The 130,183-nt window shown below is 52.2% G+C and overlaps 8 protein-coding genes and 1 non-coding gene across 19 annotated transcripts; 2 read left to right on the top strand and 7 right to left on the bottom strand.

Moving 5' to 3' along the window:
* Positions 1-7,761: 7,761 nt before the first annotated feature.
* TRIM47 (tripartite motif containing 47) lies at positions 7,762-12,311 on the bottom strand. Its single transcript, XM_022589572.3, has 6 exons — positions 11,528-12,311; positions 10,406-10,501; positions 9,907-10,137; positions 9,533-9,731; positions 9,000-9,074; positions 7,762-8,725 (listed from the first exon to the last, which is right to left on the bottom strand). The coding sequence occupies exons 1-6, from the start codon at positions 12,206-12,208 to the stop codon at positions 8,085-8,087; spliced, it is 1,923 nt and encodes a 640-aa protein (XP_022445280.1). The 5' UTR covers positions 12,209-12,311; the 3' UTR covers positions 7,762-8,084.
* Positions 12,312-20,947: 8,636 nt separating this feature from the next.
* Positions 20,948-27,462, bottom strand: TRIM65 (tripartite motif containing 65). 4 transcript variants are annotated; one of them, XM_022589567.2, is made up of 7 exons: positions 25,604-27,462; positions 24,280-24,375; positions 23,800-24,033; positions 23,540-23,714; positions 23,337-23,402; positions 22,632-22,807; positions 20,948-22,395 (listed from the first exon to the last, which is right to left on the bottom strand). In XM_022589567.2, exons 1-7 carry the CDS (start codon positions 26,195-26,197, stop codon positions 22,309-22,311), a joined length of 1,428 nt encoding a protein of 475 aa, XP_022445275.2. In that variant the 5' UTR covers positions 26,198-27,462; the 3' UTR covers positions 20,948-22,308. The 4 variants fall into 4 exon arrangements, with proteins under 4 accessions (XP_022445275.2, XP_022445273.2, XP_022445274.2 ...); XM_022589565.2 differs by having other exon boundaries at positions 20,948-22,807; positions 25,604-27,423; XM_022589566.2 differs by having other exon boundaries at positions 20,948-22,807; positions 25,859-27,423.
* Positions 27,463-27,535: 73 nt separating this feature from the next.
* MRPL38 (mitochondrial ribosomal protein L38) lies at positions 27,536-32,486 on the bottom strand. Of its 3 annotated transcripts, XM_022589569.3 has the most exons (10): positions 32,379-32,485; positions 32,084-32,263; positions 30,967-31,089; positions 30,612-30,746; positions 30,324-30,532; positions 29,702-29,774; positions 29,484-29,529; positions 28,429-28,587; positions 28,100-28,236; positions 27,536-27,895 (listed from the first exon to the last, which is right to left on the bottom strand). In XM_022589569.3, the coding sequence occupies exons 1-10, from the start codon at positions 32,443-32,445 to the stop codon at positions 27,759-27,761; spliced, it is 1,266 nt and encodes a 421-aa protein (XP_022445277.1). In that variant the 5' UTR covers positions 32,446-32,485; the 3' UTR covers positions 27,536-27,758. The 3 variants fall into 3 exon arrangements, 2 of the variants coding, with proteins under 2 accessions (XP_022445277.1, XP_022445278.1); XM_022589570.3 differs by lacking the exon at positions 30,967-31,089 and having other exon boundaries at positions 32,379-32,484; XR_016389061.1 differs by lacking the exon at positions 29,484-29,529 and having other exon boundaries at positions 27,783-27,895; positions 32,379-32,486.
* Positions 32,487-32,651: 165 nt separating this feature from the next.
* Positions 32,652-59,251, bottom strand: FBF1 (Fas binding factor 1). Its single transcript, XM_022589545.2, has 31 exons — positions 58,635-59,251; positions 57,497-57,580; positions 56,764-56,791; positions 55,927-55,968; positions 53,731-53,824; positions 53,041-53,101; positions 52,070-52,120; positions 50,084-50,225; positions 49,477-49,554; positions 48,816-48,935; positions 48,355-48,493; positions 48,098-48,231; positions 47,400-47,499; positions 46,696-47,130; positions 45,315-45,413; positions 44,887-44,975; positions 44,659-44,717; positions 43,681-43,836; positions 43,438-43,538; positions 43,104-43,310; positions 42,316-42,423; positions 42,095-42,234; positions 41,893-42,011; positions 40,433-40,555; positions 40,063-40,248; positions 39,438-39,614; positions 39,221-39,358; positions 38,991-39,108; positions 38,531-38,640; positions 35,983-37,937; positions 32,652-35,743 (listed from the first exon to the last, which is right to left on the bottom strand). The coding sequence occupies exons 2-30, from the start codon at positions 57,497-57,499 to the stop codon at positions 37,854-37,856; spliced, it is 3,441 nt and encodes a 1,146-aa protein (XP_022445253.1). The 5' UTR covers positions 57,500-57,580; positions 58,635-59,251; the 3' UTR covers positions 32,652-35,743; positions 35,983-37,853.
* On the bottom strand, positions 41,462-41,565 carry LOC115803068 (U6 spliceosomal RNA). Its single transcript, XR_004023692.2, has one exon. It is a non-coding gene; the product is annotated as a U6 spliceosomal RNA (small nuclear RNA).
* Positions 59,252-62,144: 2,893 nt separating the features above from the next.
* On the bottom strand, positions 62,145-84,933 carry ACOX1 (acyl-CoA oxidase 1). 4 transcript variants are annotated; one of them, XM_022589553.3, is made up of 14 exons: positions 84,536-84,933; positions 84,101-84,260; positions 79,292-79,452; positions 70,616-70,723; positions 69,301-69,420; positions 69,045-69,160; positions 68,462-68,631; positions 67,369-67,531; positions 66,572-66,762; positions 66,125-66,304; positions 65,881-65,986; positions 65,606-65,749; positions 65,241-65,447; positions 62,145-64,230 (listed from the first exon to the last, which is right to left on the bottom strand). In XM_022589553.3, exons 1-14 carry the CDS (start codon positions 84,642-84,644, stop codon positions 64,180-64,182), a joined length of 1,986 nt encoding a protein of 661 aa, XP_022445261.1. In that variant the 5' UTR covers positions 84,645-84,933; the 3' UTR covers positions 62,145-64,179. The 4 variants fall into 4 exon arrangements, with proteins under 4 accessions (XP_022445261.1, XP_022445260.1, XP_022445263.1 ...); XM_022589552.3 differs by lacking the exon at positions 79,292-79,452 and adding an exon at positions 73,299-73,459 and having other exon boundaries at positions 84,536-84,932; XM_022589555.2 differs by lacking the exon at positions 84,536-84,933 and adding an exon at positions 73,299-73,459 and having other exon boundaries at positions 84,101-84,215.
* TEN1 (TEN1 subunit of CST complex) lies at positions 84,839-101,012 on the top strand. Of its 2 annotated transcripts, none has more exons than XM_022589564.3 (4): positions 84,839-85,038; positions 90,687-90,783; positions 94,442-94,590; positions 100,642-101,012. In XM_022589564.3, exons 2-4 carry the CDS (start codon positions 90,692-90,694, stop codon positions 100,761-100,763), a joined length of 363 nt encoding a protein of 120 aa, XP_022445272.1. In that variant the 5' UTR covers positions 84,839-85,038; positions 90,687-90,691; the 3' UTR covers positions 100,764-101,012. The 2 variants fall into 2 exon arrangements, with proteins under 2 accessions (XP_022445272.1, XP_022445270.1); XM_022589562.3 differs by having other exon boundaries at positions 84,844-85,038; positions 94,433-94,590.
* Positions 101,013-101,691: 679 nt separating this feature from the next.
* On the top strand, positions 101,692-105,643 carry CDK3 (cyclin dependent kinase 3). The gene is made up of 7 exons (XM_022589559.3): positions 101,692-101,916; positions 102,260-102,337; positions 102,417-102,537; positions 102,630-102,800; positions 102,883-102,984; positions 103,253-103,456; positions 104,593-105,643. Exons 1-7 carry the CDS (start codon positions 101,750-101,752, stop codon positions 104,689-104,691), a joined length of 942 nt encoding a protein of 313 aa, XP_022445267.3. The 5' UTR covers positions 101,692-101,749; the 3' UTR covers positions 104,692-105,643.
* On the bottom strand, positions 105,623-122,365 carry EVPL (envoplakin). Of its 2 annotated transcripts, XM_022589540.3 has the most exons (22): positions 122,114-122,365; positions 119,704-119,803; positions 119,212-119,366; positions 118,977-119,103; positions 118,095-118,220; positions 117,856-117,894; positions 117,591-117,752; positions 117,403-117,510; positions 117,111-117,206; positions 116,092-116,214; positions 115,264-115,410; positions 114,803-114,957; positions 114,543-114,640; positions 114,064-114,236; positions 112,566-112,744; positions 112,340-112,478; positions 112,015-112,208; positions 111,314-111,464; positions 110,497-110,580; positions 110,242-110,352; positions 110,044-110,136; positions 105,623-109,314 (listed from the first exon to the last, which is right to left on the bottom strand). In XM_022589540.3, exons 1-22 carry the CDS (start codon positions 122,209-122,211, stop codon positions 105,874-105,876), a joined length of 6,099 nt encoding a protein of 2,032 aa, XP_022445248.2. In that variant the 5' UTR covers positions 122,212-122,365; the 3' UTR covers positions 105,623-105,873. The 2 variants fall into 2 exon arrangements, with proteins under 2 accessions (XP_022445248.2, XP_089757784.1); XM_089901658.1 differs by lacking the exon at positions 115,264-115,410.
* Positions 122,366-130,183: the final 7,818 nt, after the last annotated feature.

The raw sequence follows: 130,183 nt of genomic DNA, 5'->3' as shown, positions 1-130,183 counted from the left end.
AATTAGGAGTTTGGGATTAACATATACTATATATACTACTATATATAAAATAGGTAGACAACAAGGATCTACTGTATAGCACAGGGAACTATACTCAATATTTTGTAATAACCTATAATGGAAAAGAATCTGAAAAAGAAAAAAATATATATATATGTAGGTGTAACTGAATCACTTTGCTGTACACTTGAAACTAACACAACATTATAAATTAACTAGGGACTTCCCTGGTGGCACAGTGGTTAGGAATCGCCTGCCGGGCTTCCCTGGTGGCGCAGTGGTTGAGAGTCCGCCTGCCGATGCAGGGGACGCGGGTTCGTGCCCCGGTCCGGGAAGATCCCACATGCTGCGGAGCGGCTGGGCCCGTGAGCCATGGCCGCTGAGTCTGCGCGTCCGGAGCCTGTGCTCCGCAACGGGAGAGGCAAAAAAGAATTAATACAGGTATAAAGCTAGCCATGTCGCTTAGGTCGCTAGGTAACTGAAAAGGTGAAAAAAAATAATTCTAAGGTGCCGCAGAGGTGCCTGAACCTAGGACTGGGGGACCAAAAGGCAAAGTCGGAATAATTAAAACACAGACGCTTGAAGGGAAAGCCCCTGGGAACTAAAACCCAACTCTCCGAAGGGGGCACATTCTTGCTGGTGCTGGTGTCTCTGAAGGGGGCTCCAGGCAGCTGGTTCTGCAAGGGTCGGAAAAACTACAAAGTGCATTTAGTTGCCGCTAAGGAACTGCAGCTGCCCCAGTGAAGAAGCCTTCCAGAGATGATGGAACCGCCAGCAGCTGGGAAGCCGCCAGCCCCTTCTCTTTCAGCCCTGCAAGCCCTCTAGCGCCCCCTGATGGCAGAGCCCGGCAGGGAGAAGCAGGTAGTGGAGAAATGCAGAGTCCCAGCCCCTGTATCACGGAGCCCAGCTTAGAGGGTGGATATTATGGGTTGAATTTTGTCCCCCATCTAAATTCACGTGTCAAAATCCTAACCCCTAGTTCCTCAAATTGTGACCTTATTTGGAAGCAGGGCTGTGGCAGATATAATTAAAGATGAGGTCATTAGTGTGCGCCCTAATCCAATATGATTGGTGTCCTTTTAAAAAGGGGAAATTTGGAGATACACACACAGGGAGAACGCCACGTGAAGACAACGGCAGAGTGCTAGAAGGATTTTGCCAGATATTGTCAGCAAATCACCAGAAGCTAGGGGAGGGGCCTGGAACAGATCCTGCCTCGAAGCCTCAGAGGGACCAACCCTGCCAACACCTTGATCTCTGACTCTGGCCTCCCTAGAGCTGGAAGACAATGCATTTTTGTTGTTTAGACCACCTAGTTTGTGATACTTTGTTAGGAGAGCCCTAGCAGACTAACACAAAGGGGCTGGAGCAGAAAGACAACAGCTGGTCACAATCTCTAAACCTTGCTTGGCTCAAGGGAGAGGAAGCTCACCATACAAGGACCACTTGGGCTCAGACACCGGGCAATCTCAGCAGCTGCCCCAGTGGACAGAAGACCCCAACCCCCCAAAACATGCCTGAGGTTGAATTCCTTTCCCTCTTGGCAAAGGACAGCTCATAAACAAATTTTATGATTTAGGAAAAATACCAAATTTGACATTTTTTGTACCTGAGTGTATGGACCCAGTTCATGCTTGATACACCGTATTTTTTTTTTTTTTATCACTCAGCCAGTCATCATCTTCCAATAAGCCAGCAAGAGAAAGAAAACTCTTGGTAACCCTCAACTTTGTGCCATTTGCTGTTGTTTGTTTGGGCTTCGAAGACAGAGTGCGAGATGCCACATGGGGCGCTGGGGATGGGAAAGTGAGCTATTTCAGGGCGTGTCGTTTTGGCCACGGGTATTTCGGTAACACAAGTTCCTTGCTCCTCCATCAGTAAGCCCAGCCAGGGCTTGTCTGGGGCTGTTTCTGGTTGCTATGGAGATGAGCCCCACCCAGTGGCTCCCAGTCCAGACCTCCCCGCTCTGTGGCGTTCAATATTCCCTGGCACAGCTGCAAGGCCTGTTCTGAGTGATTCCTGCCGTAGGAGTGTTTACACAACGCCCCTGCTGTCCATTTCCCCTCCGTGCCTCCAAAATCCCAGAAAGCCAGAAAGACACAGGCATCACCTTCGAAGCAGGGAGGAGCCACGCCTGGAGGGACCCTTCTGCAGGAGGGAGCTCAGGGAGGGGCTAGGAGGGGCTCTAGTGGGTCTGGGCCCTTCCCTGCTATTTCTGGGTCCTCCTTCCAACAGTCCGGGGTGGGTGGGGTGGGGTGGGGAACATCTCCATCTCCCTGGAAACATGCAAGGTCTCTCTCATCCTCTTTTATCCCTCCTTAAACCCATTCCTCACTTAAATTACAGATTTTTTTTTTTTGCCGCACTGTGTGTGGCATGCGGGATCTTAGTTCCCCAACCAAGGATCGAACCCTTGCCCCCTGCAGTGGACACGTGGAGCCCTAACCACTGGACCACCAGAGAAGTCCCTATAGAGTGATTTTAAACTTTCAAATCTGATTGTATTGTTTACCCATGCGAAACCGTGCCTTGGCTTCCCATTCCTCCTAAGTAAAGTCCAGAATCTTTACGAGGCTCTGCACTGCCACCTCATGTCACTTGCCTTCCTTAAAACACTTTGGAGTGCTTGGCCCCTTCCGGAGCGCACACCCATCCTCTTTGTCTTGCTAACTCCTTGTCCTCCAGGCCTCAGCTGTCCCTTCAGGGAGGTCCTCCCTGGAAATGAGCCTCCCCCATGCCTAATAGGGCCCCTTCTCATGACCACTGTCTTTTTCCTTCTTTCTTTTTTTTTTTTTTTTTTTAAATTTCTGTCCCTGGGAAATTTGTGTTTTGTTTTGTTTTGTAATATAGCAGAGGCAAAACTTTTCTTCCCCTCAGTAGTCAAATACACTGGATACATCACATAAAATTTACCACTGTAAGTGTACAGTTCCGTGGCACTAAGTACAGTCACATCGTGAGACCATTACCACAATCCATCTCTAGAACTTTTTCATCATCTCAAACTGAAATTCTGACCCCATTAAACACGAGCTCCTCAATCCCCCCTCCCCCAGCCGCTGGGAACCCCCCTCCTACTTTCTGTCTCTATGAATTTGTCTATTCTAGGTGCCTCATAGAAGTGGAAACATACAAGATTTGTCCTTTTGCCTTTGGCTTATTTCACTTAGCATAATGTCTTCAAAGTTTATTCATGTGATAGCATGTGTCAGAATTTCATTCCTTTTTAAGGCCATTGTATATTCAGAGCACATTTTGTTTATCCATCCGTCCACTGATGGACACTTGGGTTGCTTCCACCCTTTGGCTGTTGTGAATAGTGCTGCTGGGAACGTGGGTGTACAAGCATGTTTGAGTGCCTGCTTTCAGTTCTTTGGGGTGTATCCGCAGGGGTGGAGTTGCTGCCCTTTTCTTGTACAGTACTTACTACAGCTGCAATTATCACACGGCCGGTTGTGTGGCACAGGCATCTCTGTTTGGGTCACTCACCACCGTATCCGCAGCCCCGGAGAACAGCACACCACACTGAATAAACATTGTTGAATGAGCGAGTGAAAGTGTCCAATCTTAGTGGGTGGGGCAAAATGTAAGTATCCTGACGAATTGAGGTCTGGGTTAATCTTAGCCCCCAAAGAACAAAGCCATGGATCCCCCAAGGATTGACGAAACTTCCAAGAATATCAATTTTACTCATCCTTCAGGAGAACGAAGAAGAATACCAATAACACTTATTGAAAGCTCACTCTGTGCCAGACTTGTGACAAGCACTTTGCCTAAATTACCTCATTTAATCCTCAAAATAACACAGACTTCCCTGGTGGCGCAATGGTTAAGAATCCGCCTGCCAATGCAGGGGACACGGTTTCGAGCCATGGTCCGGGAATATCCCACATGCTGCGGAGCAACTAAGCCCGTGCGCCACAACTACTGAGCCCGCAGGCCTAGAGCCCGTGCTCCGCAACAAGAGAAGCCACCGCAATGAGAAGCCCGCGCACTGCAACGAAGAGTAGGCCCCGCTCGCCACAATGAGAGAAAGCCCACGTGCAGCAACAAAGACCCAACGCAGCCAAAAACAAATAAATAAAATAAAAAACCTATATTCCATAATTTTATTTCATTAAAAAAAATAATAACGCTAGGCGGTTTACTCTGTATCTCCCTCACGCGTTTCTTGCCTCCCCCAACCCACTCCCCTCCGGCAGCCACCTGTTTGTTCTCTGTCTCTGTGTTTGCAGTTCTATTATTATCCCCATTTTACAAGTGAGGGAACCGAGGCATGGAGGGGGCTAAGCACCCTTCCCAAAGGCATGCAGCTGGGAAATGGCCAAAGTGGAATTTTTAGCCAAGACTTTCTGATTCCAGAACTCACACACAAAAACCATTCTCCACTGTTGAGCAGAGAAGTGTTGCTCTTTACATTAAAGCAAAATCAGAGATATTACCGAGTAAAATTCAAAAATTGAATGTCATTTAAAGACAAAGTACACAAGGCATCAAAGAATGTCCTACCTGCCTCAGTGCTCGGGGTGTGAACTCCCTCCCTGGCCCCTTCTCTGAGGACGCTGGGAAGGAGGAGGTCGAGGCTTCTATCCAGGTGGAGACCCATGAGGACCACCCACGGCCTCCTGCAGTTCTCAGGCATCTTCTGGAGGATGTGATGGTGCAGAAAGGGAGTGACCTCGTGTTCCACATTTTGAACGTTGGCATCAAATGGGAATGTGTGTGTTGGGTGTGGGGCTGACTGGGTCACGGACCCTGCAGCTAAATGCTATTTTCTTCCCAGGGGAGAAAATCCAGCACCAGTAGAGCCGTCTGTCAACCTCTGCCCCTCCCAGTTCAGCCCCATCTTCCTGGCCAGGCCCTCCTTTTTAGCCACAGTCTCAGTCCAGCCTCACCCTGTGCCTGGGAGGAGGGGAGGTGAAGAAAGGCACTTCTGTGAGTTCCCTGAGTGGGTCGGAGGAGGAGAGGGAGGGGAAAGGATGCGTCTGTCCCTTTCCTCCTGGAGTTAGGGGTTGGGGGGGGATGGTGGGAGGGGTGAGGGGTACGGGACCCAGCTGTCCTTAGTTGCCAAGAGCGGAGAGATGCTCAAGTCCGTTGGTCAGTCTGTCGTTTGGAATTCCGGAGCTCATTTTCCCACAGAAACAAAGCTCAAGTGGCGGTTGGCTCCCCGCCTGGCCCAAAGGAGCCAGACTCAGCTAATAGCAACACAGCCTCAGAAGACCCTTCACACACTGCCATTGTCTGTGACTGGCAGGGCTCACAGATCCTCAGGCAGCTCTGGAGGAAGGGCTCTGGTGGCCGTGGAAACTGGGCCGAGGGCAGCTCTTACACAGGCTTAGCTTTGGGAAGCAGCGTGGGCGCGTGTGTGCATGTGTGTTTGGACATTTTAAGCACACGCCTCAATTTCTTCATCTGGAAACGGTAGTGGTAAAAGAAGATTTGGACTAGATCGATGGTTTTCTAAACTTTCGTCTTTTTAACAGCTTCTCCTTTTGCAAGTCATCTTGGGTAAAATCTGCTCTGATTAAAGTGTTGTTAGGGGCAGTGAGGGGCTCGACCCCTGGTTTCCCCTCCCACCCCTCCAGCCTCATTATACCTCTTCATTATACCTGCCTCATTATACCTCTTCAGAACTCCAGGTGTCCTCAGAGCATGTTTGAAAAGTCACTGGGGTGGATCCACACACACAAATACACAGACATACACCCAGGCAGACATGAAGACCTATACACTAATGCACACACAACATACAAGCACAGACACACACACAGAGGCAGAGACACATAACATAGATACACACAGACACACAAACACACACATAGGCAAAGAGATACACCCGAAAACACATAGACTCTCACATACACCCCATCTCTCCGGCTCTAGTATTTTCCTAGAGTCACAGAGGAAGTGCAGGGTTGCAGCTAACACTCCATTCTGGGGATAACGCTGAAACCTGGGGGCGGGCTCAGCCAGCCCCTTGCGAGCTGTGCAGCCCAGGGTGAGCCAGTCCCCTGCTTTGAGCTGTAAATCTGTTAACACTGGGAAGTGAGATTAGGATGCACAAGGTTCGGGACTTCCCTGGTGGCGCAGTGGTTAAGGATCTGCCTGCCAATGCAGGGGACACAGGTTCGAGCCCTGGTCCGGGAAGATCCCACATGCCTCGGAGCAACTAAGCCCGTGTACCACAATTACTGAGCCTGAGTTCTAGAGCCTGTGAGCCACAACTACTGCAGCCCACGTGCCTAGAGCCCGTGCTCCGCAACAAGAGAAGCCACCGCAATGAGAAGCCCGCACACTGCAAGGAAGAGTAGCCCCCGCTCGCCGCAACTAGGGAAAGCCCGCGTGAAGCATCGAAGACCCAACGCAGCCAAAAAAAAAAAAAAAGATGCACAAGGTTCCATGAGTCTTTGGAAGCTGGCAGTCACTCTGCAAGTGGCAGGGCCTTTGTGGCTGCAGACTTGACTAGTCAGGCCCGAATTCCAACCAGGAAGCGCCAGTCCTGTGCAGGGGCCATGTCCATCTAACTCATGTTCCGTGACATGCCAGGACCCTGCAGGATCAGGGACCCGAGGGTTCTCTGTAAGGGGAGTGTGTGGGGTGGGGCGTGCCAGGGTGGGGGGGTGGGAGGGGCTCTGGGAAAGGTGGGAGGCTCCCATTGGTCCGCGTTGTGACAGCGACAGGAGCAGCCTCCCCCATCCGCCCCAGGCCCGGGGAGTTGGGGCCCTTGGCTGTCAAGGAAACCGTGTTGAGAACACAGAGCCCCAGGAGCCAGCAGGCCCCGCCCGGAAAAACAACATCCTGGCTTCTGGGGCACCAGCAGGCTCTGTGGGAGGGGTTATTTTTAGCTGGTGAGGCAGCCAGGGCAGGACTTGTATGGCCTTGCCGTCTGGCTGCATAACTCACCCATTGTCCCACCCGACCTTGGGCTCTCTGCCTGCCTCTGCTCTCCAGGCATGGCCCTCCCTGGGGTGCACCTGAGTCACAGACAACCCCAGGAGGAGGGGGCTGGCCTGGGAACACACTCACCTCGTAGCCTCAGGGAGCAAGCCTTCGCCTTGAAAGCAGAACGCGGGCATCCCAAGCTAGGATGGGGGTTCTAGAGCAGCAGGGGCACTGGGCCTTCTTGGGAGAGAGATGGAGGTTCTGCTGGGGCCCAGGGCCCAGGGTCTCCCCCGCATGGAGGCGAAGCACCGTTCCAGCCGCACAGCTGGTGTGGAGATGGGAGGCAGCTTCCAAAGGAGGACACAGGTCATTTTAGCGTAGACGTTCTCCACTCCAGCCGCACCCGGAGGTCAGTTCAACCACATCTCTCATGGGCTGAGAAGGTATGTGTATGAAAGAAGCTCTAGGTCTCAAACTTTCTTGCCCATGCCCAGGAGTTATGCCCTGCTCTTGGGGGATGTGATGTCTGTATTTAATCCTGGGCACAAACACCATTAGGCAGGTCCAGAACTAGGCTGTGGCATCAAGGATGAAAATAGTGGATGGGAACCAGGCTGTCCAAAGCAAACACTCGGGCAGCCAGAATGACTGTGGGGCTGGACCCCTCCAGGAGAAGCCACCTCTACCTCTCCCTGTCCAGAACCAGGAAGCAGGTGTGCCCCAAAGGGTAGGCACCCCATTTCAGCCTCCTCTTCCTGGGCCAGGGTTCTCCCTCCCAATAGGAATCTGGGACTAGGGGCTTGTTCCCTTGTCCTGCCTTTCAAGACCTGCTCTTGAAAGATGAGAAGTATTGGGAATCCTTGGTGGGTGGAGAGAAGGGTAGAAAAAGGAGTCATTCGTTCGACAAATGTTTATTGAGCACCTACTATGTGCCAGGCACTGTCCCAAGAACCTGGGAGAGGAGGGGTCGGGGTAACCCTTCTCCCAGAAACAAGGCCTGCAGGGGGACAGGGCCTGGGGAGCCTCGTCCCTGAGAGGTGGAAGGCCTTGTATATGGAAGGTGGAGGCCTCTAGAAATGAGAAGCCTGGGGAATGTTTGGGACTCCAAGGCTGGTGTCTTCCCTGGGGCAAAGCAGGGGTGCAGAGAAGCAAGCTTCCCAGGAGCTGGGACAGCAGCGGGAGGAGGCCCCGTGCCCCCTGCATCACCTCCTCTTCAGCACGGATATGCAGGACTTCTTGAGGGGCCCGATCTGCAGGTGGGCATCCACGCTCTCCAGGAAGAAGGCGGGCTTGAGCCTGTGTGTGAAGAGCCCCGCAAAGTGGCTGTCCAGGCGGCTCTGGAAGGGGTCAACCGGGGAGGCTGGGGTGCCACTCCGGCGGGCCCGGGAGGTCTTCAGTCTCCGCAGAAGGCTCATCTTGCCATCCCGCACGGCATAGAAGGCCAGGGTTCGGTCAGCATATTCCAGGCAGATCCCGACAGTGGGCGAGAAGGGGTGGGGCAGGAGCAACTCCAGCCCGTGGAACCAGACGGAGAAGCTGCGTCCGTTCCACTGCAGGCAGCAGGAGTGAGCATTGCGTCCAAGCCGGCCCCGGTCGTAGGGCTCTTGCGGGGAGAAGTCTTCAGCCATGACTCCCACGCTGACCCAGCCCTCAATGATCTCTACCTCCCAGTAGTAGGTGCCCCGGTCCAGGGCGCCCTCGCCCAGCACCTGCTCACAGTGGGTGAAGCGGGTGGGCGACTCTGGGTAGTTGATGGGACACAGCACCCTCTTCACACCCTTGGTTCCAAACAGCTGCAGGAACTTGTCTGCCGTGTCGCTGTCCAGGTCCACGATGTACGCAACTGCTCCCACGGAACAGAGAGAGATGCAGGGCTCAGGTCCAAGGTCAGGTGGGACAGTCCCTCCCCTAGGGGCCCACCTCCCCAAACACAGCCTCTCCCCTCCTCTGCAACTGGCCCTCTGCAAGCAGGCCACCCTGGGGAGCACCCCATGAGCTAACCTAGTCCACTGCATGAATGAGGGACAGGAATCGAAGACCTCATGCGCCAGGGCCCAGCCCAGAAGCCTTGGAGGGGCCCCTTATGAGCAGTGGGGTGAGCCCAGGTGTCGACTTACACTTGAGGAAGTAATCCCTGGGAGCCTCACTCTCCAGGCTGTTGGCGCTTTCGGGGTCCTGGGACTCAGCATCCACTGCAGAAGAAGAGACAGTGCAGAGGGCGTCCCCCCAGCTGCCCGTGGCTGGGCCGCTGTGCAAGGTGACCGCCCCCCACCGAACCTATGACTGAACTTCCCCTCCTCCCCCTTCCTCCCAGCACCCCAGGCCACCTGGGGACAGGCACGCCCCCAAATATGGTACACTGTGTTCACACACATGCCTGGTCCTCGGGCTCTGCCCCCGCTCCACTTCCTCCCTGGGCCTCAGCCCTTCTGAAGCTAGAGGGTGGTCTAGGAGAGGCCTGCTCTGCCCCCCGGGCTGTGGCCAAAGGGGCTGACTTGTGCTTACAGGGTGGTGGCTCCAGCCATTGGCAGGATTTGGGGTCCCACCCTGAGCCTGGCAGTTTCCATCCTCCACTCCTGAACGGGCACCAGGCCTGGGGGCCCGTGCGGGGAGTCTGGGGAAGGATGAGTCACTTGCGGGGGGCACCCACCTTCCGTGCCTAGCTTCTGCAGCTCATCCTCGTCGCTGCCCAGCCCCTGCAGCTGCTCCCACTGGCTGGTGCAGGCTGAAGCCAGGCCATCTCGTACCACCTGCACGGCCTGGGATGACTTGGTGAAGCTGAGCTCCCTTGGGGGCCCGGGCCCAGGGCCGCACCCCTCCTCCAGGGCCAGCCTGAGCTCCAGGAGCTCCTGTGCCAGACAAACGCCCATTAAGGCCCTGCTGGCCACAGCTCCTCCTGGCTGGGGTGACACGGCGCCGCCAGGGGGCTGGCACAGCCCTGAAGCCCAGGCACCCGCTGCCTTCTCCCTCCGCCTCCCGCCTACCCCCTTCCATGTCCTCTCTGGCCTGCAGAGCTGCCCTCACCTGCAGGAAGCTGACCGAGTCGGCTTCAGGGACCTGACCGAGGTTGCGGCGGGCCCGGCTGAGCCGGCTGCGCTGTCCCTCCTGCCGCCGCAGGTCGCCCTGGGAGCGGCCCAGCATGGTCGCCTCCCCCTCGTCGATGAAGGACAGCACCTCTGCCTGAAACCCCTGCAGGACGGCTGCAGCCTCGGCAAACAGCCGGCTCACCCTTTCCCGCTCTGCCACGGCTGCACTCTGCACAGGACAGAGGTGGCGGTGATGAAGGCAAAGAACATCACGTCCCATACCCCACTTTCCCCCCCTGTCCTCTCGGGGGAACAGAAGCACCAGCCCCAGCTGCCCTGGATCTATGTCAGGTCAGGGGAGACACTTGTGCTCACTGGAGCCGGGCAATGCCTTGAGCGTGGGCTTCTTTAGAGTGGACGGTACCATGCTGAAAGCTCACACTGCCAGGAGGATACTGCAGGAGTGAACGGGGGCGGGGGTTAGGATGGGATCGGACCTTGATGAGGGCCACCGTGCGCCGGGACTGTGCGATGCCCGCGCCCAGCTCGTCCATGCGGTCCTCCACAGCGCTCAGGACTTTGGGCTGCTCGGCCTGTGAATGACACCCTTGAGTATGGGGTCTGGCAGAGGTCACAACCCTGCATTGGGGTCCCAGGTCTCACCAAGCGGGGAGGAGAGGGGTGACCTGGGAGAGAGTGGTATCTGGGTATAGGTGGGACTGGGAGTGGCCATGATATGTCAGAGGTGCCTCAAGCCCAGGCTGGTGCCATTCCCGAATGCCCAGGGAGAGGGCAGGCTGGCCAGCTGGGGGTTGTCTGCCTCCCCCCTTTGACTGGTGTGCAAGTAGAGGGCCATCTATGGTCCTCAGTGTTGCTCACATTCATTTGAGAACTTCCTTCAGTGGGGAAGAGGCAGAGAAAGAGAGTGAGGAGGAGGCGCTGCACAAGATGGCATTCAGCTGTCCCGGGCATCATTGTCCCCAAAGAGTCTGTGCCCCTAGCCCAGGCCTGAAAAATAGGGATTCCGGGCAAATCCCCTGGGTCTTATGAGTCACCACTCCAGACAGGAGAGACGGAAAATCCCAAGGCAGAGGCGCCAAGACCGGGCTGGGGGCCAAAGGAAACTGGGGGCGGAGGTAACCGGCCAGGCAGCGTGCACATGCTCCCGCCACGGCCCCCGGAACAGCTGGACAGAGCGGTCTGTGTGCTCGGACCACCCTCTGCAGAGCTCCCTTCGCCTGCCACACCCATCCAAACCCTCAGCCCAGGCAAACGGGGATCTGCAGGAGCTCGGCCCGCGCAGCAGCTGCGCGGCGCAAATCAGCCGCCTGGGACCACGTGGGCCTAACCCGGCTCCCGGCTGTTTAAACCCCCAAGGGCCCCGCTCCAGCCTCAGGCCCCCAGCCCGCCCATCTTTTTCGAGTTCTCACTGGGTCCCTCCAACCCCCATTCTCGTCCCAAGCGCAATGTCCCAGAGCGAGAGGAGACCGTCAGGGCTGGAAGGGACCGCAAAAATCCTCAGGTTAGAGGAGGGAATTAAGGATGGGGGTGAGGGGTCCCCGGCCCTCGGCCGCCACGCGAGGCCCGTCGCCCGCCCGCCCTCCGCGCCTGCGCCCCACCTCCTGGAGCGCGCGCTCCTGCTCCAGCGACACGAGTTCGTGGCCCCGGTGCTCCTGAGCGGCACAGGCCTCACACAGGCACACTCGCTCCGCGCGGCAGTAGCGCTCGAGCGGCCGCAGGTGGCGCGGGCACAGGCTCTCCTCCAGGCGGCGCAGCGGCGGCACCAGGCGGTGTCCGCGCAGCGCGGGGCTGCGCTCGTGCGGGCCTAGGTGCGCGGGGCAGAAGGAGGCGAAGCAGGAGAGGCAGGAGAGCGCGGCGGGTAGGGCGGCGCCCTCGGGGCACGCGTCGCAGCGCACCGGCTCTTCGCCCGCCGGCCACGGCTCCGGCGCGCAGGGAGCCGACGGCTCCGGGGCGCTGGGCGGCGCACTGGGCGGCGCACTGGGCGCCACCGGCTCGGGGGCCCGGGCCGGGCCGGGGCCGGGCCCCGGGCCGGAGCCCTGGCGGAGCTGCAGCAGCTCAGACAGCGTGTGGTTCTTGCGGAGCTGCAGGCCGTCGGGGAAGGGCTCCTGGCACAGCGGGCAGCGGGCCGTGCCTCCCGGCCCGCCGGCGCCACCCGCGCCGCGGTGCGGCCAAAGCGCGCCCAGGCAGGCGAGGCAGAAGTTGTGGCCGCAGGGCAGCGTCACTGGCTCCCGGAGCGACTCCAGGCAGATGGGGCAGCTGAAGGGGCCGCTGCCGTCCATGGCTCCTCGGTCGCGGGGCACCGCCTGTGCTGCTCCCGTCTGGGAGGGACCCGGACTGTTCGCGATGGGGCGCCGCCCCTGGGACCGAGGCCAAGGATCCGGCCCCCGCCCGCCGTCCGGCTCGGACCGCCCCCCAGCACCACAGGCCCGCCCGCCGGCCCTGACACCCAGCCCCAGCCCGGACAGCGCAGAGTGGCCTCTGGGCCCCGTCTGACCCCTAGGGGCTCCTGGACGAAAGGGCTGTGAGAGAGAGAGGGCAGAGAGCTGAGAAGGCAATGCGGGGGACACGCTGAAAGCAGGGAAGGAGTTCACTCCTCCATGACCCCCCATAAACTCCCCCACCCCGTGGCCAGCCAGGGGCTCCGGAGGGGCTGGGTGACCCCACTGTGTTCCGCAGGCACCTTTGCACTCCAGACCCCTCCGCAGCACCTTTAAGCAAAGTTGCTGAGCTGCTGAAGGCGGGGGGTGGGGGTGGGGGGAAACTGCTGATATACGCATGTTTTTGCCCCTATTTAACCCGGGTCGGAAACTTGGGCTTCTCTAAACTTGAAATGGGAAGTTGATATCCTCCAGGTCCATCGTCCTGGGAATTCAGTTACGGTCCACGGTCCACCGACACTCATGTGGTGTGCCTGGGGCTAGGGATGTGGGTTCCCCAAGTGGAGGCGTTTGCTGATACTCCTTCAACTATGCACTCAAAATGGTGCATTTTATTATACGTAAACTATACCTCGATAATATTAAATTTAAAAAAATAGAATGGCAACAAAATAACAAAAGTAGCATTGGGTTGTAACCCAAAGTATAAAATAAACATCCATGAGTTCATGCTGGTGTAAATAAATGACTGGCTAAATAAACAAATGAGGGAGAATAGACAAATTTCCCATTCAGAGGAATTCCAAACAGTTTTGGTAAATACTCCAAGGTGGAGAATGGCTTCCCACTCCTTAAGTATAGACGGTGCATAGTGACTTTCTTCCAAAGGGAGCAGAAGAGTAACTTTACAATGGAGAAACCTGATGAAAACCACATCAAGGTCAACGTCAACAGTGATAAGTCATGTCGGCAGTAAGTACCCTTGATATGATGTGGTCTTCCTACCCAGAAGTCCATAATCCCACTCTAATTATGATTAAAACTTTAGACAAATCCCAATAAGACACAGACTACACAGCACCTGACCAGAACCCCTTGAAACTGTCAAGGTCATCAAACAAAAGCAGGGAAAGTCTGAAAAATTGTCACAGCCAAGAGAAGCCCAAGGAGACATGATAACTAAATGTAATGTGTATTCTGGACGTGTTCCTGAGAGAGAAAAAGGATGTTAGGGGGAAACTAAGGCAATTTGAATAAATTATGGAATATAGTTAATTGGGGCAATGCTTCCTACCCCCAGGCCTGCAGACTTCCTGCTGATGAGAGGCCAAAGTGGAAGGAATAAAGTGGTGGAGAGGATTGATCCACCTAGAGGTGGGGATTAGCCTTTCTTGCTCTGCCGGGGGGGCCCTCTTGAAGCCTGGTGTAGTCTCAGAAGCCTTTCCAGAATAATGCTTTTAAATGCACAAAATAAAATGCAGAAGATTCCATGGCAACCAATTACACTGAAATACAGGTTCAAAATATAAAGAAATAAATTTGTGATAAAGTAATATATGTGTTTCTTTAACACAAGAACAAATAACAAGATCTGATGGAGGCCTAAGAATTACTGTATTTTTGAAATAGTGATGAATGTAAACATATTTCAGGTTCTCTGTCACCTCTGTAATGTGCAATGAAAAATCTGTAACTTCTTTTTTTTTAATTTTATTTTATTTAGTTTTTATGCAGAAGGTTCTTATTAGTTATCTATTTTACACATATTAGTGTATACATGTCAATCCAATCTCCCAATTCATCCCCACCCCCTGCCACTTCCCCCCTTGGTGTCCATACGTTTGTTCTCTACATCTGTGTCTCAATTTCTGCCCTGAAAACTGGTTCATCTGTACCATTTTCCTAGGTTCCACAAACATGCGTTAATATACGATATTTGTTTTTCTCTTTCTGACTTACTTCACTCTGTATGACAGTCTCTAGATCCATCCACGTCTCAACAAATGACTCAATTTCGTTCCTTTTTACGGCTGAGTAATATTCCATTGTACATATGTACCACATCTTCTTTATCCATTCTTCTGTCGATGGGCATTTAGGTTGCTTCCATGACCTGGCTATTGTAAATAGTGCTGCAATGAACATTGGGGATGCATGTGTCTTTTTGAATTATGGTTTTCTCTGGGTATATATGCCCAGTAGTGGGATTGCTGGATCATATGGTAATTCTATTTTTAGTTTTTTAAGGAACCTCCATAGTGGCTGTATCAATTTACATTCCCACCAACAGTGCAAGAGGGTTCCCTTTTCTCCACACCCTCTCCAGCATTTGTTGTTTGTAGATTTTCTGATGATGCCCATTCTAACTGGTGTGAGGTGATACCTCACTGTAGTTTTGATTTGCATTTCTCTAATAATGAGTGATGTTGAGCAGCTTTTCATGTGCTTCTTGGCCATCTGTATGTCTTCTTTGGAGAAATGTCTATTTAGGTCTTCTGCCCATTTTTGGATTGGGTTGTTTGTTTCTTTAATATTGAGCTGCACGAGCTGTTTATATATTTGGAGATTAATCCTTTGTCTGTTGATTCGTTTGCAAATATTTTCTCCCATTCTGAGGGTTGTCTTTTCGTCTTGTTTATGGTTTCCTTCGCTGTGCAAAAGCTTTGAAGTTTTCATTAGGTCCCATTTGTTTATTTTTGTTTTTATTTCCATTACTCTAGGAGGTGGATCAAAAAAGATCTTGCTGTGATTTATGTCAAAGAATGTTCTTCCTATGTTTTCCTCTAAGAGTTTTTTAGTGTCTGGTCTTACATTTAGGTCTCGAATCCATTTTGAGTTTATTTTTGTGTATGGTGTTAGGGAGTGTTCTAATTTCATTCTTTTACATGTAGCTGTCCAGTTTTCCCAGCACCACGTATTGAAGAGACTGTCTTTTCTCCATTGTAAATCCTTGCCTCCTTTGTCATAGATTAGTTGACCATAGGTGTGTGGGTTTATCTCTGGGCTTTCTATCCTGTTCCATTGATCCATATTTCTGTTTTTGTGCCAGTACCATATTGTCTTGATTACTGTAGCTTTGTAGTATAGTCTGAAGTCAGGGAGTCTGATTCCTCCACCTCCGTTTTTTTCCCTCAAGACTGCTTTGGCTATTCGGGGTCTTTTGTGTCTCCATACAAATTCTAAGATTTTGTGTTCTAGTTCCATAAAAAATGCCATTTGTAATTTGATAAGGATTGCATTGAATCTGTAGATTGCTTTGGGTAGTATAGTCATTTTCACAATATTGGTTCTTCCAATCCAAGAGCATGGTATATCTCTCCATCTGTTGGTATCATCTTTAATTTCTTTCATCAGTGTCTTACAGTTTTCTGCATACAGGTCTTTTGTCTCCCTAGGTAGGTTTATTCCTTGGTATTTTATTCTTTTTGTTGCAGTGGTAAATGGGAGTGTTTCCTTAATTTCTCTTTCAGATTTTTCATCATTAGTGTATAGGAATGCAAGAGATTTCTGTACATTAATTTTGTATACTGCAACTTTACCAAATTCATTGATTAGCTCTAGTAGTTTTCTGGTAATATCTTTAGGATTCTCTATGTATAGTATCATGTCATCTGCAAACAGTGACTGTTTTACTTTTTCTTTTCCAATTTGTATTCCTTTTATTTCTTTTTCTTCTCTGATTGCTGTGGCTAGGACTTCCAAAACTATGTTGAATAATAGTGGTGAGAGTGGACATCCTTGTCTTGTTCCTGATCTGAGAGGAAATGCTTTCAGTTTTTCACCATTGAGAATGATGTTTGCTGTGGGTTTGTCGTATATGGCCTTTATTATGTTGAGGTAGTTTCCCTCTATGCCCACTTTCTGAAGAGTTTTTATCATAAATGGGTGTTAAATTTTGTCAAAAGCTTTTTCTGCATCTATTGAGATGATCATATGGTTTTTCTTCTTCAATTTGTTAATATGGTGTATCACATTGATTGATTTGCATATATTGAAGAATCCTTGCATCCCTGGGATAAATTCCACTTTATCATGGTGTATGATCCTTTTAATGTGTTGTTGGATTCCGTTTGCTAGTATTTTGTTGAGGATTTTTGCATCTATATTCATCAATGATATTGGTCTGTAATTTTCTTTTTTTTTTTTTTGCGGTACGCAGGCCTCTCACTGTTGTGGCCTCTCCTGTTGCGGAGCACAGGCTCTGGATGCACAGGCTCAGCGGCCATGGCTCACGGGCCTAGCCACTCCGCGGCATGTGGGATCTTCCCAGACCGGGGCACGACCCCACGTCCCCTGCATTGGCAGGCAGACTCTCAACCACTGCGCCACCAGGGAAGCCCGTAATTTTCTTTTTTTGTAGTATCTTTGTCTGGTTTTGGTATCAGGGTGATGGTGGCCTCATAGAATGAGTTTGGGAGTGTTCCTTCCTCTGCAGTTTTTTGGAAGAGTTTGTTAGCTCTTCTCTAAATGTGTGATAGAATTCACCTGTGAAGCCATCTGGTCCTGGACTTTTTGTTTGTTGGAAGATTTTTAATCACAGTTTCAATTTAATTACTTGTGATTGGTCTGTTCATATTTTCTATTTCTTCCTGTTCAGTCTTGGAAGGTTATACCTTTCTAAGAATTTGTCCACTTCTTCCAGGTTGTCCATTTTATTGGCATAGAGTTGCTTGTAGTAGTCTCTTATGATGCTTTGTATTTCTGCAGTGTCTGTTGTAACTTCTTCTTTTTCATTTCTAATTTTATTTATTTGAGTCCACTCCCTCTTTTTCTTGATGAGTCTGGCTATTGGTTTTTCAATTTTGTTTATCTTCTCAAAGAACCAGCTTTTAGGTTTATTGATCTTTGCTATTGTTTTCTTTGTTTCTATTTCATTTATTTCTGCTCTGATCTTTATGATTTCTTTCCTTCTGCTAATTTTGGGTTTTGTTTGTTCTTATTTCTCTAGTTCCTTTAGGTGTAAGTTTAGATTGTTTATCTGAGATTTTTCTTGTTACTTGAGGTAGGCTTGTATTGCTATAAAGTTCCCTCCTAGAACTGCTTTTGTTGCATCCCATAGGTTTTGGATCATCGTATTTTCATTGTAATTTGTCTCTAGGTATTTTTTGAAAAAAATCTGTAATTTCTATTGGTGACAAGTCACAGCTGTTGCTAATATCACTGCAGTGTGTTTTCTCCATTTGTAATAGAAATGCTAAGTATCTGTTAGAGGACAGTGAAAATAAAGAGGATTTCCCCCCTAAGACCCCAGGTTAAAAATGTCTTTAATTTAGGGAGAATTCCCTGGCAGTCCAGTGGTTAGGACTTGGCAGTTTCATTGCCATGGCCTGGGTTCAATCCCTGGTTGGGGAGCTAAGATCCTGCAGCACAGCCAAGAAAAAAAACAAAAAAAAAGTCTAATTTAGAAAGATGCTATGCAGAACCTCCCGGAAAGAGAGAAGAAAACTAAGATCTATTACGTATTAAGAGAGGTGGGATCCACTCCTGGGGGATTTGTGGGAAGTGGGGGGAGGGCAGGAAACCATGAAGGCCTGCATGGAGGAAGTAGCATTTGAGTTGGGCTTTCACAGACTGCTAGGGCTCAGGCATGCAGAAACTAGGGTGGGAAAAGATCTTCTGGGCAGAGCAGCAGAGGGAACCAGGCTGGGTGTGCCTAGTTTGGCAGGAAGGCGGGTAATGAGTTCCATAAGTTGGTTTCCACAAGGAGCACTTGATCTGGAGGGTCCCTTGTTTGCCAAGACCCAGCAACAGTTCAGAGGCTCAGGCATCAGCGCCACCCTGCTCGGCAGCTTGGCAGCGAGGATGCCTGGGCTTGCTGAGACCACAGACCCGCCTGGTTCTGGAGGGGAAAGAAGGGTGCCACTCAGGTTTGGGGGTGCTCCGGGATGAGCCCCAGCCAGCCCTCTGCTCCCCACCCCACAGCCTGTTCAGGAAGATGTGTTCCCTCAGGAAAGCTTGGAGATGTGATTTGCCAGGGTGGCTGCATTTTGACACTTCATTTCCATTACGGTAGCTTTAAGTTGCCCAATATATTCATTATTCTTGAAATGACTTGGCTCTTAAGGGGAAAGGGCAACTGACACTCTGCTCATGCCTGCATCTCACTCTGCCCTTGCCAGGACTGTCACGAAGGAGGGGAAATAGAATTCCAATAGGTTACATATCTTGCCAGAGGTCACATAACTAGTCCTGTGGAGGAGGTGGAATTTAAACCCAGAAGGTGCAACCTGAAAGTAATCCTAAACCTCGTATCATAAATGACCTTGTCTGGCTGCAGTACTGCTTACCAAAAAAAAACCAACAAAAAAGTCAAACAGAAACAAAAACAAACAAGCAAAAGCAGTTGAGCAAATGATAGCACTTAGCAAGCCACACCTAGCTTTGCTTGCATCTCTGAAAAAAAATGGAAATGGGATCCAAGCCATGTCCCACAGTAGCACTTCTTCTTTATGCTATTGACGTGCTTTAAAACACTTGTTTATTTCAAAGTACTATATTTAGGAGTATCTAAAAACTAAACAATTCAATGAGGCTTATAACAAAAACTGGCAGTCCCATGTCCTACCTCCTCCAGATTCTTGCTCCCGTGGACAACCAGGTTCAACTCTTAACCGTCTCTTCCAGCACTTACCTCCTCGTCTCTAAAGCACGTGCTTACGGGCTTCCCTGGTGGCGCAGTGGTTGAGAGTCCGCCTGCTGATGCAGGGGTCACGGGTTCGTGCCCCGGTCCGGGAAGATCCCACATGCCGCAGAGCGGCTGGGCCCGTGAGCCATGGCCGCTGAGCCTGCGCGTCCAGAGCCTGTGCTCCGCAACGGGAGAGGCCACAACAGTGAGAGGCCCACGTAACGAAAAAACAAAAAAACCAAAACGAAAAAAATAAAATAAAATAAAGCACGTGCTTATAAGCCTTGAATATGTGAATGTCTGTGCTCGTATTTCTGGAAATTTTGATTCTTTATCGCTTCTCCTTTGTGTTGAGCTCCCCGTTGCTTGGATCCCAGGTCTCCCTTTCCCTTCATTGATTTCTTTCATTTTTGAAAAGTGGGTGCTCTGGGGGCTTCCTGGGAATGGATGCGGAAGTGTCTGCAAATATCTTGGTTCAGGCTTTGCCCATGATTGACAGTTTGGCTGGGTGTGGAATTCTAATATTTATTTATTTATTTATGGCTGCGTCGGGTCTTTCTTGTGGCATGTGGGATCTTTGGTTGTGGTGCGCGGGCTCCAGAGCATATGGGCTCAGCAGTTGTGGTGCGCGGGCTTAGTTGCCCCGTGGCATGTGGGATCTTAGTTTCCCAACGAGGGATTGAACCCGTGTCCCCTGCATTGGAAGGCAGATTCTCAACCACTGGACCACCAGGGAAGTCCCGTGTATGGAATTCTAAATGGAAATCTTTCCCCCTCAGAGTCTCAATGGCCTGGCTCCATTGTCTTCTAGCTTCCAGCCCCTCGTTACTTGAAGCCACATTTCCTACTGTCACCACGCTGCTCCCTTCCATCCCTTACTGCCTGGGCAAGAGCAGCCTCTTATTCCCTTTACCACACCCCTCTCTGGCCTCCAATCCAACTCCCTCCAACTCCACCGGCCCAGAGGCCCCTGTCTTTTAAAATCTCTCCCGCCCTCCCCTGCTCTTTTTCTGTCCCTGTGCCCACCCTGCTGATTCTGCCTCACAGACACCCAGAAACCGTGAGGAGTGGGGCAGAGATGCTGGAAACACCCCTAGGCCCATCAAATGTGTCCTCTTTATAAAAGTTACACCCCAAAGCCCATGCTTCTTTCTCCCTCTACACCAAGGCATTTTTCCTGGAGAGGAGGCAGAGAGTCCTGTTAGAATCAGGAGGACCCAGCGAATTTAATCTGAAGTAGCTGTCCAGGAGATTTGTCAATGCTTGCCTCCAGACCTACTTGGGAAGCACTTCTCCATAGCACTCTATAAAAATAGGGACTTCCCTGGTGGTCCAGTGGTTAGGACTCAGCACTTGCACTGCGGGGGCCCAGGTTCGATCCCCAGTTGGGGAACTAAGATCCCACAAGCATCACGGCAAAAAAAAAAAAAAAAAAAGAAAAAAGAAAAATGGCAGTAGTGTTATATGTAAACAAAGGTTAATGATCACAATATAGAACCTTCCCACAGGACAACATGGAGAGGACTAACAACCCAATAAAAAAGTAAATCCACAGAATAAATGACCCAAGGCACTTCCCACCATGGAAGCAGAAAGGGGGCTGTTCTTCCTTTCTCTGCCCCTTTCAGAACATGGGCTCGGCTGGCTGGACACTTGTGTCGGGTGCTGGGGCTCTGGGATCAAGAGGGACAGTTAGAATCTGTGCGCCGGGACAGCCGGTGATGATGGCTACCTGGCCAGCTCGGTCCTGCATCCTGCCCTGCCCGGCCTTTCAGCTCCTGCTGTTAACCCAGCTGTCACACTGTTGGGCTGCCCAGTGTCACAACCTCCTTCCCGTGTTTGGGACCTCCCCACCTTAGGAATCTTACTGGAAGCTCCTTGCCCAGGCTGCACCAATCAGAGGCCTGGCCCTGCCCCTGAACAGAGAGCCACACGGCTGAGAAGTGAGGCCACAAGATGGAGTCTGCGACTGTGGCAGCGGCAGAGAGGAGGGAGGTACACTTTATATAAAAATATTTTGTAACTTTTGGAGTATGTGTTATCCTTTAATAAAACTTTTATTGTCAGATACTTACACGTCAGTATATAAAACGTGTGTGTGCAGTGGGAAAAGTTATAAAGCAAACACCCTTGGAACCACCACCCAGATCAAGAAGTGGAACATTTCAAGTACAAAACTACTGCTCCCCTATGGCCCAGCACCCTCACTTCCAGAAACACAAGCAAAAACATGTACAAGGATCTTCGCGGAAACATGTTCCGAAGAGCAAAAACCAAAATAAAAGGAGTTGGCAGTGTGCTGGCACCTACACGAATGACTGTGCTTAATCCCCACACCCCCGCTGGGGATAAGGTGGGGAAGATGGCAGCTGAGGCTCTGCCACAACAACTTGCCTGGTGGGATGGGGGGGGCAGGGGCACTAGCTGGCCTGACTCAAGGTTTCTTTATTTTGGTCCTTTGTATAAAAATAAAAAATCTTCAAGTGTTCATTGTTTCTCTGTTGAGCAATTCCTCTTTAGGAAATGTAGCCTACGTACGTAACAATAAATATGGCCAAAGCTTCCTGTTCAAAAACAGTCATCACGGCCATATTTTTAGAGCCCTCAAATAAAACGTTTTGAATGTCCCATAATGGGTAAACAAATTCTGATTAGAATTTGTTTTCATCATTAGAATGACTGTCCATACTGTAGTCATTCAGAGAAAAGTTTATAACAATGTGAAAAATGCTTGTTAAGTAAAACACGCAGAAAACACAATTGTTTATGGAATACGATCACAAGGATGTACAAAGTAAAAGAAAAAAAGACCAAACTATACAAAATATTAAGGAAAATAACGAAAAGAAAAGAGATAAAGATGAGGAGGGAAAAGGTAAATATCAATTTTCCCAAGATTTCCTCTAGGAATTGTTTGTTCCTCTGGGGCTGTTGCATGTATGATTTTGTCTGTCCCACCCTGTGGTGTGTCCCGCACCACACTCGCTCTCCTGAAGGACCAGGAGCCCTGGGCACTGCACTAGCCTCTGAGGTCCAGGCAGTGCCTAGAACTGGGCTCCCATTTTACTTCCTTTAGCCCCTGTCCCCTTCAGAGAGGCTGGAAAAGTAAACTCCAGTTTGGAGGCTCCACCCACCTCTCTCTCCAAGTGGCCCAGCCTGGTCCTGACTCGGTCTTCTGGCCACCAACTGGTCCCGTTAGAGCTGTGGCCTCAGGCCCCCAGGGCAGGGGCTGGGGCAGTTCTTGGGCCCACAGGCCTGGTGGCACCTGGTCCTGACCCCGAGCTCCATCCCGTGCCTTCCTCAGCTGAGCCCTGAGGCCTCTTCCTGGAGCCCTGGAGGGAGCTTGGCCTCAGGCCGATGGCACAGGGTCAGGGTCCTACCCTCGAGGAGCCAGAAAACGGGGTGGAGGGGCCGGGAGAAGATGGCATGGAAGGTATGCAAGTGTTGGGTCTCGGGCTCCAGGCTGTAGAAGGTGAGGCAGCCAGAGGTCAGGTCCAAATCCATGCCCAGGAGCCGCCCTGATACCCCCGGGAGGCGCCGGGCCTCCCCGTTGTGCCAGGCCTGGGTGCTGTCCTCCTGAATGCAGAGCCCCCAGGAGCTGGGCCCACGGCCGATGTTGTCCGTGTGGGGCCCCAGCTTGCGCCTTGTTAGTTCTGAGTAGGCAACGCCCAGCGTCACCGAGTGGTTGGACACACGTACCTCCCAGTAGTGCTGCCCGGCCTGGAAGCTCTGGGCACACTGCACTTGCCAGAGCTCGAAGCTGCCCGGCCCATCTGGGCCCCGGGGCTTGCGACAGTGCTTTACCCGCCGGTCCTGCTGAGACAGGTAGAAGTGACGGTTGGCGCTGATGGGGTCGAAGGTCAGGTTGCGATAATCTGTTGGGCAGAGATGGACGGAAGGTGAGCGGGCAAGGGTGCCTGTGCCTGGCCACCATCCTGTCCCCAGAGGGGAGACACAGCAACTGAAGGTCCACGGGCGGATCGCCAGACATCTGCCGGGGTGACTGCAAGCTGAGCTAACGTGGACATCATCTCAGCATCCGACCCTCCATGCAACCCCTGAGGTGGAACCTTCCATCAGCTTCGTTTCACAGATGAGAAAACGAAGGTTCAGAAAGGTCACCTAACTTCGTAGTAAGTGGAAGAACTGTGATCAATCCCAGATTTGTGTGCCCAGTATCTCCTTAAACACTACACTGGCTGCACGTGTAAGAGGTGAGGTGTGCAGAGGGGCGAGGCTAGCCCCAGGGAGGGGAGTGAAACAGACTTCCTGTACAGAACAGTCACAGCACATGCCCTGCACACACACGTGTGCACAGTGCACACGCACAGACCCACGTGTACACACAACACACTCACACGCACACGCTCACACAGGTGCACATACACATTCGATGGGCCTTACTCTGCCAGAGTTTCCTCCTCAGTGGACAAACGAGGCTCGCGACTGGTGCCAGGGGACCTGGGGCCTCTAGGGGGCAAAGCAGTGTTTTAGGGGAGTGATCTGGAGGGGAGCTCATGGGGGGCTGGGCCCTGACTCCATTACCACCCCAGTGGGAAGAACAGCTGGGCCCAGTGGGGTGGAGAGAGATCTGGGGTCAGCCTTACCCATGGAGCCAAAGTCAGCAGCCTCGGCTGGTGTTCCGGGGTGGCCCCCCTCTTGCAGGAGAAGGGCACACAGCTGGCTCAGGGACTCCTTCAGGCCACCCAGCTGCTGATCTTCATCCCAGTGTGGGAGAGTCAGTGGCCCAAGAGGGCCTGGGGGCGCCAGGAGCTGTGATTCCTGAGCCCCGGGGACAGCTGCAGTAAGCCGGAGCACGAGGGGCAGGCACACCGGTCCCCCACCCTGCCGCCCCAAGGCCTGGTACCTGGAGGAAGGTCCGGTCGTCCAATTGCTCCAGGAGGTTACGAATCCTGTGGTCACAGCAAGACAAGGCCTCCAGGTGGCCCTGCAGTCGCTGTTTCTCGTCCCGGGCCTGTTCCAGCGCCTGTGTCTTGGCCACCTCGATGTCCCTCAGGGCCAAGTCCCGCTGCATCTCCAGGGCCTGCAGCAGGCGGTTGAACTTGCCAGAGATCACGGAGGTCAGGGTGCAGGCTGAGCTCTGGGTGGGCACAGGAGAAGTCAAGGGCAGCCAAGTCCCTGGGCTGCCCGCTGGCCTGAGGGGTGGGAATGTGGGGAGCCATGGTCCCTGGAATCTCTCCCCCCGTTCAGCCCTTCCTTTCCTGCTGCCAGGAGGCATTTTCAAGGCAGCTTACACCTACTGCCCGGTGTCCCAGGGACCGGCCAGTGGCTGCTCGAAGGACACGGCATGAGGACGTGGGGGGCGTGGAGCAGACAGGCCTCATACCTGGATCTGGCTGCTTCGCTGCTGCAGCTCCTGTAGCTGGCTCTCAGCCTGGGTGGCCTGCTGCTGGGTGACCTCCAGTGTGGCTCTCAGCTGGGCCTGTGGTGCCCATCGGGGGACAAGTGACAAGAGGGGGCCAGGATCAGCTGTGAAGTTCCCCCCTCAGCCAGTCAAAACACCTACAGATGCTGGGCATCCCCTCCTCATGCCACCCCAGGTGAGGCCAGCACGCAGAGCATCAGCCTTGGTGTGAGCCCCGGGAGAATTGGGTCAGAGTCCCAGGGAGGCCTGGACAAGGCCCCTTCCCCACCGGGAGCAGGGTGGTGCAGAGGCCTTGGGCTGAAGACGAGCAACCTGGGGCGGAGCAGCCCCCCACTACCCCCAGTCAATAAATGGGAGCTTACGCGGCCTTCAGCGGAAGGGGTGACGACCCAAAGCACCAAAGTTTTTTGACAGGTGGGCAGTGCACCGCAGGTATAAGTTGGGTTCTTCCAAATGCCTGGCCAGTCCTCAGGCCCAGCTTTGGACATGAGGGGGAAGGGGGCACCCTTATTTGGTTGTGACCTGTCTGGTCTCCTCGAGAATCAAAATGCTATACTCTCGTAGTTCAGAACTGCACATCTGCTAGGATTTGGTTCCCTGTACCAGGTCAAGAGCCTGTCTTGATTCTTCTTGTCCCAGCAACACTTTGATGGAAGGACTGATATTATCCCCGATTCACAGGTCAGAGAAGTTGACAACTTGGCCAAAGTAATCAGGTCTTCCTAAGTGCAACACTTGTGCCTCTGTTCAGGCCTCACCGCCTCCGGCACGGTAAAACATGCTGAAGGTAGGAGGGGGCAGGGCAGACTTTTCTGGTTCACCCTGACTCTCCCGCAAGGTCACACATCCAGCCCCTCACACCCCAGCGTCACTTCCCCTCTCCCTAGCCAAATTCTAGCTCCTGCAGTGCATCTGCCGCGGGCTGTACCACCTGTTCCTCCCTCTCTCCCTGTTGCTGCCCTCCACTGCAAACTTCGATGCTTAGTGCAAGGTCTTTGGCCCCACAAGCAGTAACACCCTGTCCTTACTCTGTGCCTTCAGCAGCCACAGGGATTATTCTCCACATTCTGGTTCTGGGCTCCTTGACCTCCTCATTCCATCTCAGCCACTCACCCCTGTAACTTCACCCTGGACCCGTCACCAGCTCTAACATCTCTATTCCAAGCATCTGTTTTCTGACCACCACCTCCTTTCAAACCAGAATAAAAACAGGGCCAAGCGAAGCTGCTGAAGCTGCCAGCCCCGCCCGGGCGCAGAGAGCAGGGCGGGGTCCCCCGAGGGTCACCTCGCGCTCTCGGCGCTCGGCGTCCAGCAGCGTCCGCTCGTGGAGGCGACACTCGCGCACGGTGCACACGCTGCACACGCAGAGGCCCTCGGTGCGGCAGAAAAGCTCGAGCGGCCTCCCGTGACGGGGGCAGCACGCGCCGAGGCCGGGGTCGGGCGCCGGCCGGACGCGCAGCTCCTCCAGCACGCCGCTCAAAGCCACGTTGCGGCGCAGCTCGGCGCTGTCGGGGAAGGGCTCCCGGCACTCGGGGCACACCTTCTCGCTGCGGCCCAACCAGTCCTGGATACAGGCCCTGCAGAAGTTGTGGCCGCAGAACAGCGTCACCGGGTCCTGGTAGAGCCCCAGGCAGATGGCACAGGTCAGCCTGTCCTCCAGCCACGGCGCGGCCATGGCGGCGGTGGGCGGCCCCAGACGCACGGGCGGAAGGCCGGGGCCTCTTAAAGGGACCGCCGGCGCCCGGGTGTGGGTGCGGCGGGCGGAGCCAGGACCCGCCTGGGAAGACGAACTTGACAGCCCTTCTTCCGCCCCGACCAGCCGCCACTCCCAGTGCGCTCGCTCCACCCTGCGCCGACGGCTGCGGGATTGGCTTCCCATTCCGGTGCTCGGCCCCTGTCAACTCCGAGCCACCCCTGCCTGCCTTTTACCACCCCAGACTGGGAGTTGGGGTCCAGCTCTCTCTGGGACCTCCATCCTGCTTCCCTAGATCTTCAGTCCAGCAGCTCCCGTGCAGGGAATCTGGACACAAGAGGCTTGGGAAACCCGTCGGGCCTCCTGGCCTCCTCCTGGCTGAGGGCCACCACCAGAACCTCTTCTGAGCCCCTAATCTGAAAATCTCATGCAAATACTACTAACAACAAGGGCTGTTGTTATCTACCTCCCAGGGGTTTTGGCGATTAAATGGAACAGGACCGCACATGGGAATGCCTGGCAATGAGCATGGGGCACACAGCTAGTGCTCATTAAATGCTCTCTCCTGACCCGAGGGGCCCTGCTGCACTTTTTCCTTGAGCTGAATTTCAGGCACTTGCCGGATTAGGGTGTCTCCCTTCTCTAGGTTATGCCTAATTTCGGTTCTTTTAAAGCAAAGAGTGAGGTGGAAATTTCTGGTTACCAAGAGACAGAGACCAAAAAACAGTGGTTCCTTCCTACCCCCTTTAATGGAAACTAAAGCAAGCTTAACCTGCACTTGGAATCCCCTCTTGGTGTCAGCCCTCTGCTGGGGAGAGTTCCTTGTTTGCAGGTCCCAACTGTTCTGGAACCTCACTTTTTAGAGAGGTGGTTCCCCTGCAGCTGAGCACAGAAGGATCCTGACTGCTAACCCACCTGCCCTGGGGGCAGTGTGTGCTGGGCCAGCGTGAGCTGGAGGAGGGTTAACTCTTTCTTTCCAAAGGAGCTGGCCTAATTTTGAGGCGGGGCGTCCTCTCCCTTTGATGCAGCAAGCGTATTGTCTTCTGGGTGACAGTATGTGAAGTTTCTCTTGCTGGAAAAGGTGCATTGATCTCTTAACTGGCTACTAGGCAGTCTCTGCCTTTAGAGAGGAGAAATACCCTAACCATCCAGCAAGCACTCGGGAGCTTTCTGGGTCCTGAGCAGGGGGCGTGCCCAGAGATCTCTGACACCTGCCTTTGCCCCACCTGACAAGGCTTCTTATTCAAAGCATCTGGAGGCCCGGAGCCTGTGAAGAGCCGGCAAGAGGCCAATGCCCAGGGCTGGCAAATTTCTTTCAAGAGGCCTGTGGGAGCAGCCAGGGCCCACTGCCGGCTTTTCTTCTGCACCCGTCTTCAGCCAGTGGATCGCAGGGCCTCTGACACCCTCAGGAAGCAGAGGTGAGGGGTCACCTCCTGGGGTGGGAGGCAGCCTTCTTCCCACCCATAAAGCAAGAGTCCCACCGGGGGCATTCTGGCTGCTCCCAGAACACAGACCCAGACCAGCTACAGCAAAAATCAATATATTCATACCCCCAACTCCCCAGCCTTCTTCACTCCCAAGCCCTGGGCCTGCTGGGAGGGCAGCAGAGGGGCTGCCTCAGGCAGGCCGGAGAACCCCAATGCTTGCCCCCCTTGGCACTGCGTCTCTATTGCTCCTGCCTGCGGAGCCTGACAGGGTGGCCTGAGAGGCCCAGTCCACTCTCTGAGGGGGGTGGCACTCCAGCCACTCAGTAGATGCCATAGGTGGGTTCGTGACTGTCTCGGTACCGGTCCAGGTAGCGCAGGGGCTGCCGGTGGGGGAAGCGCTTCTGCTTAGGGTGATAAGGGGGCGGCCGCATAAACTCAAACACAGGCTCTCGCATGTCTGCAAGAAGAGTGAAGGGGCGTGTGTGTGGACTGCTGCTGGCCTGAGCCCCTCTCGCGTCTGCCAGGTGGGACCCAGCCAGCCCACCCCAGGAGTGGCACGCCTGCTGGTGGCCCTCTCCTGACAGGCGCTCCTCCTGGCAAGTCAGGAGACGTCTGTGAGCTCAGGCCAGCCGCCCCCTCCTCCAGCCCACTCTGCCCTTACCCAGGAGCTGGTGGAAGATGTGGGTGACCGAGTCATCCCAGCGGCACTGGAAGAAGGCCAGGCCAGCTGGAGTCATGGCATCTTGGTGTTTCTTGTAGAAATCAAAAGTGTGGAAGGTCCGCTGGGCAAGCTGGTAGCTGGAGGAAGAGCGGAGCATTAGAGAGTGGGGAAGGGGGCACCAGAGCCCCACAGGCAATGCTGAGAAGCCTCTTAGGGTCTGCCTAGCACAGCTCAAGTTACGAGAGAGGAGAACTGAGAAAGATTGACCACTGCTGGGAAGCTGGCCTGAGGCTGGGGGTAGCTGTGTGGGGGGGAGGGGCACAGATTACCAGGGTGAGGGCCGGGTGTCCCCAGAGAAGTCGATTGGCTTGTCCTGCTTGAAGAGCAGAAAGGCAAAGCGGTGGAAGCCGGAGCCTCGGGCAGGGAAGGGGGGCAGGTAGGGACACGTCTCCTGTCCTTCAGCGACCCTGTTGCCCGGGATGTTGGTTCTGGTGAGAGAAAAAGCATCTGTTAATTACCACTCGTGGGAGGTGGCAGCAGGAACATCCCCACCCGTGTGCTCCCTAGAGACTGATATACCTCCCCGGGAAGAGAGACCCTAAAATGATCTCTATTGTACAATCAAGTAGGAAGTAGAGCTCTGTAAACCCTCGGATGGACTGCAAACTTGTGGAGGGAACAGTAGGGGCTCAGAGACCAACAAGGGCCCCAGGAACTGTCAAGATGAGAGCTAGGTCAAGCAGCCCGTTTACTGGCCCTGGGGAGCTGTGGGGATGCCACAGCCGTGCACGCGGGAGAGCCATGCGACCTTGGGCTGTTTCTCTCCCCGTTTCTAGGTTTGTCAGGGAGTGTTTGCCCAGCCTGGCACTGGGATGGCCGCTGTACCTGCCCCAGGTACAACTCCCCAGAGGGTCCTGTTACACAGGCTGGTAACTGCAGTTGAATAAAAATACCTGACCTCCTCCCCTTGGCCTGGTGCTCAGAACCAAAGGCCACTGAGAAAACAAGAGGCAGCCCACAGGTACCAGAGGCCTCTCATGGACTCCCTTCCCATTTGATTGTCACAGAGCCCCTCAGGGTGGCTAAGGCACATGGTGGCATCATCCTAGTTTTACAGGTAAGGAAATGAGCTCAGGGAGACCAGGAGACCTGTGGGAGAGGCCAAGGCCCACTGCTGCCTGCTTTCCTTCTGCACCTGTCTTCAGCCACTGGATCACAGGGCCCCTGACACCCTCAGGAAGCAGAGGTGACGAACCACCTCCAGGGATGGGAGATGGTGGTTAATCCATGGTGGAGCCACGACTGAAATTCAGGTGCAGCTCTTTCCAGGGTGCCAGGGCCTCCTGGAATGCTTCTGACCCATTCCCCTACCCCAGGTACTCACACCAGCCAGTGCAAATACTCGGCATCCGGTTCCAGCAGGTGTCCATCTGCACATAAACACACCCCACTGACTGCGGGAACTGCCGCCCCTTCCCAGCTCCTCCCTTGGAAGGAGCTGGGGCTGGAGCTTTCCATCTGGCCCCTACCCCAGCTCCCCAGGGCCCTGGCTCACGGGAGGTGAAGGAGGCAGGAGAGTCCCAGTGAGCCCCAGACACCTACCCAAGTTGGTGAGCAGTAGTGTCCACATGGAGCCCTCGTCTGCCTTATAGGTCACCTCCGGGGCCTGGGCAGCCTGGTGGGGAAAGAACGATGGAGCTGTCACCCCCATCAGGGATGGACAAGCTGTTCTAAACAGACCTTCATTCTGGAGGTCAGGAGCCTGAGAAACCCTGGAGAAAGAAGAGTCCATTCTGAACCAAATGCCCATGACAGCCCCTTGAGAGGCAGGTGGGCAAACAGAGACTTATAGACTTATAGAACTCTACAGAGTTGACGAGCCTGAGATCTGAACCACAAGAAGGCCAAGGACCAGGGGCTAGGAGGGCACTCTGAAGACAGAGGATCCGTCACAGCACTATGCCAAGATGGAGCTTCTTTTCCTTTCATTTTACATTCTCTTCTTTGTAATTACTGTATCATGGTGTTGTTTATCAGGAAATCAAAAAGAGGAGACAGAGAACAAGAAGACCCCAGATCAGTCTACACAGATGCCATGCTTATGTCCTTAACCACCATAAAAACCGCCTCTATAAATGCTTTCAAAAAGGAGTTGTTGTCTGTGGCCCCATGGTGGGATATGTCTGTGTACACAGGGCGGGGAGGGACACAGGCCAGCAGTTACCTCAGTTGGAGTGACCTCATTGCCGTAGTACACAGGCACCAAGTCGTCCTCGCCTACAGCGTAGGCCACATGCAGGGGGACTCGGGGCACGAAGGTGGCCCCGTGGAACAGGTCTCGATAGAGGCCGTAGTGTTCAGCCAGACGCTGCTTGTGGTAGGGGCCACAGGTCCTCTCCCACTCAGCCCTCACTGCCTCCAGTGGGATGCGTGCTGGGAAGGAATGATGCCAGCTGGGATGCAGGGTCAGGGCAGGGACACACCCAGGACCCTCTCCCCTGGGAAGGCTTACCTGTGCGGAGGCGAGCGGCCCGTTCCTCCTCCACATTGGCCCGCAGCGCCTGGAGGACCCGCTTCCGCTCCAACAGCTGTTGGGTCCGGCAGACCTTAGGTGCAGGCAACCCAATGTCAATCTTGTCTTTGGGATCTGGGGAGGGAAGGTGTGTTAGAGAAAGTGGGATCAGGTCTTGGTTAAGCTGCCTGTCCATACCTTTCCTTTCACTGGGCAAGCTCTGCTGCTAAAGCTTACCCTTTAATTCACAAAACTAAAATATACTGTGTAGTCAGCTTCACAGACATGAACAGGGTCCAGTTGCTAAGCAAATTGGATACAACTTGAGACTGATCCCTAAACCAGGTTACATCACCTGTCTCGGTCATGGGAAATCGAGGCGGCTGGCCATCCCAATTATAGTTGGGATCACCTTCAAGCCTGTTCACAGCTGGCCATGGACTCGCACCTGTGTACCTGGCAGAATTCAGAGCTGAAGCTAGAAGGAAAGAAGCACTTCTCACACTTAATGCACAAAACCACACAAGTCACCTGGGAAACTTGTTTAAATTCAGATTCTGAATCAGCGAGTTAGCGTGGGGCCTAAGACTCTGCATTCCTAACAAGCTCCTAGGTAATGCCCATGCTGCTGTTCCCAGAACACACTCTGAGGAGCAAGACCCTAGAAAACTTTCAATCCAACACCCTTTCCCATTTACGTTAGACTATGACCATAAGAAACAGACACTGAGCCCACATCAAGAGTGACATTAGTCTAAGAATTCCGATTAACTGTATCCTTTAATCCTCACAACGATCTTGTGACACAGACACAATCTTTTTATTTTATAGTTGAGGAAACTGAACCTCAGGGAAGTCACTCCCAAGAGATTGACTTGGGTTTAAGTAAGATTCCACATGTGTGCCCTTAACCATCATTGAAATGCCTTCATAAACGCTTTCCAAAGAACAAACTCCTTAAGTGTAGTCAGTCTCTCAGGAGCAGGGTCCCTGAGTCACCTTGCCCAGGGCTTTCAATTTAATTCAGCAAAGTATTGCATACCTACGTGCCAAGCACTGTGCGGGTGCAAGGATCCAATGGTGGTCAAGACAGGCAAGATCCCCACCCTTAGGGAGCTCATAAACTGGGAGGGAGGCAGCGAAAAGAGTCAGGATACGGTGTAGCCAAGGCTACATGAACAGTATTGTAGGAGCAGAGAGGGGCGTTCTAACCCGGAACTGGGCCGTGGGGAGCTGGTCAGGAAAGGGCTTTAGGTGTAGAAATATCCAAGGTGGAACTCTAATAATGAGAGAAGGGAATGTTCCAAAGCAGGGGGACCGAAAGGTGTGAAAAATCCTGGTGGGACTAAATCGCCACCGGTGCGCACGGAAACGCTGGCAGGCCCCCTCCCCCAAGCTCGGGGAGGACGCCGGCGGGGCCCCCCCGAGTCCCAAGGCGGCGGGGTCACCGCCCAGCTCCGGTCGCCCCGCACCTGACTCCTCTCCGAAATGCTCCCGGTAGGTCCGCCACCAGTGCGGGTCCCGCGCCTCCTGCTCCGCCCGGCGCCGGTAGCGGTCGAAGCTGCGGTACTTCTTCAGCCGCTCCAGGTTGCTCACGTCGATGACCTCGTTGGGCATCGGCCCCAAAGGAGCGGTCCGGCGGCTCAGGGCGGCTGCGGGCAGAGAGCGGGACGTCAGGCCGGCCCCGGCCCGGCCCACGGAGGTCGGGGGCGGGAGCTGGCTCGATCCCCAGGGTTCGGCTATACGGAGACCTCCAAGAGCCCTCACCTGAGGTGCTGAAGCCCCGCCACCTCCGACTCCCATACAGCGCGACTCGCCACCAGGTCGCCGCCATCTTCCCCCAGGCCGCCGTCGCCGCCGCGGCTCCTAAGACCCGAAAGAGGCGGCCGCAGCAGCGCCTGAGCGCACGGCGGAAGCCCCGCCCTCAGGCCCCGCCCCAGCATCATAGGAGCCACGCCCCCTCCTTGGCCCAGGAGTCTTACTTCCTGGGATCCCCGAGCTCCTCCCTCCGGGAGGTGGCTGCGGACCTCGGGCGCCCCGGCTCCGGAAGTGACCGGTGAACGGCGAGGCGGAGCTGCGAGCGGTCCGGACCCCTTCCCGCGTCCAGCCACCAGGGGGCAGCACAGACTGGGGACGGTCGGCCGGGCCCGCAGCCACCTCGGCTCAACGAGGTAGGCGCTTTGCGGGGCTCTGGGTGCTGCTCTCTCTCAAGGGTCACCCAGTCCCTGAAGGCGGCATCCTGAGCACCCCCGGCAGCACGGGCAGGGGAAGGGGTTGCGAGCAGGGATTCAGGAGTCCTCCTGCTTGGGTTCAGATTCCAGATTGTGACCTTACTGTCGCCCTTGCAGTTTCCTCATTTGGAAAAAAAAAAACACGTAGTAATAGTGCTTACCTCATAGGATTGTTAGAAGGATTAAATATGAATTAACATATATAAAGCGCTTAACTGTGGGATATGTGTTAGCTTTTGATCACCTCCAAGTGTTTGCCTTTGCCTAAACCTTTTCAGGGTTGTGTTGTTCTAGGGATTCAGTTCTAACAAGATGAAACTTGGTACCCCTGGTGATCTGGACCCGCTTCTGCTCTGGTCCCTCTGTCCTGGAATTCAAGCTTCCATGACACCAACCTTTTGTAACCCAGCAAAGGGCTCTTGTGCCTGTGATGCAGAAAGCCAGACTCTTGACACTGGATCTGCAGCGGAGTAGATTTATTGCAGGGCACCAAGCAAGGGAGTGGGAGACAAACCTCAGATCCACCCCAACTTGGTCTTTGAGTTTTGTTTTGTGGGGGTTTTTTTAGGGGAGGAAAAAGGAAGCTGGGGTTAATCATCATTTTTTGACATTTTTTTTTAATATGGACCACTTTTAAAGTCTTTATTGAATTTGTTACAATATTGCTTCTGTTTTATGTTTTGGTTTTTGACTGCAAGGCATTTGGGATCTTAGCTCCCTGACCAGGGGATGGAACCTGCACCTCCTGCATTGGAAGGCGAAGTCTTAACCACTGGACCACCAGGGAAGTCCATGCATTTCTTAATCAAAGTTTTGGGAATCAGGATGTTTCTGGTTTACGACTCTCTGGCCAGGTAGTCCATGGCTTGGGGGTCTGTGAGCTCATCTTGCCCTGGAGAAACGGCCTGAGTTTGCACATGAATGGAGATCTATACTAATAGCAATTTTAGTACATTAACGATGTTATCAACAGCAGCAGTTTTAGTCATCTGACTCTGGTTGATTACTGTTCAGTTAGCACAGAATTGAGATCAGAGGGGATAAGAAAGGGAATAAAGTTTTGGATAGAGAGAATAATCATAAGCTCGGTAAGGGAACATGGTCTTACAGGGACTCGGTTTCACATTTTTCACTTACTTAGCACTTTTCTCCCCCTGGCACCGGACCTTTGCACATGCTGTTACTTCTGCCTTGCACTCCTTACCTTTCCCCCTGTTGCTTGGCTACCTCCTAGACCCCGTGAAGTGGTCCCTCCAGGAAGCCTTCCCTGATGTCTCAACCAGGGCTGCTGACCCATTCAGTTGCTCTGGTACTAGCAGAAGCTTGACCCTCACATTCACACTGAAATGGCATGAGTGGGGGGGGGGGGGTCTCTTAATTCAGCAGGAAGTGGCCACACCTTGAATTTGGTTTTCATAAACAGCAGCCAAACAGCTAAACTCACTGTCACTGCCAATTCACCCATCAATGCACAGCTACTGTATGTGAAGGCCCGTAAGACCCAGTCATTGCTTATTTTTAATATTTTCATTTTATTCAGATGTTACTTATTTTATTTTTTTGGCCGCGCCGCGTGGCATGTGGGATCTTAGTTCCCCAACCGACCGGGGATCTAACTCGTACCCCCTGCAGTGGAAGCGCGGAGTCTTAACCACTGGACCCCCAGGGAAGTTCCTGGAGGCACTGCTTATTAATTTGTGAAATTCTGCTGATGGAAGAGCAGAGCTGAAGGTTGTGAGCAGACCAGGACTGTGCCTCAGGCCAGGAGGAGCACAGGGGTTCCTATATTCTTGATGTCCTGCGTGTGTTTGAATCTGGCCTCCTTTGCTATTTTATCTTCTTTTGTTTCTGAATCCCCTTCTACATGCCTCTAAACCCACCCCCACCCCAGCCTGCTCCTCTAGAGATGAAGACACATGGGACCTCCGGGGCAGAGGCACAGGGTTTGCTAGTCAACCAGATGGCTGTTATTTGTCCATTATTCCTTACAGTTGAAAAACACTCCTGTTCTCTCGCTGTCCTAGAACCCTCTAAGAATGGGGCTTGCTGGGATTTTAACTGTTTGAAAGGCCTAGCAGGGATTCCCACTGGTATCAACTTGAGGCAAATAATAAACATGAATAACTCTTGAAACTGGAAGTATTAGCCCAGCCAGTGTCTTTGATCATCATTACTTTCCACCAATATTTCTCTTTCTACAGGGAACATCTGGGTTTATGACCTTGAGAAGTTGTTTATAATTTTGAAGGGAAAAAGAAAGATCAGCAGATACGCTAACACTCACTCCTGTGTGCAGCCGTCTCCCACCTGTGGCATGGGAGAACGTTAATGAAAAGGGGGTGTGTAAGCCACCTGCCACACCTCAACGCCAGTGACAGGGATCCAGAGCAGTTACAGGCACTGGGTAACGTGTCACCGTAACTAAGTGCCCGTGGAACGTGTCTACTTGGCTGTTCCATGGGCACCCAGTTGCCCAAGACAGCAACCTGGGGTCGTCCTCGACACATCTTCCTTCCTGACCCTGCCTGCATGTCAGGCACCAGGTCCCTCAGTGCCACGCCCGGTGCTGTGCTGTCCCGTCTCCCCTATACCACGGCAGACAGCCTTCTGCCCGCTTCCCTGCCCCCACTCTTGCCCCAGTCCTGTTGGTCTGTTCTCCACCCAAAGCCACAGTACTTTTTCTAAAACACAAAGATGGTTCCACCCTGTTTAAAACCCTTCAATGGGGCTTCCCTGGTGGCGCAGTGGTTGAGAGTCCGCCTGCCGATGCAGGGGACGCGGGTTTGTGCCCCGGTCCGGGAAGATCCCACATGCCGCGGAGTGAGCCATGGCCGCTGAGCCTGCGCGTCCAGAGCCTGTGCTCCGCAATGGGAGAGGCCACAACAGTGAGAGGCCCACGTACTGCGAAAACAAACAAAAAAAACAACAAACGCTTCAGTGAATACCCATTGCCCTGAAGATAAAAATTCAAACTTTAACAAGGTAAACAGAGCCTCGTCGACCTGCCCCCTAATTCTAAACTCATTCCTGTTGGGTCTCCCTGCACCCTCCCCCAATACGTGCCTGTGATTGCCCACATATCTGTCAGGTGACTGCTTAAATGCCAGCTGCTCCCAGGCTGTGCCCAACCTTAGACCTACCTCTGGCCCTTCACACAGGTGGGAATTCGTTAAGTGTGTGTTGAGAGGATTGAATTCCAAGCTTCAACAAGGCTTCTAATGGGACACGAATGCTTCCCTCCTCTGTGTGGGCACCACCCCAAGCAGCGGCTTGGGGATCTTCTACTTCACAGAAGCACCGTGTGCAGCGCGCTTTTCTAGAAGTAGCCGGCAGTGATGCGGCTGAGCGCCTGGGGCTTTGGAATCTGTCCAAGCAGAACTCAAATCCAGGTTCTGCTGTTTGCTGCGTCACCTTCGGCAGATTATTGAACCTCTGAGTCTCAGTCTCTTCATCTGCGAAGTAGGGGTGATAATCACACCCTTCTCCTGCTTGTGGTCCAGCCAGGGGAGTATGGGGCTGGAGAGTTATTACAGCAAATGACAGCCCTGCAGAGCAAACATTTCCAAGAAATAGGTTCAAACTCTGATGAGCCATGGCAGATTCTAAGAATCCAATCATTAAGAATACTGCAATTTAGGGAATTCCCTGGCGGTCCAGTGGTTAGGACTCTGAGCTTTCACTGCTGAGGGCCCGGGGTTCAATCCCTGGTTGGGGAACTAAGATCCCACAAGCCTCACGGCCAAAAAAAAAAAAAACAGAAGAACATAGCAATTTAGTGGGTCCAAGAGGCTGTATATAAATGAGCTCCCTCTGCAAGCTGCTCTAAAAGAGCAGAGATGCACCTGTGCCTGCTCACACCCCACTCGGCACTACCCTCTCCTCCACCACCTTCCTGCTCCCCAGACGGTCCCCTCTGATGGGAGGTGAGAGAAGCCGCTCTAGAGGTTAATTGTGATTTTGTTAGTTGAGTCCTTGGGTCTGCAGGAGACAACTACCAATCCTCCCACCCCTCTCCTGGCACCCCTCTGGCTGGCCTTGGCCCTCTGCCCACACGTGGAGAAGGGCGGAGCCCCCCACCCGGGACAGCAGCCGGGGTGCGGCCCCTCATGGTCCTCGGCGCTCTGTATCCTCCAAGGCAGGGGCTCTTGCTCTGTCATCTTTGTTCCCACTGGCCGGGGTTTTGTGGCAAGTGAACAGCATGGAGAAAAGCCTTCTGTCCCTCCCCACACCCCACTGTCACCCGCAGCCCCCTCTTTGCCTCTGCGGAGCGCATTAGAAGAAGCCGATGAGGCCAGCGTCTGTGCTGGTGAGTCCGCTGCCCCGGCAGCTGGGAACGAGGCGGGGGCTTTGTGCGCCAGCTTGGGAGCAGGAAGGGCTGGCTGAGTCCCAAGGGCAGGTCAGTCTGTGAGGTAAAAGCCGCTGGGCACAGCGCCCTTCCTGCCCCTGCAGCACCTCCCACCCCCTCGGCCAGGAGGCTAGAAGGCTCTTGAAAATTTGCGGCCTGACTCTACGTCCCCATCAGGGAGGAGACCCGGCGCTCCCTCTGCTGGCCTCTCAGGCAGGGAGGGCAGCAGACTCCTTGTGGCAAGGGAGTCGAGAAGACCCCCCGCCTCAGAAGAGGCCCAGGCGAAAAGATCCCCAGACCATCGATGGGCTGAGGGGCCGAGGGGCCCACAGAGCCCAGTCAGACGCTGGGCCCTGAGCCGGACGTCTGCGGGGCTGGAGCACCGACGCCGTCGCTGACGGTGTCGTGGGGCTGAGATGTCCTCAGCCTCGCGTGTCCCCAGAGGCTGCTGCCTCCTGGGGAGTCTGAGAGGCACGGGGGCGCCTGCCTGCCTCCGCACGGGCCGGAGTGTCGGAAAGAACGCGCTGGCACCCTGTCCACAGGAAGAGCTGTAATAAGGCCCTGGGCGTTGCAGGGCTCTCCCTGGCCCCCCTGCTCGGCACTGGAGGCCAGTGGGCAGTGGGACGGTTCTAGAGTCAGGCCTCTGCTGAGGAGGCAGTGGGGCCTTCAGGCTGAATGCGACGTCATGTTGTAGGAGGCTTTCTTCAGGGTCTCCAGGAAGAACTGTTCGTTCTCCAGGAAGTCACGGTCCTGAAAGGCAGGGCTGAGTGAGCAGCCACCCTCTGGTTCCCTCCTGCCCCGTTTCTGTGCACAGGGACGCTGGGTTGCTGGACTGAGAGTGAGCTGGACCCTGGGTGCCAGCCGAGCAGCCCTCCCTCGGGGCCCTTCTCACTCGCATCCTAGCTCAGCCTGGCTCTGGGAGTCAGTGGGGGTGGGGCAGGGAACGAGCACACGCACTGGAGTGAGACACCAGCGCTCACGCCCAGTGGGGCCACGTGTTCGCACGTGACTTCATGCCTCTAAGCCTGTCTGTAAACTGGAGACAATAACATGACCTGCCTGGTAGGGCTGTGGGAGGGTACAAGCTTATCAGGCATGGCACAGAGCCTGGCATGTAGGAAATGCTCCATCAGTGATGCGGTGAGCATCTCTGAGATGTGTCCTCTAAGCAGTCCGCGCTGCTGCTCTCCTCCAGGGGGTGGGCTCAGCCCTCCCCGGGGCCAGGCTGTGCTCCCTCCTGCCTCTGCCTGAGCTGCTTGTCCCCAGTGTGAACACGAGGAGCCCTAAGTCCAGGGGGAGTGGGTGGGCCTGGGCCGGGGCGGCATCTGCTCTGGGAAGCTCACCTGCTCAGCTGTGTGTTTCAGCAGCACCAGCTTGGCGTAGAGGTGCGAGGGGCCCAGGCCGGCTGGCAGCTGGCTGCACTGAGGAGCCGGGGGGACAGGAGCCACGATGGCTGTAAAGGCCAAGGAGGACGGAGTCAGGGACTGCAGCGCTCCTGAGCCCCTGAGCCACAACTACCGAAGCCCGCGTGCCTAGAGCCCGTGCTCCGCAACAAGAGAAGCCACCGCAATGAGAAGCCCGTGCACCGCGACGAAGAGTAGCCCCCGCTCGCGCAACTAGAGAAAGCCCGAAGACCCAACGCAGCCAGAAATAAACAAACAAACAAACAAAAAACCCAAGATGACTTTAAAACCCAGCTGCCCCCTAACCTGAGCACACAGGAGGCGTGGGCAGGGTGTTGCTGGCCCTGCCCTGCCCAGTGGGCTGGCCGAGCCAATGTCCCACCCTCCTGCAGCCACTTACCACTCAGGCCAGAGGCTGCCGAGCCCTGGGCCCTGGAGAGCAGCCCCACGGGCCCGGAGGGCAGGTCCTGTCGGATACGATCCAGCTGCAGCCGCTGCTGGGCCAGACTCAGATTCTCCTGTCCCCGTCCCCCCAGAGAGGACACAGCTGTGAGGGCAGAAGTCTGGGGGCAGGGGTGGGGGTAGGGATGCCCTGGGAGCGGGGGGAGCGGGAGGCAGGAAGAGCCTTGCCTGGTGCACGTGCCGCTCCTGCTGCCGCAGCTGCTCCTGCTGCCGCTGCACCAGCTGCAGCCGGGCCTGCTGCTCCGCCTGCACCTGCCGGGCCTCACGCAGGGCCTGCTCCCCCTCCTCGTACTTCTGCGAGGCCACCTGTGGGGAGGCCGCCTGGGTCAGCTGGGCTGGCGGAGTGGGTGCACTGCCCACACCCAGGGGCTGAGCCGCTGGGCACCTGGCTCATGCTCTCCACCTCCTCAGCGCGCAGCCTGATGCGCTGGGCGGCGGCGCCGACCCTCTCCTTCTCCAGCCGCAGCTCCCGGCGCTCCTGTTCCAGAGCCTCCCTCTCGGCCGCCAGCTGGTCCTCTTTGGCCCGGAGCTCACTTGCCCTGAGCTTCAGCTCTGCCTGATCCTGGAGACAGCAAAGCCTCTCTGCAGCCTCCTCCCCGGAGCTGAACTGGGCTCTGCTCAGGGTTCCGAGGACCTGCTGGTCGCCCTGCCTCATGGCTGTGGCTCGGCTCCGCCCTGACTCTGGGAGGAGGTGGTGGGAGACCTGGGGCCAAGCCCCGCTGCAGCCCCTCGCCCCCGCGCTCAACTTCTCGGGAATCCGATTTCTAGAATATCTAAGTCACAGGAACGTGATGAGGAGTTAATGAGCAAATGTGTAGAAAGTACCTGCGATGATACGATAAAAGGAAGTAGTTATTACGATGACTGTTGTTTTAATTCCTATACTCCTGTTACCGCTGCGCTCTTTGCTAAGCTGACACGTCCTGACGGAGGGGCTGTGAGGCCCCGGGGTGGGGAGAGGGGCAGGGCTGCCTGGGCTTCCCGCTGTCTGGGGAGGCTCTGGGTCTTACCTTGGCCAGGCTGACGAGGGTGCCCTCCCGCTGGGTGTCCACCTGCAGCGCCCGCTCCACCGCACGCTCGGCCCGCTCCTTACTCAGCTTCTGCTGTGCACAGAACTCAGCCCACTCGGCTGCCAGGCGCCGCCGCTCCTCCCCACATTTGTGCATGACGGACTTCTGCTCCTCCAGCAGGGCACTCTGGGGCGAGGGCGTGAGGGCACAGGTGAGCGTCCCTGGGCGCAGACACTCTGGGGCGAGGGCGTGAGGGCACAGGTGAGCGTCCCTGGGCGCAGGCACTCTGGGGCGAGGGCGTGAGGGCACAGGTGAGCATCCCTGGGTGCAGTGGCAGGGACGGAGCTGAACGCGCTGTGGCCGGGCTCACCCTGGCCCTCTCCATCTCCTCCCGCTCCACGGCCATCTGCTGGGCCACCACCTTCCTCTGCTCCTCCAGAGCACGCTGCGCGGACTCGGCCTTGGACTGCTCGGCGTTCACCCGCCAGCGTTCCTGCGGGGCGGGCAGGGTCAGGGCTGAGGGCTCGTGCCCCCCTGGATGCTCCGCCTGCCCCCATTCAGGCCAGAACGTGCCCTGGGGAGCCGTGCAAACCGCCCTCCTCTGGCTTCTCCCACAAACACATCCTTTCCTGAGCGGTGAAAATGGGAAGGAGCCTGAGGCCTGCTGGGGCCCAGCTGCTGGGATTAACTGTGCTGAGGCTGATGGCTCGGGAACCGCTGCTGAGAGAGGCACCTTGCGGCTCCAAAGGGCCAAAGAACAGCAACATCCCTGCTCCCTGAATCGCCAACTACAGCACTGCCCGCCTGTCTCTTGTTATCCAACAGGGAAAGAGCACCAGGGTGGGCATGACACCGTATGCCAGGGGACTCGGGCCACATACAAGCCTGGCCCGAGGCAGGCACTGAATACAGCACCGAATGAAGGGCTGAATAAATGTGGTTCACGATGTAAAAACATCTGTGTCTACGTACTGATATGTCTACAGGATATATGTGATGTCATCAATGGCTATCTCTGGCTAGGGGGTAATTTTTATTTTCTTTATTGTTGCCTGTTATTTTAATTTTTTCAATGAGATGTATCCCCTTATAACCTTGTACAGAAAAGGAAAAGGTATTATTATTATTTCTGAATTCATCAAATATTTATTGGATCAATTCCATCAGGGATTGCTTTTTTGTTTGGCATAAGGCAGGGGTCAATTTGAGTTTTTTCATAAGTACAGCCAATTGTTTTATTTTAATTTTTTTTTTTGCTGTGCTGCCCAGCTTGTGGGATCTTAGTTTTCTGACCAGGGATTGAACCCGGGCCCCCTGCAGTGAAAGCATGGAGTCCTAACCCCTGGACCGCCAGGGAAGTCCCCATAAGTACAGCCAACTGTTTAAGCACGCTTATTAAAACAACATGGAACACCTCACGAATTTGCGTCATCCTTGCGCAGGGCCATGTTAATCTTCTCTGTGTTGTGCCAGTTTTAGTACATGTGCTGCTGAAGCGAGCACGAAAAGCCATGATTTTCTAAAGAACGAAGCTCACTCTTATACCTGGAAGATATGTAGGGAGTTTAAATACGTTATCTGTTACAGCTCAGAAGGCAAGAGCACTTCTCCGAAAGTCCCAGGCATCCCTGATGAGCAGGTAGGAGCTGGATGGGGTAGGCCTGGGGCGCTTCTGGAGGTGGGGAGGTGGGAGCCCCTGCAGAGGCAGGAAAGGGCAGGAGAGACATTCCAGAGGAGAGTCCTGAGGCCCAGGAAGTGAGGTCAGAGTACAGCTGCCATCCCCTGGGTGCCCGGGGGAGACAGGCCCTGCGGCAGGAGGACGCGCCCCACCTGCTCCAGCAGCCGGCTCTGCTCGCCCAGGCGCGCCTCCATCTTCCCGATGACCTCCTGCAGCCGGCTCCGCTCCTCCTCCATGTCCCGCTGCTGCCGGCTCAGCCTCTCCTGCAGCGCTGGGGGCGGCCACAGGGCACTCACTGCCCGCCCACCTTCCCACCACGGGGGACAGGAGAGAGGCACGTGTGGCCTGTGGTACCTCGGAGCTGCTCGTCTCGCTGCCGGATCCCCAGCTCCCGCTCCTGGGCAGTGCTGAGGTGCGAGGCCTCCACGCGGGAGGACAGCTCGTGCAGGCTGCTGGAGAACTTCTCCATCTGCTCGATGATGCCATTCAGGGACCTGCGGGGGGCTCAGGTCACGGCGGCCTGTGGAGCCCAGCAGGGCCGCGCCAGGCGGGCAGGGCCTGGATGGCGCGCCTACCGCGTATGGGAGGTGGCGCTGGTGACGGCATCGATCTCCCGGTCCTTCAGCAGCTTCAGCCGCTGCAGCTGCTCCTCGTGGTCCTTGCGCATCTCCAGGATGGAGGCCCTGGGGGACAGTGGGGAGGGCGGCTCTGCGTGGGAGGGGCCTGCCTCCGGGTGCTCCATGTTCCGTGGGCCTCTCCTCCCCATGTCCGGGCACTGCCTCACTTTCCCCGGCTCCTCTGCCTTATCTGTCTTGCTGCCTCAGTGCCACATCCACTCTCTGGGGGCAGATTCCTTGTTATGCAGCAAAGGACACTCGACAGGTGTGCCGACAACCCTTTCGTGTCTGGCCAGTCTGAGCCGTGTGAAAAGGCGGCTCTGCCCCCGTCGGCCAACTCCCTCACGTGCTTTTTCTCAGTTTTGCTCTCATCTAGAAAGGTAACCAGATCAACGTGCCAGGCACGACCTTTTCCAGGGCCAGCTAGTTACTAGGCTCGAGAAGTGGGGCCGGTGAGTGGGTTCACCGGTGCTGAGTTAGCCCTTGGGCTGCTTGCTGCTGCCAGGCCCTGCCCAAACAGCTAGTGACCTTGGGCCCTGCTGGTATGCCCTCCCCGCTCTGTAGGAGTGATGGGTCCCCACTGGTGGGGTGATGCGGCAGTGAGCTCGGCTTAGGTCCTTTCCCAGAATGGAAGGGGTCGAGCCTCGGTCCAGAGGCTGCTGAGCCCATGGCTTGGGGTCTCACAGCAATTGGCTTCCCCTGGCCACCCTTGCAGGCAGCCCCCTGCCCCCGGGCCTCCCCCTCACCGCTGCAGCTCCCGGAGCCGCTCCATCTCCTGGTCCTTCTCCTGCACGGTGGCCGCCAAGCGCCGCTGGTGCTGGGCTGTGAGCTCGGCGCGGGCCTGCTCAGCCTCCTGGCAGCGCGACAGATACTGGGCACACAGCTCCTCGTTCTCTCTCCGCAGCCGCTCTTCCCGTTGCTGGTACGATGTTTCTAGCACCTTGACTCGGCTCCTGCCAACAGCACACCCAATCGCGGGGCTCAGGAGGTGCCAGCGGCCACCCGAAGGGCCTCTCAGAGCACGGGAGCTGGGGCCGGCCATGAGCCACTGGAAGTCCGGGCCGGAGGAGCGGGGGGTACCTGTGGGCGCTGTCGATGAGCTCCAGGTCTGCCTGGTGCCTCTGCTGCAAACTTTCCAGCAGCAGCAGGTGCTGCGTCCGCTCCAGCTCGAGCTTCCGCACCTGGGAGACGGCGGGAGGGACGGGGTGTGTGTGTTGTTGGGGGCAGGGTCCCTCAGACCGCCTGGGGAAGCCGTCCGGCCGTCACGTGGCCCGCTCCCACTTCAGCCCTGCCCCCGGAGCCGGCTGCCCCTCTGCCCCGCACCTGGGCCTCGAGCTCCGCCAGCCGGGCCTGGCTCTGCAGGAGGTGGGTCTGGAGCTCGGCAGTGCCCCTCTGAAGCTGAGCCGGTGCCGCCAGGAGCTGCTGCTGGTACTCGGAGCCGGGCAGCAGGCTCCAGGCCAGGAACTCTGGGAGCAGGGACTGGAGGAGAAGGGGAGGGATGTTCCCTGTCAGGTAGGGGACAGGGACTCAGCTGAGCTCACCCACCTCTGGCCCTCACTCACTGGACCTCCCAGGCCCTGTGTCCGATCTGTGGCTGTAGACGGGGACAAGGTCATGACACCGAGAGGCCAAGGATGAGGCCCGGGAGAGTCAAGTGGTCACTGCCCCTCCCCTCGCAGGTCTCGTTGGGGAAGATGAGTCTCCCTTCCGCCCTCAGAACAGCATCCTCCCAGAAAGCGTTCCAGATCCCTGGATAAACAGCCGAGTCCCAGCAGAGCCTTGGCTACAACAAAAGGTTATGACCCTGGACCTTTCTGTCAGGCCTGAAGCCCTAACGCAGACAGCCGTTCTGGTTCCCGAAGGCTGCCCACCACCCACCACCTCAAAGGCACTTCCGGGTTACCCGGGAGGTGCCCCCGTGGGGCTAGGCCTCCTCAGGCCTGAGGGTCACTGGCGGCGCTGCACCTGGGAAACAGAGGCGGTGCAGTGGGAGGATGGCAAGGATGGAGGAGGCTTTCTAGACAGAGCATCAGGACACCTGCGGCCCTGCTTTCTGATTAGAGCATTCCCAGCTGCCCCCACCTGGGTGCCACCTCACTTCTCTACTGATGCTGGCAAATCCGCACCCAAACCTGCCCGGGAGTGGCTCGGAAAGTGCTTGGCGGGGAGCGCCGGGGGAGCTAGCTGATAGCACGATGCATGCCTCCCAGCGGCTTGTCAGGTTTGGCAGGTGTTGCCTCTGAGCACGTGAGAATTGTTCCATGGGCCCGAAACCTACACCTGTTGGTTCACCCTCCCTACCTGGACAGGCACAGAGAGCCCTGGGGCTTCCTGGGAGCTCGGGAAACCAATTGCAGGCTCTGAAAAATCAACAGCAGAGAAATGAGCAGGGGGTGCAGGGAGGCCCCGCGGGCTGGGTGTGTGCTCGGGAGAGCCCAGCTTCATTCGTCTGCCAGGGCCCCCGAAGGAAGCTCTCAGTGTCTCTCCTCTACCCAGAGTTACACCCCTCGAACAAAGCAGAACACAAACCAGTGCCGGAGCAATCTCCAGGGGCTGTTCCCCTATTTGGGTCACCCGCATGGAGGGCCAAGGCAGCGGGGTTCCAAGTCACGGGGGACCTGAGGACACAGGAATGGGGGTGGCAAGCTGAAGAGCCTTCTGTGTAGGACGCTGGGAGCAGGGGAGGGTTGGCCCAGCAGGAAAGGAAAATGTCAGGTTCAAGTCACTGGCTGCAAAGGCCTGGAGGCTGGTAGTTTACTAAGAGTGAGGTCTCAGCTGGGAAAAGGGGACGGGGACCCAGCTTCCGGCCCCTTACTCCGTGGGCCTGCTACGTGGTCTGGGATACCACACGCCACGCTGACCACGTGGAGCCCAGCACAGCCGTCCGCCGCTCTAGGGAAGGGGGCTCGGGCCACCCCGCCGCACCTCCCCTACCCACAGCCCTGCCATGAATGTACCCTGAGGCGGCAGGCCGGGCAGGCGGCCTCTGCGCTGCCGTGCCTGGGGTCCCCCCGGCGGCTGCTGGCTCGAGCCCTTGGGTGCCGGCAGCAGGCTGGCTGAGGAAGTAAATGTTAAAGTGAAGGAGGCAGAAGGTCTGGGTTAGGCTGGACCAAGACAGGCTGGGACAAAGCCCACGAGTGAAGCTGTGTGGCCGCCCCTCTTCCTGCCTCCCCTCAGCCTTCCTCCTGTTCCTAACCATCCCATCTTGGTAATTCTCCTCCCAAGTCTGAGCGCCTGGCCTTCCGTAGCCCGTCCTGGCCTCAGTGCTCACTGGGACCACCTGATGATGTCCCAGGAGCGACCATGGGCCTGTTACGGGCAGCAAGGCCGTGCGCCGGTCCGCGCGGCTCCCTCAGCTTCGGCGGAGGGCCTGCTCACTCACCCTCCCGCCAGCTCCAGCACCCTTTGGGCTCCTCGCTTCTCCTGTCTGGTGCTCCCCCTTGCTTCTCGGCTCTCGGGGTCACCTCGGTTTCAGGTCCAGGTCCAAACCGCCCTCCTCATTCACCCCAACCCCAGGGCTGGGTGACATCCCTGGCCTGTCACACGAGCGCCCCGCCTCGCCTCCCCTTCGCTCCAGCCGCAGAGCATCCTGCTGCTTCCTCTGGACAGTCCTGGCCTCGCCAGCCCCTCAGGGCCGTTCACATTCCACGGCCTCCCCTTCTCGAACACTCCCCAGGAGCGCGAGTGGGTCCAACCCGCGCACGCATTGCCTGCCTTAGCTCGGTCAGCAGGGCAGTTGGACACCGGGTGTCCCGCCAGCCCGAGGGCGCTGTGGACAGAGCCCCTGCTCAGAGGCACCGGGATGGCTGTGTGTTTGCCATAAGGGCGCCCTCGGTCTCCTGCCCGATCAGGTCAGCACCTGTCCCCACAGCAGTCAGGGAGTGAGCGTCGGCAGCCCCCCAGCTCCCCTGTGCTTTCATCTGAGCAAAGGCAGGGAGCTAGACACTCTCCCCATCACCTAAAGAAAGGGAGAAGCACGGCCGAGAGGCGGTGCTCTGCTCTGAGGCACGCTACGGGCACTCCCGACTGAGGCACCGAGACAGCAGGGTCCTCCTTCCACTAGAGACAGCAGCCCTGGGACTTCGTTGGTGGCACAGTGGCTAAGACTCCGCGCTCCCAATGCAGGGGGGAGTGGGTTTGATTCCTGGTCAGAGAACTAGATCCGACTTGCCGCAACTAAGAGTCTGCGTGCTGCAACTAAAAAAGATCCCACACGCCTCAACGAAGATTCCGAACGTGGCAACAAAGATCCCGCGTGCTGCAGCTAATACCCAGCACAGCCAAATAAATAAATATTAAAAAAAAGAAAATTAAAGGGACAGCAGCCCAAGCCCCTACCTGTCGGAAGGCAGCGCCCCTACCGAGTGCTGGCCCTTACAGGCTGCGTCGTGCTCCTCTCCGGACAGACCTTGGGACTTCTTCCGAGACAGGGCATGGCTCAGCCAGTCCTCCTCCTTCTTCCCAGACGCTCCTGGCTGGGAAGGCTGGCTGCCTTTGGCAGGAGAACCGGTACCCTCGGTTGGTGGCTGTGCCCCCAAGGAGGGCAGCCCAGCCGGGGCAGAGTGGTGGCTGGGAGCAGAATGCTGGCTGGCGGGAGGGGGGCCCCTCCAAGCCTCCCTGGTCGGGGAGGAAGGGAGCAGGTCCAGGCCTTCGTCCTTGAGGCCCAGCCAGTCAGCACCCCCCCTCCTGGGCTGGGTAGGGCTGGATGCTGCTGCGGTGCTCTGTCTGGAGCCTGGTTCTCCCTTGGGGTCTGTGCCGCCTTCAAAGAACCTACTTCAAGACAGAGAAGTGGGGGGTCTAAGGCAGGGCAAGCAGTCTGTCCCAAGAGCCCCCTGACGGGCCTTTCCCTCCACTGCTGGGGGTGACTATGGGGCCCATGCTAAGAAGTCGTGATGCCCGGGGCCCTGCACAGCCAGAGCCGCGGCAAGCTGAGTGATGTCCGTAGAACACCATGAACACCCATGAAAGACATCTTGGATTCCGCCCATTTTCCCAGCGGGCAACCTGCCTCCAAGGCCAAGCTCCTTGCAGGCCCCGCTTACCTGACGGACTGCCGGCGGGACTGCCGGCCCTCGGAGGAGCCCATGGTGGGCTGATAGGCCCCAAAGGTGAAGTCCTCGTCACCCCCGGGGTCTTCTTTTTCTGTGAATGAAGGAACCTGTGATCTAGAGCAGGGGGACTCAAACTCTTCTTCTGTAGCTGCAGAATTCTTTGTTTAAGAAAAGCTGAACTGGCAGCCTGATGGGTAAGACGAGTGATAGGTAAGCTGCTGTGGAGAAAGCAGGGTGAGGGGCTGGGCGTCTGTCAACACTCAGGCTCCAGCCTACAAAACATCACCCAGGAGCTGTTAAGAGTGTACCAGCGGGCCCTGCCGCAGATCCTCTGCAGGTGAGGCGTGGTGAGCCATGCGTGTCACGAGCGTGATTCTCAACAGATGGCCCGTGGGCCGATGCTATGAACAGAGGAACACTGGTCCAGGGCAGTGTTTTTCACACTGTGAGCTGCTGCCTATTAGCAGGTGGAAATACTAATTGAATGAGTCGCAACCAATGTATTTATTAGTCAAAGAACACATAAATTGAATGTGGTGATTATTATTTCCTGACATTTTTTGTCTCAGTAATAAACATGAATAATTAAATGTGTGTCATGATGTAAAGCTTATTTCTTATTATGGCTTGTGGTAAAATCCTGTTCTGGGGGTCCACTCCCCACCGCCCCTGCCCCACAAGCTCCTCACCCTGTGGCCGCTGATACTTCTTGTCCAGCTTGAATTCCCTGTGCTCCCTGGTGCCCGGACGGACCAGGAGTTTGGCGGCAGTGCCCCGACCCAGCAGCTCATCCAGCTTGGAGCGGGCAGGGAGGGGCCCTTCCCTGCAGGATGGGACATAGGGCTGGTACATGAGAACACAAGGGGCTCCTGGGGGGCCCCCACTGTACCCTCCCTCTCGCTTTTCCCTGGCCAGGGAGGGACTCTCCGCTCACAGGGACACTTACTGGTCTCCCGTGTGCCTCCTCTCTGCTTTGGGGCTGTCTCCAAACCCCAGGGTGGCCATGATGTCGTCCCCATCGTCAAAGAGCAACTCTTCTTTCTTTCGGACTGGAGTGTTCCCAGGAGTTAGAGGGATAGAGGGCGCTAAGGGACAGAACACAGGGCACAATGCCCACAGCCTTCTGGACGCAACGTGGGGGGCGTTTCCCTGCAACCCTGGCCTTTGGGTGGAAGAGCGGGCATGGCGGTGTCTGGTCTGCCCACAGCACCCAGCTTCCCCAGCCCCACTCCCACAGCCCCACCCCCGGGCTCATGCATCCCCCCTCCCCGTTCCCAGAGACTGATAACCTCTTGGTCCAGGATCTGAGACCTGTGGTCCCTGCCTGGTGGGGTGTCTGGCTCTGCACCGGAAAGTTCAGTTAGCCAACTGCACCTGCCCCGGGAATGGGTAACACGCCCACCCCACCTTGATCTCTGGCCGGGGCTGGGCTCTTTACGGAAGCTGTTTTACTCTCCGTCCCTGGCAGCTTCTTGGCGATTCCTTCCTCATCATCAGAGAGAAGTCCTGCCGACGGGTCTCCCAAGTCTCACGGCCAGAAGGGGAAGCAAAGGGAAGACTGCACACTTCGTTCAGGAAAACAAGTGCTGTGCTGTGCTAGGGGAGTTATTGCTCTACTGGAGAATTCCAGCCGCTCTGATACCTATACAAGCCGCTCGGCATCTGGGGGCCTGGGTTAGCGGGGCTCGGACACAGACCAGGCTGGGCCAGGGGAGAGGAAGCAGGGAGAGTGGCCCGGGCTTCAGGGCCTGCACTGAGGCATGAGAAGAGAAGTAAAACTTCCACGCATTCATGAAGGAAAAGGAACTTTTCCCCACACTTTATAAAGTCTTCAGTTTGACACCTGGCTTCAAAGTCCTTGCAAATAAGTGCCCCAGACATGCCAGCCAGTAGAACATAATTAGTCCCTCCCTGAATTCATAAGGAACAAAACCAGCGGCACGAGCTCTCTGCTCCTCTTCTGACATACACAGTGGCCCGGCCTCGGGCAAGGAAGTAAGCATCGCCCAGCCTACTGCACTCTCAAAACTGAAGCACCCCAGAGGTGTGACTGCAGGGCCTGTGGTACCTTCGAAGGAGAACTTCTTGTACTGATGCCCAAGGCTGGTGGGAGAGGGAGATAGCTTCTTGGTGGGAATGGCATCTCCTGCAGGGAGCAAAGAGAAGGCAAGGTCACAGGCCTGGATCTCTCCTGGCCTACGTTCTGCCAGACCGAGACTGGGACCACTGGGCTGGCGCACACTTCTACCTGGAGGCTGAGGGCTTGTGGCCGTGGACACAGCCATGGGATGGGTCTACACCTCTCCGGTTCTCAAACAGGCTTCTGGCCGGGAAATGTGGTCTGGAAGCTACCTCTGGCCCCCTATTCACAAGTTGCTCCAACAGGGACATAGGTTTGGGAGATGCACAGGCTACCATAAAATTCTCCAATTTAACTCAAATGGCTTCTCCAGGAGCTGCCATGTTGGACTTAGAGGGACTGGAAGAGCCGTAGGAAGGAGGAAAGCTCAACTTGTCTCCCTCCCCCACTATAAAAACTCTAACACACACGCACACAATGAGCTCCTGGCCTCTCCATCCCAGGCAGAGAAAACCCACAGGGCTGAGAGCTACCCTCTAAGCACCTCCCACATCCCCAAAATGTCCCTTGATTGGCGGACCTATGTCTCACTCACGTTTCTCATTGGCTGTTAACACACCAGCAGGTTTAAGAGGACTAGGCTGCTCTTCTTTCCCAGAACCCTTTGCAGACCTTTTGCTTGAGGCTAGATTAGACTTCTTCAGACCCAAGAGATCAGCATCCATTTCATCCAGATCCTGGAAAAGCAGGGAGGAGGGAGGAATCCCCACAGGTGCTCAGCCAGCAGGTGCTAAACACCCTCATGCTCTGAGCAGCCTGGTGAGGGTGTTGCCTCCAACTTCCATATGGAACAAATGAGGACTTGGGGTGGGGGACTGAACAAGGACAGAGGCAGGGCCAAAGCCCAAAGACTCAACGTAGTCGATCTCAGATAAGCTGAAAGGTCTCAGGTTGGTACTCCTATCAGCCCCACCGGCAGCTCCTGCCTTGATGCTAGAATGAGAGGGTGCCTAAAACCTGCTTTCAGCAGCTTCTCACAAAGGCTTAGCAAATGTCAAAGCTATTTGCAGTAGAAACGAAACAGCAGGATCCTGGGGTTTAAGACTCCCCAAGGGACTACCACTGGGCAGTGAGTGACAAGGGACCTGAGGCAAGAAGATAACCCTCTGTCCAAAGTCAAGAAAAATTTGATCTCAGGAATTCCCTGGTGGTCCGGTGGTTAGGACTCCGCGCCTCCACTGCAGGGGGCCCGGGTTCAATCGCTCCCTGGTCAGAGAACCAAGATACCGCAAGCAGAGCGCTCGGCCGGGAAAAAAAAAAAAAGAGGCATGAAGAAGCCTGCAAAATACAAAGCCTTTAAAAAAATGTCTTTTTGATCTGGATTCCTTAGCCTGCCTGGGTCAGGGGAAGCAAACTGACAACAGAGGCAGAGGTATGAGAAGGATGCTATTCTGGGTCAATGAATGGTCTACAGTAAGGGCATTAAAAACCACCATAAGCAAGCTGGGAGAGGAAGACGGTCGGGGACTCCCTGGTCGCCACAAGCCCTTGGTACAGACTGGGAGCATGACGATTTTGATAAGTGCGGTTGGCGCTCCAAGGGCGGTTGGCAGAAATGTGAGGAAATAAAAGAATGAGAAAACTATTCAGAAGAAAGGTGAGTTGGGAAAGATAACGGAACCAAAGGTAAGCAGAGTGGGTGGAGGGTTCAGCTCGTGGTTCCGGAATGAGAGACTCAGAGCCACCACTATCGACTAGTCAGAGGACTCGAGGGTCACGTCCAGGGGTCTTGGGGAGGAGCAACTTCAAACTGAGGTTAAAGAAGCTGATTCTGGAGCCAAGAAGGAAACAGACTCCAACCCTTCAGGGCCCCACAGGGCTGAAAGCAAGCGCTCAGCCCTGGCCTGTGGTAGCATGGGTTAACCAGAAGGGACATGAAGTGGAGGTCAGGCGGGAGGATGCTGCTGGACAGAAGGGGAGGGAGAAAACAGGACCACTCAACGTTTTAGACCCCAGCCAGGCCACCCGAGCCCCATGAGATGGTGCTTATGAATTTATGTCTTAAAATTCCATTGCAAAGATCAGCTTGGGGCTTGATCTGACAAGAGGACAGCTGTACTAAAGGGGACTTGGCAGGGGATGTGAGGAGAAATCTGGAGAAAGATTAAGAACAAGATTTAGGAGGGAATTCCCTGGTGGCCCAGTGGTTAAGATTCTGGGCTTTCACTGCCATGGCCCGAGTTCAATCCCTGGTGAGGGCAGTGTGGCCAAAAAAAAAAAAAGAACAAGATTTAGGGGAAACGGTCTCCCCCTTTCCTCACCGGGGGAGGCAGCCCCATTTCCCCAGAGGCCTGTGACGTGACTGTGTCTCTGGGTGGGTGAATTTCCATAAACCAGGAAAACTGATTTATACCCAGAGGGGCAGGGAGGGCAAGAGCTCATGAATGCCATTCTTGCATGAGGTGGGGCTCAGAAATACAAATTGTAAAAGAAGAAATGAGAGGGAGAATGAAGGCTTGGCACAAAATAGTATCCCACCCCGTGTCCCTGGCTCCCCGAATTGTGCAAGCTGTTTCCTTACCTTCATGGCCTGGAGCAGAGCCTGCGGGTCTGCATCGGAGATGTCTGAAACCTACAAGATGGGAGGTAATGAGGCGTGTTAGTCAAGGCCCAACAAAGCTCAGGGCCCTTGTTGCCTTGCTTCTGTTAGGGCAGGAGCAGAGCTGGGTCAGGGGGCATAAACTGGAGAGTCCTGCCCTCACTTGGGGCTCAGGTATTGTAGGAAGTCAAGCCTGCCCAGTTGTGGACACCCAGAAAGCACTGCCACTTTCCGGTCCTCCCAGCAGTAAGTGCACAGCCATCATAGGACTCAAATTAGGCTACTTTCTATCCACGTGATTGGACAGTGTGGAGTTTATTAGGGGAAGCACAGTTAGAAGTGGCAACATCGAGCCTAAAGCAGTTGCTCGGAGCTCTACTTTCTAGCTCATCTCACTGGTAGAAAGGAAAAGGATGCTGCCTTGGGTCCACTCAGCAGCCATTCATTCATTCATTCATTCACTCATTTATTTATGGCTGTGTTGGGTCTTCGTTGCTGTGCACAGGCTTTCTCTAGTTGCAGCGAGCGGGGGCTACTCTTCGTCGCAGTACGCAGTCTTCTCATTGTGGTGGCTTCTCTTGCTGCAGAGCACGGGCTCTAGGCACGCGGGCTTCAGTAGTTGTGGTCCATGGGCTCAGTAGTTGTGGCACGAGGGCTCAGTAGTTGTGGCTCGCAGGCTCTAGAGCGCAGGCTCAGTAGCTGTGGCTCGCGGGCTGAGTTGCTCCGCGGCATGTGGGATCTTCCCGGACCAGGGCTCGAACCTGTGTCCCCAGCACTGGCGGGCGGATTCTTAACCACTGCGCCACCAGGGAAGCCCCAGCAGCCCTTTGAAGAACAAACTGGCTTCGCAGGGACTTCTAAACCTCCGTGGGCAGCCCCTTGGCACAACACGCATCTCACCATCTCTGGGGATAAGTAGGGTCAGTGAGGAGCAGGGAATGCGCCAGGCTCACCTCAGCATCAGCTCCTGCCAGGCCTGCCCTGGTGCTGAAGGCATCATCTTCCACGAGGGACCTGCAAAGAGGCAGAGTCAGCACCCACCCACGAATGGTCCCTCGGGCACTAGATGATTCTAAGGAAGGAGAAGCGGCTTAAAGAGTCCAAGTGAACCTGAATAGACTCTTCTCTGGAAGAACAGAGTTGCTGAAAGGAATTTCACAGGTCACCTAATGCAGTGATTTTTAAACTTTTTTAAAGCAGTAGAGCCCTTTAAAAACAACAGGTAAGAGAGAAAACCAGAACTGCTTGGGCTAAAATGAAGGTGGAGGGCAGAGAGCTCACAAAGTGTCTCCCTATCTCGCAACTCTCAGGAGGACAGACACAATCTGGGAGGCACCTATCTAGGCCTATCCTCTTATTCTGATGGTAAGAAAATTGAGGCTCAGAGAGGTTCAGGAATTGCGCAAGTTGACACAGGAAATAACCGATGTAGGACTAGAAGCCAGAACCTCCGACCTCCAGTTCAGTTCTCTTCGCACTCCTCCAGGCTCCTTCACTGCCCAGGAGCTGACGGGAGGACCGGGAGGTGGTAGCACTACAAGCGGGGCCCACAGCGAGTGGAAAGTGGTGGGTGGGTGGGGGAGGGGGAGGAGCATTGGGCCTGATACGGGGCTTGGATGCCCAGGCCAGCCCCGTGTGCTCACTTTGCTCTAGCCCTTGAGGCAGGGAGCGCCTGAGCTGCACCTGTGGCGTCTCTGGCACGTGAAGCTAGTTTAACAGGCTTCTCAGGCGGTGTCGCTGGGAAAAAAGAAAACAAAAGATGTGATTCGGTCACAGAGAACTGGAGTCAAGGGGAAGAGGATTGCAAGTTCCCCACCAAGTTGCCTCCCACACCTACCTACTGAAAGAGGGGCCTTTTTGGAGGAAGGAAACTGGCCCTGTAGGCAGGTCCCTTAAAAACCAGAATGGGGGAGGGAGCGGTATGTTTCCAAGCAGGAAGTCAACCCAACTGGTGCCAAATGAAGAGGCTACTCCCGTGCCACCGCAGCCCCATGGAAATGCAGGAACAACAAGGCACTGCCATCGTCCATGGGCTTGTGCTTTGTGGGTTCTTATGGGCCAGGTGCGGGGAACCTTGGCCTTGTTGTCCCTGGTGAGCTGTGCATGACCCCGAAGCCCTGCTTCTCCGTGCAGCAGACACGGACACACAGGGTAAGGGACTAATGTCCAGAATATAGAAGGAACTCGTACAACTCAACAATAAAAAGATAAATAACCCAATTTAAAAACTGGGCAGGGCTTCCCTGGTAGCGCAGTGGTTAAGAATCCGCCTGCCAATGCAGGGGACACGGGTTCGAGCCCTGGTCCAGGAAGATCCCACATGCTGTGGAGCAACTAAGCCTGCGTGCCGCAACTACCGAAGCCCCTGCGCCTAGAGCCCGTGCTCCACAACAAAGAGAAGCCACCGCAATGGGAAGCCCGCGCACCGCAACGAAGAGTAGCCCCCGCTCACTGCAATCAGAGAAAAGCCTGTGCCCAGGGACGGAGACCCAATGCAGCCAAAAATAAATAAAATAAATTTATAAAAATTAAGAAAAAAAAGAAAACTGGGCAAAGATCTGAATAGACCTTTCTCCAAAGATATAAATGGCCAGGAAACACATGAAAACATGTTCAGCAACATTAGTCATTAGGGAAATGCCCATGGGAATCACGAGATGCAACTTTTCACCCACTAAGATGGCTATAATCAAAATGAAAATAACAAGTATTGGCAAGGATGTGGAGAAACTGGAAACCTCTTACACTGCTGGTGGGAATGTAAAATGATACAGGCGCTGTGGAAAATAGTTTGGCGGGTCCTCAAAAAGTTAAACGTAGCGTTACCATATACCCCAGTAATTCAACTCCTAAATCCACACCCAAAAGAACTGAACACATATGCCCACACAAAAACTTGTACCTGGAGGTTCATAACAGCATTATTCATAATAGCCTAGCCAAAATGTGGAAGCCACCCAAATGTCTATCAACTGACGAATGACCAAACAGAACGAGGAGATGTATCATACAATGGAATAGTACTGTCCAGCCGTGGAAAGGAATGAAGAGAGGAATGCTACAATGCGGACAGACCTCGAAAACATTATGGAAAGTGAAAGAAGCCAAATGCAAAAGCCTCACACTGTATGATTCCATTTCACATAAAATGTCCAGACTAGGCAAATCCATAGAGAAAGAAAGTTCAATAAGTGGTTGCCTAGGGGTGGGGGAGGGGAGAATGAGGCGTGACACTAATGGTATGGAGTTTCTTCATGGGGTGATGAAAAAGTTCTGGAATTCGACTGTGGTGATGGCTGCACAACTCTGTGAATATACTAAATGTCACTGAATTGTACGCTTTAAAAGAGTGAACTTTGGGCTTCCCTGGTGGCGCAGTGGTTAAGAATCCGCCTGCCAATGCAGGGGACTAGGGTTCGAGCCCTGCTCCGGGAAGACCCCACATGCCACGGAGCAACAAAGCCTGTGCGCTACAACTACTGAGCCTGTGCTCTAGAGCCTGCGAGCCACAACTACTGAGCCCATGTGCCACAACTACTGAAGCCCGCACACCTAGAGCCCGTGCTCTGTTAGCAAAGACAAGCCACGGCAATGAGAAGCACGTGCGCTGCAACGAAGACCAAACGCAGCCAAAAATAAATTAATTTTTAAAAAAAAGTGAACTTTATGTGGATTTTATCTCAATTCAAAAAAAAAAAAGAGCAAGCCTAAATCAGGGGATTCCAGCAAAGGGGCACTTACTCTCATCTCCCAGGAGGTCACCAAGGACTGGATTTTATCTCAATTCAAAAAAAAAAGAGCAAGCCTAAATCAGGGGATTCCAGCAAAGGGGCACTTACTCTCATCTCCCAGGAGGTCACCAAGGACATCATCGATGGAACCTGGAACAGAAAAGGGGCCACTGTGACTTCAGGAGGAAAGAATGGTCCTTAGGGCCTCATGTCTTGCGACCTCATCCGGGACCTCAGAGCCCTCAGAGGTTGGGACTTAGGCTTGGCTCTCTCTTCACTGGCCATGAGATGTTTTCTAACTCCTGGCAACAAGTCACAATGCTTTGTTGAAAGACCCCAGGGTGGAATTTGAAAATAACTTTCTCAAAGGATGATGGTGAAGATTTTTCAGTAGAACCTACATGCTACGTGACACACTGGCCAACAAGCCAGTCTTCCAGACTCTGAACAAAGCCCAGATGCTTCTTTGGGAAAAGCGTTCAGGATTTCTAGGCACATATACAAGCTTCTTTCATACCAACAGTCTCCTTGTCCCCTTCCGGCTGAGCGCCCGCCCCTGCCAAGCTGGTTTGAAGACACACCACCTTGGCCACCTTCCGATGCAGCATGTAGGGGAAACCCAGGTGTGAGTACCGAATTAGTTCTCAGCTCAAGCTCAAGTGCCTTTACCACCCTTAACCCCAACGGTATACTTCTAGATACAAATACTTCAACAAGAAGGATTTTTTTCCCCCAAGTTCCATCTGTTGTTTATTTCTGAATTACTCCAAGGGCCAATGAGGCAGCATAAGGAATTCCCTAGGAAAACCAAAGCTGCCTATGGGATTATGGGGAAATCAGCAAGACTCACACTGAGAACATTCAGACAGACACGTCTAAGTTATGTGTGGACCCAAAGTGGGGGAATTATTTTTGGCGTAAGGGTGGTGTTCCATCTCCACTCACCTTTCAATCCCTTCTTGGTTTTTGGTGCCTAAAATGGGAAAAACAAATCACATTAACAAGATGAGACAGTGAACGTGTACTGAAACCAACAATGCAGAATGAACTGTTTTGCCTTTTGCCAAGTCACCAGAGGAAAAGGTGCACCAATGGCATTTATAGACAGAGGCCCTTTATGGTTTTCTGAGTTTTGAGAATAGACTCATTCAGAGCATGAAAAGGGCCCCCACTAACCAGCAGTGGACACCACTGTGGGTGCCATCCGGTGGGCAGAAGTCTCTCCTTTTCCCTCAGATTTCCAGACGCCACACGCAAACCCTCCCAGCCAGCCAGGATGTAAAGTTTTCCTCTATTCCATGTCCTGACTCTTCAGGATAAGTGACAGACATGTAAGGATGCTTTCAGATGAACATTCAGAGGCTCAAAAAAGATGCTTGCTTACTGTTTAATAAGAAGTTTTTTTTTTTTTTTTTCCGGCCGTGTCACATGACACGCAGGATCTTAGTTCCCTGGACCAGGGATCAAACCCACGCCCCCTGCATTGGAAGCGTGGAGTCTTAACCACTGGACCGCCAGGGAAGTCCCATTAATAAGTTTGATATCAATGCTCCTAACCATCACTCTTCTTTGGGGCCACCCAGCCCCCAAAGTACTTCATGCAGTTAAGGTCTTAGAGGTGGGAGTAGGGGTGAGGGCAGGCTCCCATTTCCACACACCTACTCTGCATTCTGCCTACCATCTCAAGGCTCTGGGGGCTGCCTGCAGCTCCTTCACAGCGCTGTCCAGCTCATTTGAACTCTGCCCATCAGGCTCATCCTCCCTAATGAAGAAAATTAAAGTGGCTGCTTAAAAATCATTTGGATTTAACAGTGGTTGAGTCCAAGGTTGATCAAGCCTTCTCTCACTTTACCCATTCAAGAGATCAAAACATTTCCATCAATGAAAAATTCCTTGTAGGGCTTCCCTGGTGGCGCAGTGGTTAAGAATCCACCTGCCAATGCAGGGGACACGGGTTCGAGCCCTGGTCCGGGAAAATCCCACATGCCGTGGGGCAACTAAGCCTGTGAGCCACAACTACTGAGCCTGCGCTCTAGAACCTCCGAGCCACAACTACTGAGCCCGCGTGCCACAACTACTGAAGCCCATGCACCTAGAGCCCGTGCTCCACAAGAAAAGCCACCGCAATGAGAAGCCCGCGCACCGCAACGAAGAGTAGCCCCCGCTCGCCGCAACTAGAGAAAGCCCGCATGCAGCAACGAAGACCCAACGCAGCCAAAAATAAATTTAAAAATTCCTTGTAGGGTGAGCAATTCAGATGAGAAGCGAAGTGTTCTGGGTAACTCTTCTCTTTTCTTCTCTTCTTTTCAATATTTATTTATTTATCTGGCTGCACCGGGTCTTAGTTGCAGCATGTGGGAACTCTTAGTTGCGGTATGTGGGATCTAGTTCCCTGACCAGGGATCGAACCCAGGCCCCCTCCATCGGAAGCGCAGAGCCTTAGCCTCTGGACCACCAGGGAAGTCCCCCTGGTAACTTTTCGAGGCCTGGAGATTATTCGAAAAAAGTGCAGTGGTCCTCATCCCTTACTCTGAAAGAGAATGCGGAAAATGGCAGGTACCCATCTCAGAAAGGAGGTGGGTGCCTAGCACTAAGGCCAATACACCTTCCCAGGCAACACCCTGACTACTTTCCTGGCAGCGTTCAGAGCAAAGAGCGGCTGCAAATGCTGGTTACTCCTTGATAGCATTTTCACTGTCGGTGGAAAAATTTCCCTTCACACTAACTGTAAATCCGACTCACTCCATTAATAGAGAACTGTTTTCCCCAGAATTATCATTCTCTCCCACCTCCTCCTCAACGTTGCCAAAACTGACCTTTGGCACAGCTTGGAAGAAAGGAGTGGGAGGTGGGCCTCTCTAGTTCTCTGGTGTCGGCCTGTCCTGTTATTAGAATGCAAAGTTTATGTGAGGTTACTGTATAGGGGCCACTCTGAATGGTTGTGTTTCTCTTTCTCAGTAAGGCAATGTTCACGGCCTACAAGTCTCAACACGTTTTGTCTCTTATCACATCCAGGGGCGTCTGCCATCTCCTAGCGATGCTCTCCCAGCCTCCCAGACCGTGGGAATTTCTAAGGGAGCATTGCAAAGGCCTCCGGGCCACAAAGACCATCGCGTCATTGCATCTGCTCAGCCAACTTCGTGCCAGGCGTTTTAAGATCCCGAGGCCGCCCCTTAGTTAGCGCCCTCCCGGAATCACCCCCTCGGTCTCGAGACTCCCCGCCCCTCCATGCACCACCCCCCTCCGCGCGCCCAGCCCGTCTCGATCCCGAGCGCAACCTACGATCCTTCCAGCCCCTGAAATCCCCCCCGTTACGCGCCATTCCCCTTGGAGGCGCAGCCGCTTGGACGTGTCCCAGACATATCCGCTGCTCCAGGCTCCACTCGAGCCCAGCTCAATCAGGCCTCCCGCTTCGGAGCCTCTAGATCGCCAATCTCTCAGTCGCCCGGCCTCCGGAAGCAAGGCAAGGCGCGAAGCATTCTGGAGGTTGTAGTCCTAGGCCCGCTCACCTGCCAGAGCCAAGGGAACCTGGGGCACCGAGATGAACTACATTTCCCAGGGTGGCTCGCCGCGGCCGTTAGTTGGCGCCCGGCCTCTTGTTTGCGGCTTGACGCGTTGCTAGGAGCTGCCTGAACGCTCCTTTGCGAAGCGGTCGCTACCGGGATCCAAGGCCGGTGAGCTTCTTCCTCCCGGTTTCCTTGGGGAACTGCCGGGGGCCTGGGCTCCACGACCGAACACTTCCAGGGACTTCCCTGGGGGTCCAGTGGTTAGGACTCTGCGCTTCCACTGCAGGGGGCATGGGTTCGATCCCTGGTCGGGGAACTAGCATCCCCCTTGCGCACGGAAATCAATTTTTTCCAGCTCTCTTCTGAGCGCTGACTTGCGGAGAGGTGGAGGGCGTGAGAAATGTGTCAAGAGTGGAAGACGGACGAGGTGAAACTATAAATCTGCATTTATTCCACACCCCAAAGCTTAGGAAAGTAGCTGTGACCTTCCTGTTCAATTATGAAACTCAAAGCTGGGAAGCCAGAATGAAACCCAACACCATCACCTAATAAAGACACTTTTTGTGTTGATTACAGATTTTATTAAGGGTTTTTCAGTTTTACAAAAGAAGGAGAGGTTAGTGGTTTGGCTTATTCGCAGGCCCAGCAAAGCTGGTGGGTCACTGCTGTCCAACCATGATTCTCACGCTTTGGACCCCCCGCGCCTCCTTGGTACCCCCACCCTCACTGACACGTCCTGCCAGGGATGGGTAACAATACATGCTAAATGCATCTCGTCAGCTAGGAACCAAACTCAAACCACAACAGTTAAAGGGGAAAAAGGTAGCAAAGTAATTACACATTCCAAAAGATACAAGTCATTTCCTCAAATCCACAGCAATTGGAAATAAAATGGTGTTTACAAAGTAGCAGTCATCAGTTGGAATATTATGCGTAAGATCACATATTTGTTACCTCATCTGTGAAACAGTTGACAGTAATGTGGCAAAACAATTTATTTTGGTTCAGAATTCTTTTTATAAATTAAAAAATTTATTATTATTTTTCAGTTATTTTTGGCTGTATTGGGTCTTTGTTGCTGCGCGCCGTCGTTCTCTAGTTGCGGCAAGCGGGGGCTACTCTTCGTTGCGGTGCGTGGGCTTCTCATTGTGGTGGCTTCTGTTGTTGCGGAGCATGGGCTCTAGGTGTGAGGGCTTCAGCAGTTGTGGCTCGCGGGCTCTAGAGCGCAGGCTCAGTAGTTGTGGTGCACGGGCTTAGTTGCTCCGCGGCATGTGGTGTCTTCCAGGACCAGGGCTTGAACCCATGTCCCCTGCACTGGCAGGCGAATTCTTAACCACTGTGCCACCAGGGAAGTCCCTAGTGTGGAATTCTTAAAATCCCTCCCAATTTTCCGTGATCTTCCAGAGATAATCAGTGGCTCACTTAAATTTAAGGCAAAATCAAAATCAAACAAAAATCCCTTCAAATCTAGGAATTTGCAGGTCTGCAACAGCTAACATCCAGTAACTCTAAAATTTCCTTATGTTTCTAAGTTTACTATCATGGACCACAAAAATAGGTACTGAAAGTTTTAGTTTGGACAACTATAAGCAAAACTCCACCAATATTTTAAAATGAAAATACATTTTCGTCATTTACAATGACTTGGTCTAATCCTCCAGGAATGGATCAGTAAATATTCAATTAGCTGAGATGATCTCTTTGTTATTCCATGAAAATGATCAAAACCTTTATCTGAGGAGACTCAAAAAAACTCTTCTCTCAAGCAGAATCATCATTCTCCTGGCACTGGTCCTCTCTCCAGCTGCAGCAGAGCTACTGCTTGAAGAAAAGCTATAACTCCTTCCACATGTATAAAAAGATTAGTGGGTGTTACAGGCCATCTGCATCTAATCCTCTCCCTTTCTACTAGGATGGATGGAAAAAACTCAGAAAGGGGTAGGAGGAACTTTGACCAACAGTCCATCGTCTACGGAATTTTTGTTCCCCAGAGGACTCGAGGATGATGAATCTGAATCTATTTCCCCGACCATGCCCTGCACTGACGAGAATCCAAGAATTAAGATCTAACATTGGTAACTTTAGGAACTGTTAAACACCCCTAGGTATATGGCATCTGAAATTACAAGCAGTGAGTTCTCAGAAAGTACCTGAATGTGGTTAATGTTGCAATTAAGTGAATGTTCTGAAGATAAGCTGCTACTTAGCAGTACTATGTTCTGAAGACAGGAACGTGAAGTCCCCCAAAGGCTTTGGGGCCAACTGTGCTTTGAGGTCACTAATATCCAAACACTTAAGTACACCTTGGTATCTACTGAGTAGAGCATGAAGTAGAACTCCAAATACGTGAGGAAGTATCAACCTTCATCCATTACAAATAGCAAAAACCTCTATGAAACTTCAAAGGCTTATATAAGTATCATCTAACAGAAAAATCTCATTAATTCTACTGAGATTTATCATCATTTTGGAGATTAGGTTGAAATTTATCTGTACTCTTTGTGAAAACGGCTCATAAAAGAACCCAACAGAACCAAACTTATCTGTGGCAAAGTCTGGCTTCTAAGGGACAGCAGGCTGGGTCTGCTGCTTCCTTACGAGCAGCCAAGAAACCTGTATTCCTGCATGGACAGAGCACTCAGATACTCTGCAATGACAGCATCACAGCCCATTCAGCCTTATCTGCTTAGGCAGTTCTCACTCCTTCCTTTTTTTTGTTTACTGTTACCTACACCTGCATCTTAAAATTCTTCATAATTTAAACTTATGTTTAGTTATGTGGCACGTTCTTTCCATCTTGATAGTAACAAATTAGTGAGGTTTTACGGTATCTTTATTCTTTAATTACAGAGGACAAAGTTCAAGACAAAACATTCCAATGTTCATAAAAATACGGTCAACCTCAGATTGTGTTTAAATGCGACTCAAGGTGCTGGACTGAAGGTGGCTCTGTGGAGTCCACCACCTGTTCCAACCTGCTTAGATCCCAGACCTATGCAGCTGGATTGGGTGGGTGTCATCTCAAACGCCCTTAGATCCTGACTGTGGATATCCCTCTGTGAATAAGATTTTTAACCCCTATTTGGAAACTATTCTACATTTAACAGGTCAACATTAAGGAATTTGAATTTACTCTCTGTTATTTCCCAGAATCTGATCTAGTCAAAGATACACCCAAATGAGATGAACACAGTGCTTTTTCACTTCAGTCTTAACACAATGACCAATCAGTGCTCCTGGTGGAAAGATTACGGCTTGTGTCAACTGACAGTATTTCTTCTGCTGGACCTTATCTCCTATTACCCGTTCCACTGGGATAGATTTTATGGCAGGTCCCAAGACAGGAACTACATTTCCACTGAATTACATACTACATTCTCAAGACTGATGTTAGAACAACTGGTTTCATGAGGCAGATGTCACAAAGAGTTATAACAAAAACAAAAAATCAAGTGACTTGTTTTACACTGATTTTAAGAAAAAATTCATTAAGAGATACATGTTTAGCCTTTAAATATAGAATGATTGTATAAATTAGATTTCAGCTGTTTAGCAAGTCAGAAAAAGCTCCCAGAAACATACTGAAAATAATGCCAGATATACAATAAGAAACGGATTTCCTATGGAACTTCCATTTATCCTTTAGCCACAGTTTCAATGATTATATTTTCTGATCCAAAAATCAGAACACGTGGTTTGTCAAAGGATCTTTCTGTGCGACTCCTGGGTGTAAGAGGCGGCGAGTGGTGCTTTCATTTTTGTGAGGCCAGACACTGTAACCACCGAGCATTTTAACAGCTTGCACCAAAGTGACAGAATAGAGGGAATCTGGATTGTTCCAGAAAAGTTAGTTAATATGGTCACCAAAGTTACAGTAACCATAACTGATAGCTCTTCCTGCCCTTATTCTACTAAGAAGGAAATGTGACTCTCTTTTTCTCCTTCTTTTTGCATCTCTCTCAGGAGAGGGAGAGAGAGGGAGAGAGAGAGAGAGGGAGATCAAGATTTGGAGGTCCCATCAGTTGCCAAAAGTTATATGTAGAGATAACTTTGCTGCTACCCCTTCCCAAGGAGCCGGGGCGAAGGGAGTTGTACTGCTACGAGAGCAGCAATTTAGGGAAACCCTCCAGTGGAAGATCAGTTTCTAATCACATGGGGCAGTGACCCGCAGTGGCCTGTGCTGAAGAAATCCTTGTGTTAGAAAAGTGCTACCGTGAACAGGTAGACAGGAACTATACACCAGCAAAGGAGGGCAGGCAGGAAATATGCCAATGTATCAAGCACGCGCGCGCGCACACACACACACACACACACACACACACACACACCAAGTTTCCTGATTAGATTCTTTCCCCAATCCCTCTTCTTCAGTCCTGCTTTCTAGCCAGCGCCCACGGCAGGAGTGGTAGGACAATTAGCAGGAAAGCTTGGAAGGGTTCTACCCCCACTTAAAAAATACCTTTGCTTAAAAACACTTGCATATCCAGTGATTAGCAATTGAGATGTGAAAATAATTAACTACTTAGTAGTTAAATTCTACGAATTATCAAAAGTCCTGGCCTCCTGGGATCAGCAGCATTACAGATGGAAGTCACACGGCATTTCTTAAAGCTTTTTCTGAATGCTTAACAGGTCTCTTTCAGCGTTAATTGCACTTGTAAAACACATCTGTTTTTTTCCTTTAATCCCAAATCTGTTCTTTTTTTTTTTCATTTATAAAAAGAGAAAAGGGTCAATTTATCATTTGCTCTAGCTTTTCTAAATTTGATACAGATTCCACATGAATTTGTGTGACAGGTATAAGGGGAGTAGAGTACAGTTACTTTCGGGAGATTGAACTTGTCCTCAAGACACTTCAGAGCTTGGACTGCAGTGACTTTAGGTGCTTGTAGTAAGATTCATGGACCTGCAGGGAAGGGAGAGAAAAAATTACTGATACGGAGTTTGCAATTTAAAATAGCATACCTGGACTTCCCTGGTGGCGCACTGGCTAAGAATCCGCCTGCCAATGCAGGGGACACGGGTTCAAGCCCTGGTCTGGGAAGATCCCACATGCCGCAGAGCAACCAAGCCCATGCACCACAACTACTGAGCCTGCGCTCTAGAGCCCGCGAGCCACAACTACTGAAGCCTGTGTGCCTAGAGCCCATGCTCCGCAAAAAGAGAAGCCACCGCAGCGAGAAGCCCACGTACTGCAATGAAGAGGAGACCCTGCTCGCCGCAACTAGAGAAAGCCTGCGCGCAGCAGCAAAGACCCAACACAGCCAAAAATAAATAAATATATTAGTAAAATAAAATAAAATAGCATACTTTTAATCAAGAAATTATCTGAACCTTATTTGGATCCTGATTCAAAAAAATCTGAAGTGGGGAGAAAAGAAGAATTGAGCTAACTGGGGAAATCTGGACACTGACTGGGTAGTAGTTCATGATATTAAAGAATTACTGTTAATTTGTCTAGGTGTGAGAATGGCATTGTGTTTATGTTTTTTAAGAAGAGTCCTTATCTTTTAGAGATACATACTGAAATATCTATGAATAAAATTATCTGATATCTCGGGTTTGCTTCAAAATAATTCTTAGCTGGGAGGTTCAGATGAAATGCAACTGGCCATGAGCAGACAGTTGCTGAAACATGACAAAGGGTACAGGGGAGATGCACTGGAGTATGCTATTTGTGTATACATTTGAAATTTTTCAATTGTTGCTAAATAGTTGGGGAAAACTAAAAACCTGCACACTGCAGGAAGACCTTGTTCCCTTCAGAACCTGCTGCTCAAATAAAGAGACTGTCCGAAGTGGCCATGAGAGCTTTCAAAGCTTTCACAGATGATCACTCAGAGGCCTTTCCTGCCTTAATATTTAAATGAACAATTTCAAAAGGTGAAAAGACACTTTTTTTTTTTTTTTTTTTACCTCTGTGCTGTTCAGTGGGGATTTCTTGGCCCATTCAAACAAGTTTTCGTACACATTCCCATCATAGCGGCCAAGCACAGAGCCCAGTGTCACATCCTGAAAATCAAATGCATCAACCAGAGCAACAGCGTCAGGGCGAATCACAGTCAGTAACTCCTTTACGCGCTCGTTCACTTGGGTGATTTGAGACTCTGTCATGATGTTCCCCTAAAAGAAACAAGCAAGCAAACAGAGATATTGCATAGGTACGTATAAATATATTCATATGTGTATATATACACATACAACCACGAAGTAAACCACAATTATTTCTCTATAAAAAATTAAGAAATACATTAATAAAAGGACTTAAACTTAGAAAATACCTGAAGAAAATCCCCTGCGTTCCGACTGATTCCATACAGACAATACAAGAGACACAAATTCCTTAAGACGGCTTGGATGGATTTCTCTTGAATTTGGAGGAGTTTTTCTGAAAAGAGCTTAACTGCCACATAGTGGCAATGTGCCTAGAAAAAAAGAAAACACCAGAGTGCAAGAACCTTTGAAAGACTCAACAGTGATACAGTTTCTGCACTAAGAAAATGAGGCGGGTGGTGAAGGACGGAGAAGGGGAGGGGGAGAGAGGACCATCGCTGACCTCACTTGCTTGAACGAGGTCAACGGAAGTTAGGTTCCATGCTACCTCCTTGCTTTTTCTGTGAATCACTTCAGTTTGAAGGTTTTTCGCAGCAATTTCTACTAATCTGTTAAAAAAAGAAAAGAACTAGAAAACTGGAGCTCAAGGAAGCGATCGCTAGGACTTGTGCCTCCCGCCTCTCCCATCAAGCCCCTGGCCACAGAGGCCTCCGTGGCCCTGTCCCAGCTCTTGAGGGTGTACTCACCTGGCCGCACGAAGCTTGTACGCTTCTGTCAGGCTGTCAGGGCTGTTGATATCCACCACGGTTGGCCAGACGGCCACCTGCTGTGGCTGGATGTGCTGGCTGGGCAGGTCATTCAAGTAGGACACCATGCCACACACCAACTTGCCTGAGTGCACCTGGTCATAACTTTTCATCAGGAACCTGAAAGTCACCAGGACACATGCTTTCAGCAACTATGCTTCTCATGAAACAGAAATAAAACGAACTCCTGAAATGACTTTAAGCTGTGGGACAACTGTTTCATACTAGCCTGACCCCAAGAAAAAACCGTGGGTCAGGATGGAAGGCAAAAATGACATCTTTCTGGAACAAATATAATGAGAAGAGAAAACATGGGAATAAGAACCAACGGAAAGGACTCGAACATTCTTGAGAACACATATGAGAAATCATGAATTAGATTCTCACCGGGCCGTCTGTAGCATCATGACAGTGTTTTCTCCCTCGAAGGTGCAGGTTGGGGTAAAATTGACATAAATATTTGGAAGTCCACTGCAGTGAGAATAGCCATGCCCGCCACAAGCCATCCGACATGCTTCAATACCAGTGTTAGTCGTCCAGGACGTGAAAGCCTTCAGCCCGGCAGTGAGGGCGTGAAGCTGAAGGGGGAAGCACAGGCCATCAGAACATCTGTGGTGCTGACAGCCCGCATTCCAATGAGACACACTTAGCCTCACTTAACAGCACTTGTCACTTTCAAAATCACTTGGCAGGGACGTCCCTGGCGGTCCAGTGGTTAGGACTCCACGCTTTCACTGCCAGGGACCTGGGGTCCTGGTCAGGGAACTAAGATCCCACAAGCCACGTGGCGTAGCCAAAAGAAAACAAAACAAAACAAAACAACCAAACAAAAACCAAACAAAATCACTTGCTACGCCATGTAAACTGAAAAGCATGCTCATCTGATTGGCCTGAACCAGTAACATTCCCACATTCCCTTCTGAACTGTTTTACTTGGCAAAAATGGCACCACTTAAGTTCCTCTGATTAATAAATGACCAACATGGTACAGTAATTCTGAAACTTAAAAACAAACCCACGCATCTTCACCTTTGATCCACTCTCAATTAGAAAATTTTCTCTATATTTTGAGAATATATGGATTCTTTTCAAGACATCCCAATGTTTAATTTTCTCTGGACATGATCCAATAGGCAAATATGAACTAGAAGGGTGCCCACAAGGGAACAAGACATGACGCAGACCTCAGGCAGCTCACTCAGGTCCCCTTGGCTGATGTCTTCATTAATCCGATGATAGGTCTCTTTCATGTATGCGCCTACAAACTGGAAGGCATAGGCAGTGGCCAGGAGGGGAAAGAGTTTATACTGCTGGGTTTGATAATCCAAAATCTGTGGTTCTGGTTCACTAAAGCACATAAAAAAAGGGGAGAAAAAATTAAAGGCCTACACAGAGCTTACTATGTGCCAGGTTCTGGTCTAAGCACTTTGAAAGACTAATTTATCGAATCCTTATAAAGATCCTGTGAGGTTAACTTTTATTACCCCCATTTTACAGATGGAGAAAATGAGAGGTTAAGAACCTACCCAGGGTAGAGAGCTAATAAGTGGCAGATCCTTGATTTAAATCTAGGGTATCTGGCTACAGAAGACCACGTCCTTAACCACCTTGATGAGCTGCCTTAGTTGGACAGGATTTTCTAGCTGACTTTCATATTTTTCTTAGTCTTTCCAATCTAAGAAAATTGTATCTTATGGCAACTTCCGGAACCAAAGTTCATTAACTTCACAGGAGGAAGACAACGTTAAAGGGGTCTAGATGGCTGAATAAACTATATTCTGACCACAATTTGAGGAGACCCAATGCACTGAGTTAAATATTTGAAGTCTAAGCAGGTCTGCTCTTATCAATTTCTTTATTCCTTCTTTAAGAGTAAAAAGTTTATCAAAGAGTCATGCCCAAGTAATAGGCAGTTGTAAGGATAAACCATGTCCACGAACACAACAGAGAATCAAGTTTAATGTCACTTTCACTATACTCGATTTGTAACTGTTAGTAGCAACTAGAATCTTCACACCACCTTCAGTGTTTTCAACATTTCATTTATAAAGCTCAAATAATATTACTGTTTTTCTTAGAAGGTTAAAAGTAATAATCAGGTGGTTATTCTCAGCCTTCCACTTAAGGGAAGTCTAGGTTCTCAGACTCAGTACACTGCCATCCTAGCTAATTTTACAGCAAATGCACTTTCTCCACAACACATTTGGGAATTTTGATATTTGGATGGGGTCCAAGCCAGGTCTTCAGTACCAAGCTCATCTCAGACTCCACCCTTACCCTGGCTTGATTTCAGACTGATGCCTCACGGCACTGTAGCGGATGGCAATGGTGCATGCCTTAGACAGACACCGAGCGGATTCTCCCACAAGGAAGGACCTGATAAACACCATGGTCCCGTAGGTCAGCTTGTTACTCAGGGGTTTCACGTATGTGCCATCAGGCTTCACCTGGAAAAAGAACATGAGATGGATGCTTCCCTCTGTTAAAACCAAGTGGCAGTTTGGGCAAGTCGTTCTCCAAGTGTGGTCCCCAGAAAGGCAGCATCAGCATCACCTGATGCTCAGTCCCCACCCTGACCTCCTAAATCAGAAACTCTGGGGGCCAAGCACTCTAGGTTTTAGCCAGCCCTCCAGGTGATTCTAATGCATGCTAAAGTTTGAGCCCCACTGGTTTTGCAAAACAAAACATGCTCTTCATACCTGCCAACTGCTTTTGATTTCATGGTCATAATAAAAGCAGCTTCAGAAGTAAAAATCTGTTAGTACCTTCTAAAAGAACAGATCCTTCTAACCCCGTGATTATCAACAGCCACTGAAATCCCCGTTTGATACCTCTCCTCCTATTTTCTGTCTAAATATACCTGAGCGTGCTTCATCAGCATGTTTTCCCTGGGAATGCGATAATTGTCCATCTTCAGGTAGCCGTTATCCATCTCATCATAGCCAAATTTGGGGCCAATGTCTCCAACAGTAATACCTACCGCAGATGAAAGTCACAAGGTGTTTATGCTCTGGGATTCCTGGCTTCCCTCCTCTTCTTTAGTTATGTATTATACTGTTTGCAGAAGAAACTGATTGGTTTAATTTTCACCTCAACATCAGATGAACAGTTCTAACCTGGTAAAGGCTTATGCGTCCCAAGTTCACGAATAGGTACAATGAAGGCATGTAATCCATAGCATTTCCCCTGCGTGATGAGTTGGGCGAGTACTATCGCATGATTTGAAGTCTTTCCAACTGCAACATCAAAGAGAACAAGAGAGGGAAGTGAGCAAACATTTTTACATTTTCATAGAAACAAAAGAGGGGGAAAAAAAGCCTATGTTAAATATAACACTAGATTCCATCAATAAAGTGTGCCCAGAGAGCTTTTCTTATGACAGTGTCATGCCTAGTTTTCAGGAGGAAATCCAGTTAAGCTGATAGTTGTTAAAATTCATTGAATTTTGGCAAAGCAATCCTTCATTTTTTAAATATATATAAACACATTTTTAATTGAGATATAATTGACATATAACGTTGTCTAAGTTTAAAGTGTACAGCATATTAATTTGATAGCATTTTTAAAAAGTAGGCTTTTCTACTTATTTTTCATTCATTTACATAAATAAATTTTTAGGATAATTCTAGAACATTACTTTAAATTACATCCTTTTTCTCCCTTAAGGCAGGGCTTTCCAAAACAGTAGCCACTAGCCACACGTGGCTGTTTACATTTAAATTAATTATAATTAAATAAAATAAAAGATTCAGTCCCTCAGGTCAGCTAGCTACATTTCAAGTGCTCAAAAGCTGAAAGTGGCTAGTAGCTACCATACTGAACAGCAAAGACAGAGAATATTCCATCATTGCAGAACGTACTATGGGATACAGCTGCTTTAAGAGATTTTTGGTTAGCGCATCCAGAAATATTTCTTTTTTTGCATGCCAGTTTTTTTCCTATCAAAACGTAACATTCCATATTAAAATATATAACGTGAATAATAAAATCCTTCAACCACTAATCTCATCTGAAATATATATCCTAAAACAATAACTCAGAATGGAAGACGATATTAAATAAATTTCATGTCAAAGCTATTTATAATAAAAATTTGAAAACAACTCAAATGCTTTCCAGTATGGAAATGACTAACCAAACAGGGAAAACTAAATTACTTTAAATGATGACTATGGAAACTATGCTAACACACGAGAATATTTAAATGAAAAACCATGAAAAGCAGAGTAAGATAGCTGCCCTTTCTGCGCTTTGTAAAACATATAAATATCTGTAACATGCAACACAAGAGAATGTGAAATATCTTAGAATAGTTTAAGCTCTAAGAAGCTTTTTCTATATTTCAAAATTATATTCTCATATAAGCTCTACATTCTAAACACGTTATAATAAATCTTAAAACATCCAATAACTGTTAAAAAATTCACTTACGCCCACCAGGCCACCACTTGATGGAGGTCACAGTAGGACTATTAAGAATGAACTCCTGGGTTTCAGGGTCATAAGTGGCTGTGGTTTCCAAGCCTCGAAGATGAGTTCCTAAGAAAATGAATTACACCTACTTCAGATAGAATACAGGAAAAAATAGGTACAGGGTAAAATCTCCTGCCCAGTCCTTTAAAGCTCTAGCATCTCAGAGAGTAACAAAATCTAACAACAATAAAACATCTGTAGATGAACTACAAATGGTTAATAACCAAGATACGTAATTTCCTAAGCTTAATTAATATGTAATTTCCTGATTTGTTCCTATTAAGCTGAAAATATAAATGTCAAGCATATTCCATTTCTGTACTTGATTTAGTGCACTTCTGTGGCAGTGGATATGGAACATTTATTTAGATCAACCAAAAGAAAATGTAAAATAAAGGCAGATTAGAATCATAGTTTCGTAAGGTCACAGGATACGAATTTAACAGGGAAGTTAACTGACCTTTTAAAGGCATATCTAAGTTGTTAGTGTGCCAATTTCAACTCATTTGTACTGTGTCTACCACACCAATGCAATGTTCTGGAATTCTGTATTATAACAAAGAATGAGAACACGTGACAGGAAGAGACTCGGCTAAAGTTCTTGTAAACTGAGAATTTATTTCAGAATGAATGCTAGAAAGGAAAACAAGAACTTAAAAAGTTATAACCAGGACTTCCCTGGCGGTCCAGTGGTTAAGACTCCGCGCTTCCAATGCAGGGGGCGCGGGTTCGATCCCTGGTTGGGGAACTGAGATCCCACATGCCTTGCAGTGCGGCAAAAAAAAAAAAAAAAAAGTTATAATCATTATGCGGAAAAGACTTGGAACAGTCACTTTTTTTAATTTCTAAAAGTCCAATAATAAGGTCCAAGTTCACCCTGCAGACTCAACACTAAGCCTTAACTTATTCCTGGCTGGTTCACTAGTGTGACTAGGAAGAGTTTCCATTTTATGTACAATGGAGACAGACAGGGATTCGTGTTTTAAATCCTAATACAATCGTGCCAAAATTATTTGAAAAAAGTTACAGAAAAATGTTCTAAGTGACACCCTCCCTAGTAATACTATCCTGTAGCCAATGCTGAGAACCTTTTACCGAACTGCTTTGATAATGCCAGATCTCATTAAACACTTAAACTGTGAAACACTTAGAAACTCCCGAGTTAAATAACGGAAATGGACAGTTTATGTGTGATCCACAACGTTTCCCTGTGTGGGAATCCAGGAATCAGACACTAAGACTCCTTTCACCAAAGAAGAAACTTTTATAGAAAACGAGGTAGCATATTAAACAGAACAGGTAATGACAAAACGTTTTCAAATGCACAACTGAATCAAACAGTATTCCACTTCGAGTTTTAGGAAAATCCTCTAAAATACTATTTACCACAGAAGCTGAAAGCCAAATTAGCAATCAAATGAAGATGAAGTTGTACAGGAATAAGGAGCAAGTGGAAAATATACACTAGACCAGCTGTTCTGAAATGTCTGAGTAGGAAAAGAGAAGCCAGAAGTAAACAAATGGTAAACACAGATACCAATGTGGAACGGATGCTACCAGGCACAGCCACCACCTCCAGCCCCATCCAGTTCACAGGAAAAGACAGGTGAGGGATGGAAAGAAAAAAAAAAGGTGGTACAGGGACTTCCCTGGTGGTGCACTGGTTAAGAATCCGCCTGCCAATGCAGGGGACACAGATTCCATCCCTGGTCCGGGAAGATCTCACATGCCGCGGAGCAACTAAGTCCGTGCACCACAACTACTGAGGCTGCACTCTAGAGCCTGCGAGCCACAACTACTGAGCCCACGTGCCACAACTATTGAAAGCCCGCACACCTAGAGCCCGTGCTCCACAATAAGAGAAGCCACGCAATGAGAAGCCCACGCACCACAATGAAGGGTAGCCCAACTCTCCACAGCTAGAGAAAGCCCACGCACAGCAACGAAGACCCAACGCAGCCAAAAATAAATAAATAAATAAATAAATAAATAAATATTTTAAAAAGCAGAAAGGCAGTACATACAGAGTGTGAAATCAACTGCCCGGACGTACAACTTATCTTATTTTTTCTAAACTGTGGCCAAAGCCACTTTCAGAACTTTACTGAATTTACTGAATCAAGGCACAAATAATGTCAAGGTACAAAATGCTGCATGTTTTGGTTATATAAGCCACTCATTTCCCTTCAGCAAGTCAAAGAGCACACATTCTATTAATCTGTATTTCTTTTGCAATCTGTGCAAGTTCATTAAGGTATCAGTAGCAAAGATAACCAGATAGTAATGAAGAAAAAGAGATGGGTTCAGGCTCTATATACAAACAAATTCCATACAACTTCAGTAAACTTGAAAAATCACTTATTAAGTAAGGCCTGACTTGTAATTCTTGACCTTCTGAAGGGGAACCATGAATAATCAATCAGCATGTCTGTGATAATATAAGCTTTTATTTCCACCGACCAAAGCACTGTCTATGCCAAGACTTGTATGTGTGAAAACCCTGGCCGCTGCAGAAAGACTGCATTTAAACAGATCTTACACAGCACGTGGATATGCCACTGCTGACACGTGGTGGACACTCCATGCATGCTAAGCTCGAAGAGCCCCGCCCAACCCAGAAGGTAGACTGAATGCACCGTACCATGACCCATCTCTGTCTGGGCATAAGTGCCAATGATCTCCAAGTTCCAGGTGGGCACGAAGAAGCGTTCCTGCTGCTCCTCGGTTGCCTGGTGAAGCAAGGTGGGCAGGAACATGCCCAAGTGAAGATCCAGAGGCCCAGACTGCCCTCGGTGCACAAGGCTTCAAAGAAATACCAAGGATGGGCATTTGAGAGAAGAGTCATCAGGTGTGAGAGAATCAGCAATTTGAACAAACAGAGCAAGGGAAGGAGAAAAAAAACCCTTCTGTTAAGTATGAATTAATGGGTGGACTTTATCATGGATGGGAGCACTGCCCTGTCTGTATTACTCTATAACTCTTAGCAATTTCCATTTTTCTTATGTTGGCGAGAAGTATTTTCTAAGGCTACTCATCTCTAAAGTTAATTATTCTTGGAAGGGATTGGCTACCGATGCCAAAGCCTGTGCAGCACAAGACCATGTGCGCAAGGCAGAGGATTCGAGCCTTGCAATTAAAGTAAATAAAAAACCTGAAAAGGCTGGGTGGAATGGAGAATTTAAGTTGTACAGTGACTTATTTATTCTAATGAAAAGTTGAGACAGGAGAACATACTGGTTCTCTTGGACAAAAGTTTCTCCAGGATCTAATTCCAATAATGCTTCTAGGCTAGAATCTTTTCTGTTTGTCCATAAAGCATCCAGCATTAATCCACATTCCTCACATAATTCTGGTCATTTCATTTGGATCCATCACAAATATCCAGCCACATGCTACTGAAACAACGTAATACAAAAATTGACAGTGCTCTTCATCCCAATAATTAATTTCAGAAATAAAAAGACATGTGATTTTTAGTGAAGACCGTAACATTTACAAATAACAGATTCATGCATAACAAGCTCTCCATTACAATTATACGGGAATTATCAAAAATGATAATAAACATGTTAGTTGTCATTTTAAATCCACTTTCTAAAGTCATTCTTTTCCATTTAAAATTTGCAGGTGCCTTAGACTTTTATGTGAATTTATTTCTAACAGGAAATAGTTCTGTATGGCTTTGTATTGTTGCATGCTACTGGCATTTTATTTAACTTCCAGCTCAAAATTAATCAATTCTATGTTACTCTTACTGTGCCCATTATCTTAGAAATGAGCCTAAACATTTCAGTTTCAAAACTTCTCCAACTGTTCCACCTGAGGAGGAGAATAATCAGGACAGGGTGCTCTAGGCAGGGGCTGACATGTGATGTCTTCCAAAGAGGGCGCGGGGTGGGCTGAGCTTTCAGCTAAGCAATTACATAAAGATTGAAGAATGCACGAATAACTTCCTCATTTGACAGAGAAATTAAAGCTGAGGTGAATTATGTATCTTCAGGTCAAAAAGATAATGGCAAAACAAGGACAAGAATCTCATCTCCTAATCACGTCTTCTAGTGCAACCTGGGCTGAGGACAGCAGTGGGGACACTAGAAAGACTTGCCAAAATCAGAGCTAGACTCGGAAGCATCAAAGTGGAAATCCTGTAAGATGTCACCACTGGTGCAAACTGGGTGAAAGGTTCAAGAGACGTCTCCGTGCTATCTTTGCAACTTCCTATGACTCTGTAATCATTTCAAAATAAAAAGTTAAAAAAAAGAAAAAAAGTGGAAATCCCTGGAAAAACACATTCCAGGGATGAGAGAGTACCTTTCACGCACAGACAGGAATGTTAACTGTGCTGTTTTTAAAAGAATGATGTGTAGGAAGAAAAATTAATGTGCGCCTAGGAGCTAAAAGAAGAAAACTCTGAAGTAGGACTAAAAGCTGTGGCCTGGGGCCAGCCACTCACGGTGCTGGGAGGCTACTTTCCATGACTAGAAACCAGAGCGATTCCTGGTGAAGGAGAGGCCATTCAGAGGCGCCCATCAGACTCGTCATGGGTGGGCGTGTATTTGGGAATAATGAGGGGCACCAAGGGTTACCACAGAGTACACTCAGGAGGGCAGGGGTAAAACTACTTATAATCAGAAACTGTCTTGAAGCAAAAAAATGTTTTCAGGAGAAAAATGTCTCTTGTGACTAGGATAAGGATTATTCAGAAGTGGATGAAATGCAGAAATGTTACAAGGAGAAAGTGACCTGGATAGTTTTTGATTTAAATCAAGTATTTGCTATACCCTTTATGCATGATAAAGATCATATATTATTTTTAATTAATTTATTTTAAAATTGCAAAGCACCAACATTTTGCTTGGTAAAGAGCTGGAGTCGATTCTTTCAAAACCGGAACACCAGAAGGCCTTCCCAGGCTCTCCTACATGATACAGGGCTGGGAAGGCTAGCAGTCAATACTGAGGACAAAATGATTAGATTAATAATATATGAGAAAGGAAGAAATCAAAATAGCATCTCCATGGACAGTATGATTATAATCCTAGGAAATCAACAAAAACAAAAGACCATCAATAATAAATGAATTTAGAAAAACCAGGATTAAAAAAAAAAAAAATCACTCATTCTTATCCATTAGAACCATTCAAATAGAAAACCCTGGTAAAGAGAAAGGTGATTTATAACAGCAACAAAATATTTTAAAAATCTGTTAAGTAATTTAGCTCAGAATATTACAGATTTAATTAAGAGAAAATATAAATACCTAATAGGATGAATAAAAGATATGAAAATGGACAATAGGAAAGAAATTGCTAATTCTTGGCTGAGAGGACTAAATAAAATGAATACTTCCCAAGAAAATACAGGGATTTAAGGTAATGGGTTTTAAATTCCTACAGGATATGTTTTCGAACTTGGCAAACTGAGATCAGAATTCATCTAGGAGAATAAGTATGCAAGGACACCAAATACATATAAATTGAAATATAGCAATAGTAGGCTTATTCTTTCAGATTTTTAAATATCTTGAAAAGCAACAATGAGCCAAAGCTTATGATGCTAGGAGAAAAATAAAGAAAAAAATTAATGTAATATATTTAAGGTTCCATAAATAAACTGAAACTATTACAAAACTCTAAGATGAACCAGAAAGTACGTAACAAGGGGAAAGAGCTACTAGTTAATAAACATAAAAATAGTATGGGGTTCACTCATCTCTGTATCATACACAAGTCAAAGCATTAAACACAAATCAAACAAACAAAAAAGGGAATCAAATAGAAGATAATTATCCAAGATACGGGAAAAAGAAAACTTATACCTACTCAGAGAAGGATGCACTGAATACATGAGGCCAAAATGTTTAATCAAACAGAGGCAACAGAAAGAAATATTGGAAGGATACAATAAAATCTTGTAAGATCAATATGCAGATCCTATGTATTCAATGCTCAAAGGAGAAAAACCCAGTTTACAGTAAGCTAAACATGTAACATCCAGGCTCACTAGCACTGGAAGAATTAAAACGTTAACTCTTAGATATACATAAAAGTAGCAAAAAAACAAAGTAATCATGTTGATAGGACTATGGACACACAAGCACACTAAGTACATCAAAACTTGTTCCACGTCTTGAGCAACAGAAGCTATAAAGTGTTCATTCCCTTCAGATGTAGTAATTCATTTCTGAGAAAGATATTCCAAAGGCATAACCCAAAGAACACAGTTTCTGTAAAGAGACTGATATTGTTATTACTGACAATGGAGAAATTAGAATACCCAAGGAGCAAGTCTCATGGGAAGTCCAAAAGGTAAGAGAATCCCTCCTGGAAAAAGAAGACAGGAGACTCTCGGAGAGACAGAGCAGTGAGTTACAGGGAGAGAAAGATTAGTGACTTACAAAATCGAGTTTACTATTTATTTTTCAAGTTTCAAAGGAAGTGTATTTTCACATTTGAGTATTAGTGATGGGAATTTGCAAAGAATCTGCACCACCATCTTCAAGGATGGTAAGTATGTACTACATAAGCTCTATTTTCCTTAATAATTAAAATAACAATAACAATAATAGAAAAGGCAAGAAGAATTCCTATTAAGTGGCCAGAACGTGAAATGATCAAATACCTGTGAAGACCAAACACACTACTTGCTTTGTGACCTGGAGAAACGTACAGTCAGGATAATACCCCTGGACCACGTCCCAGACTGTCCCTTTAACACCAGAATCCCAGGAAGAGGGCGCCCTCCTTGGCCCAGGCCTCTGCCTTTGATTAAGGCTTGAGCACTTACAGACCAAATGTGTGTTGGGGCTTGTGTGCCTATACAGACAGGTGTGTATTTAGAGGAGGGAAGACACAATTCTCGAGGGAAGAGAGAAAACTGGTGACCTAGACTTTCTGCAAGTGGTTGAATTTTAAGATTCTTGAGGATTCTGGAATAAGCCTGAGAAATTTTGAGTCTCTCACTTCTCAGCGGCTATCTAGAGGTGAAAGAATCCCAAACTCGAAGTTATAGCCAATTCTGTGAGAACACTTAGATAATCACTGTTGACCAATGTTCCAAAGTCTCAGAATTTAAATGGTCAAATCTTCATCCTGTACAAGTTGCTCTATTTCCAATCCCGTTGATGTTGAAGTACTTTTTATATATTCTACATAAGACTGTACTATCACAGGATGCAAATTAGCCAACAAACTGACTGGCTTCTCTGGAAAAGAACAGCAGTCAGTGAAGCACAACTAATACGAACTGACAAAGTTCCAGCAAGAAACAAGACCTAATCTTAAAACTCTGTTCTCTAAATAAACCATAGAGATTGAGACAGAGTTGGTTCGAATACAAAAAAGCATTCGAAAACTAGAAGGAATAAGGGAAAGAAAACTCTAACAAATACAAACTCGCCCAGAGCAAAAAAGGACCTCAGTCCAACATTCCGGGCTCCTCAAACCAGTGAAGTTCAAGTCTTCATTTCCTCCTCTCTTCCTTCAAAGATACATTTGAAATGTACCTTATAAATAGAGGCAGAAGGATTAGACCAACAAGAGATACACAGATCAGACTCACTTAGCCTCACAATAGTTTACATCTTATGCCCCCTATTTCAAAGCTATCTCAAGATAACAAAACACGAGTGCACACTCCAAGAGAGGAACATTGTAGGAATGTGATATTCCTTCCGTTAGGACACCTTCCTTCAGGTCTGTCATCTCAGTGTTGACCATCCTGAAGATGGCCATGGGTGTTTGGCAGGGTGTTCATAAAACTGTACCATGACCAGAATCTGCAGTTCCCACAGGCATTATGGGAAAGAACATTTCCTTAAACCAATTTGCAAACCAAAATGCACCAAATCAAACACAAAAATGAAGTCTTCCTGATATCTGCATCCTTTTCTCATTCTTTTTCTTTACTTTCCTTTATTTACATAAGGGAAGCATTATGAACCGGGCAGCTCAAATTCCAAGACACTCACACCTGTCAGTGGCCTCATCTATGAAAACAAACCTGTTTCACAAGACTAAACACAAAACTTTTTGAAAGTAGCCAGGTTTTTAGGAACAATTTAACCAAGAATTACTGGTAATATAAAGTCCATGGACATGAACAGAAAAATGAATAAAAAGAAATGAAGAGCATCGTGGACTTTTTCCCAAACCATCTCACAACCTTCACCACTCTAACCCTCTGCCCCTTTAAAATCCGCATCTTTAACTTCATTAAAGCAGAGCATCTTCCAGATGTTGCTGAGGCATGAACCCTCTTAAGAATTTGCAACTAAGTCTTTAATCAGACACCAATACAATGGGGCGCTTTGCCGTATTTTCAACCCCATCTTTCCAAACTGCTCAACACCCATTTTAACGGATGTATGCAGCAATGGTAACGAGCCTTAAAAAATAACAATGACAGATGCTTCAGGCCAGAGTCTTGGACCAGTTTAAGGGGAAAGAAACTATCAGAAAATAAGAGGCTGAATTTTATTTAAGATTTAACAATTTAAAAATAAAATCCCAAATGTGTAGCAGCAGAAAAAAGTCAAATGCCAGGAGTCATTTTTGTTTGTTTGTTTTGCCAGGAGTCATTTGTTAACTGAAGTCCTGAGGTGGGTTACCCGCTGAGCCTCAAACGTGGACTAACCGTGGCCCATTTCCGTCTGGGCGTAGGTGCCAATTATCTCGAGTCCTTTGGATGAAAGCAGCCATTTCTCTTGCTGAGCAGTGGTGCCCTGATTCAGCAAGGTAGGAATAAACATGGAGTAATTGAGGCCCACAGGTTCCACAAAATTGACCAAATGTAGTCTACGGGAGAGAAAAGAAAAGGATCTCAGCCTTACTCTGGAAACTGCATTCTACTACCAATCCTGCCAGATGGCTGTAGCCCTGAGGATGAAGGTTAGAAAAATTTAAACCTCTTTCTTAGGAAATTAAGACTAATATTTATCATTTACTACCTAAAAAGCCAACAGCAGAATCTAGTGGAATCTCTTCTCCCCCTAGTCATTTCAGGGCCAGAATTCTGAATTTCATACTTAATCCAGGAAGCAAATTCTACCATGTTTTAGCCTCAACCCCCTTTTGTTTATTATATTGTTGGTGTTATTTGTTGGTTTGATATTTTGGAGGGTCTGCCTATTTGTTTTTGGATTATTTTCAGGTTTTACTTGTTTTGAAAATCAAAAGACACTCCACAGAACACTTATTTGTTGACCTGTTAACAAAATGTCCCAAAGAAGAATAATTTATACTATCTTTCCCTAGTAACTGAAGCAAATGTCCAGGATAGTACATATACATTCTGGGGCCAAAGCACACATCTCTAAAGGTCTTCAGAGCTTAGAAACGGCTAAGTAGGTAATGTGAGTGTTAAAAATTTATCACAAACAGTCTTTGAAAATTATTCCAGATTAAGGGAACTCTAATCATAATGAAATTCAGTCTTCAACGATTTTCTCACAAAAGAGAATCTGTGAGATGGTCAAAATACGAGTTACGTATACTAGTCAGCCTCGGCTACATTGTGCTGTAGATTTTTTAGGGGTCTATTCTGTCAGATCTATCTATATAGAGAGCTTCAGGGGCTTCCCGGGTGGCGCAGTGGTTAAGAATCCACCTGCCAATGCAGGGGACATGGGTTCAAGCCCTGGTCCGGGAAGATCCCACATGCAGCAGAGCCACTAAGCCCGTGCGCCACAACTACTGAGCCTGCACTCTAGAGCCCGTGAGCCACAACTACTGAGCCCGTGTGCCACAACTACTGAAGCCCATGCGCCTAGAGCCCGTGCTCCGCAACAAGAGGAGCCACCGCAGTGAGAAGCCCGCGCACCGCAAGGAAGAGTAGCCCCCGCTCGCCGCAACAGAAAGCCCGCACGCAGCAACAAAGACCCAACACGGCCAAAAATAAAAATAAATAAACTAAATAAATTTATTTAAAAAAAGAAAAAAAAAGAGCTTAGGGTACAAAGTAAGTACCACCTAACTGACCCTCATGACTTTTCAAGGGATGGACTGGAAGCAGTGTCACCGCCAGCCTATCCTGGCTTGTACAACAAGCAGAGCATGAATTAAGGGAAAGTGGGGGGTAGGCTGCCAATTCACATCTGGGGAGGCCCTGAAACCATCCCACCACCTTTCAGGGGTGCTGGGGACAGATTCAAACATCCAAGGAATGCCTGGACTAGTCAACATCAGAAATGCTTTTTAACCCTAAGGTTCTATGATTTTCACACAAATATCAAATATTAATTTAAACTGAGGGTTTCCCTGGTGGCACAGTAGTTAAGAATACACCTCCCAATGCAGGGGACATGGGTGCGAGCCCTGATTCGGGAAGATCCCACATGCCGTGGAGCATGTAAGCCTGTGCGCCACAACTACTGAGCCTGTGCTCTAGAGCCCGTGAGCCACAACTACTGAGCCCACGTGCCACAACTACTGAAGCCTGCACGCCCTAGAGCCTGTGCTCTGCAACAAGAGAAGCTACCGCAATGAGAAGCCCGTGCACCGCAACAAAGAGCAGCCCCCCGCTCGCCGCAACTAGAGAAATCCTACGCACAGCAGCAAAGACCCAACGCAGCCAAAAATAAATAAATAAATTAAAAAAAAAAAACCTTAAAAAAAACCACCTTAAACTGAAAGGAGAGAAAGAGGGGAAAGGAGGTATAGGAATACCAACCAGCAGCAACTCCCTGCTGCTGTACTACAAAGAGAAGTAAGGCTCTTTGCAAAACATATTCATCACTAAAGTGGAGACAAGTAACGAGGAGATAAATGTAGAAACTGGCCTCTCAACGGCAAGGGCACCACAGCACTCCCTCACAACCATGCTTTACTAAAGGAGGAAATGAACCTGCGAGCATTTCTGAGAAATAAAACCAGTAATTTAGGTGCTAAAAATGGTGGCAATATAAGACACTCCCAATCCCTTGACGGAATTGAGGAGGCTCTGGGTTGGTAAAATGATGACACTGACACGAAATAATTAACTCTAGGAAACTGAGAGGGAAAAATATATGACACAAAATAAAGACTGTCAAATACTTATGTTTTCATAAACATACTGAGTTTTTTTTTTTGAGGCCACTTGAAAGTTAACTCGGGCTTCCCTGGTGGCGCAGTGGTTGGGAGTCCGCCTGCCGATGCAGGGGACACGGGTTCGTGCCCTGGTCCGGGAAGATCCCACATGCCGCGGAGCGGCTGGGCCCCGTGAGCCATGGCCGCTGAGCCTGCGCGTCGGGAGCCTGTGCTCCGCAGCGGGAGAGGCCACAACAGTGAGAGGCCCGTGTACCGCAAAAAAAAAAAAAAAAAAAGTTAACTCAAGAACAAAATCTGAGTGCTTGTTTTTAAGTTATGTTTAATCCCTCCTGAAGATGCTTTTCAAGCAACTAGCTTTAAAAACCTAATAAGGATAACAGAAACCATGAATGATTCTCATCAGAATTTTAAAGTACTTTTAAGAATATTTTACAGTTTTTGCATAGCAAACAGTATAGTTAAAAGACAAAATTACAGGAAAGGGCATTAGGAAAGTAACTCCTATTCCCCAAATAGCAAAGTCTTATTTTCTCAAGGAATGGAGAGATGAATTCTTTCACTGCTCAAGTTGAGAAATCTCAAAGTACTTTACTAATACTTTAGTCAATTTCAACATACTCTCATGAGTTTTATTTTGTGATAGAGAAATTGGATGTAAAAGAGACCAGTAAATGCCCCAAATCCCCAGAGAAATATTACTATATATCATTAATTATAGTATCCTTCTCCTCACAGCCAATTTTAGCATTTAAGAAATCTGATGCATCTCACAATTAATGGTACATCATAGTTAACTTTGTTAGTGATACATAAGACATGGGTGTGAGTGACAATCGATGGCGTTCAGTAATTGCCAAGACTAATTTTCAATCCCCTTCTCTAACACACATGGATCTCCCCGTCACATCCCAGAAATACTGGAAAGATGTCAAAGTGTATGCCAAAGTTTGTACTTTGTATTTCGCAAATAGTGAGGTATGTGTCATAAAAAATGATACGCAGAACAGTTGGCTGATGTCCACTGATCTTTAACTCACATAAAGGACTTTATTTCATTGTGACTTCACCGGAGTCTGGTTACACGTTGTGCACCACCACAGATCATGAAATCTTCTAACCAACTCTGAAACACACGGCACCAGCCATTTTAAAGTAAAACAAAACAAACCTCCTCTTTTGTGTTGTTTTAAGGAAGAATAAAATCTTACTAATTTTTTAAAGTTCACAGACTGAACTCAGGAAAATTAGAAACATAATCTTCTAGGAGTTATTCCACCTCAATATCCTCACAGCCATGAGTTACAAACTTTAAAAATAAAAAAAAAGCATTTGGAAGTTAGTAAGTACTCTGGACTACCAAATTAACTGCATTTTTGTAACTAAAATGGAAAGGAGTTCTGAGTGTGGTCCTAAGGGCTGGAGTAAATCATTTCCTCTTGACAATAATAACCAGGTCAAATAGAAAATAATTATATACCATATGTATTTGCAGCAGTAGTATAGGGAGGAATGCCTATTGCTACATAAAGGCAGAACTTGTAACATATTTCATTTTTCTTGGCTCTTAAATATGTACCATTCACACCATTTATTCTTTATTGATGAAAATATTGGAGTTCTTCTAAAATGTAGAGGCCTAAAACAGGAAATGCCCAGGAATAAGCGAGAAGTGTAAGAGATGCTGAAAGTCAAAGAAATCTTGTAAGATCTTGTAAGAAATCTTGTAAGATCATATAATTATAGTGTTTATTTACATAAAGGTAAAAAAACTGTGTTTTATTTCTAAAAACACAACAAAAACCAGATGGTCTGAAAAAAGGACATACTCTTTCAGCAGTAGGACCAAGGCATGTTTTTATGAGGTCTTGTATGACAGGGGAGCCATTTAAATACCATCACCAGATTCAACAATGTTGGGTTCTTAGAATACTTTATACTCATTCTAAGGTATGACTAAAGTTCTTCTTCATCCACCCATATCTTCCATTATTTTAAACTCAAGATCTACACGCATATGAAAATACGACCTGTTACTGCTCCAAAATATTTAATGTTTGGTCCTTGCAACTGAAAACATCCTTCCAAATGCAGCTTCTAAACTTAGCAGGCCTCCTTCTTACAAAAAGCAAAGTCATTCTGCATTTAAATCACTCAAAATTGAAACATCTGGACCGAATTTGTATGATTCTTGAGATAGAAAATTATAGCATTTCCATGATCAACTTTTTACAAATGCCATCCCTTTAAAAGGCTTAAATACAAAAGTAAACATTATTTTCGACACAAATAACTTGAAAATGGCGTGAAAATATGCCAATTCGAGTCTTCAAACGTCAAGCACGATGAAAAAGGACACCGCAGATTGCGGATTTGAAGTTTTGGCTTAGACACTTGATCTAAGCTAAGGCATACCTACTTTTTAAACCACATGATTTCAGCAGGGTCTGCGATGTTAAACTTCCTCATCTTCTCCACCATGGTAGCACTCTTCCTAACAGCCACCTCGTAACGCTGGCTACGACTGAGGAAATTCAAGTCCTCATGCTGGAAGTCTGGGTCTTTCAGAATCAGGTTCTCTGGTAGGGAGTTAAAGGATATCAAGAGGAAGACAGAAATTCAGGGCTCCGTTAAAGCTCCCTGGGTCACAGCAGGTTTCAGACTCACGGGCACAGGTCCCCTCTCGTTATAGGGGATTCCCCCCGCCAGAGCCGCCCCTGGAAATGGGGGTCCAGGCTCCCCTAAAGCTGGGCCAGAGGCTGCGGCCTACGCCCTACAGCGTCCCCCGATTCCTCCCGGAGGGAGTCTCAAGCTTTGCTCGGGGAAGGAAGGAGGCCTGGCCCGCCGCCCTCACCGATCTCTCGACGGCGCCGGGTGTTCTCGGGGCTGCCGTCCAGGACATGCGTGAGCAGCTCCGGGTTGAAGCTGGCGGCGGCCCGCTCCTTCTGCAGGTCCTGGTTCATGGTGACGGCCAGCAGAGGCAGCTGAGGCCGAGGCGGCGGCAGCAGCGACAGCGAGTGTCCGCACCTCCAGAGCGGGCCCAGCCCTAAGAGCCTCCCCAGCACACCGCGAGTCCCCGCCCCGTTCGCCTCGGCCCGCCCCGGCCCTCCCTTTCTCCTTCACCGCGGCCCCTCCGCGCGTGACAGACCACGGCCGAGGCGGAAGCGGCGCCGGGGCGGGCGGGTCCCCTGCTTTCGGCCAGGGGAGCCTTTGAGCGGCGCCCAGCTAGGAGACCCTGGAAGAAGGTCAAGAAATTGCCCCGGGGGAAAGCGAAGCGTTCTCCGCAACCCGCCCCTCCGTCGTCACGTGGTCACGCTGGGCGGAAAGAGGGAACCCAAGGCCAGGAGGCCCAGAAAGGTTCGCGAAGTGGTTGGGAAGGGGCGGGACTACGAGGCTGAGGAGGACTGCGCCTGAGCCTCGGGACGCGGCCGCCCCGCCGCTTCCGGGTCTGCGCGCCAAGGCATCCCCGGGAATGAGATGGGGGAGGAGACTCAAGGCTTGGGGCGGCGAGCCCTCGTGCTTTTCGGAGCTATCGGGGAGGTCGTAGCGTTTCCCAAAACCTTCCAAGATTGGAGAAAAAATGGACGGGAACAAGGGTCGCACCGGGGAGAGGCTCCAACTATCGTTTGTTAAGATAACGGCATCTTTGCTGCCAGAGGCGTGGGCCGCGGGGAGCTGAGTGTGGAATTAGGGGCGCTCTCCCCTGTTTATGGGGTGAGTTTGGACTTAAGAGTGGCAGTGTGCTTAGAGGTCTTTGAAAGGAGACTTTTTTGTTTTCACAATTATCGTCATCAAAGTAGTAAAAGCACACGTTGAAAAAAGCTAGTATAAGAGGATTTGTAATGAAAAGCAGAAGTTCCCCATCCTCAGAGGCAGCCACTTTAACCATAATAAATTGTTTCTAGTTTTGTTTCCTAAAGAACATCGAAGTAAAATTCTTCCAAGCTATTTCCTCATTTTTGTTACCTTTTGACCTCATGCCATGGTAACGAAGGTGTGGCACGCTACCCATCTCCTTTATCTCTCATTTACCTTTGTAACTTTAAACAACATACTAATCCCGTTTTTTAAAACTATACACTTTTAATAGTGTTAATAGTTTAAAAAAAAACTTGTTTGTAAAACTGACGCATCAATTTTTTTTTTTTGCGTGGCCCTCTCACTGTTGTGGCCTCTCCCGTTGCGGAGCACAGGCTCCGGACGCGCAGGCTCAGCGGCCATGGCTCACGGGCCCAGCTGCTCCGCGGCATGTGGGATCTTCCCGGACCGGGGCACGAACCCGCGTCCCTCGCATCGGCAGGCGGACTCTCAACCACTGCGCCACCAGGGAAGCCCCCCCCTTCCCTTTTTGAACCCCAAGGAGCCTTCCTGCGCATGTGCAGACAGGGAAGTTTTCCTTGACCTCAGGAGTGGTCATCTTATTTCTTTACTTCAGCAGAGCTCAGCTTCTGCCACTAGCTTTGTTCTTGGAGTGTCTGGGTGAGAACAAAGATTCAGTTTTACTCCACTTGACAAACCCCAGCAGTCCGGCGCAGGGGCCCATCTATCTCCTACCTCTACAGATCAATCAGTGTTCAGATTTCTCTGATGGCTTTGTAAAAAATTGTCTGCAGTTGGTTCGTTCAAATCAGGGTCCAAACAAGGTCTACACACTGCAGTTGGTTGATAAGAATCTTAAGCTTCTTTTAATGTGTAGGTTTCCACTAGACATTGATTTTTTTCTCCGATTTATTTATTGAAAAAACTAGGTTGTTTTTCGTGTGACTTGCCCACAATTTCCCTCTCTGTGATATCTTTAACACGTTCCTCTATTTCTGTATTTTCTATAAGCTGTTGGTTAGATCTAGAGGCTTTATAAGATTCAGGCTTGAGGCTTTAGCAAAAAATACTCCTGTGGCATGTTTTCTATTTTACAATATCACTCTGGGGACTTCCCTGGTGGCACAGTGGTTAAGAATCCACCTGCCAATGCAGAGGACACAGGTTTGATCCCTGGTCCAGGAAGATCCCACATGCTTCGGAGCAACAAAGCCCATGCACCACAACTACTGAGTCTGTGCTCTAGAGCCTGTGAGCCACAACTACTGAGCCCGAGCGCCTAGAGCCCGTGCTCCACACAAGAGAAGCCATCGTAATGAGAAGCCCACACACCACAACAAAGAGTAGCCCCTGCTCGCCACAACTAGAGACAGCCTGTGTGCAGCAACAAAGACCCAACACAGCCAAAACTAAATAAATAAAAAATAAATAAATAATAAATTTATTTTAAAAATACAATAAAATATCACCCTGGTTGTTATGAAGAGAATGGACTGTAGAAGGAAAAGAGTGGAAACAGACCAGTTATAAAGGTGGTGAAGGCCTGGATGGCGTGGTGACCATGGAGATGGAGGAAAGTGGATAGATTCAATACGTATTTTGAGGTAGAACGGACAGAAATTTGTGATGGATTGGATGCAACCATGAGAGAAAGGGACACATCAAGAATGACTCCTGGAAAAAAAAACGAAAACAAAGAATGACTCCTGGGCTTGAGCGGATCAGGGATGGAGAAGGGTGGCTTGGAGGTGGTATTAAAGCCATGGGACTTGGTTCTGGTTAAAACATCGTCTTCCTGTGCCTATTTCCTCTCCCTCCCGAGGACCCACCTAAATGGACGAAGAGAACAGCAGGACAGCAGTTATCAAATTAAGGAAACTTAACGTTGATGCAATACTATTACCTAATCTACAGACCTTTCTGTGGATTTACAGTTGTCCAATAAAGTCCTTTATCACAATTTTTTCTCCCAGCCAAGGTCCAATCCAGGATCATGAATTATATTTAGTTGTATTAGTTTGCTGGAACTACCATAACAAAGCACCATAGACCAGGTGGCTTAAACAACAGAAATTTGTTGTCTCACAGTTCTGGAGGCCAGAGGTCCACAGTCAAGGCATCGGCAGAGTTGCTTCCTTTTGAGGCTGTGAGTGAGATGTGCTCTGTGCCCCTCTCTTAGCTTCCGATAGTTTGCTGGCAATCTTTGGCTTTCCTTGGCTTGTATACATATCACCCCAATCTCTGCCTTCACCTTCACCTGGCCTCCTCCCCTTGTGCATGTCTGTCTCTGTCCAAACTTTCCCCTTTTTATAAGGGCACTAGTTATATTGGATTAGGCCCTCCGTAATGACCTCATTTTAACTTGGTTACCTCTGTAAGACCCTCTTTCTAAATAAGGTCACATTCTGAGGTCCTTGGGGGTTAGGACTTCAACATCTCTTTTTGTGGGGACACATTTCCACCCATAACAGTTGACCTATCACTTTAGCCTCCTTTAACTGGAGCAATTTATCTTCTGTGATTTTGACACTTTTAGAGCATATAAACCAGTTGCTGTGTAGAATGTCTCTCAATTCAGATTTGTGTGATATTTCTTGGTGACTAGATTCAGATTATACTTTTTTTTTTTTTACAGGAATATCACAGAAACAATGTGTCCTTCTTAGTGCCTCACATACAGAAGGCACATGAAGGCTGTATTTGCTAATTTTCTTCACTGTGAAGTGGACCATTTTTTCCTTTGTAATTAATAAGTAATCTGTGGGGGAGATACTGTTGAGACCATGTAAATATGCCGGTTCTTCATCAAACTTTTACCCAGTACTTTTTGCATCCAGTGGTGATTCTTCCCTGAATTCATTTTTACTCTGGTGATTGCAAAACTTTTAAAGGCATAGTAAAATAATCATTTTATTTGGTTACTGTAAAATTCATTTAGTTGAGATTACACTTAAAATTGGAAATAATCCCCAGGTGATAGAATCTTTTGAGGCCATAGGTCAAATCATGTGGCATAACTCGAGTTTTAATGTTGGAGATTCATTGTATAATATAGACTTAACAAAGACTTGTAACTTTAAACACATTGATGAATGGCTTCTGGGTTGGTGAACACAGGGAGGGGCTGGGAAAGTGGCAAAGCTCAGAGAGGGCATGGAAGCTCCACACCCCTCCCCACCTACCGTGTTCTATGCACCTCTTCTCTCTGGCTGTTCCTGAATTATATCCTTTTATGATAAACCAGTAACCTATTCTAATTCTGGAGTGGTAAACATATACCATCAAGTTTCTTGTCCCCAAGAAACAAACCCAAAGCCGATAAAAGCTATGATGAACTTAGTTATGTGTTACTTCTCTGACCTTCAATCCCACTACAGCAATCTTGACAGTTGCTTCAGAAAAGATGAAAGCAGCAGTCAGATTGGTTCACCATCCTTGCTGTACAGTATTTTCAAACTTCCCAGTTGTTAAAAAGAAGCCTATTTCTCATCTTCGCACCATGGATTTTTTTTCCCCTAGAAGTGGATACTTTGACTTGGGGAATGAAAAGGGCAAGGCTTGAAGTACAGGTTGTACCATTACTCAGACTTCTAGAGAGAGTATTTGAAATCCAGTTGACCCACAAGAGAAGCCTGTCCTGATATGTCTTCTCAGAAACTTTCTTGAATGTGTGATAATGTATGGATAATGATTTATGGAGCCAGCTGTGCTTATTTAACAGAAGTGTCTTAACAAACACATAGCAGCTTTTGTTTGAAGAAGAAATTGAGGTTAAAATTTACAAAAGAGTATCTCCCCCAACCCTAACCCCACAAAGAGTCAAATGCTACTGCATGGTAATTTTTAAAAAATCAATTTAATGATATAGTTACTTATAGCTTAGCTTATACGGGGTGAGAGTAGAAAAATTACTTTAAAAGCGATTCTAGGACTTCCCTGCTGGCGCAGTGGTTAAGAATCTGCCTGCCAATGCAGGGGACATGGGTTCGAGCCCTGGTCCAGGAAGATCCCACATGTCGCGGAGCAACTAAGCCCGTGGGCCACAACAACTAAGCCTGCGCTTTAAGAGCCCGAGAGCCACAACTACTGAGCCTGCGTGCCGCAAATACTGAAGCCTGTGCGCCTAGAGCCCGTGCTCTGTAACAAGAGAAGCCACCGCAATGAGAAGCCCGCGCACCGCAACCAAGAGTAGCCCCCGCTCGCCGCAACTAGAGAAAGCCCGCGTGCAGCAACGAAGACCCAACGCAGCCAAAAATAAGATAAACAAATAAAATTTATTTAAAAAAAAAGAAAATGTAATGTGGGATTCTGGAAGGGACTCTGGAACAGGAAAGGGACATTAGGGAAAAACCAGTGAAATCCAAATAAAGTATGGAGTTGAGTTAATAGTACCATATTGATACGGGCTGATTAATTATGACAAATGTGTCATACTAATGTAAGATGTTAATTATAGGGAAAACTGGGTGTGATGTTTATAGGAATTCTCTGTACCATCTTCACAGGTTTTTTTAAAAAAATAAATGAAAACCATTCTAAAATAAAAAGTTTATTTAAAAAATGTGAAGACTCCCTTTATATACAACTATGAAAGTGTCAAAATATATTAAGTGAAAGAAAATCAAGAACAGTATGTATACTATAGTACAGAAGGGAAATAAATATATATGCATATTTGTCCTTATTTGCATAATGAAAAGCTAAATACAAATTGATGGAAATGGTCCCCTCAGGGCAGGGCTTGGCAAACAGCAGCAAAGGCCAAGACAACTCACGACATGTTTTTGTCAATAAAGTTTGAAGGAAATAAGGTACACGCATTCGTTATTTATCATCTTTGCGAGTTTTCATACTGTAATGGCAGAGTTTGGTAGTTGTGACAGAGGCCATATGTCACTGTCTGCCTTTTTACCGATCCCAGGTTTAGGGGCTTGGGGAGGGAACGGGCTGCATGGGAGTTAGAGTGGGAATCATACACTTTCCACAGAGATCTTTCGTATATTGGTTTTTTTTTTTAAAATATGTGAATGCATAAACCTATCAAAAAATCTTTTTAAATTTTAAAACACCATCCCCTGGAGCTACCTTTTCAGTTGTTGCTGGTCTCGTGTCTGTTAATCTCCATCTTGTGGTTGGCTTGGTTTGTCAGGAATCTTCAAAAATCCATCTCAACTATTTGGTTACAGGAGCAATGATGCTGCCCAAACCTGGGATCTATTACTTCCCCTGGGAGGTCAGTGCCGGCCAAGTTCCTGATGGGGACACACTGAGAACGTTTGGCAGGTGAGAATGTTTTTTTCATATGGTGGGGGGGATGTTTAAAAAAAATTAAAAGTCTTTTTTAAAAATTATAATATTTTAAAAATTATTTTTAAAGTATATATATATTTTTTATAAATTTATTTATTTATTTTTGGCTGCGTTGGGTCCTTGCCGCTGCACGCGGGCTCCCCCGAGCCGCGTCGAGCCAGGGCCACTCCTTGCTGCGGTGTGCTGGCCCCTCACTGCGGTGGCCTCTCTCGTTCGGAGCACGGGCTCCAGGCACACGGGCCCCAGCAGTTGTGGCGCGCAGGCTCAGCACCTGTGGCCCGCGGGTGTCCAGGATCAGCCACCGTGGTGCACGGGCCCAGCCACTCTGCAGCATGTGGGATCCTCCCGGACCAGGGTTGGAACCCGTGTCCCCTGCACCGGCAGGCAGACTCCCAACCACTGCACCACCAGGGAAGTCCCCTAAAGTACATATTTTTAATTACTAAAAAATCACTTATTTTTACATTTTAAATTATTTATTATTATATATTTTCAAAATTATTTAAAAAATTAAAATAGTCATAATTTTATCTATTTTTGTTTTTTTAAATAAATTTATTTATTTTTATTTATTGCATCTTCGTTACTGCGTGCGGGCTTACTCTAGTTGTGGCGAGCGGGGGCTACTCTTCGTTGCAGTGTGCGGGCTACTCATTGCGGTGGCTTCTCTTGTTGTGGAGCACGGGCTCTAGGCGCGCGGGCTTCAGTAGTTGTGGCTCGCGGGCCCTAGAGCGCAGGCTCAGTAGTTGTGGCGCACGGGCTTAGTTGCTCCGCGGGATGTGAGATCTTCCCAGACTGGGGATCGAACCCATGTCCCTTGCATTGGCATGCGGATTCTTAACCATTGCGCCACCAGGGAAGTCCCTAATAATTTTTAAATGCTAAAAAATTAATACATATTCATTGTAAAAAATGTACACAATCCGTAAGGGTGTAAAGAAAGCAAGTAAAGGGATTCCCTGGTGGCGCAGTGGTTGAGAGTCCGCCTGCCGATGCTAAGGGACACGGGTTCGTGCCCCGGTCTGGGAAGATCCCACATGCTGCGGAGCGGCTGGGCCCGTGAGCCATGGCCGCTAAGCCCGCGCATCTGGAGCCTGTGCTCCGCAACGGGAGGGGCCACAACAGTGAGAGGCCCGCGTACAGAAAAAAAAAAAAAAAAAAAAAAAAAAAAAAAAAGCAAGTAAAAATCACCTGTAATTCCACTGTGTGGACAACCACCCACCGCTAACCTTTTGGTGATTACATGCTTTTTCATGTGTGTTTGTGTGTATATGTGGGTGGGTGTGTATATACACAATATGTGTATATACATATATACTGTGTTAGTCACATATTGCTGTGTAACAAATCACCCCAAAATTAAGTGGCTTAAAATAACAATAAATGCTTATTTTTTCATACTTACTGAGTGTCAGGAATGTGGGAGTGGCTTAGCTGGGTGGTTCTGTCTCAGATTGACTTTGAAGGTTGCAGTCGAGATGTTAGCCAGGGCTGCCAGCATCTGAAGGCTGGCGTGGACCTGGAGGGTCTGATTCTACGATGACTCATTCACATGTTTGGCAATTTTGTGCTGCCTGTTGTCAAGAAGGCTCACTTCCTCAATACGGATTTTCTATATGGCTGCTTGAGAGTCTTGATAACATGGCAGCTGGCTTTCCCCAGAAGGAGTGACTCAACAGAGAGGGCAAAGAGAAAGCTACAATGTCAATGACCTAACCTCAGAAATCACTCTAGGTCATCTCTGCAATGTTTTATTGGTTACACAGGTCAGCGCTAGTCAGGGTGGTAGGGACTACACAGGGATGCGGATGCCAGGAGATAAGAATCATTGGGGACCATCTTGGAGACATATATATATACATACATGTATAAATATTTTAAGCTAGATGAGATCCTATTATCTTACTATATTGTACCATACTTAACTGTGTATGGTAGACCTAGTTCCATGCCAAATATGTAAATCTATATCATCACTTTAAATAGATCCATTTTATTTCATTGCATAGACATACCATAATTTATTTAACCACATCTATTTATTTAACCAAAAGCAACTGATTTTCAACAAAGACATCAATTTAATTGAGTGGGGAAAGTATAGTCATTTCAACAAATGGTGCTGGAACTACTGGATATTTTTATGCGGGTAAAAAAACACCTTGATCCCTACCCCACAGCATACCAAAAAAAAAAAGAAAATCATTCTGACTGGATCATAAATGAACAAGCTAAAACTATAAAATCTTTAGAAGAAAACAGGAGAAAACCTTCACATACACCTTGAGATAGGCAAAGATTTCTTAGACTCAGAAAACAAAAACCATAGGGACTTCCCTGGTGGTTCAGTGGGTAAGACTCAGAGCTCCCAATGCAGGGGGCCCAGGTCCGACCCCTGGTCAGGGAACTAGATCCTGCAGGCCGCAACTAAGACCTGGCGCAGCCAAATAAACAAATAAATATTCAAAACAAACCAAAACAAAAACCATAAAAGAAAAATAATGAATAAATTGGACTTCAACAAAATTAAAAGCTTCTCATCAAAAGCTACCATTAAGAAGATTAAAAGGTAAGCCGCGAACTGGTAAAAAATAAGTGAACATGTGTGTGTATATTATCTATATTCAACAAATGATTTGTACCTAGAATAAACAAAGAACCCATATAACCCAATAAGAAGACAAAGAACTTAATTTTTAAATGGGTAAAAGATTTAAACAAGACACTGCCAAGGAAGATATACAGAGGGCAGATAAACACATGAAAATTTGTTCAACATCATGGGTCATTAGGGAAGTGCAAGTTAAAACCACAATGGTACGGTATTTCATGCCCACTAGAGTGGCTAAAATTAAAAAGACTGACCGTATCCTGTGCTGACAAGGATGTGGAATGACTAGAACCCTCATATGTTGCTGGGGGGAAAGTAAAGTGGCACAACCATTTTGAAAAACAATTTGCCAGTTTCCTTTAAACAGACAGATTGACCATAGGACCCAGAATCCCACTTGGATATTTCCCCACGAGAAATGAAAACATATGTCAGCACAAGTCCGTAAGCAAACCAGATCAGCTGGTGAGGATAATAATAATTTATTGATCCATTCAACTGAGTGCTACCAAGCAATAAAAAGGAACAAACTACTGATTTACCCAACAGCATAAATGGGTCTCCAGACCATCCTGCTGAGTGAAAGAGGCTAGACACAGAAGAATTCATGCTGTCAGGATTCTATTTACATGAGGTGCTTGAGTAGGAAAACTCACCTGTGGAGACCAAGAGCAGATCAGTGGTTGCCTGGGGTGGGAGGTGGGGAGACTGAGTTCAGAGGGGCACAAGGGGACTTTTGGGGGTGATGGAAATGTACCAAAGCTTGATGGGGGTGCTGGTTACACAGTGTATACTTCTGTCAACAGTCAATGAACAGGTCCCTTTTAATGCATGTAATTTATACCTCAGTTATGTAGACCTAATTAACCTTTTCTGTTGCTGCCACTTTAATTTCTCTCATCCGAGTGAGGCTGAACATTTTCCCATGGATGTATTGGCCTCCCAGAACCTTTAGAACTTTGGGTTGGTTCTGTCTATGGATGGAAATGATCACACTTACCTGACCTCCAGTTTGTACAGCTACGACATGACAAAGTCCCGAGTGACCCTGATGGCTCAGCACAGATCTGACCAGCACCCGATCCTCATCTGTACCAAGTTGGTGGAACCGTTCCAAGCCCAGGTGGGCTCCCTCTACATGGTCCTTGGGGAGCTGGAGCACCAGAAGGGTAAGCCTTGGCTTCACACACCCTTTTTCACTCTGGGTCCTGAGTGGGGCAGTCTTTTGGGTGCCTGGGCTTGGCTTCTGACCCAGCAGGGGTCCCTCACTGGGGTTAACATTCCTTCCAAATCAGCCCACGAGTTATAGGGACTCATAGGAAAGAGACGTGATTGGGCTTGAGGTGGACCTGCCGTAGGGAAGCGAGAAAGCGGGGAGAGAAATCATTAATTTCTGAAGGCCTACAACATGCCAGGCCTGGTACTAGGAGGTTTGCTTAAATCTTTTTGAATCTGCTCACCAGCCCTTAATGAGTCATCTTATGGCTATCTCATAGATGAGAAAACTAAGGCTCAGAGAGGATGGGGCTGGAGTAACAGGCCAGGAAGTCAGGGTAAGAGAAATAAAACACAAGGGAAGGAACAGAAGCAACCTGGGAGAATCTCTATGGCATCAAGGGTTGAAGCTTGCCCTTTAAAACCTAGGTACTTGTATTCTTTGCCTCCCTCTCTGGCTGTCCCTGTGCCATTTTCCTTCACATGCTTTATGTAACTATAACATGTTGTATCTCGTTATTTTAATTTAACATTATATCATAAGCATTCCCCCATGTCTTGAAAATTTTTTCTAGATATAGTATTTAATGGCTATATAATATTTTACAGATTAGATGTGTGCACTAATTCACACAAGCATTAGACATTTGTATTGTTTCCATTTTTTGCTCTTATAAGTACACTGTACATTAGTTGGTTAAAGAAACTGTGAGATATTCAGCCAGGAGAATATTATACAGCCATCAAAAATGGTGTTGTAAATTTATATCAGTTGACATGAAAAGATGTTCATAGTATTTTACTGAGAAAAAGCAGTTTACAAAACAGTATGTATCATATGATCTCATTTTTGTTAAACAGACATTTTTTTTTTTTGCGGTACGTGGGCCTCTCACTGTTGTGGCCTCTCCCATTGCGGAGCACAGGCTCCGGACGCGCAGGCTCAGCGGCCATGGCTCACGGGCCCAGCCGCTCCGCTGCATGTGGGATCTTCCCGGACTGGGGCACGAACCCGTGTCCCCTGCATCGGCAGGCAGACTCTCAACCACTGCGCCACCAGGGAGGCCCTAGACATTTTTTATACACATAAAAGTTTGAAATATTATTTACCAAAACGTTAATAGTAATTATTTCTGGGTGGTGGGGCTGTGGGATTCCTTATACTTTTATTATTTGACAATGAAAATGTATTGCTTTACAGCCAGAGGGAAAAAACAGTTTAAACAATCTATCTAGATATATATTAAAAATGCCGTAGTTAATAGCCTTTAACTATTACCAAACTTTGTCCATTTTCTGATTATTTCTTTAGGGTAGTTTCCTGAAAGTGGAATTGCTACATTAAAGGATATGAACATTTATGTTTCTTGATTTACACTCCCAACTTACTTTCTAAAAGTTGCAGTGGTTTTTAACTCTGGATGAAATGCACTAGAAAAAAAGTAAACGGGGCTTACTTTAATTACGTTTGATTTAATAGAAGTTAATCTTTATTCAGGCTTAAGCCTTTGAGCTCAGAGTCCCTGCCTTCATCATTGATTTGAGAGAAGTATCAGGAGGAGGGGTGGAAATGGGTACAAAGGGCCTTGAATAAATCATTTCCACTTTGACTGCAGCCCACTTCACCTGAGACTCCCTCCTGCACTCCTGGCCTCTACAGGGAGTCCTGGGAGCTCTCAGGAGCCAACTGCCCAGTATCTGTAACTCAAAGGTCTGGTTGCAGATACAGAGAGGGGTTGATACTAAGGTGGGACATCAGGCCAGGACCAGGGTGGGACCTGGAGAAGACATTTAGAATTATTTGTGGGAAGAAAAATGGAAAAAACTTTACAAATTCAACCCATATCACTTTTTCAATTTAATGGTTTCAAATCAAACAAGCACAAAAGTAGAATGAGCCTCCATGTACCCGTCACCCAAATTCAGCAGTGATCCACATTCCACTGTTGTGTCGTCATCGCCCGCATTTACTTACTTATTTTGCTGGTGTATTTTAGAGCAAATCTGACATCATTTCATTTACCCATAAATACCTCAATGTCTATCTCTAACATCACAATCACGCCCAACAAAATGAATAGCTGTTCCTTAATATACTCTAGTACATACCTTGTCTGTGTTCATTCCCCTCCTCGGCCCCAAAATGGCTTTTTACAAAAAGTTAGTTTAAAAGCAGGAGGCAAAGTCCGTGCATTGCCTTTGGGTTACATATCCCAAGTCTCTATAATGGTTCTGTCTTCCTTTTTTCCTTTTTGTAATGCCATTTATTGGAGAACTTGGGTCTGGAATTAGCTAATTGCTTCCTCCTTGGTTGCATTAAACCTGCTCTTCCTTCCCTTGAGTTTATCCTACCTTTTTCTGAACGGATTGTATTTCAGGGAAACCAAATGGTTGGAGGAGGGAACGTTCTTTAGAGAAGAATCACAGTGAATAAACGCAGGAGAAACAACTAAATTCTAAAGTCACCATGTTAAAAGCCCCGAGGAAATAATAAATCCAGGCAACGATCGTTATCACTGGCCGCTCAAATCATTAGGTGGAAGCTTGCCGGGAACACTGTAGCTCAGGTGATCAAACATTACAAAAATCGGACCGATCGGTCGTGTACCTCTGGTGTGATGCACCAGGAGAGCACAGACAGTACTGCTCTGATGTGTTCTTGCCAAAAAACAAAAAACATGGAACCTCAGTAGTCAAACCTCAGACCCAGCAGGATTCTTCCTAGGCTCTGGCAAGTTTACCACTCACCATTATTTTCATCACAATGTGTAGGGTTTTTTTTTCCTTAAAAGAAATGTTTCCCCTCAGTTTCTAATTTCTGAGACTACATGCTCGTCATTCGAGACTGACACAAGGAAAGAAAGACGACGGTGAGGAGGGAGGGCAGAGTGTGGGCTGAGCTTGGCAGCGGTCGCTGACCTCCAACCTGCAGTGGCCTGTCTGGCCCCCGGCCAGGTCTGAAGTCCTGTGGGGACACAAAGGTCAACCACACAGGGATCCTGCCCCGTGGCAAGGTTGGCAGTTCTGAGGATGGACTAGAGGCCCCCTCAAGGCACCTTTCTGAAATGTTTGCACACGAAAGAGAAGAAATGCCAGCCATGTGCCAACACCAGCTGGCCAGGACACCCCGCAGGGCCGAGGGCTTCCAGTCCAGGGATTAAGATGTGAGGACACAGCCTCGGCCCCGCTCTGCTCCAGGGGCCCGCGTGGAATACCAGGCTGAAGGTTACTCGCCTACAGCAAGAAGCTGCCCCAGAGCTCTCACCATAAACCCCACCTGTTCTGGTTTCCGTTCACCTGACTGCTTCCTGCCCTCACAGGCCTTCCTTGTGTCCTCTCGAACCTTCAAGCCCCCTTCTCTGGGACTTGCCTGAAACCTGGCTTTCCCCCCCAGGCAGCAGTTCCCCTCCTGCCCTCCCACGTGGAGCCTCCCAGGCCCCATTACAGAACCCAGAGGTGGGGCGGAAATCCTGCCAGCTCCTCCTGCAGCACCAGTTCTGCCACCTCCGCCCCACTGCTGCCTGAAACTAGTTTCCACCCTCAGTATCTTTCTGCCTCGTCACCCATCGGGACCACCTTCTCTCCTCTCCAGCTTGACCTCACTATCATTTCAACCACTTTCCTGGCAGAAGTTCCAACCCCTCGTCTTCCATCATTCCTCCCTGATTAAACCCCAATCCCCACCCTCTCAGGTCTCACCCAACTGTTGATGGAGAAAGTTCACAAAGCTCCAGGGATTCCTAGCACAATGGTTTCAAGGTCTCTTATCTCTTCCGGGCCCTTCACGCTGCCTAGAATTCCTTCCACATGTCCTGGCTGGTCCCCCCTCCCCCTGACCCGCAACAGCTATTTCAGGCATTCACGCAGGACCCCCTTCGTCATCACCTCCCCGTCCCTTCCAGCAAATTACCTCACCTCCTACATCCCAGGTAAAATTGAGGCCACAGCTGCAGCCTCTCCTAAAATTATATGCATCCACACCCATCAGTAGCCCCTTTCCTCCAGTCTGGGAGAGAGGAGGGTCCCTCCTGCCTGTGGTGCAGCCCCTGTGCTGTGATGCATGCCTGCCTTCCTGCGGGGGCTTTGCTTTCTCAGCTGAATCCTTAACCTGTTACCACTGGTTCTTCCCTCCCAGCATATAAAGCGCTCAAGCCTCTTCTGTATTAAAATAATAGCAACAATAATGTCAAGTTCAGCTCTATCCCTACCTAGCTGTGACCCTCCTCCCTCCACAGTCAAACTTCCTAAAAGAAGATCTGTTCTCCACATCACCCCTCCTTATCTCAGACTCACACCTCAACCCACTGCATTCTGGATTGAACCCACACCCTCGGCAGTGAAAGCGCAGAGTCCTAACCACTGGACCACCAGGGAATTCCCTCAGCCCTTCTCCTTTGCCGCAGGTTCTTTTTCTTTGCAAGAAGAGATTCCCCTAAATGACTATTTCTCTGGCTTCATGAACTCCTTTCTCCTCCCCTGCAGCACTCTTCAAATGCCGTTCTTTTATTCCATTTACACAGACCTTTTGCAGATGGACTAACAGAATTGCCAAATTTGTCCCTGTGATAATCATACTTCTAAAGTTCACTTCCATTTTTAATAACTTTTCTTCATTCACGGGAAGAAACATGTTCCACCATCTGTATCTCAAAGAGAACGTTTCCCCAGGCTGAGGGGAGGAAAGAACTGACAGGCATTATTATTGTAAGGAAAGTTCTGTGAAATTAAGTCCAGTACTAAGAAAATCTTCATACAGGAAGTTTGGAAACATTTGACCTGTGCTTCTATTTTGAGATTTTTAACTGCAAATTAGAGCACTCAGATTTTGTCCTTGCTTTCCCTGTGTCATCCTGAACACATGCAGCTGCTCTGTGAAAACTATTGAGGGCCACATGTGTCACAAGAAAAGGTCTAGGCCTTTCAGTGCCAAATGAAGTTTAGGCAAATATCCTGTTTGACCGATTAGTATAGATGAGCCAGTTATTCCTGAAGAGGCCTGAGTGATGAGAAGCAACAGTCTACATCCATCCACAGATCCACATACTGTCCCATGCCCTCCCCCCCCCACCCCACTCTAGGCCATGCAGCCCCTGCAGTCCAGCGCTGGGGCCGACAGAAGCTGACGACACACAGGCAACCTCATGTTTCAAATGAGTTCATCTCTCTGTGTTGAAGCCTGGAATCTACACAGTCCAGCTCTCTGAATTCTGCCCCCGGGCTCTGTTAAATCAGTAAAGTGGCCTAGACTAGAGGAAAAGTTAGGCATAGACTTTAGCCAGAGAGAGCCTCTACCTCAAAATGGCATCAAAAGAGGACGGCATAATGTTCTAGAACACTGAATGTATTCACTGATGTGCCCAGAGAGCAGAGAGAACATAGTGCAAAAAAAAAACCACAACAACCTATAAGGGCAAACCCCAGATGTCCTTCCTATTTGGTGTCACCTGAACATTGACAAACCTTGCCATCAGCTCACCACAGCGTCTGCCAGAAGCGCCCCCAGCCCCTTGTCCAGGGTGGGATGACTTGCCCCTGTAAGGCCAGACTCTCCCCTTGGCTTGATTGAATATGGGGTTCTCTTTGCTCCAATTTCCAATGCCAGTGAGCCCTACGAAGCCAAGGGGCCCTTCCCCTGGTACAAATGGAGAACTAGGGTGGTGACTGAGACTGCTCCTCAACTCTGGGCACTTGGGAGCTACAGAGAAGCTGGTAGGAGTTAAGATGACAAAAGAGGGAAGTAGAGGCTACATCTCTCTGGGCCGGAGTGGAATGTTCAGGCTACCCCCTGAGTTTCAGCCATGTGCCTGTAGTGCATGGTGGGCCCGCAGTTCTGAGGCCCAAGTAGACAAATGGTCATCATCCTGTAAACCATCCTTCTCACCTGTGCCCTGTCAGACTCTTCTGTCAAAACCGAGGCCCAAGAACAAGTGGAGGGGAAACGGCTGGAATGCATCTGTAGGGTGTGTTGCTGACACTGCCTGTGCCTTGGTGTCTGTGTCTTTCAGATGGAGACTGCGTGGTGAAGGCCCGGGTGCTGACTTGTGTGGAAGGAATGAATCTCCCCTTGTTAGAACAAGCCATCCGGGAGCAGAGGCTGTACCAACGAGAGAGGGACAGCAGCCAGTAGAAAGCGAAACAGCAGCTCCTGGCAAACCGCCCCACCCCCTCCCCGCCGCCGACCCCGCGCTGGAGCTGCCGCCGAGAAGATGCAGGAGCTTCCTGGAGAGAAGAGGGGAGGGGTAGTTCATTGGGATTGCCCCAGAAATGGAAGCCTAGAGATCAGAGGCCGGGCTCTGGGGCCCTGGGGGCTGGGCCCCGTGTGGGTCCTGGAGGGTTGCAGAAGGTCCTCGTGAATAAAGCCATGTGGTGTGACGTAGCAGTGCGTGCACGTGGTGCAGCGCCGGCAGGGGCCAGCAGGGGGAGCCTCGGAGCAGGCAGCCGGCCCGGCAGTGAGGCTGCGGGAGCGCAGGGTTTCTGGTGAATTCTGGGCTGGGGGCCTGAGGGGAGGGCGCTGGGGACGCTCAGGACCTGGTGGGGGGCCCGGGACACAGTGGGTGCTGCCCCTACCAAGGTTCTGCCCTCACAGGAGGCCAAGCGTCCCGAAACAGGCCAGGCCCAGCACCTCGCCCTGGCCATGCAGCCTAGGGCAGGACTGTGGCTTCAGAAGCCCTTCCTGACCCCTGACCTCTGTCCTGAGTTGACCCTGTCCCCCCTGGGCGGCCCCTCCGGGCAGCCTTCTGCCCCCGGGGTCCAGGCCTGGCTGGGCGGGGGCGGGGGCGGAGGCGGGGGCTGGGGCAGAAGAAGTTTGGGCCCTCCTGTGCTCCGTAGCCCGGCTCAGGGCAGCTGCTTCCTGGGGCCTGGGGCTTTCTGCCTGGCCTGGGCTGGGCGAGGGGCAACCCTGCGCCACACCAGGTTCTCGGGCATGGGCTGGGGCTGGGGCTTTGGTGGGTGGTGGGAGCCGGGCCTGGGCCTGGGCGGCCTGGCAGACAGAGCAGGGTGAGCCCTGGGGGCCCCAGGCCTCAGGAGCCGGGGCGGGGGGCGGGGCTGGGGGCCCTGGGCAGGGGCCGGGCAGGCTGTGTCGTGGAGGTTGGAGGGGCAGCGGGGGTGCTGGGCATGGGGGCGAACGCCCCAGGCGCCTTCTGTTTCCAGGGCGGCTCTGCGGGCATGGATGTGTTCCAGAAGGTGGAGAAGATCGGAGAGGGCACCTATGGGGTGGTGTACAAGGCCAAGAACAAGGAGACCGGGCAGCTCGTGGCCCTCAAGAAGATCAGGCTGGATTTGTGAGTTCTGGGACGGCCTCTGAGACCCCCTGGTCCAGGGGTGACCCACAGCCCACCCATCCGTCCCTCATCACAGGGTTTTGTGTTCCACTCCTTTTCCGAGTGCTCCCCAGTTACACGGGGGCCACAGAGGTGCAGCCCTCATGCGTCCTCACCCCGACCAGGCTTTGCCCCCGGCCGGTGGGGGTGACGAGTGTGTGCCGAGGAGCCCAGAGCCCCATCGCTGGGGAGGGGGGTGGGCATCCTTAGGGAATAAGGAACACAGGTGACACCCCCCGCCCGCCCCCCAGCAGAAGGGCCTGCTCAGCTGCTGCCTCCACTGCTGTACCACTCTCTTCTCCAGGGAGACCGAGGGGGTCCCAAGCACTGCCATCAGGGAGATCTCCCTGCTCAAAGAGCTTAAGCATCCCAACATCGTCAGGTGAGGCCTGAAGGAGCGGGGAAGTGGGCCTCTCCCAGCCCGGCTGGGAGCCGCATGCTGACTGTTGTCACCCGGCCAGGCTGCTGGATGTGGTGCACAGCGAGAAGAAGCTTTACCTGGTGTTTGAGTTCCTCAGCCAGGACCTGAAGAAGTACATGGACTCCACCCCAGCCTCCAAGCTCCCCCTACATGTAGTCAAGGTACCGGGGGCGGGACGGGGGCAACCGGCGAACGCCTGCTCAGCCGGCCCCGCCTCCGCTCAGCCAGCTCCTTCTCATGCTCGCTGTTCCAGAGCTACCTCTTCCAGCTGCTGCAGGGGGTGAACTTCTGCCACTCGCATCGGGTCATCCACCGAGACCTGAAGCCCCAGAATCTGCTCATCAATGAGTTGGGAGCCATCAAGCTGGCTGACTTTGGACTGGCTCGGGCCTTCGGGGTGCCCCTGCGCTCCTACACCCATGAGGTACCACAGGACAGAGGGGAGAGAAGGGATGTCACCCGTGCACCCAGCTACCCTGAATGCTGCTGTTTTCTTGTCCCCACAGGTGGTGACACTCTGGTATCGTGCCCCCGAGATCCTCTTGGGAAGCAGGTTCTACTCGACAGCTGTGGATGTCTGGAGCATTGGTTGCATCTTTGCAGAGATGGTAGAGAGAGGGCCAAACATGGCCACAGGGAGGCCACAGGCAGGGTCCTCTGGGGTGGGGGGTAGAAGGGGCTCTGATTCTCCTATTAGAAGTGTATTAAGGGGTGTTTGGGACTGGCTAAGGTCTTTTTCCAGAAAAGGCCAGGATTTTTAGCACAGCCCTGGGAAAGATATCTTGGAGGTGCCTCCCTGGTCTGGCCTCTTTTCTGGTATTGGATTCTGTATGACAAGGGAGTAGACACCACACCTTCTCCCCTTCCCCGTTCCAGGTGACCCGCAAAGCCCTGTTTCCTGGCGACTCTGAGATTGACCAACTCTTTCGTATCTTTCGGACCCTGGGGACACCCAATGAAGCCATGTGGCCAGGAGTCACCCAGCTGCCTGACTATAAGGGCAGTTTCCCCAAGTGGACCAGGAAGGGGCTGGAGGAGATCGTGCCCCACCTGGAGCCAGAGGGCAAGGACCTGCTCATGGTAGGTACAGGTGGGCGGCAGGGAGGCTGAGAAAGACCTCCTCACGCCAGCTGCTGCTCTTGCTAGAAGTGTCCCCTTTGTCATCCAGCCTCTTATGCAGCCCTGGTTCCTTCTGAGTCCCAGCTCGTCTCTTTGCTGACTCCTATACAGAGTTCGCTTGTCCCCATGTGTATTCATTGCTCCACCTGGAAGCCTCTCCCATGATAGGTCCAATGTTCATCATCCCTTTTAAAACTTCTCTTCTCTAGTTAGCTTTGTTTTTATGCTGTGCTATGTGCCCTTTTTCTTAGTTGCCTTGTGTTTTGGTAATTTTTTCTCGTGGACATTATTACCCCATCTAAGCTGTAAGCTTTCCCAGAAGGGACCACACCGCCTACTGCCCCGGTGCTCCCGCAGTGCGTTCCACAGCGGTTACTCTTCACACGAGGCTGTTCAGAGCAGGCTGCTCGCCGCTGCCGCGGCCCCTGCCCCAGTCCTCACTCACCCCTCTGCTTGTACCCTCTTGACCCCTTGGGCTGGCCCAGGCCAGGCTGCCCAGAGGGCCTCAGGCAGAGCTATCCATTCTTGCCCACAAAGACTCAGAGCACGTTTCTCTCTTTAGTCTGGCGTTGGGTCAGAGGAAGGCAGGGCAGGAAGTTCATCTTCAGGCTCTGTGTCCAGCTTTCCAGAGGGCTGTGTGCGTCTCCCAACCCAGTGCCAGGAGGATGGAGTGGACTTCCCATGGAGCCTCCTAGCCCTCCATCCTGGCTACTCTAAGGCAGGGGGGTCCTTCCACAGCCTGGCCAGGTTTAGGGATTTTTGTGTTTCTGCCCCACCCTCAGCATGCTCCCTGGACAGGTTTGGTTCCCTCATCCTGATACCTAGAGAAAAGTCTGTCTCAACTAGAACTAGGCTGGAGCCTGGAAGGCTCCCTAAGGAAGGGGGGAGCCTGACTCGGCCTCAGTAACGTGAAGGAGACAGGGGGTGACTTAGGGCTGGACTAGAATGAAGTCTTTGTCCCCAGATTCCGGGAGCGTCCTGAACTGGTTCTCAAGCTGGGAGGTACTGGCTTTGTGCCGTCTGGGTATGGCGGCAGCTCTGCTTTGGGGCTTGGGGCCCTGGCCACCCCCGGGCCCAGTCTCTCTCTTCCTCCGCAGCAACTCCTGCAGTATGACCCCAGCCGGCGCATCTCAGCCAAGGCCGCCCTTGTGCATCCGTACTTCTCGTCCACCGAGGCCTCCCTGGCCCCGCGCTAGTGTGTGCTGGAGGGTTTCTGCCGCTGAGAAGGTGTGAGGCCTCAAAGCCTCTCTCCAGCTGCTGCCCCCCTGCCTCCCTACTCACTTCCCAAGAAAGAGGACACATCTGGGGAGAGAGCAATTTGGCATCAGCCGTCAGAGGGCTGAGTTTGGGTTTGTCCTGCCAGCAGGTTAGCGAGTTCCTGGGTTGTTTGTTGGGTTTGCCGGTGCCGTTTCAAGATGGGGGCACAGAAGCGCCATGCCCGAGGGGGTCCGTCAGAGGCTGGGTCCCCTGACACCAGAATGGCAGGTGCTAAGGAGAGTAGGAAACCTGCCCGGGCCTCCAGCAAGCCCTCCTAGTGCCCTTCCGCTGCCCGGCCCTCAGTTGCAGAGCCAGACCCCGGGGGAAAGAGTTTCTCCCGGCTGGTCTTCTGGATTTAAAATGTTTTGGGGAAGAGTTGAGTTCCAGTTAAGGGTCCCAAGTTAAACAGAAAGCGGGGTGAGGGAGAGAGGACATTTTCCTGATCCTGGGGCAGGCTGGGTGTTCTGAGTAGTTGTCTCGTCACCTGGGGTATGCTTAACGTTTGTTTGCTTCTGGCTTTAAGAACAGAAAATAAAACTGATGCATTCCTGAGTTTTCCAGTGTTTCTCTGCTCAGGGGGGACACCAGGGACTTGCTGACGAGGGGGACGTTGACAGCGGGCTGAAGACAGTTCCTGGCCTGAACTGAGAGGCCCTGAGCCGGTGGGGAGTGGGGGGTTGGGGGAAGGGGGGAGGGCATCATCCTCCGTGGCCTGCCCCCGTCGGGTCCTTCCTAGAGTCAGAGGAGCCACAGGCCTCCGAAAGCACCCCGTCCCCAGCAGGGCCAGCTGGGCGTGTCCACTCCCCAGGACCCAAGCAGCGCTGTCCCTCGTGCTCATGCCCCAGACGAATCGACTCATGTTCCCAGATGTGAACAAGACGCCAGGAGAATTCGTTTATTGGAAGCAGTGGGTTGAGGGAGGAGGGAGGAAAACAGAACTGCTGATCTCCATCCAGGTCAGGGGATGGACTGGGCACCAAAGTCAGGGGAGGGAGCCCGACAGCGAGAGTCAGTCAGACAGAGGGAAGACCCAGCCCCTCGGATCGGGCTGCTCTGGGGCAGGGGTGCATGCATCCTACCCTCCCCCCTCACACACGCTCCCGTGACTGCTTTGGCCCCCGTCAGCGCAGGGAGCGCAGGCCAGTGCGGGAGGCCGAGCGGTAGCAGTGGTACCCCTCCAGCGAGGCTGGGAGGAGCAGCAGGCCGCTCAGGGGGTCCTTCCGGCAGCGCCCCATGGCCTCCTTGTAGCTCAGCCGTTCCTTGGAGATGGGGTCTGTCAAATCCTTCTCGTAGCCGGCCTCGTCCTGCAGGAGCTGGGCCAGCTCTTCACTGATCATGCCGGAGAGCATGGCCTGCGCGATGGGGATGCGGCCCGTCCTCTTGGGGTCGATGAGCCCTCCGGTCAGGTGCTGCACCCGCAGGTGCGGGAGCATGCTCTCCTGGGGCATCCAGCCCTTCTGAATGGCCTCGCTCACCGACAGCCTCTTCTTGGTGACGGGGTCCTCGATGCCGGTGAAGCCCTTCTGGGCGTTCAGCAGCTTCTGCAAGGAGCTGTTCTCGATCAGTCCCCTCTCCACAGCCTTGTGCACGGAGTGGCGCTCCCGGCTGAGGAGGTCCACGATGCCCCCCGTGGCTGCCTGCGCCTCCAGCAGCTTCTGCCCCGTAATGGGGTCCAGCATGTTCTTGGCCACGGCTGTCTTGATGGTGACCTTGTTGTCCGTGGTGGTGTCGTAGACGCCGGCGATGGGGAAGTTGTCCTCGCTGAGCCCAAGAGAGAAGCCGGGAGAGAAGAATCTGGTGCTCTGGGGGGCCGGGGAGGCCAGTGGGGACTTGGAGATGATGGTGCCGATGGAGAGCGGGGAGCAGGGCTTGGTCTCCCCGGCCACGAGCAGGGCGAACTCGCTGACGGGCAGGTGGCCGTCCGTGTAGAGACGGTACTCCTCCTTGGAGATGCGCCGGGAGCGCAGGGCGGCCTCGATGGAGTACTGCTTCCCACTCTTGCGGTCCAGGAGCACAGACTCCTCCCCACGGGGACCCAAGGTGGTGACCTCCTCCCAGTCACACTCGAGCTCCTGCAGCTGGAGGTACTGGCCTCGGTCGATGGTGCCCCTCTTGTAGGCCTCGTACGGGGACATATCCTTCCCCGTCTCGGGCTCCAAGATGGAGATCTTGGTGGAGAGGTTGGTCTCTCGCGTCTGGGTCTCCTGGCTGAGCTCCTCCCGGCTCACCTTGGTGTGGAGGTCCCGGAGGGTCCTCTCCTTCTCGTAGATCTGGTCCTTCTCGCGGAGGATGGCCGTCTCGAGCCGCGAGAGCTCGTGGCCCCGCTGGGCTGCCCTCTGCCGCTCGCTCTCTGCCTTCCGGCCGAACAGCTTCGACTCCTCCTGCAGGCTCAGCACCTGCTGCTGCTTCTGCGTCTCCAGCTCCCACAGCTTCTCCTGCAGCTGCCTGCACTCCTGGCTCTTCCGGTCCCGGGCCTCCTGGAGCTCGGCTTCCTCCTGCGACCAGGTCCTCCTCAGCACCTCCGCCCGCTCTATCTGCTCCCGCAGGCGCCTCGCCGCCTCCTCCCGGCTCTGCCGGGTTGCGCGCTCCCTGTTGAGCATCTCCCACACCCAGGAACGCTCTCCCTCCAGGACCGGGTCCTTCTCCACTCTGATCACTTCCTTGTAGATGGTCTTCTCCTGCGGTTTGGTTTTCTGGAGCACGTCGATCTGCACCTGCAGCTTCTCGCACTCCCGACGCAACTCGGTCACCTGGGTCTTCTCCTGGTCCAGGTCCCGCCGCTGGCCTTCCACAGACTTCTCCAGGTCCGGGTCCTTCTCCAGCTGGACCACCTCCTCCATGATGACCTTCTCCTGCACCGCGGGAGGCCGCTTCTGCAGCTCCTGGACCCTCAGGGTCAGCTGCCGCAGCTCCGTCTCCACGGCCAGCTTCTTGCCGCGGTCCTCCCGGGAGCTGAGCAGGCCCTCGTCCTCCTGCACGGCGGCCCGCAGCTGCTGCACCTCCCGCTCCAGCTGCCGCCGCCGGCCTGCCTCCTCATCGAGGCTCCGGCTCAGCCGGCTGTGCTCCTCGCGGCGCTTCGGGTCCCTCCGGGTGACCACCACCTCCTGCACCACCACCTTCTCCTCGGGCCGCCTCCGCTCCAGCAGCAGGTACTTGTTCTGCAGCTCGGAGACCGTGTCCTCGGCCGTCCGTCGCTTCTGGGCCGCCTCCCGCAGCTCCTGGCGCAGCCGCTGGGCCTCCTGCTCCAGGACCGGGTCCTTCTCATGGCGCACCACCTCCTTGTTCACCGTCTTGGTCTCCACCTTGGAGCGCTCCCGTCTCCACTCGTCGCGCTCCCCCTGCAGCCGGATGAGCTGCTCCTGGGCCCGCCCGCTGCCGTTGACCAACTCATTGAGCTGGGCCTTCAGGTGGTCCATCTCCCGCAGCACCTCCGGGCTCCTCTCGTGCCTCACCACCTCCTGCGTCACCTGCTTGTACTCCACCACAGGCTTCTGCGCCCGCAGAACCGCCAGCTCGGGCAGCAGCCGCCCTGCCGCCTCCTCCACGCTGCCCCTCCTGCGGGCAGTCTCCTGCAGCTGGGCCCTGAGCCGCGCCATCTCCCGCTCCGTCTCCGGATCCACCTGGAAGATCTCGTGGACACGCTCCTGCAGATCCACCCTGGGCTTCTGCTTCTCCTCCGCGCTGTGCTTGCCGCGCAGCTCCTGCAGCTCCCTGGCCAGCGCCTCGTTCTCCCGCCTCTCCGCCTCCAGGCAGCTCCTCAGCCTGGACGCCTCTTGGAGGAGGCCTGGGTCCTGCTCCACCCTCTTCACCTCCTTCACGATCACCTTCGGCTGCACGGCGCGGATCGCCTGCTCCAGCTCCGTGATGCGAGCCTGCAGCCCGGCCACGGCTGCCTCCGCCCCCTTCCTCTGCGCCGCGTCCTCCTGCACCTGCAGCCTCAGGGCCTGGGCTGCCTTGACCATTTCCAGGTCCTTCTCCACCTTGACCACTTCCTTCAGCACGACCTTCTCCTTCACGCTCACCTCCTTCTGCTCGAGGGCCAGCAGCTCCGTCTTCAGCGCCTCCAGTTGGGCCAAGACGGCGGAGTTCTCCCCCCGCAGGAGCTGGATCTCGCTGCTGAGCTGGGCCGCCTGGCTGTCCAGGCCAGGGTCCCTCTCGATCTGGGTGACCTCCTTGGTCAGCAGGTGAGGCTGCGTGGCCTTCCTCTGGTTCTCTAGCTGCACGACCTTCTGGGCCGCCGCCTCCAGATCTGCCTGCAGGCCAGCCCGCTTCTTGCCCTCGTCCTCCACCTGGGACTTCACCCTGGACAGGTTGCTCTCCAGCTGGGGGTCCCGGGAGAACTCCACCATTTCCTTCTCCTCCAGTTTCTCCAAGGGCTGCTGGGTCTTCAGTTGCAGCAGCTGGTTCCTCTGCTCCTCTAGCTCATGCTGCACCTGGGCCACCAGCTTCCTCTCCTCCTCCAGCTGGGACTTCAGGGCCTCTGACTCCCTCCGGGCTCGGGCTGGGCTCTCGGACCCCTGCCTTGCGTCACGGGTCACCTGGATGTCTTCACTGAGCTCCTTCTGCAGGGTGAGAGGAAGAGGGGGGAGTCCTGGGGTGAGGGGAGGAAAGGGATAAGCCCACCACACCCTCCTGAGATCAGGACCCTCTCCTGCTTCCTGAGACTTCCTAGTAGGTCCTGGGAGGTGGAACTGAAGACCTGGGATGCTTGGAGGCAGGATTTTGAGAGGCTCCATCAATGCCCAGGATGTTAGGATTCAAGGCAGCGTTCAGGCCGCGTTTGCACTAGAACGTGCAAATAGGAAGGTCCTCCCTTCCTCAACTTTTCCCCTTCCACTTCCACCCAGGCTCCCAGAAATGGGCCTGCACTCCTCTGGGGGACCCTGGAGTACACCTCTGGGTGGGAAGAAGCTGGCCAGTCCTTTGGCCAGTCACCAAGAGTCATGGAGAGCACCTGGCTCCTGGTCTCTCAGGGATGGAGACCTAGGTGGCCTCTCGCCCACTGGGGCTGGATCCTAGGCTGAAGACTTCGTGGGGATTCTCTCCCGTCCCCACCGGAGCACTGCCCAGTAGCGAAGCTGCAACCGCACTGAACGACATCTCCTGGTACTAACTCTGACATGGTCACCAGCCTGTAAGAGCTGCTGGGGGAGGAAGGAAGCAGCACCTCCCTCAGGCTGCTGAGCTGTCCCGGGGCTGCAGGCTGCAGTGGGGGGAGGAAGGGGCGTCTGCCAGGTCAGCCACCGGGCCAGGCTGCCTAGTGCGGGAGCGGATGGGCCTCACCCCCATACCTTCTCCAGAATCTTTCCGGCAAACTCCAGCTGGTGCAGTTGCTGCTGGTGCACGGCTGCGACCTCAGTGTAGGCCTTCATCAGGTTCTTCTCCTGGAGAGGCCACAGGGAGGTGGGGGAGGGCGGTGTCAGCTCCCGCCTGAGAGGCCGCGGAGCCCGGCCGTGTTGAGGAATGAGGGATACAGAGCCCGGGCTCACCTGGGCCTGGATGCTCTCCTGCAGGGGAGCCACTCGGGGTCTCTTGGGGGCCGACCCCGCCTGGGTAGGCTCCAGGGAGCAGCGGTAGGTGTCTGCCTGCAGCTCATAGTCCTGAGCAGGGGGGAAAGGACAACAGGCTGGCCGTCAGTGGGGGAGGTGGGGGGAGGGGGAGGAGGGGACTGTCGGAGGGAGGGAGGGAGGCAGGGAGGGTGGGTGGGTGGGAGATAAAAGGGACAAGCTGAAGTAACGGCTTACCTGGAGGGCCGCCTGCAGTTGCTGGGAGAGGCGGGATGCCGTGGCCCTGTCCTGCTCTCGGCTCTGGATCTCCTGCAGCAGCCTCTGCCGAGGCAGAAGGGAAATTCAGGAAACACCACTCACCTGGACTTTCCTCCAGCCGGGAGCCTCCAGGGCCTCAGGCAGCCAGCACCGCCCAGAGGCGGGAAGGGCTCTGCGGGAAACCGCCTATTCCCGGTGTGCTTCACCGTGGCCTCTGCTCAGGACATTTCACCCCTCCACACACACACCTGGCCATGCTATTTATTCCTCAGGCCTCAGCCTGGGTGTCAGTTCCTTCCAGACTGCTTGCCCCGACCCCCATGCATGTCCCGCAATGGGCTCCCACAGTGCTCTGGCTTCTCCACCAAAGCACTTAGCAGTGGGCCTGGATGCACCAGCCTGGGATGCACAGGCCTCCGCCTCAGACTGTGGGCTGCCCGAGGGCCGGGCTGTACCCCGGCCCCTGGTTCATTACCAGCATGTAATAGGGGCTTGGCAAGTATGAGGAAGAGGATGCAGTAGGAGTTGGAACCCTCAGGAGCAAAAGGCCCGCTGTCCACCTCGGACCAGACAGAGAAGGGCTGGCTGTTTCTGTGGGCAAATTGGAGCATTTGGGGTGGAGGGTGTGACACAAGGCCTCTGAGGTCTGAGCTTTGAGGTCATTAAAACACTGGCCACTAGAGGGCCACATGCACACAGCTCTCCCTGCTGGGGAGGTGGCCCGGGAAAGGGATGTGGCTTGAGGGCCCAGCTCTGGGTACTGGCCCCCAGCTCGCCTGCAGCCCCAGAGCCTCACCTTCTGCACCTGCAGCTTGTAGGCAATCTGGCTGGGCCCGTCTCTGGGCCGCATCTCGTTGCGGGGCAGGTGCTCCAGCCAGGAGTTCAGGTTGTCCCTGCAGTTCTTGAACCGCTGGTAGGTGAGGCCAGCGTCCTGCACCATCTTCTCCCTGCAGGAGGACGAGGCCCAGAGCAGAGGTGAGAGCTGCCCTCAGGGGACAGGTGAGGGGTGCACGGAGGAGGCTGGTGGGTGCCTCCCCTCCCTGGGACAGGTCAGGAGGGCTGAGTGACCCACCATGCCGATACCCTCACTCTGGCCCTGTGCTGGAGCTGGGCATTCAGAGATGGACCGGACACTCTCTGCCAGGTACCACCTGGGAGGTTGGTGCCGTTATTATCCCTTTTTTCTTCCTTTTTTAATTTATATGGATGCGCCGGGTCTTAGTTGTGGCACATGGGATCTTCGTTGCTGTATGCGGGATCTTTAGTTTCGGCATGTGGGATCTAGTTCCCCGACCAGGGATCAAACCCGGGCCCCCTGCATCGGGAGCGCGGAGTTTTAACCACTGGACTGCCAGGGAAGTCCTCCATCCCATTTTAGAGGTCAGGAAACTGAACCTCAGAGAGGTGAAGTCGCCAGTCCAAGGTCACACAGCTCACCAGCCGTGGCCACCGTGCACCGTGGGGCTGTGCCGTGAGCCGCGATGGCCCAGCACTCACCGCAGGTCCAGCTGGTCACCCACGGAGTGGTAGCGGTCCGTGAGGGCCCGCACCTGGCGCTGCTGGCGCGGCAGGTCTTGGCAGAACTCATGGAAATTACTGTGCAGCGTGCCGCACGTGCGCTCGGCAGCCTTCAGCTGGCGGTGCAGCCCCAGCACGCAGGCCTGCTGCTCCAGCAGCTCCCTCCGCCGGCGCTGAGGCAGGAGGGGACACAGCGCGATGCGCCCTTATGGTTCGGTCGTATGCCACATCCACCCTCCACCTGCCCTCAAATGCTTGGTCAGGCTGTGGCCCCCTTCTGCCAGGGGGCCACCCAGCCCCTCACCTGCAGCTCGCTGACCCTCTCCTGCAGCGCGCCTGGGCCTGCAGGGATGGGGGCCTCCTGCACCAGGGTGGACTCGAAGCCTCGGATGACCCTGTCCGCATCCCGGATCTGCCGCTCCAGACCCAGGGCAGCCTTGGCTCTGCCACAGAGGAGGCCAAGGTTCAGACACCCCCTTGGCCACACCCACATGGCCTCGCCCAGCGGCCCCCATCCCCAGAGCACTCACTTCTCCCTGTAGAGTCTGCAGAGAACCTGCACGTCACCGTACTTGTTCTTGACGTTGCTGAGGACCACGGGTAGGTGCAGGGCGGCGGGGCCCGCAGGCTGCCCTGACAGAAACGCCTCACACTCCTGCTGGGCTGCCGCCTTCTCTGCTCCCAGGCTCTGCAGCTGCTGGGCCATGCCCTGGGGTGGGGCGGGGCTCAGGATCTCTGCTCTGGGCAGGTGGCTTCCACCCAGCCCTCCTGCCATGTCAGCCTAACTCTGCCCACGAGGCCCGAGAGTGTGGTACAGACGTGCTCAGGCTCAGTTCCCAGGTAGATGACCGTGGGCGGTTAACCTCTCTGACCCTCAGTCTCCTCATCTACAGAATGCTCGATGGGAGGTTGAGACGAGACCCTGTGAGTCAGGAGCTCTTGCCCACCTTGGTCTTCATGTCACTATCCTGTTCGCAAAACCTTCAGTCCCCTGCCCCCTCGCTCCAGGTCAGGCAGCAAAGCCCTAGCTCCGTCCACTTGGGGTTATTGCGTTGATTCTGTTGTCAGTTATTCACTCATCTAGTCCATAAGCCACTGGTGCCGACTCCATGCCGTGCACTGCCTCCTTTCCAGGTAAACTGGACCCCCGACACCCCTGACGCTGTGACTTCAAAACCTAAGGACCTATTTGGAGACTGCCAGGTCCCAGTGCAGTGGTAACCAGGGCCTGGCGTGGGCAGAGGCATCGTTGAGGCCGTGTTACTACACAGTGCCTCCTTCTGCCACTCCTGCTTCCTCCCCCTGCCGCCCCAGGACCCCATCTGCAGCACCTTTCCCACCTCTGGAGCCCTCCCGCCCCCAGCCAGCTCTGAACCAGCTGAAATGCTACGGAGCACTGCAGAGTGAAAATAACAATAACGTGAACGTGCTTCAACTTTTTAAAAACTTATATCCAAACGATATATTTGAGTAGAAACCGGTTTGGAAGGATACAATCCAAACTGCTGCCCCCCAGGTGGGGGGGAGGGGCAGCTTTCACTGTTAGCACTCCTGAGTCCTTTTGTGTTCATGTTTATACTCCTGCAACCTCTCCAGGGAGGCTCCCTGCCAGCCACCCGGGAGAAACCACCCCTAAGATGCTCCAGGCTTCCTGCTGCTCTCAGGACTCTCGCCAGGACACCCCTCCAGCGTGGGGTACAGGGCCTTTACTCTGAGCCCTGCCCCTCTAGAACCTTCCTGGGCCTTGCTATCCTTCATCCTCAGGACACCCAGACGAGCTGGGTATTATTGTGCCTTTTTTCAGGGATGAGGAAGCCAAGGCCCAGAGAGGCTGAGTGAATTGCCCAAAGTCACAGAGCCAGTCAGTGGAGGAGCCAGGATGGGAACCAGCTTGCATGAGTTATGGACTGTCCACTCCCTTCTTCCACCTCGGGGCCCCATGGCTGCTCCCGCACTTGCCTCGTCTTTACTTTGTGCACCCCCCCAGGGCCGGACCACTTCTTATCCCAGCTGCCCTGGTTCACCCACCTTGTGGCTTTGGATGCGGCCCTCCAGGTCCTCCAGTGGTGTGGTGTGGCTCAACGGGACCCGGATCCAGGTCAGCACCTGCTTCTCTATCTGCCCCAGGTCCTCCTCCAGCCGGATCATCTGTGTCAGGAGCTTCTGGGCCTGTGGGTCAGCTGGGGCTGAGCTGGTTGGAGCTGGGGGAAGAGAGTGCCTGTGAGGGTCCAGGGCCTACCTCACGTCTGCCTGTCTGCTTGGTGGGCCCCTCCCTGAGTGCCTGCAGAGGGTCCTGTGTGGGGTAGGGCAGGAGGGCCATGGGCAGGGCCTAACTGAGGGAGGGACATTCCCAGGGGCTTGCCAACCCAGGAGATGGAATCCCCAGAGCAGAAATCCTTAATTCAGGGTCACCCCCTGCCCATGGCAGCCCTCACAGTGACCAGAGTCGAGTCTACTCCCTCTGTCCCAATAGTGCCTCCCCCTGTTCCCTGGCCAGCCCTCGGTACCCTTCTGGCTAGGCTGTAAGGGCTCCGCAGCACTGGCCTTCAGGCGGCTCTGGACTGTGGTCAGTTTCTGCTTCAGGGCCTGCAGCTCCGAGGCCAGCCTGGAACAAGGAGGAGATCAGAAAAGGACGTCCCTCCACTCTCTCCCCTTGGCGCCAGCAGTCACTGGTCCAGGTGAAGGCCGGGCAATGGCCTCAAACCACAGGGCCCGTTCTGGGCCCACAGCCTGCCTCCTGCCCCTGTGGATCCCCAGGCTGACTCACCTGGAGGCCCTGGCCACGGCTTCAGGGTCCGGAGCTGGGATGCAGAAGCAGGCGGCTGGGGCACGTTTGGTCTCGCCTGCCGGGCCCTGGACCAGCCAGGTGTGCGGATCAGTGTTGTCCATCAGCGTATACCGTTCGCCCTGCAGCAGCTGCACCTAGGGGGCAGGTGGGGAGGGGCTTATGCAGGCTCAGGGGCCAGAAGGGAGAAGGGATCAAGGTCAAGGTGGGTAGAGGCTGGGGACGGGGACAGGTAGAGGAACAGGAGCTGGGGCAGGGATGCTGGGGTAGGGACAGGGACAAGCTAGAGGCAGGACAGGGCTTGGAGAGGGGTAGTACTCGGGCAGGGGTGGGGCGGGGGGCGGGGGCAGTGGCAGGAGTGGGTAGGATGGGGAGGGGAGGGACTGGAGGGGGCAGGGGTGGGGTGGGCGGGGCCGGAGGAGCTGGGCAGGCAGAGACTGTACTTCTCCCGTGTCCCAGTCACAGATGCTGTCCACGTGCAGGGACTGCTGGGGTGGTTTCCTGCGCTGCGACAGAGGGGCCACCTCCCGGCTCCGCAGCTGCAGGTCCCCAACAGTCTTTTCGGCCACAGCCAGCTGCTTCTCCTCTGTCTGCAGGGACCCAGACAATGGGGGCTCAGGCCAGCCCCATACGTGCCCCCCAGGAGGGCCGGGGAGGGGTCTGGCCCTCATGAAGACAGGGTCTCTTTTTTTTTTTTTAATTTATTACTATTATTTTTTGCGGTACGCGGGCCTCTCACTGTTGCGGCCTCTCCCGTTGCGGAGCACAGGCTCCGGACGTGCAGGCTCAGCGGCCATGGCTCATGGGCCCAGCCGCTCCGCGGCATGTGGGATCTTCCCAGACCGGGGCACAAACCCGCGTCCCCTGCATTGGCAGGCGGACTCTCAACCACTGCGCCACCAGGGAAGCCCAAGACAGGGTCTCTTAGTCAGCAAAGTAAAAGAAGCCCCTCCCAGGGCACCCAGGATCCTAGGGCCTGCTGGTTGGGGTGGGGTGGGGTAGGGGGCTGCCCAGCATCACCCAGGCCTGCAGAGTGGGAGCTGGAGGGGCCTCAGAGCTCTTCTGGGCAGCCCCTGTCACATTACCGATGAGGAAACTGAGGTCCAGAGGTGGTAACAGACCAGGCTCCTCCTGCTGCAGCAGACCTCCTTCTCCTGCTCCCAAGGCTGGGGCTCCGGGCAGGACTACGTACCCGGGAGGCCTGAGGCCCAGACACACAGGCAGGCCCCGTTCCCAGGAGTGGGTGCAGGGGCTGGGTGGGGCCATCTCACCTCCAGCTGCAGCAGCTCTGTTGGGGCGCCAGGTGGGCCCCCCGGGGCAGGGCTATACTGGGTGTCCAGGCTGGAGTTGAGCTTTGCCAGGGTCTGGCTGACAGAGTCGGCCTCTTCCTGGAACTGAGGTCAGTGGGTGGTCAGGGGCAGAGCTGGGGCACCCGCTGCCCTAGGGCACCCCGCAAAGCAGCTAAATGCAAACCGCTTAAACCCAAACTGCCACTTGCTGTCGGTCTTTCTACCTAGGCAGTGCAGTCTTTTTAACTAAAGTGCTCTGCAAATCAGGCATTTTGAGGTCACTGAACTTAATTTCTTTTAGTGTCGTAAAACACTTTGGTTTTTGTCCTTCCTGCACAGATGAAGGGCAGTGCCCCTCCCGCCTCACTCTAGCACCTGGAGTCCTGGCTGGGACCCCGGCTGCCCAGGGTGCCTCAGAGTAGAAGCTGGGAGTGTGCTTTAAAGAAACATCCTACAGTTGGGTGATATTACGGAATTCTCATCAGTGGGTGTGATAATGGTATTGTGGATATATAGAAAAATGCCTTTTAAAAAAAAGAAAAGGGAAGAAAAAAATCCTTGGCTTTTGTCTTTCTCAAAGTATAATAAACCATTTTAGCTGGAAATTATTAAAAAAGAAGTCCCTGTTGTATATATACATTTTTAAATTTTTTTCTTTTTCTATCTGTAAGTCTATTATATCAATGTTTGTCAACCCTTGTTTCATTATTGTCCCTTCTAAGGAGTTTTTTAGACCTTTTTTTCCTTACTTTCCCCATTGTCGCCATGAAATTTTAGTATTATAGATATGTTGTATATCCTTTACGTATGTATATCTGTGATTTATGCATAAAAAAAGATTTTTTTTTTTCACCCACGAGAACCAACTTTCATCCCCCAGGAGTGATATCACCCTGTTGAGAATGTATGTGTGACATTATTTTCCCCCTGGGAACTAGTCACAACAACACAGCTCTGTCTTTTTTATTCGTCCCCCTGCCCGGCCCTGTCCGCAGGCTCACCCGGCAGTAATCCTCCACGTGCTGCAGTTGGCTCTCCTGGCAGATGCACAGATTCAGGAAGTTCTGCCACTCCAACTTCAGGGCCTCCTGGTGGGCCTGGGGGCAGCAGCACGGAGTCCTCGGACCGTGCCCCAACCTGGTCCATCCACCCGCCCTCCCACTCTGCTGGCCCTGCCCACTGTCCCCGACCCGGCTGGTGTCTCCCTCTCCGTCTTCCTAGCCTCCCTGGGAAGCTCCCCGAGTGAGGGAGTTAGGGTCCCCGAGGCAGCAGGGAGTGTGTGGGCCTTCGCACCTGGATGGGCCCCACGGCCGGGTGCCCGAGCTCCACCAGGCGCTCCCCGTCACGCTCCAGCTGGTTCACGCACTGCTCCTGGCTCAGCAGCTCATGCTGCCTGAAGTGCTGGGAGAGAGTCGGGGAGCGGGCGGTGAGGACGAGGATGTCCTCGTCCCCCCACCTCGCCCCCACTTGCGCACACTGACCTCGTACTCCCTCCGCACGCCCACGGGGTCTGCCATGAGGTCGCTCCAGTCCTGCCGCAGGATGCGGTGCTGCTGCTGGGCCAGGGCGCTCAGCTGGCGCGTGCAGCCCTGCAGGTGCGTGTACAGGCTGCCTAGGCTCTGCCCTCGCCACGAGGCTGCCTTCTGTGCTCGGGCAAGAGGCAGGGAGAGAGAAGGGGTAGCAAGAGGCACCGTCACGCTGTGCCCCACTCCCAGCCTGCCCAGCCCGCCCCTCCCCCCTGCTCACCAGGAGACCCTGGTATTGCCTCTGGATGCTGGCCGCGTCCTGCCTCGACCAAGGGAGAGAGAACGCAAGCGCAGTGAGAGATGGGGTGCAGGGGAGAATGTCCCCACGTCCTGGGCCTCCCGTGCCCCCTCCTCCATCCCTGGCCCTAGAGGGCCAGCCAGGCCTCACTTAGGATCGGATGGGAGAAAGGGAACTGGGGCTGGGGCCAAGCAGGGATGTGCGTCCGATAGCTCACCCACCGGTCCTGTGGGGCTCCGCAGCTGCTGCCCATAGGCCTCGATCTCCTTCTGCAGGATGTTGTGCTCGGCGACCTGCTGCTCCAGCTCCGCCATGCCCGGCCCGTACAGGCCCTCACAGACCTGCTTCTGCAGAAGGGCTGGCCGCTCAGCTCTGCTGCAGGGCCTGGGGTGGGAGCCCTCCTGCACCTACCCTCCCCCTGGCCCCTGGCATCCCCATCGGCAGAGGTGGAGCTGGTCACTGGGGCAGAGGGTGGACAGGTGGGCGCCTGGGTGAATGGCTGCAGCTCACCCTGGGGAACATGCTATTCTCCAGTGGCCCTGGCCGAGGCCTCAGCATCGCATGACTGAGGACCCTGAATCTCACTGGTCCCCAGGACTCAGGGCTCAGCTTCTGAAAAGTCTCCACGCTCTGCCCTGCCTCCTGCCGGGACACCTCCAGCCTGGCTCCAGGAGCCTGTGCACACCCTGCCCTGTCCATGCTCTCCCCTGTCCCCTCGTTGTTATCACAGCACCCCTTCTGTCGTGACATCAAAGCACAGTTCCTCACGTGATGCTCAGGGTGCCCGTGACCTGGTTCTGCCTACCTGCCCAGAAAACCCCACTTCCCATCGCACCCCAGGCTTCCTCCAGGTCTCTTCCTTTTCTCTGGAATGTCCTCTCCTCACCACCTCACCCCAACCCAACCGAGCCCTCCCACCTGCAGGAAGCCTTCCCTGACTGCACCGTCGCCTCTGCCCACTCCCTTCCCAGATGGCTAGCTGCCTCCAGGTCCAAGCACGCATCAGCCCCTGACGAAAGGCAGCTCTGGGTTGCCCTGTGATTGCTGCTGGGTGTGACTTCCAGCTCCTTGAGGCGTCTCCGACTTTGGGGATGGCTCCTGACCTGCTTCTGCTCCAGCACCCGTGCCCAATCGACCCTGGGCCCCACGTCAGGCGGCAGCACCATCCTCTCATACAGGGCGCGGTACTCGGAACACTCCTGGGCCACCCGCTCATGCAGCTGCTTGATGCTGCCAAGGAAGTGGCCAACAGTCGGAGCTGGGCCCGGGGCTCCCCCCGGACCCCGGCGCCTCCATCCTTGAGCCCCAGCCCCCCACCGCCGCCCGCACCCCACTCACTCCTTCTCGATCTCCTCGGCCTGCAGGTGCTTGAGCCGCCGGGCCTTGTCCACGTCCAGGAAGAGGCTCTTCAGCAGCTCCTCGGCCTCCTTCAGGCTACAGCCCACCTCCCCCTGGTGCTGCAGGGCCTGGCCCTGCTCGCCGTGCTGCCGGTCCTGCGGCAGCAGATGGCATCCTCACTGCCCGTCGCCGCTGCCTGAGCCCCGCCCCGAGGGACTCTGGCCACCTGGCAGGGGGCAGGGCATGGGCACCTGCGGGGCGGACTCAGGACACAGGGGAGGCCTGGGCCCCTCAAGCCCCTTTGACCCCCCAGGTTAGGAGCCCGACAGAGAAGGAGGGATAAGCCCTCTCTCCCACTGTGTTTGGAGAGTGGCCAGGGAAGGACTGGACTGTCTGTCCACCTTCACCACGACAAGTGGGCACAGGAGGGACTGCCAGGCATGGCAATGGGCCTCCCACGTGCCCACGCCCTGTCATCTGCCCAGGCCTCACCTGCTGCAGGTTCTTCTGGGTCTCCAGGATGTCCCTCTCCACCTGGTCGGCTTTGGCCTGCATGCGAGAGATGAGCAGGGCCAGCTCCTTGGTGGCAGCTCTGATGGGTGGTGGGGACAGAGGGCAGCGTGGTTGGAAAAGGTCCCTCTGTTTCCCTTGGGCAGAGGTCTGCCCACCTGGGTGGTGTCCCTTCCTCCGCCTGCCCCGTCCTGCCCTATAGCCGGGCTCACTGCCCTGGAGGGAGGAGTCCAAGACCTGGGGAGCTCTGGCTTCTCTGTAGGAAGCTCTGTGAGATACCCAGTTCTGGGCGGGGAAGCGCTGCCTCCACAGGAGGGCTCAGAAAATGGGGGTCCCGGGTGTGCGCGGCACCGCGGAGCCAGCCGACCTCCCTGTCCTGGAAGTGTGTCCCCAACCCCGCCTAGCTCCCTGCCGCTCCTTCTGGATGGAGGGCAGGCAGCCCTCAGGGGAGTGAGTGAATCACTGGCTCAGCCCCTAATACCTGAAATGGAATGGCTGGATCTTGGGGAGGGGCAGTTGGGCTGGCTGGGGACAGGGGAGCAGCAGCGTGTCCCCCAGCCCAACTTCCATTCACGCCAACCCTGTCTCCCCACCGCTGCCCTGGGCTCTTCCTGTGCCCAGGCTAACAAGCTTCCAGAGGAGACACACAGCATCGGGGCAGGGGGAAGCCACGAGATTGCCAGGGCACCCCAACCCTTTCCAGATTTAGGGGTTCAGAGCCCAAACTGGGACCTGACTTGCCCCAGGCCACACAGCCAGGAGCAGAGTATGAGCCTGAACCGGGTTGCCAGGGTCCTTTCCCAGCCTCTGTAGGGCGCCTGCTGTGGAACTGAGCTCACTCTGGAGCCCAGAGGCTCGAGCAGACCTGATAGAAGGCAGAGTGGCCTAAGCTTCAGGAGCACAGCACCCTGTGAGGCCGCAGTCCTGGGGAAGGTAAACCTTCATGAGCTGGGCTTTAAACCAGGGGACAAAGGATAAGCCTCCTCCAAGCAGAGGGGCAGTGACACAAAGACACAGTCTGAAAGAACTCTGACAGACAGCCTGGTTTTTATCCTTCTCCACTACAGCTGTGTGGTCTTGGGCAAGTTACTTAATCTCTCTGTGCCTGAGGTTCCTCACCTGTAGAGTAAGGCTCTAGTAATATCTACCTCACCGTGTCATTGTGTTAAGAGAACTGATTCATCTGAAGTGTCCTGTGCAGAGTCAGCACCCAGTAAGAGTTAGTTTTTATTCCTCTAGAATGTAGGCGCTTTGAAGGCAGGGAGGGACCTGTCGGTTCTGTTTACGATGGCATCCCCAGGGCCTACAACAGTCTTGGCACACAGTAGGTGCTCAATAAATATGTGTTGAACAAGCAGATTGCACGAGGGGAATGATGAGTCCTCTTGGGGCGGCTGCAGCCAGAGGACAGGGCCCTAGGGACCGAGCTGCCTGGGAGCCTCCCTGGGGATGGGAGCTCTGGGTCCTGAGCCCTGGGAGGAGCACACTCCACCCTGGGCAGGGTCCAGGAGCCCCAGGGAGGACAGCTCACTCCAGTGAGTCTTAACTGCCGTCTTTCCCGTCTGCTGAGAAACCCAGCCTCGGAGTCATCACCCTGACCCCTACTGGGGTGATGGGCCTTTCATCTCCGCTCCCGCCTCCACACCCAGGACCCTGAGAGCCGCCACCTCCACCCTGCAGAGGGTGGCCAGTGAGTGGGAGAAGGCCGGCCAAGTCTGCAGACTGTGCGGCTCTGGAGAGCTGGGCTGGACCCTGCCGGGAGCTGGGGGAACTGAGAGAGGCTCTGAGGATGTCCGGGGCCCATGGGCCCCTCCGCCTTCCCTCCAGCACCCCCTCCACACACCCACAGGGTGAAGGAATCATCTCAACTCTAATAAAACTCTCAAGGCCCGAGGCGTGAGCCGGGTGGGGAGAGCTGCAGCCTGGAGGTGTGGGCAGCACAGCCCTGCCTCCGGGCACCCCACCTGCCACCTCTCGGCTTCTCCGGCCTCAGTCCTTCTGCCCACCCTGTGCTGTGCCCAGGTCCCAAGGGTCATCACAATCCAAGCGGAGCCTTGAGAGCAGAGCCACGGACAGGGAGACAGTCCCCCAGCCTCCCAGCAGAGGAAGGCAGCTGCTCAGGTCCCCATCCAGCACGTCTGCAGAGCAGCCTTAACCCGTGGCCCTCAGGCACCCTGGAGAATGTGGGGAGCCCCAGGCCATCTCTGGTCTCCTGCCGGGGCTGGAGCTTGGCCTGGGCCGGTGAGAGAGAGTCCAGCCCCAGGCTCTCGGCCTCAGGACACCTAATGCCAGCACTGGGCTGGCCCCAGCTCTGGCCTGCTTCCCCCAGGTGGCTGGAGCACCTGGGTCTGGCACCACCCGGGCCCCTGCCCCCTCCCCCGGCCCCACTCACCGGCTGTGCTTGTTGGGGGACCCCTTGGGGGAGCCTTTGTCCAGGGAGGCCTTGGGGGACCCCTTCTCCTGGGAGCCTTTGCTCAGCCCCTTGAACATGGTCGTGAAGGAAGGTGCGGGTTCGGGCTGGGCTTGGCCGGTGATGGCAGGCGGGTGGCAGGCAGCAGGTGTGAGTCCTCGCTGGCTGCTCAGCTGGGCTCTGGCGAGGTGGGGCGGCCGGGCACTGGGCAGGCGGTTTTTGTGCGGCCTCTCCCTGCAGGTGAGGCAGGCCAGTGGCCGGGGCTGTGCGCATGCACCCACGCTTGCCCACACCCCACTCACGCCTGCTCCTGCACAACCAGTTTGGGAGGAAAGGGCACAGCCCAGAGGGTGGGGCGCCCAAGCCTCCCCGACTCTCAGAGGAGGTTTGGACTTGTTACACTCACACGCCCAGAGCCAGAGGGAGTCGGCAGAGATCACACCCAGATGCGGAAATCACGGGGCCCAGGAGGGACAGGGCTCCAGACAGACGTGCGCGCACATGCACGAGCAGGCTCAGGGACCCAGGCGACCTTAGCGCTTGGGCTCCAGGTTAATAAACACCTCCAGCCAACACAGTGCTGTCAGGCACGCCCCTGCCCACGGCTCGCAGCCTGCCGGGGTTGGGGGGGCTGCTCCCTGCCAGCTCAGGGTGGGTGGAGGCCCCGGGCTCTGCTCACCACCAGGGCGTCCAGGTCTCTGTTCCACGTCCTCCACGGGGCAGCTAGGGGGCATTCACCCCTGGCAACTGGCACGAAGTACATTTTAAAAGTGGACACCACCCAGCCGGCTCCCCAGAGCACCAGCCCACAGTCCTGCAGCCCGCTTTTCCTGGTGGACTGGTTATCCCATCTGTCTATGGCTCCGAGTCCGGATACAGTCAGATGCGCATTGCTGGGATCCTTGGAAGTTTCAGAACAGCGCCAGAGGGGCCGGGACTCCTCCTGGGCCCCCCCCCCCAAGGGCCCCAGCACTAGCCTTCAGGTGCTGCTGAGCCCAGGGTCTGGAGGAGCCTCCTGGGAACCCACTGTTACTTGGGCTTCCTACCTGCCTCTCCTCTCTCCCGAGAAGTGGCCCCTGGTGGCTTTTCTGGAGTCAGATGGAGTGTCTAACAGCAGTGCCAGTTTACTGGTCTTTTCCTCACATTGAGGGCCAGGGAGGTCATCTTGGTAGCTGCCTTCTCCTGTGGTGGCCCCCAGGATCTTCAAGACAGGTGTGGGTTCCTCCATTTCCAGGCACTCATTTCGCTGCCCCAGCTCAAGTCCCTTCTATAGATCTAGAGTCATTCCCTGGAACCATTACAGTTTCGGTGGAAGGAGGGTTTGAGGGGGAACAAAGGGGGAGGGATGCAGACAGGAGCACTGGGACATCCTGGCAGGCCCAGCTGAGGACAGAAAACCACCGGAGAAGAGGTAAGGGTCCCAGCCCACTAGGGAGGTCAGGGACAGAGGTCTGAGACTGGCCACATGCCCCCTAGGGCAGAAAAGGCCCGAGTCCCTTTTGGCTGCATCTCATGAACAACCCATTGACTTTGGCTCTGGAGAAGGGACACAGGAGTCACCATCTATCCTGGAGGGGGTGGGGCTAACAGTGGTAGTGGCAGTGGGGAGGGCAGCAGGAGGCCTTGACGCAAAAAGTAGCAACAGGGAAGTAGTGGTTTCCAGCTGTTCTTCTCCCAGGTGAGTGTGACAGTGAGATGGAGCCAGATAAGGAAGCCTGGCCCAGAGGCCACTCACCCTCTGCCCCAGCCCCTCTCTCCCTGTTACTCCTGGGTGACAATTTTCTTCTAACCACTAGCTGCATGCCTGCCATTTACTGTTCTCAGAAAGGGGCCCGTTTGTTGAAATGACTACCGGATTCAGCCACCAGCCCTAACGGCTGGCCTCTCATATCAAACCCAAGAGTCAGCTCATGTTCTTATCTTTGAGATTGGGCAAGTGATAGCAATATCCCAGGAGAGCCAAGACAGGAGACAGCAGCCCTCAGTCCACTGTCCTGTCTCCCCGAGAACTCCAGGCCTTTCTTGGGAGGGGGTGGTCATTGGAGGCGGGGGTCCCAGGGCGGAAAATGTCCAGACTCCAGCCCCAGGAATGGGAGCAGCCAGGGGAGGCCCCACTGGGCTGTGGCCCCCAGGTGGAGGGCAGGCAGTGAGACTGAGATCTGGGACGTTTGAGCTTTGCCTTCTGTCTGCAGAAGCCCCCCTGGAAATAAGTGAGTACCATAGGGGGCCCTCACCCGCCCCAGAGACGAACTGATTCACTGCAAGAAAAGCAAGGGCTGAATTCCTGGCCTGTCTAAAGCCAAATCGAATCAGACCCCAGCTCCCAGACAGGGCTGACGTGCCATAGGCATGAACACCCAGGTCTCTGAGCTGGCTGTCATTGCAGGATGCTCCTATTCAGATAGCAGTAACCCTGGCCCCCCAAGACAAAGGCACAGGAGAAAGGATAGGGACAAAGAAAGATGTAGGGTTTTAAATATCTGAGGAAAGGGGCTTCCCTGGTGGTGCAGTGGTTGAGGGTCCGCCTGCTGATGCAGGGGACACGGGTTCGTGCCCCCGTCTGGGAGGATCCCACATGCCGCGGAGCGGCTGGGCCCGTGAGCCGTGGCCGCTGAGACTGCGCATCCGGAGCCTGTTGCTCTGCAACGGTTGAGGCCACAACAGTGCGAGGCCTGTGTACCGCAAAAAAAAAAAAATTCTGAGGAAAAAAAAGTCGTTCATTTAGAAGGCCGGGATGGAATCACCAGCCTCTGTGGCCACCTGCACTGTCCCAACCCCCTGTCACTCTTGAGCACTTGAAACGTGGCCGGTTTGAATTGAGATGTGCTCTAAGTATAAAATTCACACCAGACTTCAAAGACTTAGCATGAAAAAAGGATGTAAAATAGCTCAATAATGTTTTATACTGACTACACGTCAAAATGATCTTTTGCGATATATTGTGTTAAATGAAATATATTTCAAAAAACGAATTCCACCTGCTGCTTTTTAAGTTTTTTTGGCTTAAAAACAGCAGAAGTTTATTGCTTACAGTTCTGAAGGCGGGAAGTCTGAGGTCTGAGCACCAGCATGGTTGGTTGAGGGCCCTCTTCAGGGTCGTGGATTCTCATGCTTTCCTCACATGGTGGAACGGGTGTTGCTATTTTTATTTAATGTGGCTACTAGAAAATTTAAAATTACAGATAAGGCTTGCATTTTTGGCTCACATTGTAATTCTATCAGACAGCTCTGACCCAGAAGCCAGACTGGGTGACCCGTTTCAGCCTTCCCAGGCCTCCTCCTTTTGAACCAGAAAGGAGTCCCAGGACCTGGCTTCTTGTCCTGTCCATGAGGCCTTCCCCTCGCCTGGACTTGCTACCCGCCCTGTGGATTGAGAGGTTTGAGATCCATGGATCCCCAACCTCCTTCCAGCACTGTGGCGGCTCATTCACATGCCCCAGCCTGGCGCTTCCAGGCACGTGATGTGGGCCACTCACAACTCGTGGGGACCGAGCCCAGAGCAGAAGGGCTGATCAGAGCTGAAAGCAGTGTAGCTCCCGGCTCTGAGGCTGCCATGCACGCATGCAGCTAGGCAACAGGGTGGCAGCTTGGATAGTGTGCCAGGGCTTAAGTTACCCACTCTCTCCTCCAGCTCATGGGGTCCGGCAGGGAGGGGCATTCTCCTCCCTGCTGAAGCAGATGGCGGCAACTGCCTAGTTTGCCCTGGGAACTGTAACCTGTCAGGCTTCCATATGCCCCCTGATCAGGACAAGCTTTGCCATCTCAGGGAACTGCCCTCTGTCTGTACAAAAGCTCTGCTACCAGGCCCTTGGAGCCGAGCCAGCTGGTAACCTCTCTTGCCTTACACTTCCCTGGCCGGCTGAGGAGCCAGGTGCCTTCACCGGCTGGGTGGAGTGGACAAGGGCTGGTGGGGTGGGGACTTCGGGGATGGGCCTCCTTCTGTCCACAGGTGCTGGGGGAGGAAGGGGCTGTGGCCACAGGAATCCACTGGGCAGTTTGGAGGAGGCTCTCTTGGCTGCCAAGTCTGCCCGGCAAGCCAGATAAAAAGAAATACTGAAGGTTGGCCTGGAGACCGTGGCTTGCCCATCTAGAACAGAGCGGGCAGAAAACGGGGGTGGCTATTCCTTCTGGGCCTTTTATAGAGAGAGTCTAAAGGAAGCAACTCAAGCAAACCAACCACCCAGTCCTGCCCATATTGTGAGAATAGGGTTCCCCATACTAGGTGGCAAGAGAGAGAACACAGAGGGGACCTCAGGAGAGCCCAGGTCCCGAGTTGGCTGCGAGGGCAAGGCCAAGGATGTCTTGGCTATCTGTCCCTCCCTAGGAGTGGTTCTCTTTCCCTACCCTTGGGCAACAGTGGTTGGCCCCAGTTCACCTGTGGGACCAGTGCTGGTACAGCCCACACCTCTGGGCCATAGCAGCAGCCTGCTGCCACAAGCCATGCCTGCATTCCAGAAGCCTGCAGCCCGCCCACTCTCACTCAGGCACTGTGGAGCCTCCAGGTCTCCCCAAGTTGCCCAATGGCTCTGGGCCTGTCACCTTGAAGACAAGGGCTAGCCTTTAATAGCCAGGTCTGCGGACCTGCAGGCCTATTGTGGAGAAGTTCAGGTTTAATGGAGGTGGCTTAGCCATGTCCCTCACAAGGTCAACAGCCCAGCACAGCAGCTGGGAGAGAGTTACATTGTCTGTACTGAAGCAGCAGGGGTTCAGCTGCACCAAACCCCGTTCAATGGTCTGTGGAAGAAAGATCTATAAAACAAACAAAAAAATGAAAGAACGAATAAGTCTTTATAGCTGAGGGGTAGGCCTTTCTAATCAGCCTTTGTGGCCGGGAAGTTGGAGAGAACACAGGAGCAGTTCATTACACTCAGCCTGTTGTCCTAATGACATTGCTTAGACCTAGCAGGACTCGGCTCTGGGGAGGGAAGAGGAAAAAGACAGTGGGGCCTGCCAGGAGCAGGGAGGAGGCCGGCTATAAGCAGAAGGCTCTCCTCACCTCTCAGCTGCGCTGGCCCCACCAGCTTGGTGCACAGCAGCCTGGACCCTGGGCTCAGGCTGCATGGCTACAGCTAGAAGAGACTGTTCTACGAGTTCAGTCCTACCTAGGCAGGGGCTCCCTCTGCAAGGCGCCAGGACAGGGCTCAGGTGTGAAGGTGGCCTGTAGGCAGCAGTGGAGGGAGAAGCATGGTGTTCTAATGCCAGCTCCACCCGTGGGGGTGCAAAGGGAAGGAAATTCATTTGTCAAGGGCCTATTGTACTAAACAAGCCCTCTGCATGGCAGAGAACCAGATGACCCCATCTTCCAGGGGATGACCCCTACCTTCCTTCCATTCCAAGATGAGCGAGAGCTCACGAACGTCACCAGCTTCCAGGGACCAGTTACCTGCCCGTTGTAACTGCACTGCCTCCTGCCGGAAGGTCCCTGGGAAAAGTTCAGCCGAACAGAAAGAACGTGGTTCTTTTCCAAGGGGTCATTCAACCGCACACTGAGCGTGAGGGCACATAGTTGCAGCTAACGGAGGTGAACAAAACCATCTGCTGAAAAGAGGGACCAGAGAGTAGCAAGGCTCCCCTTTCTAACACAGTTAAAATCACCACAGTGGGTGCGGCCGAGGGAGGAAAGCAGTGCCCCCTGCCTCAGAGCTCTGCAGGTCTCGGCCCCAGCGTGACACAGACTCTGATAGAGCCACCAGGATCCTGCCCCCAAAACAAAAGCAACAAAACCAAACCTGAGCAGCTCAGAAAGGTTGATTAAAAGGTTCCCACAAGTGTTCCAGCAGTGTTCATGAGCTGAAGTTATATTTTAACTTGTACCAGCTAACAATACGGCTCACGAACACTTGGTGCCCACACGGAGGGCAGATCCCGGGCAGCGAGGGGCCGTGTTGGTCATTCGTGCCCTCCGGCCTGTGCACAGTGTCTCCAGCACCTCACAGAACCACAGGCCACTCTTCCAGTTGGCGTTGTCAGGATGCAGGCAGTTTCCAATTTATCTCTTTGCTTGGAACATCAATAAACTTTACAGCTAAATCTGGTTTCCATCTCCTCTGTAGCAACAAGTGTCTTCCAAAACAAAAAAAATTAGAACACATATTTTTGCTATCTTTGGACATTTTCCTAGACCTCTGAAGGTTCCAAGCTTCTCAAAGCTGTAGATGGCAACATGTTTAGAGATCCGCGGTCGATTAGCTTTTGTGTACACTGATGCCGAGCGTGTGAAGGATCAGCATTGCCACGGCGATGACAGTGAACAGGCAGAGCGAGCGCAGTGCCCACCTCGGAGCTCCTGAAGTCGCATGTCCTCTCCTGGCTGGGGCAAGGGGGAGGCCATCACCTCAGCTGCGGGAGGAAAGACTGGCGAAGGGCCAGGGCCACTGTGGGTGGACAGGTGCACTGCCACCACAGGCTGTCACCTCCTGGCCACGGTGAAAGGCTCAGGTTGCCACCAGAGGAAAGGGATGGAACGAAGCCTGGCACTGTTTCATTTCAAACAGGGAATCCAAGAATTCTCATCTAGTCAAAGGGAAAACTGGGGACTTCCCTGGCGGTCCAGTGGTTAAGACTTCGCTTTCCAATGCAGGGGGTGCGGGTTCGATCCCTGGTCCAGGAGCTAAGATCCCACATGCCTCAGGGCCAAAAAACCAAAACATAAAACAGAAGCAATATTGTAACAAATTCAATAAAGACTTAAAAAAAAAAGGAAAACTGGAGAGTACAGCGAAACAATGCATATGGAAAGGAAAAAACCATATGCATATCCATGAGCAGTGGAGAGCCTGTCCAGCTCCAACTGCCTTACGTTGCTTTTTCCGACAGAACCAGCAGAGTTAAGGATAACGAACTTGGCCAAATCATGTCTTTCCCATCCAAGGCTCAGCATTCATTCTCTAAGTCTGTACGCAGAGCTTTCACCTCGTGGAGCTTTGAACTCTAACGTTTCTGCAGATCAAGACCATCACCATGCAACAGGTAAGAAGATAAAAACCATTAACACAGCAGCCCTCATGCATGTTCTAAAAAACGTAGACTCAACTGAGCTTGCCCTCCTCCTCTCTGGATCTGGGGAGACGGAAGACTCTTCCAGGGTCAAATCCTGCTGACCGCGCCACATCCCATCCTGTGGGAGGGACGAGAGCCAAAACAGCAGGACCCACCCAAAGCAAAGCGACTGACTGTTCACAACCCCTCCTCACGCCGCCAGACCTCCCCGCCCTCCGCTCCCCAGGAAGGAAGTGCCGGGCGGCCTCTGCGAACCCATCCAGCGAAAAGTGCTGCTCCCTGGGCCTGACTCTGAACCCGTTCCCACGAGCTGCAATAGCCGCTTCCCAGGCCTGAGGACAGGACGGGGTCCTGCTTCCGGCGTCCTGTCCCCCACAACACAGCCTGTTCAACGACTGGGGATTCCAGGTGAAGAGATAGATGTGCGAGCTAAGTGAGACCTCGGCCCTGCCAGGTCTTTCTTCTTAGGTAAATATGCGTTTTGATACTAATCACGTCTTGTCACGGCCTCACTGGCTGACGACAGTCACTGCTACTCAGAGCAGCCTGCAGGGACACCAGGTGGAGGGGAACTTCTGGTGTGTTTCTTTTTCATGAGAAAGAGAAAGCTTAGAAAATCTTCAGTCAAAATGATCGACTCGGGATTCTGGCTCCCCCCGCCCCCGTATGCCGGCACTCTAAAGAGAGTAGGAAGGGCTGGAAGGACTTACTGTGAGCAAGACAAAGGGACATCTTCCCAGATGAGGACAGACGGAGCTTCTCCAGCCCCGGCCACACCCCTACAGCGCCACAGACACTGGCACAAGCAGACTGGAGGACCGCCTGCACAATGGGGCCTCAAACTGGCTTCCTGACGCTGGAGGACGTCCCAGCTGTGGCTGCAGCCCAGGTCAGCGTGAGAATGAGGCGAGGGAGATAAAGAACCTTGGACCACAGCCCCGGTGCTGCCAAGCGCACTGGAGAGCGGGACGAGGGTGAGGAAGAGAACGAAGGGCCCCAGCGCTCCCCCAGCCCATTAGGAACACTGGCTGGGCCTTCAGGACCAAAATCCAG

This window comes from Delphinapterus leucas, chromosome 19 (genome assembly GCF_059928025.1).
Source record: "Delphinapterus leucas isolate spDelLeu-1000000601 "Yukka" chromosome 19, BTC_Dleu_Yukka2, whole genome shotgun sequence".
Classification (NCBI taxonomy): domain Eukaryota; kingdom Metazoa; phylum Chordata; class Mammalia; order Artiodactyla; family Monodontidae; genus Delphinapterus; species Delphinapterus leucas.
Note: the sequence above shows the minus strand (reverse complement) of the source record. Positions and strands in the feature narration are given on the sequence as shown.

Coding starts and splice junctions, on each gene's coding strand:
- TRIM47 (XM_022589572.3), bottom strand. CDS start 12,208: ATGGACGGCAGCGGCCCCTTCAGCTGCCCCATCTGCCTGGAGTCGCTC. Junction 9,732..9,906: donor ACTCGGTCAGCTTCCTGCAG/GTGAGGGCAGCT, acceptor TGTCTGGCACAG/GAGCTCCTGGAGCTCAGGCT. Junction 8,726..8,999: donor CAGGGATTACTTCCTCAAGT/GTAAGTCGACAC, acceptor CCGTGGGAGCAG/TTGCGTACATCGTGGACCTG.
- FBF1 (XM_022589545.2), bottom strand. Junction 49,555..50,083: donor GTTAACAGCCAATGAGAAAC/GTGAGTGAGACA, acceptor TGCTCCCTGCAG/GAGATGCCATTCCCACCAAG. Junction 39,615..40,062: donor CCCTCGTCAGCCTGGCCAAG/GTAAGACCCAGA, acceptor TGCTGTCTCCAG/GATCAGGCAGAGCTGAAGCT.
- MRPL38 (XM_022589569.3), bottom strand. CDS start 32,445: ATGGCGGCGACCTGGTGGCGAGTCGCGCTGTATGGGAGTCGGAGGTGG. Junction 29,530..29,701: donor ACTACTGCTCACCAACTTGG/GTAGGTGTCTGG, acceptor GTTTATGTGCAG/ATGGACACCTGCTGGAACCG. Junction 27,896..28,099: donor CATCTTCCACCAGCTCCTGG/GTAAGGGCAGAG, acceptor CTCTTCTTGCAG/ACATGCGAGAGCCTGTGTTT.
- CDK3 (XM_022589559.3), top strand. CDS start 101,750: ATGGGGGCGAACGCCCCAGGCGCCTTCTGTTTCCAGGGCGGCTCTGCG. Junction 101,917..102,259: donor AAGAAGATCAGGCTGGATTT/GTGAGTTCTGGG, acceptor TCTCTTCTCCAG/GGAGACCGAGGGGGTCCCAA. Junction 103,457..104,592: donor AGGGCAAGGACCTGCTCATG/GTAGGTACAGGT, acceptor CTTCCTCCGCAG/CAACTCCTGCAGTATGACCC.
- ACOX1 (XM_022589553.3), bottom strand. CDS start 84,644: ATGAACCAGGACCTGCAGAAGGAGCGGGCCGCCGCCAGCTTCAACCCG. Junction 66,305..66,571: donor ATGATGCTACAGACGGCCCG/GTGAGAATCTAA, acceptor GGTGACTTTCAG/GTTCCTGATGAAAAGTTATG. Junction 65,448..65,605: donor ACGCAGGGGATTTTCTTCAG/GTATTTTCTAAG, acceptor TGTTTCTTTTAG/GGGAACATCATGACAGAGTC.
- EVPL (XM_022589540.3), bottom strand. CDS start 122,211: ATGTTCAAGGGGCTGAGCAAAGGCTCCCAGGAGAAGGGGTCCCCCAAG. Junction 114,958..115,263: donor GTGACTGGGACACGGGAGAA/GTACAGTCTCTG, acceptor CCTGCCCCCTAG/GTGCAGCTGCTGCAGGGCGA. Junction 110,353..110,496: donor AACTGCAGGCGGCCCTCCAG/GTAAGCCGTTAC, acceptor CCCCCTGCTCAG/GACTATGAGCTGCAGGCAGA.
- TRIM65 (XM_022589565.2), bottom strand. CDS start 26,197: ATGGGAAGCCAATCCCGCAGCCGTCGGCGCAGGGTGGAGCGAGCGCAC. Junction 24,376..25,603: donor CCGAGCGCCGAGAGCGCGAG/GTGACCCTCGGG, acceptor TGGGCACCACAG/GCCCAGCTGAGAGCCACACT. Junction 23,403..23,539: donor TGCTGACTTTGGCTCCATGG/GTAAGGCTGACC, acceptor TTTGCCCCCTAG/AGGCCCCAGGTCCCCTGGCA.
- TEN1 (XM_022589562.3), top strand. CDS start 90,692: ATGATGCTGCCCAAACCTGGGATCTATTACTTCCCCTGGGAGGTCAGT. Junction 90,784..94,432: donor ACACTGAGAACGTTTGGCAG/GTGAGAATGTTT, acceptor CCTGACCTCCAG/TTTGTACAGCTACGACATGA. Junction 94,591..100,641: donor GGAGCTGGAGCACCAGAAGG/GTAAGCCTTGGC, acceptor TGTGTCTTTCAG/ATGGAGACTGCGTGGTGAAG.